We start from the raw sequence: 136,446 nt of genomic DNA on the forward strand, positions 1-136,446 counted from the left end.
CTGCCTGGGGCCTGCGGGACAGCAGGGGCTCCCTCCGGCCCTCCAGCGTCCCCAGCCCCTGCCTCTCTCAGTCTCCGAGCGCACCCTCCCTGGTGGGCTGGACTGTCCCTGCCCCTCCCTCTACAGTGGGCCCGGGGGAGGCCGCTCTGACAGCCTGAGTCACGTTGTCCCTCCCCTCCGAGGGCCGCCCCTCCACCGTCCCATCCCGCCTACCTCTCTGGCTCCCGGCTGTTCCATTTTGTTGCCTGGGTCAGAGCCACTGCCCTCTGGGGGGGGGGGGGGGACCGGCATGCCCCGTCCTCTCCCCCCGCATCCTCCCTGCCCTCCCAGGCCTGCCTCTGTGTCTCAGTCCCCCTTCTGGTGCCTTCCCTCTCTGCTGCCCCCCCACCCTGCTCCCTGCCAGCTGCTCCCCCCTCCTGTCCCGGCCCCCGCCTTGGGCCGCGGTCTCGCCGCCCCTCTGCTGCCCGAGGGGCACCGCCGCTGTCTGCCCGGCCGCGCCAGGGCGGGAGTGGGCACCACCTGCCCCTGCTCCAGATGGACATATGCTGAGACTCGCATGGCCCGGCCTCCACGGCGCCGAGCAGGGCAGCCCCGGACGGGTTATTTCTGGAATGTGGGGCCGGCCGGGCCCAGCACGCGACGTGGGCAGCCGCCAGCTTCTCGCAGGGCCGCTCGTGGCCGTGGGCGAGTGACCCCGTTTTCTGCTCGGCAGCCGTCTTGTCCTCCTGCCTGGAGCTGGGTGGCACGGGGAGGCCGGCTGCCCGCTGTGGTGGAGAGCTGGGCTAAAGGGCCTCCTGCACGCACAGGGCACAACTCCCACCGCTTCCTGCCCCAAAACTTTCCCGGGCCTTGGGCTCCCCGGGCCTGCCAGCTCAGGGCACCCCAGGGACGCTCCTGGGGCTTTGCTGGTGCTTCCCCGGGCCTGGCCATGGGGCAGGGGCCTGCATTTTACCACACCCTGTAGGTAGTTCTGAGAGCCCCTGGTCCTGTCTTCTGGAGCCCAGGGGGGCCTTCCATTCCTGTTGAACCCTTAGGGGCAGAGGCACGATGGTCCCCTCGCTCCGCTCTCCCTCTGTGGTCCCCCTCTACCTGCTCTTCCACTCCCTCCCTCCCCATCACTCTTCCTGCTGTTCCCTAAACACAGCAGACACGCCCTGCCTCAGTGCCTTTGCACGGCTGCTCCTTTCGCGGGGAGCTGCCTCATGAAGATCTTCGTCCCCACGGCTCCTTGGCGAGGCCTGAGGAACACACCTTCGCTACACGGCACTGCCTCCCTGCTCCCGCTGCCCCGGGGGGGTTTCTCCCGTGCCAGCTTTGGGCATCCCCGGGTCATGGTGGGGTGTGTGTGAGGGTGCGTCTCCGTCCCCACCCGCAGAGCAGGGCCGGGCACCCACAGGTGCTCAGCACACCCACGGGCGTAGGCCTGGTTCTCTCGGGACGCTCAGCTTCGGGGCCCGAGCTCGGAAGCCCGCTAGAGCTCTGCCAGCCGCAGCCCCGGCTGAAGTCCCAGCGAGCCAGCACCAGCTGGGACGCCTGACAGTCGGGAAGGTTTGTGACGAGCATGTCTGACCTCACCCCTCACCAGCTCGGGGACCCCGGGAAGCGCCCTGCCCGCCCAGCCCTCGGCCCGGCTCCCTTCTGGAAAGCGGTGGAGCCCACGGCACAGCAGGGCGGACGGTGGGGGGTCGGGACCACATCCAACCCCAAGCCCCGCGTCAGGTCCTGCCACGACTGTCATCTCCACGGGGCAGAAGGTCTAGAAACGAAGCTATGAAATGGTGCTTTCTTCCTGCTCGGAGTTCCGTTTCGTGCCCGTGGAAGGCTCTCTGCTGAAGGGTCCGTGTCACGGGTTTGTGACACTTTGTGCACATGCGTAGAAGGCAAACGCCAGAACTCAGTCGGCTGACATCCCCACATCGAAGCCCGTCCGGCCCCACGCGCGGTGGCCGGACTCGTCCCCACACAGGCCTCCCTGGGCCTCCTCGCCCGGCACCGGGGCTCCCTGACCGAGGGGCCTCCCGCCTCCTCTGGGCTCTTGCCTGCTCTGCCCGTTTCTGGATCTTACCAGCGGGTGCCGGCAGGCGGTGTCTGTGGGGGGCTCACCCCCACAAGTTGGTCACTGTGGCCGTCACTGCGAGACTACCGCGTGGCCAATGGAGGCGTTAAGACAAAGCCTGGTTCCGCGGAAGGGAGTGAAGAAGGGGGCCGGAATCCGTGAACGTGTTCCGAGGAGACCCCTCCTGGGAGTGACCCCTCCCCTGGTTTGTCCACGGGCAGTGCCTGTGCCTGGCCCTTCGGCCCGCCGTCCCTACCGGGCGGCTCGACCCCCGTGGCCCCTACCCCATGGTCCCTGGGGCCCCTCCTGCTTGGAGCCTGTCCTGTCAGAGCATATACTCTCCCGTGGGCACGAACAGCCCAGCTGGGACCCCCGGGGCAGGGAGCCGGGTCACAGGGTGTGTCTGTCCAGGAGACCATGAGCCAGCTGCGGGGAGCGGCAGGAGGCTGGCAGGGTGTGGGCTTGGCCGTGAATCACGAGCCCCCGAGGACAGCCCAGGTCAGGGGCAGCGCTGTCCCACACGTCAATTATCGACCCGTCACTCCCTCCCCGGGAAAACCGGCCGCCCCCCACAGTTGAGTCTGTTCCTGGCCGTGGCATCCTGTCGTGGGGACACCTCTGCAGACACACCCACCCAGGGAGGCCCCGGGTGGGGATTCCTGCCCAGGAATCCTCTAGAATCCGGGAGCTGCCGAGCCCCACTCCCAGCTGGGATTCCGTCAGATATCCCGGGAATGGGGTCGGAAAGCTTGCAGGCCTCCTGCACCCTGTGTGGGGCAAGGGGACAGGGCAGACACCGTGACCTGAGAGTGTGTCACATTCAGACCCGGAGGCCCCAGTGGGTCCAAGGAGAGGCCCACACCGAGGGCCACGGAGCGGGGCCGACACGACAAGAATGGCCAAGGCTGTCCCGCCCCTGCTTCTGCAGGGAGGTGGGAGGAAGAGGACCCAGGGCCGAGGGGAGCCGGCTCTCAGGTTCTCCAGCCCCAGCAGGCCCGCTGGGGCAGCGCTCGTGGCCGAGGCCCAGCTGCCCATCCGGGCTTCGCAACCTGCCAGGTGACCCCGCCTCCCAGGATGCAGCTTCCCTCATGCAGGGGTGAAGCAAAGGGCACTTCTGGCTGTCACCCCACCTCTGCGGTCCATCCTTCTCCACATCTGGGACGCAGGAGGTATGGTGGGGCCTCCGAGGTTGCAGAGGGGCGGGGAGCGGCTCTCCAGAGCACGGGCCCAGCCCGCTGACCCTGGGGGAAGGACGGGGGGACCTTTCCAGAGGCTCCACGGGGCCCAGAGCCCAATGTGGCCGCCTGGTCCCCAGCGCCATCATCCCGGGCTTGAGCTCCCGTGAGCGTCTGGAAACTCGTCCACCCGGTGGTCAGGAGGTGGCGTGGGGTCGTGTCACAGTCCCTGGGAGCCCCCACCACACCCCCTGCCACTTGTCAGGCGCCACCGGCTGGGGGCAGACCCTGGCCCCCAGGGGATGCACCCACCTCGATGGCACTTCCCAGAGGCCCGAGGGTGGTGGCTTGGAGTCGCCATGAGGGGCCCCCTGCGGGCCCCAGGGTGGGACTGGCCCGCCCCGCCGCTCCCTCCACAGACACAGACGGAGGAGTGGGCAGTGCCGCGCCCTCCCGACCGCCTGCCACCCCTCGGGCAGGCCCTTTGATGTCCCCAGATGGGCAGGGGTGGGGCCCAAAGGCTTCCTCCTGTCTCTTTGAAGCCGGGCACTGCCCTGTGGCCCACACGCGGCAGAACCTGGGCCGCATGGAGTTGGCTTGTGGGGAGGCTTGTGGCCCCCGGCCCCCCGCCAGAAGCCTGCTCACTTTAGGGGCCTCCGGGAGCTCTGGGAGAGGCTGAGCGGCAGCCGAGTGTGTGCGCGGCCCCCCCCCCCCCCCCCGTGACACATGCCTGTCCCGGTGGAGGAGGCCCAGAAGGTGGTGCCTGCCCCCTGGGCCTCCCAGCGACCCCAGGTAGGAGGAGCAGCCCAGAGGCCCCGGGCCCACCCGCAGCAGGTGTGGGAGGGGACCGGGACCAGGCCTTATCGGAGCAGCTGACGGAGAGAGGGAAGCCCAGCCATAAACCCGTTTGTTCCCCCGAACAAAAGAGGGAATAAAAACATAAGCTCATAAAACGGAGCCAGAATCAAAGCTGACTTATCTCTTCATTTTGCTATAAAATCACAGATTCAGAAAGGCAGGTGGCCTCTTTATGGCTCAGGATTGCAGAGATTTCCGGGTGAGTGTGGCTCCTTAGGGTCACGGCTGCTCACGCAGGCGACGGGGCGAAGGCGGGAGGTCTCACCTTCCCCAAGGCTGCCGGGTGGCTGAGGGCTCAGGTCCCCGCCTGGGCCTCCTGTGGCCGCCAGGAGGGAGAGGGCAGCTGCCCACCGGCCTCAGACACGTGGCGCGGCTGACCACGGGCCTTGGCGGCTACCCCGAGAGCGTGGAGGGGTTCGCCACCCGCTCTGGGTCGGTATCTGGTGGGGTCTCCCGGCCTGGGGGCCCGTGCCCTCTGCTCTCTGCTAGACGCTCCGGGAGGGAGACCTACTAGGAGGGCAGGGCCTCAGCGGGGGAGGGGCTGGGCTGGGGCCTCTGGGTCTTTCCCCCCTCTCCCCGCCCCTGCCCCCGGAGAGCACCAATCAGTGGGGAACCAGCTGGGACCCCAGAGCCTCGGGCAGCCAGGCGTCTGCGGGCCCGGGGTCTCTGTCGGAGACCCCTGTGTGCACACCGGGGCAGGTGAGGGAGGAGGCACCCCTGTGCACACTCACCCGTCCACAGGCACAGCACACACCTGGGCACAAGGAACGCGGGCTTGTGTCCACGTGCACACAACAGGCCTCCCACGTGGTCACGTGCTTCACCGTGGCAAGAGCTCCCGCACACGCGCGGGCCCTGGGCACACCAGTCCCCGGGCCTGCTGCCTCCACGCTTAGCTTACCTCTCCTCCAGCCAACGCCTGAGCCCCGGGCTCCCCAAGAATCTGGCGGCCCTTCCCTCCCAAACAGGACCAACAGGTTATGACCAGGGATTACAAACCTCCCCCAGGGTGGGGGGAGGGGTAGTGGATTCTGGGGCAGAGTGTCCAGGAGGTCCCGGGTCCCAGCTGGACAACCCCACCCTCCCCACCCCACCCCCCACCGCACGGCCCCTCATCCCCTCACCCTTGCAAAGTGCTGGACACCCTGGATGGGCGTGGGCTTGTGTGCAGAGGCCCTGGTGGAGAAGGCTTTCCCAGTCACACTTGCAGGCAGGGGTGGGTGGGGCAGGCTCAGCACCCTGCTGCCTCCCTGCTCCCCGGGCTATGCTTTCCACCTCTCTGAGTGCTACAAAGGGCTGGGTCTGGAGGGAGGGGTCTGGTGGGGACTGTGTCCAGGACTGTCATGGCTGCAGGCTGGACGAGGGAGGGGTCTGGCCTCTGCTTCCCACCTGTGCGGGAAGCACAGATACACTTCTCCCTGCTCAGGGCAGAGCCGGGTGGGTGCCCAGGACAGAGCCAGGCGCTAGAGAATGACATGGTCCAGAACTGAGGGAGTGACCCAGGGACAGAGGACAGGGGAGCCCCTTGGGTTCAGAGAAGGCTTCCCGGAGGAGGTGACCTTTCAGCTGGGCTTAGGGGAGAGAGGGACGTGGACAGGCAGATGGCTCTTAGGATTCTCCTGTCGGGTCTTGGGATTCCTTTTGGGGGTTTATTGTGCAGATATGTGCATCTATCTGCGGTCCGTGTCTTTACCCGTTCAACCTTGAGTCGGTGGACAGAAACTCAGCTGAGGACTCGCCAGATACCAGGGGCAGCAGCTATGTGGCTCCTGCTGTGCCTGTGAAGTCCCAGGTGACCAGGGCTTTGGGGTTATGTTGACTACCCACCAGGCTTGACATTGAGAAAGCTTTGGGTTTTAGCAACTTGGAGGCCTTTGAGGCCTGTTTGCAAGACAAATGACCCAATATCTCAGAGCACACAGGAAGCTGGGACTGAGCTTCTAAACCAGGAATGTAGATTTAGAGGGCATTCTGAACATGGCAAAGGTCTATCTTCTCAGTTTCCATCCACCATAGTCCATCCATCCATCCATCCATCCATCCACCATCCATCCATCAGTCCATCCATCCATCCATCCACAATCATCCACCCACCATCATCCATCCACCCATCATCCATCCATCCACCCACCATCATCCATCCATGTATCCACCATCCATCCATCAGTCCATCCATCCACCATCCATCCATCCACCCACCATCCATCCATCAGTCCACATGCCCATCCATCCATCCATCCATCATCATCCATCCATCCATCCATCCATCCATCCACAATCATCCATCCATCCACCATCCATCCATCAGTCCACATGCCCATCCATCCATCCATCTACCATCATCCATCCATCCATCAGTCCATCAGTCCATCCATCCATCCACAATCATCTACCCCCCATCATCCATTCATCCATCCATCCACCCACCATCATCCATCCATCCATCCATTCATCCACCGTCCATCCATCAGTCCATCCATCCATCCATCCATCCACAATCATCCATCCACCATCATCCATCCATCTATCCACCATCCATCCATCAGTCTATCCATCCATCCATCCATCCATCCACAATCATCCATCCATCCACCATCCATCCATCAGTCCACATGCCCATCCATCCATCCATCCATCCATCCATCCATCTACCATCATCCATCCATCCATCAGTCCATTAGTCCATCCATCCATCCACAATCATCTACCCACCATCATCCATTCATCCATCCATCCACCCACCATCACCCATCCATCCATCCATTCATCCACCGTCCATCCATCAGTCCATCCATCCATCCATCCATCCACAATCATCCATCCATCCACCATCCATCCATCCACCCACCATCCATCCATCAGTCCACATGCCTATCCATCCATCCATCCACCATCATCCATCCATCCATCCATCCATCCATCCACAGTCATCCATCCATCCACCATCCATCCATCTATCCACCCACCATCCATCCATCAGTCCACATGCCCATCCATCCATCCACCATCATCCATCCATCCATCCACTATCCATCCATCAGTCCATCCATCCATCCATCCATCCACCATCATCCACCCACCATCATCCATCCATCCATCCATCCAATCTCTCTATCCACCTCCCCATTTACTGAGCAAATGGACATGAGTTAAAACACAACTTATTTCTTATTAGATTATGAAATTGTGGGGGCTACAGTCCACATTTCTCTATAAACCCATACAAAGTGTGGTTCAGAGTGGGCTCCCAGGAATCTTTGTTGAATGAATGAAAGCATTCAAAAGCAGTTGGACTGTTGTATTAATCCATTTGCTTTGAAACTCTCTGTTTTCACCTTCCCAGGGAATAAGATAACTTGGGGTTTGGGCCAACTCTGACACCATGCTTGTTTTGCACATGGGTGACCCTTGTCCACTGTGTGGATGCATCTGGTGCCTGAATGAGTGTGTGAGGACAGGCGGGTGCTGGGCATGTGCAGGGCAGGTGGTCAGGTGAGTGTGGAGGAGGGCGTGTGAGTGGGTGGTCAGAGCACAGTCATGGGCTTTGACCCCAGGTCAGGAGCTAGGGTGGGCCATGGGTAGGGACGGGGGCGGGGCCACCTCAGGGGTGTGAGATGTGAGTCTCTCAGAGGAGTCGCTCCCACTAGCTTTGGAGGATCAAGAGAGTGGGTGCCGTGGGGACCCGGTCACCCTGTACCCTGGGGGTGGAATCCAGTCCACCTGGCCGGATGGCCTGGGAGTGATTGAAGGAGTGGATAGTCCACCCCCGCTGGACACTTTCCGGCACTGACCATGCACACCTGACCCATCACTGGCCCCACAGCACTGAGAGCGGATCTGTTATGTAGGAATGGCCTGGAGGTCCTGTCCAATGGCCTCCTTTGGCCATGAAGCAGCGGGAGCTCCTTGGGGGCCTGCTGATACCCAGGGCCTGGGTGGGCCAGTGTCCTCACTGGAGGTTGTGATGGGCCCAGGGACCCCAGCTGGCCAGAGGCTCTATCCGGAGTGTCCCAGTCTCAGGAAGTCCCAGGCTGAGGAGGGAAGGGTGGACCTGATATTGGAAATTCTGAGTACAGGGGCAGGGAGCCCCCACAGACATCCACCCACGCATTCATTGGCCCTGGTGGAGGTGGGCAAGGGGACATGTGGGGTGGGGAGTGGTCAGTGAGGCCCCAGAGGAGACAGGGGGCTGGCCTGCCAAGAAGGACCAGGGTGTTCCAAGCAGGGGGGTGTAAAGGGCCTCTGGGCTCTCCACCTGGCCTGCACCTCCCACCATCTGACCCAGGCTCCCTGCAGGTACGCTCAGGGACGTGGAAGGTCTGTGCTCCTGTGGGCTCCCCCCAATTATCCCAGGCTGGGAGCCCCGAGGTGGGGCTGTGTGTGATTCCTTCAGCCCTGAGTGGCATCTGCCCACAGGTGCCAGCTGTGCTGGGCACCCCCCAGGACCATGCCTCTGCTGTGGTGGCCACTCATGCCAACTCACATCCTCCAGGCCGCCTGTCTGTGGCAGTCAGACTTCCGAGGGCAGACGGGCCAGGCTGAGCCGTCCGGGTCCTACCTGCTGTGTGGCCAGGGTCTCTGGTTGGTTGTGTCTGTGAGGTCCTTTCTGGGCCGACCATGGACACCTGGGAGGAGGACTTTGGGGCCGCTCAGTAGGCAGCTTCTGGGCATCTCTCTGGCCCCAACGTTTCCAGCCAGTGGGCAGGCCCAGCCCTGTGTGTGCGGGGTCGGGGTGCCGGCTGGGCGCAGAGGCCTTCCAGCAGGGACGGCTTGGCCCTCTGTCCCCCCAGGGCCGGATGGTGTGCAGGGGGTCCAAGCACAGCCATGCAACAGGGTCACAACCTCTTCCCCTGGAGGATGTTGTGAAGAGGGGTGCACCTTCTGTCCGGGAGCAGCCTCTGGGGAGAGCTCTCCTCGTCCCCAGATGGGGTCTGTCTGCCCCTCCCTCGAGGCCTCGGCCCTGGGGGCTCTTTCTGGGCTGAGCCTTCTACCCTCTCCTGCACTTGAATGAAGGGCCAGTGCACACGTGTGTGCGTGTGAGTGTGTATAGGCACAGGCATGCGTGTGTATGTGTGCTGGGGACCCCTGTGTCCTCAGGCCCGGCCCCCATCGGCCAGACCACGGCCACAGGGCAGGGCCAGAGCTGTGAGGTGGGACTCGGGAGGAGTTTGGGGACCCCCACCCCACCCGAGGGAGCCACACCTGCTCCTGGGCGCTGGGATGACTCTGTTCTGCCTGGAAGAGGCGGCCCCGAGTCTAGTCCTGCAGACTGAGGGAGGCGGCGTGGCCTGGGCCTGGGGGACAGCGGCTGCGGGGCTCAGGACGCCACAGTCACAGGCCAGCACGCTGCCTTTCGGTGGTCCCCTCCCTTCCTCCTCCGTCCTGGGGCCTGCCTGGGCTCCCTGATAGCGGCCCGATGGAGGCCCAGCCCCCCACCCTGTCCCACCCCCCTTCGCTGGCATCTGTTGACCTCTGACCCCTCTCTTCCCCTCCTATCACCTGGGGAAGCAAACACCACAGTCCCCAGTGGGCTGGTGGACACAGAATCCGAAACTGGGGCAAGGGCCCCACCGTGTGGCCACCTGGTCACCCTGCCAGGCAGCTCCAGGGTCCTGCCTGCGACTTTTATCTTCCTCCCTAATTGTCTGTGTGTCTATGTGTGTGGGGGGTGGAGAGAGACAGAGACAGAGACAGGGACAGGGACAGACAGGGGAACAGGGAGGTTGTTGACGGGGCCACACAGCCCTGCTCCTTCTGCCCTGCCCCCCCCACCCCCATGGAGAGCCCCGTGTCCACAGTGAGTGGTCCTCTGCACCCCCACGGTTGTGCGTGGCAGTGGTGCTGACCCCCAAACCCCCTGGGCTGTACAGTAAGACACGGGTGCCCCCCTCTTCAGGACCAGACTAAGACCCCAGACCAGCACCAGGCCCAGCCCGGCCCCACCCCCACCCCCACGTGGGCCAGATGGTCACATGCCCCCTGCGGGGTTGCCCACCCGGATGTGAGGTCCTGACGCACCCCCAAGAACGGATGCCACCCCTCCGTCGAGGCAGGACCCCTGCTCCTGAGGTGCCAGCCCCCTCCCCGAGGAGGCAGAGGCAGCCTGGGTCCCACCCCCCACTCACTGCCTTTCCGGACCCCCGTTTCTCATCTGTCAGATGGGGGTGATGGGAAAGGGACCCTGTGGGGTTGCATCAGGGCAGCTGCCTGGGTGGCGGGCGGGTGGGCAGGCAGACCCCAGGGGCGCGCGGGGGTCCTGGCGCAGAGAACCCCGGGAGGGCCCCTGCTCCTTCCTAGGTGTCTGGGGCCGGCGTGCACACCTTTGACATTCTGACCTGAGCTGCTGACTGCATCCTGGAAGGCACCACCCACTGACTGCCCATGTTGGGGACCCTGGAAGGACTGCAAACCCGGCCTCTAGGCCCAGGGTCCGGGAAATTGGGCCCTTTAGCCCAAATGCGGCTGGCCCTGAGCCCCGCCAAAGGGCCCAGATGTCCCTCCACGGACTGCCCTGCAGGCTTCCCCTGACCCCCAGCTGCCTGCTGGACCCCTCCCCAGGCAGGCTGCCCCCTCTTTCCTGCCCACAAAGGGGTGGGCCGGGAGGGAGGTGATGCCCCAGGTGGCCGCATGGGGGAGCCAGTCGGCAGGAAACGCCTGGAAAGAGCTGGCTGGTCAGGGCTGTGGCTGGTCCCCAACACCCAGGGACTCTCGGTGGCCTGGCAGAGACGACCCGGCGTGTCACTGCCCCAGGGGAGTTTGCACCCCGCAGGAAGCAAGAGAGGGCTGGGTGTGTGAGCGGCACTGCTGGGGCACGAGCTGGGATGTGGGGGGCACAGCCCGTTCAGGGTCCACGGCTGTGAGGGCGGCCAGCGCCGGGCCCAGAGAGCCGGTGAGTGCAGGCTGGGCAGTGGGGGCCTGCGTGTGAGTGAGGTGCGGGGGTCTGCAGGGCAAGCTCCGGGGGTCTGGGACTCGGGGTGCTGGGAGGGCCTGTGGACCCCACCCTGTCCATGTCCCACCCACCGTGTGTGCACCCTGAAAGAACACACGCTCCCGCTCCCCCCACAGACCCAATGCCGACACGCTCACCCTGCAGAAATACCCATATACCCCCACGACACACTCCACTGTGCACACCCCTACGCACCCCTGCAGAACCACCCCACCCTCCCTCCACCACCGCTGGAGAGAGAACCCAGTGCCTGGAGAGGGCTGGCCACCTGCTCAAGGTCACAGATGGGTCCCTTGACCCCCGCCCCATCCATGGTGATACGGCTGTGGGTGGATCCCCACCCACTGCGTCATGAGGACCAACACCCGGATGCCCTCCATCGGGTGTCCCTTCCCCTCCCAGGACAGGCGTCATCCCCCCTGCAGCCATCGTCACCTCTGGACAGGTGCACACCCGCACGCGTGCATACACACTCACTCACATGCGCATGCACACCCACACTCGCACACACACGGGCACACACTCACATGCGTGAGCACCCACACTCTCACGCACGTGTACCTACACTTGTATATGCACGTGCACACCCACACTTGCACACATGCACGCACACCCACGCACACACCCATACTCGCACACACACACGTTTCCCACACTCACATATGCACGCACACAGTCCACAGATAGCTGTGCCACAAGAACAACGTCGGGTGATGGGCCCCTGGGTGCAGGGTCCAGGCTCCTAACGTGCCGCTTGGGTGTGCTGCTGGGGGGGGGGGGGCACTGGGCTGAGTCCGGAGGGTCCCAGGCGTGTGGCCTGAGGAGGGGCTGGCCTCTCTGTCGCCCGGCCCCGGTGGTGAGGGGGACGGCAAGGAAGGAGGTCCTTGCTGGGTGGCTCTACTCCCCCTCCCCGCCCCCTGCATGGCCCTCAGGGTCCCCGCCCTGTGCCCTGGAGCTCAGTGCCTGCGAGAAGGTGAGCTTGTGCTCCCCTCTGCCCTCCCTCTCCATCCCTGCCCTCCCCACTGTGCCTGCCGGCTCTCTCTGCTCCCCCCACCCAAGACCCTAGACCAACCCCTGTCCTCTGAGTAAGTCCCCACTCCCTGTTGTCCTTCCATCCGTCTCCCCAGCTCTCTCTGCCCCCCTCAACCCCTGGTGGCAGGGCGGCTGTCACCTGTCAGGGTGACACAAACCAGGGCCTCCCTGGTGGAGAGGCTGGAGGCGCAGAGCAGCTCCACGGTGCCCGCCGGCAAAGTCAGGATGTGCCCGAGGGAGAGAGCGCCGTGAGCCCGCAGCAGAAGCACAGCCTGGGCCGGGGATGCCAGGCCCGGTGACCGGCTGGCCACTGTTAGTGATCACTGCCACCCCGTCTCCTCGCCAGCTCCCACCTCCTCGTGAGCTGTTGGGTCAAGACCCCTGACAGGAGGTGGGCACCAGGGCCTCCTCTCCGGCGTGGCATCAGAGTCAACCCTCTCTGTGCCTGGGAGCGGCCCCCGGGGGGCAGAGCCTCCTTCCTGTCAGGTGCCGGGGGGCATCGAACCCGGACCCCAGGCTCCCCCCCCCCCCCCCCCACCCATACAGCAACAGGATTTTTCAGAATGGCCTTCCTGAGCCCTCGGTGGGCGGGGCTGTGGCCGGCCATCACCCCGGGAGCAGGAGGTCCCCTGTCCTTGCCAGAAGGGGGGGGTGGCTGTCTGCCTTGGGCCCCCATGCACCCCCAGTGCAGAACTAACTCGGCCCAGAGGCCACCCCGAGGCTGCTCCCCTGTAGAAAACTGCCCAGGTCTCGGGGGCTTGGTGGGATGCCCCCTGCCCTCCACTCCCCTCTGTCAAGCAGGGGTGAATTTGGGAGGGCCCATCCTTCTTCTTCCATCGAGGAGAGGCCCCATGGAGCGGAGCTGGGGACAGGCCCGTTGTCGGTGGAGGGGACCCAGGCCTCCGGGGCGGGGGGCATCCTGCCGCCCGAGTATGGGGTCAGGTCCCAGGCTGGAGGGGGCAGCCCCCGGCGTGGAGGTCCAATTCTTCCTGAGAAATCGAGCCACATCCCACCACGGGCCCTCTGTGGGGGGCGGCGGGCGGCTCTCTCAGCCACAGAGACTGTCACCACGACACCAGCATCCGCCGGGCACCGTGCACGGCCACATGGGCCCATTTGCATCCTGCCTTAAAGAATGAGAGACGCCTGAAGAGCTGAGCCCCCAAACACGTCCCCCTGTGCCTCCCTGAACACAGCCAGCACCTGGGGGGAGGCCCTCGTGCCGGAAGGGCTCCGACCGCCGTCACACACGGGGGACCCTCCGAACTGAGCACCCCGGCTTGTCCAGGCTCCTGGGGGCAATCAGGTTGTCTCCTAGGGGCCATTCTGTTTGTTTTAGGGTTTCTGGAAGGAAAACTTGGTATTTGTTCCTCCATGCACTTCTGTCCTTTTCAGTTTTTCTAATGAGCCCGGATTAATTTTATAATCAAGACTTCAGTTAAGACTGGGTTTTCAGGAGGCGCCTGGGGGCTCGGTCAGTGAAGCGTCCGACTCCTGGTTTCGGCTCAGGTCGGGCTCTGTGCTGCCAGCTTGGAGCCTGCCTGGGCTTCTCTCTCTCGGCCCTCCCGACCCCCCTCTCTCGAAAATCAATAAAGAAAAGAAACCCCATCTGGTTCTCCAGTAGCACATCTCAAGCCACAAACATCCCGTCCACCTGGCTCCCAAAGGATCCCACGTGCCCGATGAAAATCTCAACAGGGTCGAGGGACAACTGGGGAAAACGAAGCTTCCCCGTGGGGTGGCCCCCAGTCCCCGCGCGCCTCTCCGGGGCCAGCCTGGGGTCCGGGTGCTGGTGAGTCTGGAGACGACCACGCAGAGGCGCCTTGGACTGGGGACAGGCGCGGGCGTCTCTCTCCCACCCCCAGGCCCAGCCCCTGCACACTGGCTCCGGGTGGCCGGGTGGGCGCACGGGACTTGCGGGCCGGCGCCGGACTTCCTCAGCACCCAGGTCAGCGGCTCCAGGGGCGCCTAGATTTCCATGTTCCTGCGGTTCTTCTCCCGTGTGCCTGCGTGTGGTGCTCCCCGCGGCCCCAGGGTCGATGGTGGACAGATAAGGGGAACAATAATGGTCTCCTCTGGCGATTAATACGTATCTGTTTCCGCAGAAACCTGGCCGCGGAGCGTAATGAGACAGGCCAGCGCTTTCCGAGCCATTTACACGGCAGCTCTGGGATGTCACCGCGCCCCCGTGCGACCTCGCCCTGGACCACGTCCCTCCCGCTCCCTTTACAGCGGGAGGGCTTGTGCAGACTCTGGGGACAGCCTTTGGGTGCCGGGCTGCATGAAGGGGCCCAGCGGAGCTGGACAGCCAGGGCAGAAGATGCTCGGAGACGCCCCCGCGCAGGGGGCGCTAAGCGGCAGGCGGCAGGCGCTCCCCGCTGGCTCCTGTTCCCTTTCATTTTGTTCACTGTGCTGCGTAACGGCAGATAACAGGTCATTATTACAAAATCAATAAACGGTCCCGAGGCTTTTAATGCAGACGGAATGAATAGGAGTGGAGCCTGGCCATCTGGAGGGACAGGGCCTTCTGCCCACGGGGCCCCCAGGCTGTGCCCGCCCTGGCTCGGGTTTGGGGGCCGTAATCAGATCAGGAGGCACCGCGGGTTCCGGGAGGCCGGGCGGCCGCCTCTGCCCTCTGTGCCGGGCGGGGAGCACCCCACCACCGGAGGGGGAGGAGGGACCCGCCCTTCCCTCTCTGCCTGCATCCGAGACCAGGGCGGGGAGGATCTCTGTCACTTCGCCCCTGGGCTGCCTGGCTGTGTGCCTGGGACCCCCTGCCCTGGGGGGTCCCCTCCCCTGTCTGGTGGGGGCAAGGCTCCCTGCGGGCTGCCTCCGCGGCTGTGCATCCCCGGGCACCGCGGTGATCAGCCCGCAGGGAGGCAGCAAGGGCCCCTGAGGGATGCGTCTCTGTGGGCCCCAGGGTGGGTTTGTGTGCCCAGCGCCTCTTGGAGACGGGCTGCTGGCTCTGCCCCAGCTCGGCCCTCCCCCGCCCTCCAGCCAGCCCTCAGGGCACGCTGACCAGACAGGACAGCGCTAAACTGGCAAAGGACGGTGAAATGGGAGGCAGCAGGGCCGGCTCTGCGGTCGCTTTTCAGGCAGGCTCCCCTCTCTGTCATGTGGGCGTCCGCGCGCAGGCACACAAAACCCACCACGGGCTCCCGGTGGACACGGCCGTCCCCCCACAGCCTGTGCAAGAGGACGCTCGGGCACGTGAGTGTTCGTGTACACGGGTCTGTGTGTGCACCTGTGTGTGTGCAAGCGTCCGTGTTCATCTTTTCAGGAGCTCGTCACCAAGGGCAGCCTCCCCGAGCCTGGCCCGGCCTTCTCCAGCAGCCACTCCCCAGGAGCCCTCCAGTGCTGCCCCTGCAGGCGTGAGCAGCCCCCCAGGGCATCCCGCCCCCTGCCCCTGCATGCGCAGCGCCCCCAGGGCACCTGGGCGGGTCTGGCTCTTCTGCCTATCGGGCTCCTTTGGCAGTGACTGCACCCCTCAGCCTCCGGTGGGATTGCCGGGTGGTTTATAATTTAGAGAGGGCTGGCCAGCGGGCTGGCCGTCTCCGTGGCCCCCATGGACTCCCCAGGGGCGTTGTCTGGTGCCCCCAAGCTCCCCTGGGGCCTCTGAAGCAGGTCGGGGTCAGTGTCCATTCCCACTGATGTCCAAAAATATCTGGGGATTTTGTTCATGGGGTCAGGGGAGGCCCTCCCCTGGAATCTGAAGGTGGAAGTGTGCAGGCAGAGGGAAGGGGGTGTTCTGGAAAGGCGTGGCGGGGCTGGTGGGCACTCTGGGACTGTGCGCCCGATGGGGTCCTGCTGGCGCTAACAGGCACCGGGAGCCACTGGCGGTGCTTGAGTGAGAGTGTGACCGGGGCAGCGGAGTTTGGGGAGGTCACTAGGACACTAGTGTCAGAGGACATTGGCCAGGGAGAGACAGCGGAGCAGCTTGGAGGAGGCAAGACGCCCCCAGGCGCGTCTCGGGGTCCCAGCCCACCGAGGGCGTCTCACGGGCCCACAGCGTGCTCTGGTTGGTAACCCCAAATGCCTGTGTGGATGTGGAGGAGGAGAAAGACCCCGGGGCCACGGAGCCAATGTGCAGAATGGGGAGAAGGAGGTGGATCGGGTGGGGGACACAAGTCCCAGCCACGGGGATCCCCACCCGGGAGAGGGCGAGGCCAGGAAAGGGGGACCAGGATGCTGGCCTGGAAGGTCACTGTCTGTGCACAGAGGAGGAACAGACCCAGGAGGAGCGGGCCTGCCTGACCCAGTGGGCAGTGGGGCAGGCGTGGGGGGGGGGGGCGTCCTTCCGGAGGAGGCCATTTGAAGTTCCTGTGTCGCCCCCACCGCCCACCAGAACCCCTGAGATCCGGCCCTGCACGCCCCCAGCACCGTCCCTAATCCCCCGCTTCCGACGGAGACTGCAAAGGTGGATTGAGTTTCTGCAGCTTTGTGCCCCAGAGCAAATGTCCTTGGGAAGGTAGGTGGTTGCCCGCCTGCAGCCGGCCCCCCAGACGAGCCCCCAGACCGTCTGAGCCCTGGGAGTCCCCAGCGTGGCCCTAGCCGGTCTGGACAGAGTCAAGCTTCTCACGTTACGCCTCCCCCCGCAGAGAGGGGGGCACCGGTCCCCCCCTCCGTCTTCAGGGGCGCCTGCTGTGTGTCAACGCTTGTCACCCTGACGGAGTTGCTCTGCCTTTTGTAACCCCTGACCTTTTGATAAACATCAAAACCTCAGCATCCGCCCAGGAGGTCGCACGCCCACCCCCCCCCCCCGCCGCGACATCCCCCTCCACGTCCACGGGGACGCAGGGCTGCTCACCCCAATCCAGAAGATCCTGGCAAGCCTCCTGCCTGCAGTTTGTAAAAGGAAAGCCACAGGGCTGAGGTTGTGGAATTCTTATCCACTTAATGGTGAATTCGGGGGCTCCCCCCCAGGGCTGCGGGGGAGGCGGAGGAAGGCTGCCTTTCCCCCTCTAGCGGGCACCACTCGGGGTGGGGCTCCTGGACAAGGCCCAGGCGGCCAGGACCGTGACGGCAGAGGCTGACCGCCCGACCCTTCTGTGGCGAGAGTCTCCGTCACAGGGACAGGCGGGCCGGGCCCCGGGGGAGAGTCCTTGCGGAACGGGGCTGGCGTCCAGAGCCTAGGCAGAGGTCCTCCATCCGGGACAGAAGGCACAGTCCCCGCAGGGAGGGGGAGAGGAGCGGGGGAGAAGGGACTGCTCTCGCAGGAGGAGGATGTGACCGGGAGCCTGAGAGGGTCAGGGAGGTTCCTCCTCACGCCCGTCACTCGGGCAAAACAGGAAGGTGGTTCACGCGGACTGCTGGGGAAGCCTCGGAAACCAGGCGCTCCGGCTACCCGGAGGGAGCAGCCCCAGCAGCCCCAGGAAGGTGCCGGAGCTCCCACTTCTGCCCGATGGGCTCGGCCTGCAGGGCCGGGCCCCGGGGACCTGGGGGTTTCCGCGTGTGAGCGTGTGCGCGGGTGTGTGTGTGGGGGGGGGGGGGTGGGTGTGTGCGCGGGTGCAAACCAAACATTGGAACTGGAACGAGCGTGTGACCCCCAGTTCCTCTTCCAGGTATTTACCCAAAGAACTGAGAGCAGGGACTCGAGTGGGTATTTGCACACCCACGTTCACAACAGCTGAAACACGGAAGCGAGCCCGTGTCCACCGACGGACGAGCGGATGGACGTAGTCCATCCGCTCCCTGGACTGTCACTCAGTCCTGACAAGGAGGGACGTTCTGACACCTGCCACCACGTGGATGGACCCGGGGGACGTGATGCTCACGTGTGATCCCCTCACACGAGGCCCCTGGAGTCTCCAGATTCCCGGAGACAGAGAGTGGACGGTGGGCGCCGGGGCTGGGGCAGGGGCCGGGGGTCCGTGTTTCACGGGGACAGAGTGGACGGTGGGCGCCGGGGCTGGGGGAGAGGCCGGGGGTCCGTGATTCACGGGGACAGAGAGTGGACAGTGGGCGCTGGGGCTGGGGGACGGGCCGGGGTCTGTGTTTCACGGGGACAGAGCTTCCGTTTGGGAAGATGGAAAGTTCTGGAGACGGGGGCGGGGGGGGGGGACAGCCGCACAACTGTATGAACGTGTTTAGTGCCGCTGAGCTGTGTGCTTAAAAATGGGTATATGGTGGGGCCGCCTGGGTGGCTCAGTCGGTTAAGCACCAACTTCAGCTCGGGTCATGATCTCGTGGTTCGTGGGTCTGAGCCCCTTGTCGGGCTCAGTGCTGACAGCTCAGAGCCCGGAGCGGCTTCAGATTCTGTGTCTCCCTCTCTCCGCCCCTAACCCGCTCGCAGCCTGTCTCCGTCTCTCTCTTAAAAATAAACATTCAAAAAAATGGACATATGATAATTTTTGTTATGTCTACTTTACCATGATTTCAAAAAATCAGGAATTATTTTTTCAAAACCAATAACACGAGCAGCAGTTGGGATGGAGAACAGTTGCAGGCGGTGGGGGGGTGGGGTGGGAGGGCAGCGAGGGCGTCCCGAGGGGCCTGTGGGGCACCCCTGCCCGGGGGGTGGGGTGGGCGTCGGGGTGGAGAAGGCAGAATGGCCAGAGCAGGTGTGAGGCCTGCGGGCAGCCGCTGGGAGCCAGGGCTGGCACGGTGCACCCCAACACTGTGGGCACCCCAGCACCCTGGCGTGCCACCACCACCCCCCCTGCCGAACGTCTCTCTTTGTTTCTTTAACAGGCACACAGGGCCCACTGCGCAGGGACTGGGGAAGCAGGGGACGGATGTGCCCACAAAGACAAAGAGACAGAAGCCTGGAAGGTTCTGCCAATTACTAGGCTCTCGAGGCAGGGACCCGTCGTTTTCAAAGGGCACCCCAGGAAATGCGTGTTGGGTGTGCGAGCGGGTGAATGTGGGAACAGGCTGGTGGATGGCGCGGTCGGCCTTTCCTGACCCCCACTGCGGGGGGGCAGGGGGGGGGCAGGGACCCCAGCTTTGGTGGCTTCGTGGGACCTGCCCCTGGTGTGGGAACCGAGGCCCCGTCCAACAGCCACAGGAGAACCTCCGCAAGCTCTCTGTCCAGCCCCCGGGGCTGGGGGGGGGGGGGGGGGCGGGGACATGGGGACTGTGGCCCATGGCAGAGGGAGCTGGGCCAGCTGGGACGAGTTTATTAAAAACAAGCTTGAGATCCAGGAGGGCCAGCTCACGTCAGCTGAGCTCCATCCCGGGCCCCGGAGTCATCAAAAATAAGTAATCGCGGATAAGCCCTGTCTAAATATCACGGCGAGCGGGGTCAGCAGCGCGCAGCCTGGAAATGTCAGCGGGGGGCGGGGGCTCCTCTGAGCCCCGGGATTAGCCGAAGGCACCTGAAGTCATTGTGCCCCCGGCCCCTGCTGCCCGAGACCCGGGCCGGGAGGATTACAGCTGCCAGGGCCCCGCGGGGCCGGAGACTCGGTTTTCAGCCCCGCTGGCCCCTGGGGCAAGGATGCCTGCTGCAGGCGGAGGGGAGGCCGAGCAGGGGCAGGCCGACCTCGGCCCAAGAGGGGGACGCACGTTCGGGTCGGGCCCGGAGCTGGCTGCCCATGGAACGCCCCCGGCCGGGGCAGGCGACCAGGGTCCTCCTCCCGTGTGCTTGAGGCCGCCTGTTCTGTCTGAGCCTCAGTTTCCTCAGGTGTGCATGCTCGGTTCGGGGCCGGTGGAGCCCCCCCGCAGTGGACAGGGAGCCCCGGCCACCCCTCTCCGGGCCTCCCGTGTAACCGGTGCTCTGGTCCCCAGCTCTGGGCCTCTGGTGCCAGGGGGAGCAAAATGTCTCTCCGGAGGACAGATGAGGGAAAACACCGCGTCTCCTGCAGCTCGAGGGCCGGGACCGGTCGTTCCCCCAGGGGTGGGAACGGCCACCGAGGCCTCATCCCCAAAATGTCTGTGTGGGGACCGAGGGGGACCTCGGAGCAGCCCCCCACACCTCCCTGAAACAAGACAGACAGCAGGCATGAGCCCAGCGGCCCCACGGGGAAGGCCGGTGGTGAGAGCGGGTGGATGGGTCAGGACTCGGAGGCGGCCCCGGCCGCCAGCCCACTGCCCGGAGGAGGGTGCGGGGAGCACTGTCGAGGCACCTGTGGCCCCGGGATGTAGGTGGACAGGCCCCGCTGGGGGGCGCCGTGGAGGCTCTGGGCGCCAGGCAGAGCCCAGGGAGGCCTCGAGGAAGCCACACTGGCTGGTCTGACGTCCAGCTGGCCGGTCCAGCATCAGAGCAGAGCACGCCGTCCCCTCCCGGCCACCGCGCCTCTGCTAATGCAGCCGGGGCCTTGCAGGTGACAGCGAAGGGGAGGGGCGCCCAGAGCCGGGCCCCCCCCCACCCCTGTCGGAGCGGCAGGGACGAGGGACCAGGCAGCCCTCACTGCCAGGCCCGGAGCTGCGGGGCCGTGGGTGGGGCGGGTGGCGGGGACGCGGGGGCTGGGGGCCACCGGCCCTGCAATTGTATCTGATGGCTGTCAAAGTGCAGCTGCCAGTGCCCTGAGTGACTAATGACAAGGGAGCTGTCCTCTTCCTGCACTTCAAAGGCTAATTTGTCAGCGATCGAGAGCCAGCAGGAGGGGCGGGGGAGGGGCCGGGCAGGCTGAGTCACCGCAGGGGTGGGGGCGGGGTCGGGGGTGCCTGGGGACGATGGGCACGGACCCCAGGGGACCAAGAGCACCTGGCGGGAACCCGGGGCCTCGGCCGTGGCAGAGTGAGGGTCCGGAGGGCCGTGGAGCCGGGAACCCCCCTGTGGATCACCCACCACGGCTGGTCAGGCCTTCCAAGGCCCGGCTGCCCGCCAAGCGCACACTTGAGCACACGGGCACCCAAAGGACACCTACACGCACGTGTGCACACTCACACACAGACGAGTAAAGGCACAGCTGAGCCCTGACCACAGGCTGCACGCACAGCCAGGGGCCAGCGTCTCCAGGCCCCTGCATCTTCATGTCCCGTTTGGGCCTCCAGGTGACCGGGCTGGAGCCCGATGTGAGGCCAGCATCCTGTCCTCGAAGGCGCGTGAGCGTAAGGGGGTGCCACGACGGTCGGGGTGCTCTGCGGGTCGGGAGACACTGCCCCTCCTCCCAGGGGGACGGCCCATCATCAGGGGCTGCGGAGACCCCTTGCCGCCCGAGGCTGTCTGACTCTGAGGCCTCTGTGACCCTCCCCTCCCCCACCCCCTCCCTGCCTCTGCCCCCACGGGGCCCTCGGTCGCCCGGAAGGAACACCGCTGCCCAGTCCCCTCGGCCTTCGCGAATCCTGCAGGCACTGCCTCCCTCCTTCATGCGGGGGTCTGGGTCTGGGCCACATGTGGGTCGTGCCCTCTCTTCCGTGCCAGCAGAAGCCCAGCCCGGGCTGCCCCAGCCCCAGGCCCCCGCGGGAGGGACCTTGGACGGGGACCTTCGGGAAGGCGTGGAGAGCTTTTCCAGAGGCCCGAGGGCACCGATCCCTGGTGTCAGTGGAACCTGGTGCCCCTCGTCCCCGTGTGGATGGGACCAGGGGCCAAGCCAGGATCCCCTTTCCCACCCCCACAAAGGTGGGTTGCCAGCAAGGAGGTCTTCCTGGAGGAGGAGGCACAGACTTTGGGCCTGAGGGCCTGGCAGGACTTGGCAAGGGGAAGGGAGCCAGGCGGCCCCAGGAGGGGGCGGGGCGGGGGAGACGTCCTGTTCCACTCACGTCTCCTCCTCCAGGTCTGACTTCCAAGTGCCCAATTATCCTGAGTGCGTCGGATCGACCCGTGGGGCGCCGGCTCTGGGTCCGGCCTGCCATACGCTCCCCGCACCCGCCCGCCCAGCTGCTCAGCTCCATCCGATGGCCTCGTTAGGGCTAATTGCTCTGACATTTCAGCTCTGACGGGCCGTGTGACAGGGCATCTTGGGTCTCTTCTTGCAGCTTGGGGGAAGGTGGGCGACTCCTTCCCTGCCCGTCTCCAGACGCAGGGGCCTGGGCGAGGCCAGAGGCAGGCGGCCGGGGCTGGGCCTCTGTCCTCCACGGGCTGGGTCGCACCTCAGGGCCTATGCAGCCACCCCGGGCAGGAGGGGGGGGGGGGACAAAGGCCTCACTGGCCCCAGCAGCCCCCGAGGACCCCAGGGCCCAGGCGTGGACTGAGTGTCCCCCAAATCCTCAGCGGGACGTGTGTGTGCCCGTGAAGGCCCGTGAGCAGAACACTGGTCCCAGCCTCAGGGGTCTGGACAAGGCTTCTCTGGAGACACGGACGCCCTGGGCCCCGGGGCTGTGTGTGTGTGTGTGTGTGTGTGAGAGAGAGAGAGAGAGAGAGAGAGAGAGAGAGAGAGAGAGACAGCTGTGCACCTTTCCTGGACGCAGGTGACACCCCTGACAAAGCCCTTCTTGCTGCTCTCGCCGTGGAAGCAGCCCTCGACCTCCAGATTTCTGGAGAGCACGAGCCTCAGGCTGTGTGCACGTGGTTTTCCACGGTGGGGCGACGGGGCAAGGACCCCCAGAAGAGGTGCCACCTCGGTTTCCCTCCACAGCTCATGTCCGGCCTGTGGTCCGGGGAGGAGAGGAAGGGCGGGGGTCCCCCAGGGGGCCCCGCGGTGTGCCCAGGGGCGTGGCCGTGGAGCCGAGATTGAATGTCCCTGCCCCACGCCAGGCCCCCGGTCGATGCCAGGGGGCGGCACCCTGTCATTATGGGCTATGAAGTCCTCCGGAGGCCCAGGCACAAAGAGGTGGCTTCCAGAGGGAACATAGGCTCAGGGCTGTCTGGTCAGCAGGGCCCCATGCCCTCTCCTGTGCCCACTGCCTCTGCAGTGTTCGAAGCCCTGCCCTCTGTCCCTGGGGCGGGGACGGGTGGTCTCTGTCCGCCCTTTTGATTCCTGCCCTGTGGCCTGGGGACCGACACCATGGAATCCCTGAAAGGACGGTGTCTTGGGAGCTGGGAATCCCAGGCTCGAGACTCTGCAGGACCAGAGAATCACGCGCCTGGGGCCTCAGTGTCCCTTCTGCAGAATGGGTCTACAGACTCCTCAACGGTCTGCCAGCAGGCGCTCCAGATCACCCTCTGAAGGCTTGAGCCTGGGAGGCCCCGGAGGCAGGGGGACCCATGGTCAGGCCGGAGAACACGAGGTGCTGAGTCAGGAAAGAAGCATTGGCCGGTGTGGACCTGGGGGCATGGAGGAGGGGCCCAGACCGGGCCCAGCATAGCCAGCCAGCCCCGGAGGGCGGCTGTGTGGGACAGGCTTCCCAGGACGGGCCGACATGCACACAGACAGACAGACACCTAGTCAGGTGTAGCTGGAGGCCAGAGCGGGAGGGTGTCCACGGGCTTCTGCCCTCTGCCCACGGCCATCTGGCCCCAGGGAAGGATGCGGAAAGCTCAGCCCCCACAGAGAACTGGCATGCGGGCCCCCGCTGGCTCAGGTAGGCGAAGGAATTAAAAAACAATATTTGTGTCAGCAGAAGACATTTGCCGAAAGGTTAAATCCACACTCAGCAAAGGTCCGCACGCCTCTTGCGCGGTATTTAGCCCCTGCCCGCGCCCCCTGGGCAAACGGACGGGCCTGGACCACATCACTAAAGGGTCCCTAGCAGCCCACCCCAGAGGGGGCAGATGAGAGCCCTGGGGGGCCTCCCGGCGGCAGGGAGCCTGCCCAGGGTTTCAGGAGGCCTGGATGCCGGTTGGGACCCTGGGGGCTCAGGCGCAGCCACGGAAGCCTGCACCCTGGGGTGGAGCCTGACTCCCGCCCTCACTGCTGGGGTCTCGGGGCAAATTCTTCCACTGCCATCCAGGGCCTATGTCCACCCCCTGTGGAAAGGCCTCCTCTGGGCCGGGCGTTAGAAGCAGAGGCCACTGAGATGTGTCCTTGAGCCCAGAGGCTAGGAGACGAGACAGGTGGGGGCCTACGCCAGGTTCCAGGAGACGCAGTGGGGCCAAGCTGGTGGGCTTCCTGCCCTCAGGGTGTTTGTAGAGCAGGAGGCATGAGCCAGGAGGAGAGCAGAGCAGGGAGGTTAATACCAGAGGCAAGAAAGCACGGCCGTCGCAGGATGAATGGTGGCTGAGCCGGGCTTTGTGGGATGTGTAGGAGCTCGCCGGAAGAAGAAGGGGGTGAGTGTTTCAAGCTGGGCATCGTGGAGCCCCATGCCCTCCTGGAGCAGGAAGTGGGACTGGCCCAGGCTGAGAAGACCAGCGGGGGCGGTGGGAGCAGGCATTTCTCTTCGCACTGACTGAGGCTTCAGGCTGCCTTCAGGGGGTGGTGGGGAGCCACAGACGGTTGTGAAGCCAGAGAATGACAAGGTCAGACCAGTGCGGGGAACGGGCCTGGAGGAGAGGGGGCGGCCGGCCACTGTGATGAAGAGTGGGTGGGTCCTGGGCCGAGGCGGAGGTGACCAGCCGGGGGGTGGACTGTAGAGGTCAGGAGGGGAGTCTGGGAAGTACGTCTGCCTGGACCACCCACCTTCCAGTCCAGTCTCTGGAAGGGAGTGGCCGGGCAGTGGCCTCCCGGGGTGGGGTGGGGGGCTCCTCTCCCTCCACCCTGCCCTTCTAGATGGGCTCTGGTCTAGACCCTCCCTGCTGAGCCCACAACGCCCAGGGCACAAGGGAGGCCTACGTCCCCGGCACGTTGATGTTGTGGGACTCACGCCGGACCGCAGCTGCAGAGAGGTGCCCTCCTGTCCCCTGGTCTCCAGGACGGTGGCACTTGTGATGGGGAGGGCGCAGTGGGCCGTGAGAGGGTGGGCTGCAGGCCGGGGGGGACAGGCCACAGAAACCACGGGGCAATCGATACAGACTTCCCTCACCCGGCTTCCCAGTGTCCTGACACTGGAGGGATGGGCCTTTCCGGAACACTCCAGGTATCACTGGCGGTGCCTGGGGATCCGGCCACAGGGACCTGGGACAAGGGACAGATGAAACTCCTGCTGGGACCCTGTTGGGAAATTTGGTGAAGAATCATCGGGAAAAGCAGATTGCCTCCCGACATCCTTCCGAGGTTTAGGTCCAGATTTCTCGTCTTGGGGGTTTCTGGGCCACCTGCCACCGAGGTGCGGGGTTTCGTGTCACGGGCGCTCTTGGGGGGCCCGGAATGGCACCTCCCTGTGTACCAGCCAGTCCCCCCACTGGGCGTGTGGAGCTAAGGGGGCCCCAGCTGTCCCCAGCCCTGCAGAGCCCTCCCGCTGGAGCCGAGATGATTCAGAGCACGGGCCGCTGCCCTGCCGGGTGCCTGCGGCAGGGACGCAATTAGATTTAATGGGACAGAGCCCTTTCTCCTGCGCGACTCGGCTCCCGCCCACCGCCTCCCTCAGGCGGCAGGAGGGGAGGCGAGGAGGTGGGAGGTGGGGGGCCCACAGGGGCCTTGACGTCAGCTCGGCCTATAAGAGGCCGCCTGGCGGAGGGCCGTGGAGGTGAGCCCCGGACGGACGCCCGCACCATGCCCACTCCCAACGCCGCCTCGCCGCAGGCCAAGGGCTTCCGCAGGGCCGTCTCCGAGCTGGACGCCAAGCAGGCCGAAGCCATCATGGTAAGAGGCCGGAACGGGCCGGAAGCACAGGGGTGTCCCCCGAAGGCCGGCAGGGGCCGCAGACTCAGGGTGCCCGCAACGCCGTGGCCCCGGGCGTGGTGCGCGTGTGACCGCGTCCCGGGCCCTGGCGGTGGCTCGTGGTGGGAGGTGCTGGGCCAACAGGCACGGACCCCGGTTCCGAGCCCCAGGGCGGTCGGGGCTCCAGGGCGATTTCCATCTGCCATGTCACCTGTCCCCCAGCCACGCGTCTGTGCCCGCGTGTGACCTCCTGTCTTGAATCCCACCTCCCCTGCCAGCAACCCCGGGTCCCCCTGACCACCAGGACGGTCCCCAAGGCGTCAGCTACCACCCGGGGGCCCCCTGAGTTCGAGAGGTCTGTACTGGGGATTCTCACCGGGCCAGAACCTCCAGGACCCTCTCGGCCCAGAAGAGGGGCCTTCAGGGATGTCTCGGAACAGTCAGCTCCCCCAACGTTTCAAATAGGCTTTCGTGTTTCGACCTTTAAGGAAAATGGGCTTTGGGTTCTGGAAATGTGATTTGCAGGCGACCACTGCACCCGCTCCCCCCGCCCCCTGCCCGGGTTCTCAGTGAGATGGCCTCCCCACCCAGGGAGGCCCAGGGACACCCCCAGCCCCCCCAGTTCTGTCCATCCCCCCGGGGTCAAGTGGGGACTCTCAAGGGGCTTCTCCTGCACCCTTACCACCACCATCCAAGACCGGATGGTACCAGAACCTTCCTGGAAGTTCAGCTCCAAAGGATGAGCCCCAGACATGCAGCCCCTCCCCCACGCAGGCCTGGGGGCTCTGGTCTTGGGGACAGGCTGCCGCCCCGGGCACCTGGGTCCAGACGAAGTGCTAACTTTGGCCACGTGTCCCTGTGCTGTGGGGAAGGGCCAGGAGGGGACCCTAAGGAGAGATCATTCCGAGGGGCTGGCCTGGGGGGGCCTCCCAGGAGCCAGACGTCACTTCCTTGCCCTCCCCAGCGCTCTGGCCGCTGTCTACCTCAGGGTCCTGAGTCACACCTCCTGTCGCCTCATCCCGTTAGGGCCTGGGGACAGAGGCAAGGCCGCCTGGGGGTGCCATGGGCCCATCCTCCCGCCACTCTGTGGCCGCTCATCTTCCTGGCTGCCCCCCACTCCCCCCCCCTCCGCCATCCGGTGGGGACATAGGCGAGGCCCGGCCTGCCGGTCCCTCCCAAGTGCACAGCCTGTGCTGTGGCACCAATGGGTCAGAGCCTGGGACTGGGGGTGGCCCGAGGGCAGGGGTGTGGCCCGAGGTCAGGGGGAGCTGGCGCGCTCTCTGCCCGTAGTCCCCGCGCTTCATCGGGCGACGGCAGAGCCTCATCGAGGACGCTCGCAAGGAGCGAGAGAAGGCAGAGGCCGCGGGGGCCGCCTCCTCGGAGCCCGGGGACCCCCTGGAGACCGCAGTGTTCAAGGAGAAGGACGGAAAGGCCACGCTCAACTTGATCTTCACCCTGCGGGGCGCCAAAGCCTCACTGTCCCGGGCCGTGAAGGCGTTCGAGGTGAGGGCAGCAGGTGACTGGTGTGACCAGTGTGGCTGGTGTGGACCTGGCTGTTTCAGGGGTCAAACCCGGCTGCCCAGGCCACTGAGGGCAGGGGGGAGAGGGGGCTTTGCTCCCCCAGAGCTCCGGGGACCCCGTGGCCCTCACGGTACCCCCCGTGATCTCAGGAACTCCCTGAGCCTGAGCCCTTGGGCTGAGGCCACCAAGCCCTGCTGCCCTTCCCAGCCCCGCCCCCACCCCCTCACACACGGGGTGAGCGGGTGTGGCTCCTGGCAGGGCGGCCTGGACAGTAGGGTCCCCTCATAGCCTGCCCCTGATGGGCTCTGGCTAACGTGACGGCCGACCGCATCAGGTGCTGTGACCACAGCAGGCCGGGCGGGACGCTGGCCCTTGGCAGAAATGCCCAAATGATATTACAGCTGGCCTGCTCCAGCTCCTGGACGCCGTGTGACCTGAGGGCCCGTCGAGACCCGTGTGCCCTCGTTGCTGGGCAACGGGAGGTGGGGGTGGTGAGCAAGCCTTCCTGCCAGACCCCCGGGCTCTCAGCGGGCTTAGTCCGAGAGGGGGGCTGAGCCTCCTGGTCCGGTCACAGTGGGATCTAGGACCCCCCCCCAGCCCCTGGGTGCGGCCGGTGGCCAGTGGGCCCAGATGAGACCACCAGGGATGGCGGGACCTTCTGACCAGCGGCTGGGGACTCAGGCTGCTTGGGTGTGGCCGAGGGACACATCACGTCACCCACAACACTGGGTTAAGAGGCCGCGGTGACGACTCCCATTACACACACTGGTCAAAATGCAATTCCCCAGCCACAAGCTCGGCCCAGGCCGCGGGTCCGACCTCAGTGTGGAGCACAGCATGGGCATCACCGGCGGCAAAGGTCTAGGCGGGGCCTCCGGGCAGAGCCCGGGGCGGTTCCTCCTTCCGCTCTCCGCCTTCCTCTACCTTCCTGCGTCTGTCTCTCCCCGTCTCTCTCTCTCTGTCTCTCTCCATATCTCTGTCTCTCCCCGTCTCTGTCTCTCCCTCCATCTCTCTCTCCCTTGTTCCCTAAGACGTTTGAGGCCCAAATCCGGCACCTGGAGACCCGGCCGGCCCAGAGGCCGCGCGCAGGGGGCCCCCACCTGGAATACTTCGTGTGCTGTGAGGTGCCCAGCGCGGACCTGCCCGCCCTGCTCAGCTCCGTGCGCCGGGTGGCTGAGGACGTGCGGGGCGCCAGGGAGAACAAGGGTAAGGCTGCTTCCACTGCCCTTGAGGGCTACCCGTGACCTCGAGATGGGGGCAGGGAAGCTCCCGCAGGGGACCCCTGAGGTGACCGCACGTGCGGCCTGGGGGACCCCCTCCCTGCTGGCTCGGGCCTCCTGCCCCTCTGGGACCCCCGAGAAAGCCCCGGGGGAGACCCGACGCTCACACAGGCCTGTGTCCCTTCCGTCCTCCTCGAAGTCTTCTGGTTCCCAAGGAAAGTTTCCGAGCTGGACAAGTGCCACCACCTGGTCACCAAGTTTGACCCTGACCTGGACTTGGGTCACCCGGTGAGCTGCCGCCTCCCGGGGCCTCCTGTGTCCCCATACTCGTGGCCAGGGTGGTGGGTGTGGGCCCCAGGCCGACCCTGGATGGGGAGCCTGTCTGCTGCCCAGCTCCTGGCCAAACCACCGAGGCCTGGCTAAGAGCAGCCGCCAGGCACCTGCTGGTGCCTCGGGCATAGCGGGGCTGGTGGGCAGGGAGGGGTGGTGAGCAGGGAAGGGGGCCAGTGAGCTGGGGGGGGGGTTGGTGGGCAGGAAGAGGGGTGACTGGTGGAGAGGGACCCGGCTGGGCCGGAGGGTGCAGTGAGTGGGGAGAGGGGGGGCAGCAAGTGGGAGGGGGCGGTGGCAGGGAGGGAGGGGTCAGGTGGGGCGGGGCGGGGCGGCGGGCGGCCTCCTGAGCGCGTCCACTGTGCGGGCAGGGTTTCTCGGACCAGGCGTACCGGCAGCGCAGGAAGCTGATCGCCGAGATAGCCTTCCAGTACAAGCAGTAAGGACCCCTGGGGCCTCAGCCCCAGGGACCCAGACCCTGTCCTGTAGCCTCACACTGGCACACTGGGGGAGGGGTGTCTTTGTGTCTTTGACCAACACTGTCACTGTGGTCACTGGCCTGGGCCCCCAAGTCACGTCGAGGAAACCAGGCAGCTTGCTGAGGCCACACGGCCAGCTGGGCGTCCAGCCCCAAGCCCCTCCTGTCTGCTCTCCACACGCCCTTTGCAACGGAGCCCCGTTGACCTCCCCACACGCCCCCGAGGGGGCCCCACTGACTGCACACCCCCCTCTGCAGTGGTGACCCCATTCCCCGTGTGGAGTACACGGCCGAGGAGATCGCCACCTGGTAAGACCCCGGTGCCCATCCCAGGGTGGAGGGGGCAAGGAGGGCCAGGGGAAGACCCCCCAAGTCCCCACGTGTGATGGCCAGGTGGGGAAAGGACTTCCCAAGGCCCTGATTGTCGGTCTAGAGGGACAGGCTGGTGGTGGGTCAGGCCGTCCCCACGGCCTCCGTCCCTTGGAACCCCCCACAGCCGTGGGCAAAGGCCCCTCCCAGTGGCCAGGGTCTCCAGGGTCCAGCGAGAGGCCTGCAGTGGGGACCCCCCCCCCGCCCCCACCGTGGAGCCTGCCGAAGGCAGAGCACAGTGAGGAGGGGAGGGGCCGGCATCCAGGTCGGGGGCAGGCCTGGCTGCCTGGGGACGCGGGGCACCACAGCCAGGCCTGAGACCCCCGCCTGAGACCCCCGCCTGCAGGAAGGAGGTCTACACCACCCTCAAGGGCCTCTACGTCACTCACGCCTGCCGGGAACACCTGGAGGCTTTCCAGCTGCTGGAGCGTTTCAGCGGGTACCGGGAGGACAGCATCCCTCAGCTGGAAGACGTGTCCCGCTTCCTGAAGGGTGCGCGGGCCGCGGGGAGAGGCGCGGAGGAGGGAGGCGCCCACCCTGCCCGGCGCCCTGACCGGCCGGGGTCCTTGCAGAGCGGACAGGGTTCCAGCTGCGGCCCGTGGCCGGCCTGCTGTCCGCCCGGGACTTCCTGGCCAGCCTGGCCTTTCGAGTGTTCCAGTGCACCCAGTACATCCGACACGCCTCCTCGCCCATGCACTCCCCGGAGCCGTGAGTGTGCACCTGCACCGGGCCCTGCCCCTGCCGCCCAGCCTCGCCACGCGGGGCCGGCAGAGAGGGAGGGGGCCGGGGGCGGGCAGCCGGACCCCTGGACCACCCCCCCAGCACCGCCCCTCTCCCCACCCCCACAGGGACTGCTGCCACGAGCTGCTGGGGCACGTGCCCATGCTGGCCGACCGCACCTTCGCTCAGTTCTCCCAGGTTTGTGCCCCAGGCCCCAGGCCGGGGACCCGCCGGGCTGAGGGCTGGGGGGCGTGCTGCCTGAGCCTCAGCGCCCTGCCCGAGTCCCTCTGTGGCTGGACGGTGCCCACTTGGGCCCATGAGGCTTCAGGGAGAGGCATCGTCCTGGAAGAGAGGGGTGGGTGAGCCTCGCTGGCTGCACTTAGACCTGTTCTGGGCAAAACGCTTATAAAAATGAGGAGGCGTTCGTTGGCTGGCCTGGTGCAGCGGGCGGGCGGGCGGATTCCCACGGCCTGTGCTGCCACCTGCTGGCTGCTTCCAGAAGAGACGTCTTGGGCCCTCGGTTGATCCTGGGAGGGTCCCTGCATCCCAGGAGGGCCCCCCACACCTGCATACCTATGGGGTCCCCTCCATCTTGGGAGGGGCCCTGTATACCTGGAGGACCTTTGCATCTTGGGAAGATGCCCCATTCCAGGAGGCTCCCCGGATCCTGGGAGGGTCCCCGAATCCCCAGAGGGTCCTTGCGTCCTAGCTGGTGTCCAGGAGGCCCCTGGGGTGTCCTCGCCCCACGCAGGCGCCCGTGCAGTGTTGGGCCGAGCCTCTCCCCTCTCAGCCTCCCCTTTCCTCCACAGGACATCGGGCTCGCGTCCTTGGGGGCTTCCGACGAGGAGATTGAGAAGCTGTCCACGGTGGGCGCCTTCCCCTGCAGGGCCTTGGGGGGCTGGCCCCACGGTGCCTGGCTTCAGGGCAGGCCCCCCCACCTGGGCCTGGGCCCCCACTTCTGTCCGGGGAGTGTCACCTTTATGCTGTGACCTTGCCAGAGTCTGGCCGGGCTCTGCCCTGGGTGGGGGGTGCCCCAGGCCCGAGGGTAGGTGGGCCGCGGTGTGGGCAGCGGCTACCTCTGCCAACGCTGTGCCCGTCCCGCCAGCTGTACTGGTTCACGGTGGAGTTCGGGCTGTGCAAGCAGAATGGGGAGGTGAAGGCCTACGGTGCTGGACTGCTGTCCTCCTACGGGGAGCTCCTGGTGAGGCCACCCCCCCACCGGGGGACCCTGCCCCACCCACATGGCCTCCAGGCCTCGGGAGGCCCCCCGGGGAGGGGGACGCCGCGGGCCAGGGTGGGGGGCCCGTGACCCTGCGGCCTCCCCCCAGCACTCTCTGTCCGAGGAGCCCGAGATCCGGGCCTTCGACCCGGATGCTGCAGCCGTGCAGCCTTACCAGGACCAGACTTACCAGCCCGTCTACTTCGTGTCCGAGAGTTTCAGCGACGCCAAGGACAAACTCAGGTGCCCGGGCCCCCCGGGCGCCCCCAGACCGGGCGAGCCTGCAGCCGGCCCGGGGCCCGTGAACCCACTGCGCACACCCTTCCCACAGTAGGACCCCCAACCAAAAAGTCCAGGGAGGGGGAGAACTGCTGGTGGCCGGGTCAAGGCCACGTGTTGGGAGGCAGAGTGTGACCTTTGTAAGAAGGATGTGTGGGGTCCTTCCCAGCCTCTAAGCAGCTGGTGCCATGGGGTGGGACAGAGGAGAGGGGCAGGGGCGGCCGAGGGCCGGTGTGGAAAGCCTGGGGGGCCCGGAGGGAGCAGGCACTCCTGGGGAGGGGGGCTGAGGGCGCGTGACCACCGGCGTCTGGGCAAGAGGGCAAAGCCTGAGATGCGTCCCACCTGCTCATCCTTGGAGAGGGTCTTATTTTCGAGTCAGGGGAAACTGAGGCCCAGGGGCGGTGTGTTCAGAGTGGAGGTGGGGGGAGGGCTGGATCCCACAAGCAAGCATAGGACCAGCAACAGAACTGGGGCTCTGCACAGCACACGGCCCGGGGAAGGCCGCCTGGAGGAGGTGTGGGGAGGGATGGGGGTCCGGCAGAGACCTGCCTGGAACAGGCCTGTCCCTCCCCTGTCCCTCCCCCTGCAGTAGGCTCGGTCTCCCATCTTGTCCGAGCAGTTGGTCACACGGAGATTTTTGGGGGGTGCAGGCAGCTCTCGCCCTGCGGGGATGAAGGAGGCCGTCTCCTGGAGGCCGCAGACTCTGCCCCTGCTCCTCCCCATCTCCCCAGGGTCCCCTGAGTCCCCGCCAGGTGACCCAGGGTCCATACCCACTGCCCTCCCTAGGAACTATGCTTCCCGCATCCAGCGCCCCTTCTCCGTGAAGTTTGACCCGTACACGCTGGCCATCGACGTGCTGGACAGTCCCCATGCCATCCGGCGCTCCCTGCAGGGCGTCCAGGACGAGCTACACACCCTCACCCATGCGCTGAGCGTCATCGGCTAGTACAGCGGGAGAGACCCTTCCCCCGCCTCCCCCGGCCCCTGCCCAAGCGAGGGGCTGGGTCCCCGGGCAGCCCCAGAGCCCGCTGGAGACTGTCCCTGCTGGAGGGCACCCCGCTGACCCCCGCCCCACTGCTTCCCCGCTCGGCCTGCGAGCGTCCTTGTCCCGCCCGTGACGCTGCGCGCTGACCGCTCACGAGCTCAATAAAGGAGAGAATCCCTCTGACCACCTCCCCGGCCTCCACGTCTGAGTGTTGGGCTCCGGGGCCGTGACAGTGTGCTGGGGACCTCACACCCGGCTCCTGGCCTTGCTCTAGGGTTTCACCTCTGTACTCCGCCTCCTCCGAGACCTCGCCAGGCAGCCCAGGCCAGGCAGGAGACCCCTCTGTGCCTGGATGCCCGGCTCACCCCAGAGGACCAGCCTGTGCTGAGCATCCCCCCCACCCCGCCCCGGCAGCTCCGGAGGGCCCAGGGGGTCCTGGCTGAGCCTCTTCATCTCAGCACTGTGGCAGCATGGGGGCGGGGCCGGGGGGGGGCGGTCCCTGGGGTGGGGGCAGGGCTCACAGCCGTGTGGTCGCTGGGGGGGGGGGGGGGGAGTGGTGCGTTGTCCGAGGCAGGCCTGCAGGCCTGGCCTTCGCCACAAGCTTCGTGTCCCCCCTAGGAGGAGGACAGGGGCCCCACCCCCACAGAGCAGGGCCTGGGAATTGTCCCCAGAATGCATGTTGACGGAGTGCTCAGCTGAGCTGCTTCCCAGATGACCTCTCTGGGCCTGCGTCCCCGGCCACGCGCCTGGGGCTGGATTCCGAGCGCTGCAAGTTGCCCCTCCGCTCAGTCGAGGGGTCTGGACATGACCTTCCGGCTCGGGCCCCCAGCATTCCCCACGGCTGGCCCAGCCCAGGGTGCCCCCCCCCCCACCCCTACCCCTGGTCCTTGGAGAGAGCGGCCTGGGGGCTTCCCGGGAGACACCAGCCAGTCTCCCCAGGCCCTACTCACTCCTGGCGGCCACTCACCACCACACACCTCCAGGGCCCTCCCTGGCTTTGAGCTCTTAGGACGGCAGGCCTGGCAAACCCCGACTCATCTGTCAAAGGCCTCGAGGCAAAGCCCTCTGCCCCAAGCCCTCCGTGGGGGTCTGTCCATCCCTCATCTGTGGCTTAAGCACCTTGTCTGTGCCCAGGTCTCCCTCACCCCAGTGGGGCCATTTCTGACGGCCGTGAGCCCTGGGGAAGGGCTGAGGGCTAGCCCCGGCCCCCTCCAGCCCTACCGGCCCCTGGGCTGTGCCCTCTCACCTGGCTCTAGCTCCACCCAGCCCCCTGTCCTGCATGGTCCTCTCAAGAGACCCCCCCCCCCAGACCTTCCCTGCTGTGTGGCGGCCTTGGGGGTCATAGCGGGCACCGCCTCAGCATGGCCTGGGCGGAAGCGGCAGTGGGGAAGGTGCCCGTGAGAGCCGGCATCCAGCCTGCACAGAGTCCCGCATGGGGGGCAGGGCGGAGCTGGGAGCAGGTGGCCAGCCCCTTCGTGGTCCCGTGGCTGCTCCAGGGGTGCACAGCAGGACGTCCTGGGCAGGGGGTCTCGGTATTTCCCAGGCTGGAGAGTGGGGTCCATGCTGGGGGTGCGGGTGGGTGCAGAACATCCCCACCCCTCCTGTCCCTTTGGTCTGAGGCGAGAGGAGGAGGCAGGCTGAGCTCCTTTCTCAGCTGGAAAGGGCCCACAGACTCTGGGGTGCCCAAAGAGGGTTGCAGGTGGCAGGGGGAGGGGAGGGGGTCCTGGCCTCCCTCCTAGTCCTGTCCGGGGGGCCGGGGAGCACCAAGGGACCCAAACCGTGTGGCAGCCAACGGGGCTGACGGTCTGAAAAGGGTCAGCATGGGGGAGACGGGCAGGGGCTCCAGAAACGGGGGTGGGCATCCAGAGGATACGTGGGTGGGTCATGTGGGGCCCCACACAGAGGCCTAGCCCCAGAGTCCACACGGTGGCTGGTCCCCAAGCTCAGCTCTCCCTGCGGCACCCCGGGGTGCTGGGGGGGGGGGTCGTTTCAGCGAGGCTTCTATGCTGAGGTAGGGGTAGGGCCGTGAGCAGGGAGGGGATATTTCCCCATGCACCACCCAAGGGGCCCAGGAGGAAGACTGGAAACTGTGGCACGGGCCCAGGGTCCAGGCAGGATCACCCTCCCCGGGGCCCCCCGCTCCCCTGGACTAATGTGGAAAATGTGGCTCAGGCGAGGTCTGGGTGGGGCTCTGCTCCTGGGGAGACGTTGGCCCCCAGCTGTGAGCAGCCATCGGGCCCCTCGTTAAGACTCTAATGACCCCGTGGCCTGAGAGGTGCTGACGACCGAGGAGCTGTTCCCGCGGACCCAGCACCGGGGAAATGGTCCAGAAATTGCAGCCTCAGCCCCAGGCCATCTGCCACTGTCACCAGGGGGCCCTGATGGGCCAGGCGGTGGGGTCAGGAGCTATAAAGCCAGCGGGGCCCAGCAGCCAGCAGCCCTCCCCGGGACCACCTGCACCCTGACACGGACGGCAAGCAGGTCTGTCCCCACGGGCTCCCCGTCAGCCGAGTCCAGGGTGTCGGGGCCCCGGGCCCGGGCTCTCGAGCCGGCGGGAGGACGAGGGCTCCCGGCACAGAGCGTCTGGGGGGCGAGCACAGGGCGGGGGTCCTGGGCGTGGCGCGTGCCCCTCGCCGGCCTCAACCCTGCCCGTCCCCCAGGTCACTGTCCCCCGCCATGGCCCTGTGGACGCGCCTCCTGCCCCTGCTGGCGTTGCTGTCCCTCTGGACCCCTGCCCCGACCCGGGCCTTCGTCAACCAGCACCTGTGCGGCTCCCACCTGGTGGAGGCGCTGTACCTGGTGTGCGGGGAGCGTGGCTTCTTCTACACGCCCAAGGCCCGCCGGGAGGCGGAGGACCTTCAGGGTGAGCCCCCGCTGCCCCCGCTCAGCCCACCCCGGCTGCCCACCTGGCGCCCCGGGGGAATCGGGCCGGAGTTTTAAAAAAGAAAAACCACATATTCCCCTGGTCACATCCCGAAAGGCCGTCGTCGGGCACCCAGGGCCCCCCTGTGGGCTCCTGCCCTGGCCCTGCCCTGTGGCCCCGGAGCCTGCGGCGGGGTGGGCGCCCCGCGGCCGGCACGCGGGCGGGCGGGCGGGCGGGCGGGCGGCGCGGTCTGTCCCTGAGCGGCCGTCCGCCTTGCTGTCCCGCAGGGAAGGACGTGGAGCTGGGGGAGGCGCCTGGCGCGGGCGGCCTGCAGCCCTCGGCCCTGGAGGCGCCCCTGCAGAAGCGGGGCATCGTGGAGCAATGCTGTGCCAGCGTCTGCTCGCTGTACCAGCTGGAGCATTACTGCAACTAGAGGGCGCCCGGAGCCCGCCGCCCCTGCGCCCCAACCCATGCAATAAACCCTTGAACGAGCCCCGCTCGCGTGGTCTGTGTGGCACGGGGGCTGAGGCGTTGGCCGGGGGCCGGGGCGGGGGGGGGGGTCCCGCAGAGACCCCCTTCCTCCTCTGTCTACGCGGGTCCCTCCGCGCTTTCCCCACGCCCACCGGGCACGGGCAGGCTCCTGTCCGCCCACCCCCCGCTGCCCTGGGCACCCTCCCCCCCCCGCCCCCATCCCTGGCTGCTTCAAGACAAGACAGAGAAGGGTTTGGGGGGCCCTGGGGGCCGGCTGGGAGCTGAGTCCCTTAATTCAAAAGCCTTGAGCTCTCAGGGCCCCCAGAGAGCTTTCCAAGGAAAGAGAATGAGAACATTCCAGCCGCTTCTCCCCACCTAGCCGTGCGGGCTCTACGTTTAGTGCTTTTTCTGATGGAAGCCCTTGGAATGGTGGGTGGGGGAGGGGGTCCTGCAGGGGCAGGGGACAGAGAAGGGCACAAGAGGCTGTCCGGGGCTGGCCTTTCTCAGGGCCCCTCCACCACCCGGCTCTGGGCCGGACCGGGGCAGCCTCGGCCCCAGCGCAGACCGAGCCAGAGGAAGCCCTGGAGGATCAGGAGAAGCCACACGGCACCCCTTGAGCTGACGGACGGACTCAGACCCCGCGGGCACTGGCAGGGCCCTCAGACTTAGCGCGCAGCGGCATCCCGGCTGTGGCCCCCCAAGACAGCAGCCCGCAGGGCCAGGGTCAGGGTCAGGGCCGGTCTCCCTGCCACCCTGTGGCCCTCTCCTCCTGCTCAGCAGCCCCAGACCCGGCGCTCAGTCCCAAAAGTGCCATCGGGCCTAAGGATGAGGTCACTTGGGGGTCAGGTCTTCAGGGGTTCACACCCCTCCTCCTCCGGTGTGGGTCCGTCGGGCATACCGCCCAAGCCGCCACCTGGAATGCCAGGGAGCCTGGGGGCTGTCTGCGCTGGCTGTGGCCGGGGAGGTCAGCGGGTGACCCTGGCTGCACAAAAGCCTGGCCAGCCTGCCGGCCGCCCAAGCCAAACCAATCTGCACCTTTCCTAAGGCTCCGCCCGGGCCGGAGCTTGGGATGGCTGGGCCCGGGGCTGGGCGCCTGGGCCCCCCGAGGCTGCAGACCGCTCAGAGGTGGCCTCGGAGCCCAAAGTAGATCCTCCTGCTGGGACCTGGCTGTCCGGCCAGCCTGCCTGCAGCCCCGGGGCTCCCTGCAGGGCCGCCCTCTCCCCATGACAACATCAACACCCCCAGAGCTGTGGCAGTCCCCAGCTAGCCCCGCCCCTGGAGCGGACGGCTGGACACTGGACCCGGAAGAGGAGGGGGGGGACTGTGCATGGGAACAGCAGGTGGCCCCATCCACAGGGACAGAGGCAGGGGCGTCCAGCAGAAGTTGAGGTACGTAAGTGCCCGTGGCCTGGGCTGGGAGCGGCTGGGACGGGAAGTAGGGTGTCCTGGAGGCAGCAGTTAGCTAAGCCTGTGTCTCCGCAAGACCCTGGAAAATGGCCCAGGTGTCCCCCCCACCCCCCCACCCCCCCACCCGCTTCTGTGGAAGTGAGCGCAGGAGCCCTTTGGGGCCCAGGGATACGTGGGGCCATCCCAGCTGGGGGGTGGGGGGGGACTCCCAGCATAGCTGGTCTTGGGTGTGGCGGGGGCCACAGGGGAGGTCCATGTTCACGGGGTGGGAAAGACGGCCCGCCTGTGAGACCCGGTCGTGGTCGGAGGCCACCCTCGGCCCTGCTACCGGGGCAGGGCCCTCCTGGTGAGCCTTTCCCCCCAGCCTCCAGCCGGCCATGGCTGTGATCTTGGGAAGGTGCGTGGGACCCTCTCCAGAGCCCCTCCACAAACAGCTCATGGAGGCAGGGAGAAGGGAGGCAGGGAGATGCCCAAGGTCACCAGGGTCTCAGGTGGCAGAGGAGAGGTCAGACCCTGTCTCCTGCTTGGCACCACCCTGGGCACTGGACCTCAGATGCCCCTGCTCCTTGGGGACCCCAGGCCACCCCATGGCAGCCAAGCCCCAGGCCATGCCTCTGCCACCCCATCCGGGCCATGCCCCGCCCCTTCTGGGAAACGGGAGGACAATCGTCCCGTGTCCTCAGACCCTGCCTGCCCTTGGAACCTGGGCTTCCCTCGCCCATGGGGCTGGCAGTGGTGTTGGCCACACCCAGCCCTACGTGTCACCTGGCATGGGGGGCAGGAGTCCAAATGCCCCTAAGCCCGGGGCAGCGGGGTGTAGAGGAGCAGTCCCCTGACCCTGCCGGGTCCCCCAGCCCCCTCACTGGGGGCCAGGGCCTCCCGGGTACGTTGTAGCCGCACACTTGCCGTCACGTCTGTTCTGTTTCGCCATCACACTGCCATGTGGGGTGGGAGCTGTTGCACCTGTGTTCTTGACGGGGAGACTGAGGCTGGAGCCAGGATGCCTGTCCCTCTGGTGCCCGCACGCTGAGGACATTCTGCCAGTGCAGCTGCCTCCGGCACCGATGAACGGGCACTTCCGCCTGGCCCTTGGGGCAGTATTTGCCTTCTCCTGTCGGCAGTAAATATTTACCGTCCTCACTGTTCTCCGGGCCTGAGCAGACCCTGAGGGGCAAGGGGGTGGGTGCAGGGATGCCAGGGTGGGTCCACTTGCTCTTGAAGGCCCGGTGCCTTGTGCGGGGGGGGGGGGGGGGCGGGGGTGGTGCGGTCCAGGAGAGGGAGCGAGACCAGGAGCCAGTGACCTGAGCTCCTGGCAAGGCCCCCTGGCAGAGACCCGGCTGAGCCCCGGAGTCTCTGCATCCAGCGAGGCCGTGAGGGGAGATGCCTGTGTTCCCCTTGAGGGAGCCTGCCCTCGGGCCCGGGCACGGTGAGGCCCCCAGTGCAAGTGGCGTCCCTGGGCGCCTAGGTACCTGTCCGAGCCAGGCAAGAGGGCCAGGGCGGCCATTCACAGATATGACCAGCAGAGGGCACCAAAGCCCCACTTTTGATGCATGCGACTCCCGCGGTCCAGGCCCCGCGTCCTCTCTGAAAGGATCTGTGTCTCCCAATTCCTGCCATTGGGCACTCTCCGGGGCCTCCGGGAATGCCCGATGGGCTGGCCACCCAGGCTCTAGAGGCCTTGAGGTTTAGGAAGGAGAGGGGCTGTGTAGTGTTTCAGGCCCCCAGTCTTTCTGGTCCAGGCTTCTCCCTGGGAGCAGCTGGACAAGGTACCAGGTCCCCAACATTCTGAGAAAAGTCTCCAGGGTGATCCTGAGCCCCGATCCCCAGAAATGCAGAGCCCTGGGGTGGAAGGGAGGTCCTTGGGGGTGACTTCCTTCAGCCACCCCCTCACACACACACACACGGTGTGGCTGAGCAAGCCGAGGTCAGCGGAGGGCCAGGCGCCCACCCAGCTGGAGCTTTTGCTGAGGGTCTGCAGGGCTCTGAGGGACTTGAGGCTGGGGGCTGGGGGGTGGCCGTCACTGCCAGGCCAGGGTTCCCTCCTTCCCGTGCTACCCCCTGTCCCCGCCGGCTGCTGGCAGGAGAGGGGTCAGTGCCAGAAAGAACATTTTGGAGACGGAGGCAGACAGGGGTCTGGGAACCGCAGAGATAAACAGGGAGGTGGGGGCCTCCTGCCTCCCTCCCTCCACCCGGCAGTATTGTTTCTGGGTTCTTCACAGGGACAGGGAGGCAGATTCCTTCGAACGTGGAGGCCGACCGAAGCGTCTCCCCATGTCCCCTGCAGCCTAGTCAGCCTGTGGTGGTGCAAGCAGCCCCACCCTGCCTCAGCTCAGACTTCCCACCTCCTGCCTGTGTGCAGTTGTGGGGGGACCGGTCCCAACGGTCTCCCTGGGGCTCCCCAGGAAGCTGGGCCTCAGGCCATATGACAAGGTCACCCCACAGTCTCCACCCTTCAAGGCACTGGGCTGACCACATGGGGTCCTGGGGGCACCGCTGGGTCTGTGGCTATGCTGCACTTGGGATCCATCAGGCCAGGAGTGGACATAAGTCCTGTTCCCCCAGCTCCCTGTACCCAGAGGGGCTCAGAATTTCTAGACCCAGGAGGCCCACCCCCAGACCAGCCACACTCAGGGCTCCCCATCCGTGACCCCACGAGGGGTCCTTCCCCACCGTGCCTGTCTCTGGGCCTTGACAGGGAGGACAGTAGGGCCCCCAGCCTGAGCGGGGCGCAGGGGGGAGGGGGGCAGGGGGGGAGGGCTGGCCCCGCCCCCTCCAGCCCCATGTGGAAGAGGCTGCTGAGCCATCAGAACCTGGGGGGGAGGGGGCCACATTCGCCGGCCTCACTCTGACCCCCTTCCCAGCCCATCTGTGTTTTTGGAAAACAGAGCCCGCGCCCCAGCAGCCCTGCCAGCTTGTGGCTGTTCACGCTGGGACTCAGAGCCCCCCCTTTGTTCTTCAAAGGCCATCCTCACTTCATAACTTGGCCCTGTTCCGGCCCAGCCTCCCGCGGGGCCACCTTGCCTGCCCCCCAACGCCCAAGGGGGGACCTTGGAAATTCTCTTCCTTCTTTAGACCTCAGGTTCTGAGCTGTGGCTCAGTCCCACGTGGATGCTCAGTGGGCAGCAAGAATGGGGCTGGGAGGAGTTGAATTTGGGAGGTCCTGGAATAAAGCTGAGACTCTGAACCTGGAGCTATGGCTTGCCCTGTCCTCCCTGACACTCTCTGACCCTCTATGGCCCTCCCTAATCCTCCCTGGCCCTCTGTGACCCGCCATGAGCCTCCCTGACCCTTCCTGGCCCCCCATGGCCCTCCATGGCTCTCTGTTATCCCCACTCTGGCCCTCTCCAATCCTCCCTGGCCCTCCCTGACCATCCCTGGCCCTCCCTGGCCCTCCCTGACTCTCCATGGTCCTTCCTGGCCCTCCGTGGCCCTCTGTAACCCCCCTGGCCCTCTCCAACCCTCCATGGCCTTCTCTGGCCCTCCCTGGCTCTCCATGGCCCTCTGTAGCTCTCTGTGGCCCTCCCTGGCCCTCCCTGACTCTCCATGGTCCTTCCTGGCCCTCCGTGGCCCTCTGTAACCCCCCTGGCCCTCTCCAACCCTCCATGGCCTTCTCTGGCCCTATCTGCCTCTCCATGGCCCTCTGTAGCTCTCTGTGGCCCTCCATGGCCCTCTGTAGCTCTCTGTGGCCCTCCATGGCCCTCCCTGGCTCTCCATGGCCCTCTGTAGCTCTCTCTGGCCCTCCATGGCCCTCCCTGGCTCTCCATGGCCCTCTGTAGCTCTCTCTGGCCCTCCATGGCCCTCCCTGGCTCTCCATGGCCCTCTGTAGCTCTCTGTGGCCCTCCATGGCCCTCCCTGGCTCTCCATGGCCCTCTGTAGCTCTCTGTGGCCCTCCATGGCCCTCCCTGGCTCTCCATGGTATACTCCTGAGGTCTGCTCATCCTGTCTAAGGAGATCTTCAAGAGGCAGGGGTAGGGAAAGGGTGGAAAGGCCCTCTCCAGGGCCCAGAGGGTGGGTTGATCCTTGGTTGCTCACTGGGGGTGCTTCCTGGACCCCAGCCCAGCTGTGGGAAAGGAAGTGGCAGAGAGGTCAGGCTCTGGTGGAAGTTAGCTCTAGTCACACAATCAGCTCATAACAGAAGGCAAGCTGGGAGGCTTCCTGGAGGAGGTGTCTTGTGCCCCTAGAAAGGCATCTCAACCTTGAGGACAAGTCCATGTCAGGCTGTCGCTATGGGTGGAGCAAACCTAGGCCAGGGATGGCTGCGAGTCAGGTATAGCCCATGCCACTCTCTCTGGAGTCACAGTGACAGCTGTGTTCACACAGAACTGATGTTCCCCAGGCCCTTCTCCATGGCTGGGCGTGCACTGGTCCCGGTCAAAAAGAAGGGACAGGCGAAGGTCTGGAGGACGTGTGGGCACCTCCCCTGCCCTCAAGCCTCAGCGTGTCGGGGACAGCTGGAGTGTCGACCTGGGCTGGCGCAAGGCTGAAGGGAGAGAGCTGGGAGGCCAGGCAGGGGTCGTAAGTCCTTGCTGTGCTGCTTGTGGCTGTGTGGCCTTGGGAAAGTTACCTTGAACATCTCTGGGCCTCAGTTTCCTCATTTATCTGAGGGAAACCAGAGGAGACCGTCCCTGCCTTGGCTGCTGAAGGGTCCAGTGTGGTGGCAAGGCATGTGGTGGGGGTGCGGGTGGGGGGTGGCGGGGAACCGGTCCCGGGGCCTGCCGCAGCAGTGATCAGCAGGCCTGTCCCGGACACCATCAGTTCCTTCCCCAGCAGACAGACTTCTTCCAGACCGTGTTGCCACATGATGCCCTGTCCCCCATGGGCCAGGTGTGGGGGTGAGGGGTCATGGAAGGCCAAGGCAGGGCTTCAGGCTTAGCGATCTGTCCCGACTCTGCTGCTTGCTCCCAGTGTCCAGCAAACTGCTTGCCTCTCTGGGACTCTGTGGCACAGACACAGTACCATGGATCTGGTTCTCCTCCCAGGATCGTGGGCAAGAGGAAGCTGATGCAGTCCCCACGTTGTGGTCCATGGGCATGTGGGGGCCCTTGCCAGGAGGGCAAGCTTCCCAAGGGAGGAGACTCAGGGCTGGGGTCCTGGGGGGCCTACACGGAAAGGAGAATGAGGCCAGCTGAGAGAAATGGAGAAGGGAGAGCAAAGCCACCGTACAACCTGGGGACCTGTTGGCTCAAGACCCTCATGGGGGAGATATCTTTGCAGCTCCTGGGACTCCCCAGACTACCAGCCCTGCCCTGGCTGAGCTCCCTCTCCCCAAACTCCAGAGCCCTCTTGGGTAGTGACTTTTACCTGCATGGGATAGACAGGCCTCTGGAGGCAGGTGTCCCAGCACTAGCCAGGCCCTGTGGCTTAGCTACCAATGGTCTAGGATGCATCTCCATACAGTCTCAAGAAAGAATGTTCTAGTGCCAAGGGTTAGGGGAGTCAGGGACAAATACACATTCACATCGGGAGAGCAGAATAACGGGTGTTTATTAGCATTTACCCTGCACCAGATGCTGGTGTCTGGGCCTCTGTGCACCCCCACATGGGACCCATGAGGGTCAGAGGGTGAACCGACCTGCCCACATCCATTGGCAGAGCCAGGGCTTGAACTGGGTCAGCCTCCAAGCCTCCCCTACCCATCCCTCTCCCCCATGTGAACACATAGCTGTGTGAGCAGTGCAACGTGGCCCCCGGGCTCTGTCAGGCTGGCTCCCCCAGGGCCCTTGTGATGTGACCTTGGGACTTCAAGGCTGTGTGCAGCCCCCAGCAGCCTCCCCTGGCCTGTCAGACTACCTGCTGCATGGACACGGCAGAGCCATATGGTATCCGACGGTGCCAGGCTCCTGGGACAAAATCTAGTGTGTTCAGAATGGGGTTGCGGGTTGTCTCAGTTCTGAGGTTTGGTAAAGTGACGTAGTTGCCCAAAAGGCTATTACTGATTTAAGGAAAGGTGGGTTTTCTGAGGCTGCAGCTGCACTTCTACAAGTAGCCACAAGGTGTCAGGCTCGGGCCAGGTTTGGAAAGCCCTGCTGGGAAGAGAGCTCAGACAGCAAAATTCAGCCCATCCCTGCTCATCCCAGGGTCTCTGCCTCTGGACGGGGTCCCAACATTCTTCCTGGAGCTTCTCAGTAATCGATCTGATTTTATTCTGATACGAATGTAATACAGGGCCCTCTAGTTTTCAGAACACAACAATGCTTCTGGAAAGTGGTGCACCTGTGGCTTTGGGCATCCACCTTGCCACATCCCTTGGTGTTGGGGAGCCCCCCAAATGGGGGGAATTCCCTTATGCCTCCCTCCACCACCTGTTCTGTAATGCCAGGATGGAGGTGGATAAGAGCCTCAGATCTGAGCACAAAAGGGTAGAGATCACCTGTACCCTGATGATGTAGGGGCCCCCTCCATAGAGAGAAATGTACCTTTGCCCCCCAGGCCTCTCCTCAGAGAGTCTCAAGTTGTAGTGTCTAAAACTGGTGGGCTCTTTCCGCTTTAATTCTAGAAGCGGCCGCCAGGTGTCAGCATGAGGCCGCTCAAGCAGCTGAGTGGAGGAAACCTGGCACTTGGGCTTCCTGGGGGTGCTCCAGGACTCTCTTGAATAAGTGAGGACCTGGCCAGAGACCCAGGATGGGATGATCTTCTCCCAGGCCTAAAGGCAGGAGGGGCAATGAGGTTATTATTATGAGGTGTCCCTTCCTCCCTGCACTCCAAATTTGTCCCTTGTGTGTTCCCTCCCACTACCTGTATACCCTATAGGCCATGTGCTCTCCTTCCACCAAGGAAAACAAGTGGAATGTAGGGTTGTGGGTCACAAGCCCCACACCCACTTCCCTGACCCCCAAAGCCTCTAGTCTTGTCTCAGTGGTGCCATGGCTTAGCTATGGCAGGGGTCCTCCCCACCCAAAACCCTTTCCTCTGCTCCTTTCCTCTTGCTTGAGCATTCTGGGCTCCAAGATTTTGATAGACTAAAATAACCCTGCATGACTCCTTTTTGGGCCAGGCCTGAGATGGGAATCCAGATCAAGGCAAAATTCAGATTCAAGATACCGTTTGGGAGCTGGGATTTTCCACGTTTTCAGGAGTTTGATCTGTGGGTTTGAAAGGCCACTTCCTTTTCAGCCTGTTAGCTGCCCACCTTCTCAGTCTGGTGAGCCTCCCATGAAATCCTCACGTCTGGCTTGGGGTCAGCCTTTCACTCTCCCTAGCCCCACATGTGGCTTGGCAAGTCCTGGCTAAGTTTTCCCATAAGAACCTGGCAATAGCCCCTTGAAACATCTGGGCATCTTGCAGCAGATATCAGGGGACAGCACAGGATGCAAAGCCTTCAAGCCACAGAGCCCATACAAGCAGGTGACTGCTGCACCACAGGAACTGTGGACTGCTTCACACTGACTCCCTTCTATGTGCCCAGACCTGACTTAAGGCCCTTTAGCATCCCTTCGTCCCTCCCCATCCAAGAGCCCAGCAAAGAGTCCCTCCTGCCCTCTTCCCATGAGGTGGTGTGGCTCTGGGGCATCCGCATCCTTTGGGGCACAGCTGCCAGACCTGAGTACCCCCCTCAAGTCTCTCTTCCCCACCAAAAGTCTTATTCTCTCCATTGGATGTCCCTTCCCTTTGGCTAAGGAAGGGAGTTCAGGTGATGGCTTGAGAGAGAAAGGGAGAGAGAGAGTTAAACCCCAGCATGTGCCAGTAAGCTGGGTAAACTGGGGTGCAAGGGTGCTGGGAGGATGGGAGTGGTGGCCTTCTGGGAAGTACAGACGTCTTTGCCTCTCAGCGAGTCTTTGCTCTGTGGTCTGCTCTCCCTGCAACCTCGGGAGAGAGGTTTAAATTCCCAGTGAGATTTAGTCCAGTCAAGGCAGCACATCTGCTGGGCCCTCCCCCAGCTGCTGATGGCTTTGAGGCTGTGCTTCGATTGGAGTTTCAGCCAGACTCAAAGGCTGTGAACCCAGCATCCCACCCAGGGTGTCCGTGATCAAGCAGGACTGGTGCTCAGAGCTGCCATCTGCCATCATGCATGCGGTGCACGGGGGCCAATCAGGAGTAACTGGTGAAGGGAGGAAACTCCCAGACGAGGCCCCTGCCCTTGAAAGAAGGAGGGACATGACGACGTTGCACTGCAGCTGCCTTGGGAGCACCTGGAGAGAGGTTTTTCTGATCACTCTCGAACCCTGCTTCATTCTGCATATGGCCCATCGCCATTTTACCCGTGCCACGCCCACTGGCATTCCAGGGTGTCAAGTGACTGCCAGGTGTCAATCTCGGGAGCCCCCGCCCACTCTCCACCCCTCCAGATAGTCCCACCTCCTATCTAAAGGGAGTACTTCCGGTTTGTGTCCACGCCCACACACGCCTCTCCGTGGGGTTAGGGGGCTGGCCAAATCTCCACCCCCTAATGCATGTGCCCTGGCCTGAGAAGGTGCCACAGCCAGCTGCCCAGTGGCCTCAGCACCACTGAGTGGGCACAAAGCTACCCAATTTGGAGGGGCTCGAGGAAAGGCGTGGAGGGGACGAGGAGGTGAGGGGCAAAACTGTAATTTCAGTTGGCATTTGAGCAGGTGCCGTGCTCAGTGGTGGAGACCCTCTCCCGCTTCTAGGGGCTGTTAATATGCACACTCTAAAAGTGCCCTTCATCGTCTCTCCAGCCTCAGCCTCGTCCCCCACCTCCTCCTCCCCATCAACCCGGCTGGAGGGTCTGGGCACCACAGCCAGAGCACCCCCTGCTTTGGCGGCGACTGCTAATATTGGCCCGACCAGCGGATCATCAGCCGGGCAGTTTCAGCAGAGAGCTTTGGGCACCAGTGACTCCCCTGTCCTCTTCATCCACCGCCCGGGAGCTTCGGGGACTACGCAGCGACTAGAGTACAGGTGACCGGGCTTCCCTCCCTATTGCTGCAGCCTCTCAGTGTGAGAGAAAAGCTGTATTCTAAGTGTTGAGGCACGGGTGGGCTGGGGGCTTGAGGCAGCTAAAAGTATCCCCGTTTCGCAGGAGGGACACACCTCTGCTGCAGGAGGAAGGGTGAGGGCAAGCTTCCTAAGAACAGCCTCAACTTTGGAGGGTACAAGAAAGACAAGTGGGGAGGGGGCTTTTCTATAGGTCCCACAGAGTCACAGAGGCTTTTGCAAGGAAAATAGGTTTTCCTTCACTAATCTGCCAGGCCAAGTGGGAGGGGCAGGAGTGGAGGGTAGGGCTGCCCTTCCCAGCAGGAGTGAACAGCTGTTTTTGCAAATGTAAAGGGCATGGCTTTTCTGTGTGAGAAATTTGTTCTTGCTGCACCACCACCGCCCCCACCCCCCTAACCCCCCCCCACCCCCCGCCTCCCAGTCCCAACCAGAGACAAACAGGACACTGTGCAGAGGGCCGGGGGCCCAAGATTTTGGAGCAGTTTTTTTATACCATTTTAAAAGCAAAGCACCCCCCTTCTCCCCACTCCCTACACCTCCTGACCATAACCAAAGAACCCCACTAAGTATTTGGAAAGGGGAGTGAGAAGGAGGAGGATGAAGGGCAATGCAGCTTGTACCCACGGCAGGATTAAAAGAGTAAAGCTTCTCTCTCCCTGTTGGCGGGCCCAGTTCTCCTGTTGCCTCTCTTGCCCACAGAACCGAGTGATGGGGCAAGGGCAGTTTCCCGGGGGAGTGCACGATTCTGTCCCCTCCATGTGGGGTCCCAGACTCCTCCATACACCCAGTGTGGTGTTTGTGGGGACAGATCTCATTTCCCCAGGGAAGCTCAGTGTCCCACTGTATCTCTCCAACCATCCAGGGGCTTTCTGAATATAGAGCTGTGCCCTTTGTTTTGTTCCTGACCCCCTCCTTGCTTCCACCCAAGGTGGGAATGTTGGAGGTGGGGGGGGTCATATTGTGTATTGTGATCCCCCAAGGCATGCCTTTCGTGTGCAACCCCACCCCATGCCCAGGCACAAGTCCACACCAGCCAGGAAGGGGCAGGCCACCCAACAGAAGGGTCTCCTGCCTCTGTGGGCAAGCAACCTTTTCAGGCTTGGCTGCTGGGAAGTCCAGCTTTAGGTGAACTGTGGGCCTCTTCCTCCTTCCCTTGTACTTTGAAAGAGGGGGAGCTAGGCAGCCATAAGGACAGGAAAGGAAGCTACTACCCAAAACCCTGGCAAGGTGACTTTCAGGCCTCCTCACTGCCAGGGGAGGAGGAGGGGACGGGGCTCCGGCTGGCAGAGGACTTGTCTTAAAAGTGTTCATCTCAGGAACACCTTTGTGTTTCCCCTAGGGGCCGAAGAGTCACTGCTGAGCTCCTTGAGGAGGAGGTGGATCCCAAGACCCAGGGCCCGGCATCTCACCCAGCTGAGCCCCCAGCCCAGGCTGCCCCCCAGCTGGAGCCACAGCCCGAGTCACAGCCAGCCAGAGCTGCTGGAGAACCCAGCCCAGAGGTGAGCTGCTGTGGCCTGTGGCCCAGGTGGTCCCCTCGCGCTCAGAACTGAGGCCTGTGGCCAGCCCCAGCCCCACAGAGGTGAGTGTCTTCAGACCCCCAGGGCTGTGCAGAAGAGTCCACGGGTTCAGCCCTCCAAGTGTCAGGGTCTGTGCCAGGGCCTTGTTTCCTTCAGTTCATGGAGCGCCTCTCCCTTCAGGCCCAGGGAAGCTGGGGTGTATTCAGAGTCACACCACAGGCATCTGTGAGTCAGGGGGTCTGCTCCTGGTGCCTGCCTGTCCCTTGGTGGCTCAGGTGTGGGTGCAGCAAGCCCCTTGCCATCTGGGCTCCACAGCCGTCCTTGGAAGGGAGCTCCTGGAAGAAGAAGGGCAAGGGAGGTGGACAGGGCAGTCCATGGGAGCGGGGTGGGGGGGGGCAGACAAGGTGGGGACAGAATTGGAGGAAGGGGAAAGAAAACAGGGAGGGGAAGAGGGAAAACTCATCAGTTGTGAATCAGGAGACCCCAGGAAGCCTGGGCTCAGCTGGGACACATGAGACCCAGGTCCTCCCTGCCCCGGGCTGCGGGACCTCACACGAGTGGCTTGACCTCTCTGGGTCCCTATTTGTCAAAGTGGGTGGCGGTCGCAGACCTCCTGACTGCTCAGTTGTGAGAAGAAAGGGAGGTAGTGGCCCAAGGACAGCAGGGGCACTGCAGTGAGGCGGAGGGCCTTAGAGCACCGGTGTCAGGATTCCATTGTGTTCAGCCGGAGGGGCTTCCTGTGTGTGTGTTCGAGTGGGGGTTGGTGGGGGGGGACTAGAAAGCCCTGGGGCCAGAGTGCCTGGGACACTTCTGGAGCAAGCTCCGTGGTGGTGGCCACAGCGGTTCACGGTTCACTGACAAGGTACTGGGGTGGGGGCACACGCTGAGCTGCCCTGGAGGGGTGCTCTGCGCCAGGGTCTTGGGGAGCTTTGGAAGTGGGGGTGGGGCAGGTGATTGTTCTTGCGCTGGACCCACAAGTCACAGAGGTCACCCTTCAGAGCTGGCAGGGAGGGACCCAGCAGGTGACCCCCTTCTAGGCCGGTTTACCCATCAGAGAGAGGCCAAGAACATTCTTTTAAAGGGGTCTTTATTCCAGACGCTACATAAAACAGTACAACAGCGGCCTTGCCTGGGTCCTTCCCCAGTGTGCCAGTGCTCAGCCCCCTCCCCTGCGCCCCCCACCCGACCCCTACCTACTTTTAGGCTTTTGGTTTATTGATCTGTGGCCTGTGGTGTCTTGTGCCCTGGGTAGCTCGTGCTGTCGGGTCCTGGTGGTTCCGGGTGGACCCGCTGGGTCCCTGGTCCCTCACTTCCAGCTGGGGCTGTGCCGGCTGCGTCCCTCCCGGAGCTCAGAGCAGGGCCTGGGCCTCGGCGGCCGGCGGCGGGTGCCCTGCGGTGGGGAGGGAGGGAGGGGTGCTCAGGGGACCCTCAGAGAATGGAGCAGGGTTTGTAGATTGCTGGGCTCGACCCAGGGAGCAGGAGCGGCCAGCCTGGAGCCAGAGCTGTGGGAGGGAGCCGGGGAAGGAGAAAGGCTGCCTGCTGGGAGCAGGGGAGCAGGGGAGCAGGGGAGCCGGGGAGCCGGGAGGCGGGAGGGAGCGAGCGCAGCCCAGCCGCAGGCCTGGCGTGTAGAGGCCAGGATCAGTGGGTGAGTCCCAATCCTGGGGGATGATGATTCTCCGTGGAGCATGGGTTTGCGATCTGCAGGGGAGGCTTGTGCTGCCCTGGTGCTGGAGCAGGGCAGTGGGGGGTGGGGGTGGGTGGGGTAGGGCTGAAGTTCCGCCAGCCAAGCTCTGGGCAAAAGAGACCCCAGCCCCACAGCGGCCTGAGCTGCAGCTCCCTTCCTACCGTGGAGGGCCGGAAGTCGGGGAGAGCCTGACGCTGGTCCTGGCCAGGGGCGGCCAGTGCCTTTTTTGAGCCCTAGGGTGACCCGGATCTGCCCCCTTCAAGCCTGCCCCTCTAGCCACACTTTTGACTAAATAAGGCGAGGGTTCAGCAGGCAGCCCCGCGGGGGGAGGGAGAACATGTGCGCTCCCCCCTTGCCCTGATGGCTCAGTCTGGCACCCCAAAGTGGCCTCAGCCGTCCTACCTCCAAGGTCCAGGCAGCAGCTGAAGGGCACGTCTCCGAACTTCTCCAAGCTTCTCCTGGCTTCTCCAGGGCCGGCGCCTGTGTGGGCAGAAAGCAGGGGAGGGACCCACTGATCAGCCACTGGCGTGATTGCCCCCCAGGCACCCCAACCAGGGGGAAAGCCCACACTTTGAAAAGGGGCTGTCACCTCAGCACACGACGCCCCCCACTCCCAGCCCCTGGGGAAGCAGGCCTGGAGGAAAGGTGGAGAACCCAGAGCAGAGCCAACGGGGGGGGGGGGGGGGGGCTAAATTCGTCCATAAGCAGAGGCCCTCCAAAGGATCCAAAATCTGTGCTGGGCTCCCAGGGACCCCATTCCTCAACCCCCCCCAATTTCACAGGTCTTTACGCAGTGGGGAGTGACTTCAAGGCACCTGAAGCTCCCTTCTCACCCTCCCTCCGTCCCCAGGCACACCCGCCCAGGCCAGAAAGCCAGGGACACGGGAGGCTGCGAACGAAGGCTGGCGGAGAGGGGAGGGGGCGGTGATGGGTGGGGGGAGACAGGCCAGATGTTCTTGGAATGGGACACGGGGTGATTGATGTGGACTGGAATTTGAAGGGGGAACATTCCCCACGTGCCTGGGGCTCTGGGTGGAAAATGGACTGTTTTTCATGGGGGGGGGGGTGTCCCTGTCCTGCCAAACTAATGTGGAGGACTGCCTCAGCCTTGACTGGGTCCCCACACCTGTCCAGTGGCCTTAACCCCTGCCCTCCCACAATGTCAGGCTTTGAGCTGCTCCCCTCTAACTGGGGTCCTTCTGTGGGGTGACTTTGGGTACAAGCGATGCTGTCCCAGCCCCAGGATCCCCACCATTCCTCTGTCCCCAGCAATGCCTTTTTCCTCGCAGCTCCTTACCCCTCAGGTGCCCCCCACGGTCGCTGCCCCCCACCCTCAAGATCGCCCAGTTCCCAGGGGGTGGCCGTGTTCCTGCCGCCAGCGCCCTGCGCCTGCGTCGTCGGGTTCAGTACTGGCTTTTAAGCAATTGACTTTCCCGGCAGGGAGAGAGAGACTTCGCGTGAAAATGCTCTTTGAGAAAACGAAAGGACACCCCTGGCACCCTGGCCACCGTGCGGTCCTGCCCCGTCCCTCCTCCCCATGCCGGCTCTTCTCTTGTTCCTCATTCCCTCCCCTCTTTCCAGTTACCCAAGCGAATGGGCTTCGCCGTCGTCTGGGGACCGGGAAAGGCGGGAGCGGTGCTCGCGGAGCGCCCCGGCGCGCGGGGGGCGGCCGTCTGGGGTGCTCCAGGGCCCCCAAGCCGAGCCGGGGACGAGCCTGCCCGCGGCGGCGGCCCGGCCGCGGCTTCGCCTAGGCTCGCAGCGCGGGAGCGCGTGGGGCGCGGCGGCGACGGGGAGCGCGGGGCCGTCCTCGGAGGCGGCCGGGCAGGGAGCCCGGGGCCCCGGGAGCGCCGGGGAGCCGCGCCCGGGTTCCTCCCTTCCTCCCGACGCCCGCTCCGCCGGGCCGCTGCCGCAGGCGCGCTCACCGCGCCAGAAGGCAGAAGAGGGAGAAGCAACGCTCCTTCCGGGGCGCGCGCCCCGGGGGGCCCGGCGCTACCTGCCCGCGCCCGCGCCCCCCGGGGAGGGCGCCCCTGCTCCGCGCGCGAGCCCCCAGACGCGGGGGAGCGCCGGCGGCGCGCCGCCTGCCCGGCACCCGGGGCTCCGCCGCTGCGAGGCAGCCCTCCACCTCCGGGGTCCCCAGTCACCGAGCGACTTCCCTGCTCCCACCAAACGCGGGCATTATTATTTTTTTTTCCCCTGGGATCCTCCAGATTTCAGGCTTGCTCCCAGGCCCTCCGAATGCATCCAGCATTTCCCCAGGTCACAAGAATTTTCTTGGACACCAATTTCCGGGGACCTGGAAACAGGAGCCCCGGCTGCGTTCCCCCAGATTCACCTAGTGGCCTGGATCCCCAAACTCACTGGGCATTTTCTCCCAGGCTCTTAACAGTTTTGTACACCCTGCTCCCATCCTACCGATCCGCACACCGCCAATGCGGATCCCCCCAAATTTAAACGTTACCCCCAGGTCCTGTGGTCATGCTGACCCATTTGCCTGGCTCCCCAGAAGGTGGACAGTGTTTTTCTGGCACTTAGGCATCGTCTCCAAAACAAGTGAAGCCCTTCCCCTGTGTCTCCATAATTTTGCACGTGAAATTCGGGGTCTCCCAAGCATTCTGTCCCTGCTCTGCTCCCCGACACTGAAGCCCTGTTCTCCCGGTTCACCACAGTTTGGGATCTTATCCGCCGCGTTCCACAAATTTATTGGCACCAGCCTGGGTTCCCTAAATTTTACACAAAGACTCCCAGGTTCCCCCAACACCACGAGCAATCTTCCCAGAACCCTCAGAGTTTGAACGTGGCTTCCCTATTCTTTCACTAACATGTAGGCATTACACCCAAAGGACACCAAGCCCTATTCTGAACCACAGACAGTCTGCTCTTTTCTCGTGCCTTCCACAAAGTTCAGAGGTTGATTTCTGATCCCCAGAACTCATTGACCAATTTTGTGTGTGTGTTGGGGGGTGCCATGAAAGATGTGGGAGCGTTTGTTTACAGGGCTCTCCAAGCTCCCTGGCCACTAATCAGGTCCCTTACAGTTTAGACACTGTCACCCAGACCCCGAAAGCACACTGAGCAATTACCCGAGATGTGCTTCTTGGTGACTGTGGTTTACGCAGGTTCCCCTGGGTCCCACCGCGCACAAAACAGACGCTCGCACAAAGCCCCTGTCTCCTTATACCGGGCTCTGTTGGGTGTTCCCAGGAACCAAATATTCTGAATATTTTCTCCGCATCATAAGATTTTGAGTATTAAAAAAAAAATTCCCTGTATCCCACTGGCTCACTGACAAAAGTCCAGATTTTCTAAAATTCAGACAGTGGTCTCAAATCCCAGGATGACACGGGACCCTTTTCCTGTTCCCTTATATTTGGACATGCTGGGCTCTCCTCTCAAATATTACTTATTGCCTTCCAGGCCCGTCAACACAGGCCCTAAAATTCCTTGGGCCCCAAAGCATCTTGGGCACCCACAAAGTCACCCAAAATGTAAGCAATGTTTCCTGGGTCTCTCACACACTGAAAACTCCTCATAGGTCACCAGTTTTGGACATTGATTTTCTAGGCCTCATGACCTACGAACTCTTAATCTTTTCCCTTAAAGCTTAGATATTGATCCCCAATTTTCCTGAGGACTCTGAGTAACTTCCCTGGATCCCCAGATTCAAAAATTAGTTTTCTGGGGCCTCCAAATTGAGACATGTCTCCCAGCCCTCCAAAATAAATTGGGACTTTCCCCACACTTCCACAAAACAACTGAGCCTTCTTTGGACACTGATTTTTGAGTCCCCTGAATTTACGACCCTTGCCCCAGGTCCCCGTAAATTTAGGCAGCTTCCCATGGGCTCCCCAAAATGAAAATGTCCAGGGATCAAAAAATATCCTAGAAATCCCAGGTCTTATGGGCCTGTGTCCTACAAGCTTCCTGGCTACTAACCAGGGTCCCTGAAATTTAGATCTCTGCCTCCATTGGACAATTCCCATGGATCCCCAAAACTTGGGCCATTGTAGACAGTGCCCAAGAAAACAGCATATTTTTTCCCTGTTCATCAGAAATAAACTAATTGAAATCAAATAGAAAATTAAAATATAAAGGGACATGGAATTTCTGGATTTCCCAGGTGTACTGATCACACCCCAGTTTCCCCCATTTAGACAGTATTTCTCGAGTCCCTACAGGATAGTGAGAATTCTCCTCAAAGCCACAATTATGGAGTTCCCCTCCTTGGCCTCGCAGGCATCCAGGCCACTAACCTGCATTCGTCAACTGTGGAAGCAATTCTGTATTTCCCGTCACCACACTGAGACTTTGCGTAGCCCCCCCAAAGTGTGTTCAGTGTTTCACTTCCCCCAATTTTAGATAACGTGCCTCTTAGGTCCCCCCTGCGTTTCGCGTTGAGAATTTTCCCAGAGTCACCCCAAAACCTACCTCCCACAAATTAGCCTAGGGTTCCCCCTAAGCTTGCTGACTAAGATGCTAGGGCCCCCACATGTTTGACTCTGATTTCTTGGCCCCCGCGAGCCCCGAGCAACTTCCCCTGATCCACTAGACTTGGACCCTGTATCTGGAGTCTCAAATTTAGTCATTGATTACAGCTCCCCACATCAAGGGAGCCTCCCTCGGGTCTCCTACGTCGGGGTACTGGGGCCTTCGGCCGCAAACCACACGGAGCTCTGACTTGCCTTCCGATATCTGGGCATTGTTCCCGGCCCGCCCGCAGCCCCTCGGCAGCTTTCTCAGCCCCGCTCGCGGCGGGGCACGAGTTTCAGGCCTCTCTTCGTCTCCTACGAAAGCCCCCAAGCTGCTCGGATTTGGGAGATTTCTCTCTGCGTTCCCCCAACACACTTGGCCCTGCAGCGTATCCGCCAGGACGTGGGCAGTGCTTCTCCCGCGTCCAGGAAAACGACTGGGCATTGCCCCCAGTTTCCCCCAAATTTGGGCATTGTCCCCGGGTCTTCCAAAGGACTGGGCGTTGCCCCCGGACATTGGGGACTGCCCCCGGGGTCTCGCTCACCTTCAGCAGCGTCCACCGCCGCCTCAGAGCGCTCGTTTTGCTGCCTCAGCTCCTTCTGCGCCCGCGGACGCAGCCTCCAGCCTCCAGCCTTGCGGTGAGCTCCCCGCCGCCTCCGCGGCCCCGGCCCGGCTCCCCTCCCGCCCCGCCACTGTCCCGCCGGGGCCGCCGCTCGCCGGGCGGGCGCAGGAGTCCGCTGAGGGCTTGCGGCTCGGCGGCCGCGCTTGCTGCCGCGCGCCCCGAAACCCGCGCCGCTTTCGTTTGCTTTTTGCAAAGCTCACGATCGTGGGGGGAAGGGGCCGTGGCGGCCCCCAGTTGGGGAGGGCCTGGCGCTGGGTCGCAGGGACGCCGTGGAGAGGCGCACCCCGCTCTGGCGGCGCGGCGCCTCCAAGTCCGCCAGGCAGGGGACTCGGGGAGGCGCGCGCGGAGCGCGGGCGAAGTGATTGATGGCGGAGCGAGGGGGCGAGCCGGCGCGGGCTTCCGCCGGCGGCGGCCCCTTCCCCTCGGAGAGGCGCGGGTGGCCGGGGGCGCCGAGGGGCGGGCGGGACGCCGGGGCTTGTGCGTGGTTTTGACTTGGTAAAAATCACGACTTCTTACGTCGTCCAAACTCTCCAGGAGATGGTTTCCCCAGACCCCCAAATTATCGTGGTGGCCCCCGGGGCCGAACCCGAGTCTACGCAAGTCCAACGCAGTGAGGACGGGGGAACCATTCTCCGGATATTTTGGGTGGGCCCCAAAGGCGAGCTGCTTAGACGAACCCCGGTGAGCTCGGTCATGCAGGTAGGATTGGAGCGCCGCTTCCCGCCCTGCTCCTCCGTCCCCGGCCAGGCGCGGCCTCGGTCGGCCCCATCGGCCGGCGCTCCCCGGGAACCGCACCTGGCGGCCGCCGCAGCTGCACCCCGGCTCCCGCGCGGCACCGGGGGGCGCTCAGGTTCTGGCTGCTGCGACTCCAGGAGCCGCGCCTGCTCGGGCAGGTGGCGGCCGCGCGCCATGCCCAAGCCCCGGGCTTCCTCCCTCCCCTGCAGCTCCCCGCGGGACTCGGGGACCCCCCGACCGGGCGCCGCCAAACCACCTGCGTCCTCCTCACTCTGGACCGCGCGCGCCCGCCGCGTAGCCCCCGGCCGCCGCTAGGGCCCGGGACACCGCCCACCCTTCTCGCTTCGCGCCCCCCGCGTGCGCGAACCTAGAGACCCCTAGGAATCTAGAGATCCCGGGAACCCGAGCGTCCCCCCTCCCCCCCGCCCTTCCCCCCCCTCCCCCCCACCGACACACACTTCAGAACGCGAGACTCGGGACTCGGGATTTCTTTCGCATTCTGCCGCTCCCCGCCCCCAGCCCAATCTGGCCCCGAGCACCCCACAGCACCCCCCCCCCTACCGTCGCCCCCGGGCCGGGGGCCCCCAGCCCGCGGCCCACCCACCACCCCCCCCCACCCCACCCCCAGCTCGACTTGCGGGGGCGGTCCGGGGGGCGGGGCCAGCGCCCCTCGGGCGCCCATTGGCGCGGGCGCGGGGCCAGCGGGGCCCGAGCGGGCGCCGCGCCGCGGGGTGGCGCGGCTATAAGAGCCGGGCGTTGGCGCCCGCAGTTCGCCTGCTCTCCGGCGGAGCTGCGTGAGGCCAGGCCGGCCCCCGGCCCCCCCCTTCCGGCCGCCCCCGCCTCCTGGCCCACGCCCGCCCGCGCTCGGCCCGCCAGCGCCTCCACCCGGCCGGCGGCCCCGCGTCTTCGCCGCCCGCCGACACGCTGCTGACTCCCGCCTCGGGCGCCGTCGGCGGGGCCGCGCTCCGCCGGGCCTGCGGATCCCCGCCGCCTCCTCTTCCATCTACCTCAACGCCCGCCCCCGCTTCGCCCGAGGAGGCGGTCCCCCCCGCAGGCAGTCCGGCTCGCAGGCCGCCGGCGTTGTCACCCCCCCGCGCTGTCCCCCAGCCCTCCCCGGCGCGCGGCCGGCCGCTCCCCCCTCCTCGCCGCGTCCCGAGCGGCTCGGCGCAGCCACCGCCACCGCCACCCCACCCCCGGGCCCGGGCTCGCGACGGCCGAGGGCTCCGTCGGCCCAATCCGAGCTGGGCGCCCGCGGCCCGGGCGCCCTTCCGCTCCGCCCCCCTCCGCACCTTCCCCGGCCCTCGACGTCGCGCCCTGCCCCGGCTTCTCTGTGCTCCCCGGCCCCCTCTCCGGCCTCTGGCCCCGGCGCCCGCTCTCCGCTCTCCCGCAGCCTGCCCTTCGCTCCCTCCCGTCCCCCCCGGCTCCTTGCCTCCGACTCCCTCCCCCTCCACGCCCGCCCTCTCGCCTCGCCGTCCCGAAGCGGATTAATTATACGCTTTCTGTTTCTCTCCGCGCTGTTCTCCCCCGCTGCGAGCCTGCCCGCCTCTCGCTGTCCTCTCTCCCTCTCTCGCCCTCTCTTCGGCCCCCCCCCTTTCACGTTCTCTCTGTGTCTCTCACTATCTCTGCCCCCCTCTATCCTTGATACAACAGCTGACCTCATTTCCCGATACCCTTTCCCCCCCTAAAAGTACAACATCTGGCCCGCCCCAGCCCGCGGACAGCCCGCCCTCCCCAGACGATCGGACGAGTCCCCCCCCCCCCAAAAAAAAGCCATCCCCCCGTTCTGCCCCGTCGCACATTCGGCCCCCGCGACTCGGCCAGAGCGGCGCTGGCACAGGAGTGTCCGGCAGGAGGGCCAGCGCCCGCTGCTCGGTTTGCGATACGCAGCAGGGAGGTGGGCCGCAGCTGTGCCGGCTTCCAGGTAAGCGGCGTGCGGGCCGGCCGGGAGGGGACGGGGGGCCCCGGCGGGCCCCGGGCGGGGGTGGGGGGGGAGGGGAGGAGGCCGCGGGGCCGGCTCCCGGTGGCGAAGCCCGCGCTCTCCCCAGCGCCGCGGAGGAGGGGCGGGGGTGGGGGTGGGGGGGCTGGCTGGGGGCTTCGGGAAGTGCCCAGGGAGGTGCGAGCTGTCTGCAGAGGCGACTTCCTGGTCGGCTTGTGGGTGCAGCGGGGTGTTGCTGAAAGCCTGCGATTTGTGCCGTGCGGGGGCGGGCCGTGTCCCCCAGGGTGCCGGGTAACGAGGAGGGGCGCGAGCCTCAGAAACCCACCCTGGTATGTTGACGCCGTGCCAGCAAGACTGAAGGAGGAAAACGGGGTGGGCGGGGCCAGGATGGAACAGGGGGCGAGTTGGCAAAAGGCTCACACCCGGCGCCACATGTGCAGTTGACCCCCCCTCCCCACGCGCGGGTGCACCCCCCCCCCCACACACACACAGCCCCCTCCCTGTCCCTGTCCCCAACGTTTCCACCGGGGAATCTGGGGAGAGGGGCCGGTGGGAGGCTCCGAAGGGCAGGAGTGTACAGCCTGGAGAGGGTAACTGCCCCTGCCCAGTGGGGTAGATGGAACTTTCCATGCAAGGGGGTGTAGAGCAGCCCCCCTGCCTCCCCTTCCCCCCACTGCCTGGCGCCTAGAGGGGCTGGGGGTGCAGGAGGAGCCCCCCACCCCCACCCCCACCCCGGGGTACTTTGCTGAGGGGTGGTCCGGAGCAAGTTGTTGGGGGTGCAGGAGAGAAGGGACTGGCTGGGGAGAGGGAGGGGGCGGGAGCAAAGGGGGCGGGGGGGAGTGGTCAGCAGGGAGAGGGGTGGGGGGTAGGGTGGAGCCGGGGCTGGGAGGAGCCGGCTCAGACATAAAAGCCAAAGCACTGACCAGCCTGCAAACTGGACATTAGCTTCTCCTGTGAGGCAGTCCTTCCAGCCTCCTCCTCCTCCTCCTCCAGCCCCAGCGAGCCTCCTGTCCAGCTGCAGGTAACCGGGGCTGTTGAGCGAGGACCCCCGCTGCCCTCTCGCTCCGGCCTGCCCTGCCCTGCCCGCCCCGCTGACGGGGGGGGGGGCCTCGGGCCTCAGCCCCTCAGCCCCTCCTCTCCGCCTCTGCCCTCCTCGCCCCTGGCCTCCCTCCTCCCCGCCACCGCTGGCTCACCTGGCCCAGAGGGCACGCCTCTCACCCAGCCTCTGCTCTCCGCTGGTGCCGGCCGGGACCCCTCACTGGAGTGGCTGGCTTGCAGAGGGTGCAGCTGTGGCTCGCTCTCGGAAGGCGCCCGGTCACTAGCTGGCCAGATTGTTCTTAGAATTTGGAAGGGGGCAGCGGCGGGGGGCAGCTTGGGAGACTGGCTGGGGCCCGGTCCAAGGCGGGAGGAGGTGAGGGGGGGCGCACTTCACACCCTCCTGTGGAGCTGGCCTCTGCTCTTTAGCCGAGTTGAAGCGGGACTGTGCTCCCTTCTTGGTTGCCTCCTCTCCTGCACGATTTATGGCACCAGAAATTCCCTGGGCCTAGCGTGCAGCGGCCTCGCTCCAGGCTGGGAAGGGGCATGCTGCGTGGTGGCCCCCCCCCCCCGCCCCGTCCCCCGCCCCCCGCCCCGGGCCCACCGGGTGTGGAGCCTGGGAGGGGCACATCCGGGCAGGCTGCCCAGCCCCCGGCTTGGGTAGCCTCAGGGTGCCCGTGGGCTCGGAGGCACTGGGCCGTGACTGTCGCCCCAGAAGGGGCTTATACCTGGGCCTGTGGAGGGCTTCCAGGGGCTACCTGCCTGTGGTTGGGAGGGGGGGGGGTGCTTCCACTTTCTGGAGGGGGCAGGGGCAGCTTGCTGGGTCTAAAAGAGAACCTGAGGCCCCCTCCCAAGCCCTCCCAAGCCTTAAGGGGCCCGGCTAACCCTGGCCCCGGGGCCTTGCAGCCACACAGCCCGTGCAGGGGGTGTGTCCCGAGACGTGCTTCTCGGTCCTGACTGGGCCCCAAGGACCTGGTGTCCAGCCTCCAGCTGCCCTGACTTGTTCTCTCCAGCTCCCTGGGTGGGGTTTGGTACCTCAGTGGGGAGAGGGTCTGATGAACCCACAGGGACCTTGAGGTGCCTGGCCCTGGAGGGTGGGTGTGATGCCAGGCCCGGAGAGGAGGCCTTTGGCCTTTTTGTGTGTTTTGGGGTGCCCAGGGCAGGCTGGGGTGGGGGACTGGGCGATTCAGGAGAATGAGGCCCCTGGAAGTGTGGCTGGCACTGCACAGTAACCACTGGATCCTCGACCTGAGCTTTGCTCAGTCCCCGGGGTGGGGGGGGGTGGGGGGGTGGGGGGTGGCTGGGAGGGTGGAAGAGGCTGTGGGGGAGGGGGAAGGGGTGGGATTGGCACGGCAGGACCCCTGCTGCTTGGGGGGGGCAGGTCCTCTGGGATGCACACAGCTCTGCGGTGGGGCGGGGCCGTCTGCCATCTTGGCTGATGCGGGGAGGCCCGCGGAGTGGCCACTGCCCTGCGCTGGTCCCGCCCCCCCATGACTTCATAGGACAGAGGCCAGGTTCAGTGTCCAGCCCTGTCCCCTGCGGCTCTGGGGTGTGGCTGAGCCCCTGCGGTGGTGACGGCGGGGGCGATCATCCCCTCGTGAAACTTGGTGCCCATCAAAGACGTGCTTCACACACATCCGCTCAAACCTGGGGCGACTGCGCACCCCGCCTGGGCAGGAGAGCACGCGTTCTTTCTGGCCATTAGAGCGGCCACGTTTAGGACATGGCGATCTAAAGCCGGAACCGAACTTGGAGTCAGGAGGCGGCCGGGCTGGTGTCTCCCAGAGGCCCCGGCCTGGCGGGGCGGCGGGAGTGGCCTCCAGCCCTGGACTTGGCTCATGGCCTCCTGTCTCCGCCCCTAGATGCCGATGGGGGTCCCAATGGGGAAGTCGATGCTGGTGTTGCTCACCTTCTTGGCCTTGGCCTCGTGCTGCTTTGCTGCTTACCGCCCCAGTGAGACCCTGTGCGGCGGGGAGCTGGTGGACACCCTCCAGTTTGTCTGTGGGGACCGCGGCTTTTACTTCAGTAAGTAGCCCAGTGCGCGTTGGGGCGGGGGTGGGGGGGGGCGCACCCAGCAGGTGCTCTCTAAATGCTGGAGTCCTCCCTCCCGTCTCCCAGACGCCCATGGACACCTCCTGGGATACCTGGTGTGGGTGGCCAGGCAGAGGGAAGCTACTGAGACTCCATGAGCACAGTTGGGACCCTGGAGTCCGCATTTATTGGGCACCTGCAGTGAGCATGGGTGGTGCCCACACCCCTGACCTTCCTGTGACACCATGAAAAGTAGAACGCTCTCCTCCCAGGCAGGGTGGGATCTAGGTGGGGGCCAGGCCGTAGCAGGTGCGGGTGGGGTGCAGGGTGGGCTGGAGGCAGGCCCCAGTCCTGGCAGGGAGGCGGACTTTCCCTCACTGCTTCTTCCTGACCTGCTCTTGGGCGGGCTGTGGGCACAAAAGGTTCCTACACATCTGGGGGGGGAGGGGTGCGTCTGACATGTAGATGGTGGGCAGGTATTTGTGGATTACCTGATTTAGCGTTTGGTAGAAGGGATCGGAGACCCCTAGAAACCAAAGCGTGTGTTGCATGCCCCATGGGCTGGGGGGGGTGCCGAGCTCCCCCCACCCCAGGCTTGCAGGAGAGGAGATGAGGCCCTGCCTACAAGACATTGGGGGGCGGGGTGGGGCATCCGCCTGAGGGGTGGGCCTCAGCATGGGCTTTGGCTGTTCCTTGGGCTTCTCTCTTTCCATGTCCATCCTGGGGCTGGGTTTTCCCCTAGAGCGCTGCTTTTCCTTGCCCCGGGCCCTGGGTGGGGCCCCCAGTTGGAGGTGACCTCTTCCTCAGGGGTGTGGGCCATTGCCCTCCCCTCCCAGAAAGCTGGGCCTCAGGGGAGCATTTATCTGGATAGTGGGAGGGACTGCAGAGCAGACCCAGGCTGACCCTGAAGGTGGGGAGCGCGAGCTCCCTGCTGCTGGCTCAGCCACCTCTGTTCCCAACAGGAGCCCAGACGTGGGTGGGGGCGGGGGAGGTGAGATGGTGAGGACCCTGGTGGTCGCACCTGGCCCTGCTGCTCCCCGAGCGGCATCCCCCTCTGCAGCCTCTACTTACCCAGCGGTGAAACGGGCCGCACAGACGCCAGCCTTGGTCTCTCCAAGCTTCTCTTTGAAAAGCACCCCTGCTTCCCCACGCTTTGGAAGCCCAGTCCACCCTGGCCTTGCCTGTGCCCCCCCACCCCACCCTCGCACCTGCCTCCTTTTGGGGGCAGGAAGTGGCGCTGCGTAGGGTCTGGTGCCCAGGGAGTGAGGCCCCTGCAAGGAGGGCTGGGCCGAGCCCCCACCCAGTGGGACCTCCTCCCCCCTGGCGCCCGTCCTCCCCCCCCTCCCCCTCCCCCTCCAAGGCGAGGGCCGGACTTTTCCTTGCAGCTGACCTTGGAGCCCAAGCAGCGGAGGGGCGGGGACGACGGGAGGAAAGGGGGGCGTGGTTTCATGCAGGTCCTCACTCCTCCCCTCCCGTCTTCCCCTTCTTCTCCCATGCCTGCCTCGGAGTCTCGAGGGCTACGGGCCACCCAGGGTCCTGCTCTGTTCAGGGAGGACACTTGCGTCCCAGCGTGGCCTTCAGGACGGGACCCTGCGCCCCGAATCGTGGGGGGGCGGCTGGGCCCCTGACGGGCTCACGCCTGCGCACTTTCCCCACCTCCCTGGGCAGTGGACCCTGGAGGCCGTGCCCACCGTCCGTGCGAGGAGGGAGGCACCGCGAGGCCAGGGGGCTGGCGCCCTGCCTCCCCGGGGCCGGCGCCCCCTTGCCCGGCTGCGGTGCACTTGGTGCTCAAGGGCGGCTCTCGTTCCCCCTGTGGGACTTCCAGGCAGGCCGGCGAGCCGCGTGAACCGCCGCAGCAGCCGTGGCATCGTGGAAGAGTGTTGCTTCCGCAGCTGTGACCTGGCCCTTCTGGAGACCTACTGCGCCGCCCCCGCCAAGTCCGAGAGGGACGTGTCGACCCCTCCGACCGTGCTTCCGGTAGGCACGGGGCCGCTGCTGGGGGGTGGGGGGGTGGTGGTGGGGACCCTGCTCTCCTGCCCTCCCTCTGGGGGGACCGGGGCTCAGCCAGCTCCTGGGCTCGCGGGTCCCCCACGCCAAGGACCCCGGTCCAGAGCCGGCCGTCCAGCCGTTCCCCGTGGGCAGGCGAGCCCCCTCCCCGTGTGGGGCCGCTGAGGGGTCCACGGGGGAGGGCAGGGTGGCTGGGGGCAGGAGCCAGGGAGCAGGGGCCCCCTTGACTGGTCCTCCCCGCCCCCCCCAGGACAACTTCCCCAGATACCCCGTGGGCAAGTTCTTCCAATATGACAGCTGGAAGCAATCGGCCCAGCGCCTGCGCAGGGGCCTGCCTGCCCTCCTGCGCGCCCGCCGGGGTCGCATGCTCGCCAAGGAGCTCGAGGCGTTCAGAGAGGCCAAGCGTCACCGTCCCCTGATCGCCCTGCCCACCCACGACCCCGCCGCCCACGGGGACGCCTCTCCGGAGGCGTCCGCCAATCAGAAGTGAGCCAAACTGTCGTAATTCTGCAGAATGGCACCGTCCACCTGGTGCCCTCCTCCTGACCGGGGGCCGTGTTCCATCGGGTCCCGCCTCCGACATCTCCCGGTACCATTTTCCCTCCGCGGGCTCCCCCACCCCCAGCCCCCGTGCCCCAACCTCCCCATGTCAGGCTCTTCTCTCCTTGGCCTTCTCCATCCGGCCAAGGGGAATGGTAGTAACACCTCTGAAACTATACAAACTCAATTGGCGTTAAGCATCCCCCCAAATCACCCCCAAATCACACGACAAAATACTAAATTATGAACCCCTGAATGACACACACGCATGCACATCAGTCCCCTTAAAACTAATTGGCTTTTTAGAAACACCAGAACAGTAATTTGGCTTAAAAAAAAAACCCAAAACAACTAAAAATATCAATTGGCTAAAAAAATACTAAAACCAAATTGACTTAAAAACGATTGGCATAATGAAAGAATCAGGCACCCCCCTTCCCTCTCTTCCCCAGGGACCTCGAGTCAGATTGGCCACGGCTCGGGCCCCTGACCGACCAGGAGAGAGGAAGGGACCCCAGATCTGCAGGCAGGCACGTCCTTGCTCTACAGCCAGCTCTGGCCCTCCACAGGGAGAATTGGCCATCCTCCGACAGCACAGCCCCTTCGCTCTGTTTTCCATCCTCGAAAATCACCATGGAGCTGGTTGGGGGTTCCCAGTAAGACCGAAGGAGGGGAGAACAGAACATGAAAACCAAAATTTGTGAAAATAAGCTTTAATTGGCCCAAACCCCCATGCACCCTAAAGTCAATCCTCCCCAAACCCACACACCCCAAATTCTCACATCTCAGTCCCCGCTCTAAAAACCAGGCATCCCTGCAGACACCCCCCTACATGCACCCACACTCACACATGCACAGCCCTCACACACTCTCATGTACATGCACACATACACACACACTCTCGTGCACACACAGCCCCTCACGCACACACACCCTCACATGCACACACGCACACAGATGAGTGAACCCAGCACGGTGCAGGTCAGACCACGTTCTGCCTTGGCCCCTTCTCTAAGCCGTTTGGTGATGAGGTTTTCATGGGCTGCTCTCCCCTCTGGACCCCTGGGATGCACTCCTGGGGTGGGAGAGGGTGTGTCCCAGGCCCAGGTGGGCGACCCCTCTGTGAGCCCCGAAGCCCCCGGGCCCCACCGGCATCCGTGCCCCCTACCACCGTGTGGCGCAAGGCACGGGTTTGGTGGGACTGGAGGTGGCTGTAGCTGAACGAGACGTGCCTTACAAAGTAGCCTGACCCCCTCGGTGTGCTCCGGTGAGAAAGATCTGGGGACCCCCCAGCACACCTAGGGACCATCTTTGCGGGTCCTCTGGGGGCCTCTCAGAAATGGGGGCTCCCAGGAGGCCGGCGAGGATGGTGGGGAGTGTGGGAAGTCTGGCGGTTGGAGGGGCGGGTGGGGGGCAGTGGGGGCTGGGTGGGGGGACGCTCTGGAGCAGGAGGTGGTCCTGCGGGGTTCGGAGTAGCGGAGTCAGGAGTGACGAGGAGATTTGCAGAATTACCGATTGAATTAGGAGCCCAAATTGACGCCAACTGGTCTGTTACCCCCCTTTAATTGGTTTCTCCTGGGGCTTTTTCCTTTTTTTTTTTTTTTTTTTTTTTTGATCCCTCCTTAGCTTTTTACGCGCTCACACACCAAATTAATCTTACTCCCCGTCCCACGTAACAGGGGGGCAGTGACCAAGCAACGACGCACGAAGCCACCACCACCACCTCTGCGGCTGAGCCGCACGTCCTGCTCCCCGCCATTTAGCGCCCCGATTCGGTTTTTGTTTTAATCTGTCCCTGTCGCTTGGGTTGAGTGGAGAGAGTGGGCCTCCGTGGGGCGCTGGCCACTGCGCCCCATGGAGAAGCCGGAGGGGAAGGGAGCGGGCCGCTTCCCGGCCTGGCCTCTGGGGACGGTGGCTGGTCCCCTGAGGTCCTGAGGGGTGGAGGAGGGGCGGGGAGGTGTCTCCTCGGTGTCAGGAAGGTGCTCGGAGGCCACCAGGAAGAGGGGGCCCCTGGCTGGCTCAGGCCGGCTGGGGGGGAAGGGGTTGCAGGTGTGTGAGTCGAGGGGCTCCATCAGGCTGGAGCAGGTGGCCGCCTTCCTTGCACTTGGGGAGCCCTCCCCCCACCCCTCGGTGACACCTTGCCCACCTCCTCAGCGCCCTGTCTTGTCCCCAGGAGGCTCCGAGCTCTGCAGGGCATCCTAGGGGCCAGGCAGGGTGAGGTCGGGGAGCTGGGGAGGTCAGGAGGGTGCAGGCCCCGCAGAGCAGGAGAGCAGGCGGAAAGGTCCATCAGCCGGGGTCGCTTGGGCCCCGAGGCCCGCGGGTCTGGTGATACCGAAGCAGCCACCACCTCGGTGCCTAGGGCTGTGGCAGGGACCCGGGCGGCTGGGAGGCTTACCTCACCCCCGCTTCTGCCCCCAGTGCAGCCCCCCTGCACGACAGCCCGACTAGCATTCTAGAGGCCCGAGGCTTCTGGGCCCTGGCGACGGGGCTGGCACGACCCTGGGGGCGGTCCGTGCCAGTCCGCTCGAGGCACAGAGGGCCCTTTGGCAGGCGTCCGGGGACTGGGCCATTCGGACCATTGGATAGAAACCCAAAGAGCCAAATTGTCGTAACTGGGACCCAGATTGGCCTGAGATCCAAAAAGACGCGGAGGCACCCTAAATTGTCTGCCCGTCCTGCCGGACGCCCAGCCCACCCAGTGTTACATTCTGCCTCCTTTGGGATGGGTGCTCCGGGACGTCTGCCAACGCTCCTCTGTGTCCCCCTGTGAGCAGCTCTCCGAGGGTCCTCAGCCATCCTGACCCGGGCCCCCCTCTGACCTCCTGAGCCCCTGCTTGTGGCTGTCCATCTTTTCTCCCCCCCTCAACTGTCTTCAGCAGGACCCCCTCTTGGGTCCCCCCCTGTGCCATCACCTGAAGACCCCCACGTGCCCAGCACCGAATGTCATCTCGCCCACTGCCCTGGTCCATCTGGCAGTGGCTGGTGCGGGCCTCCACTTGCCCCCTTTAACATGCTGATATTTCTGGCAAAACTCATTGCTTGGGTTTTGTCTTTAACGTTTACTGCTTGCAATCCCAATAAAGCATTCAAATTTATCTTGTTCTGAGTTCTCTGTTCTTTCACCGGCGCACGGGGTCCGGGGGTGGGGAGGGGCAGGGAGGGAGGCCCCTGGGGGTGCGGGCGCCCCTCTGCTCCCTCACGGCACAAACGGCAGGTCGGGGTGGCCTGGAAGCCTGTGCGCTTTCGGTGGGGACCAGGGCCATCTGCGTGTCCCATGGCCTGGGACAATCTCAGGAGCCCAGTCCTCGAAGACGGGGTGCCCCTGCTGCAAAAAGGGGCTCTGAGGGGAGGGTTTCCAGGAGCCACTGAGGAGAAGGGAAGTGTCTTCAGTGCCAACCCCAGGGGCCTCTTCCAGCCTGGGGGTGGGTGCTGGGGGCCCACTGGGTTCCAAAAAGTTCTGGAAACTAGCTGTTGCCGGAGATGGGGTTTCATGTCACCTGCCCGGCCAGCTGCACGCACACGGGCAGGCTCACACTCTCCCTGAGACAGAGGCCACAGCAGGAGCTCCTCCTCAGACCTGCACCATGTCCCTGATTGCCCTGGCCACTGACCTTTAGGGTCCCTGGGCTGGAGAGAAGGTGGCAGAGCTGACATCTGTGATGCTCGAGGCCTCAGCTGGTCGCCTCCCTGCCCGCCCCCCAAGCCCTGGGTCCAGAGGTGCGCCATTGTGGGCAGTGGGGCCAGGAAGCATTCCGCCGGCAGACCCGGGGCTCTCGGGCCTGTCTGGGTCGGGGGAAGGCCTCCCGCCCTGAACCCCACCCTTCTTCCCGTCTCTGGTGTTTCCTGGCCTGGTGCTGGGCCGTGACAGGCTCAAAGCCAGTCCTCCAAGGTCTCGAGTGGCATCCACACAGGCGGCTGTGGTGCCCACGCTCACTGAGAGCTCCAAGCAGGGGGACCCGGGGGCCGCCTGGAGGAGGCAGGACCGGCCTCCAAGGATGAGGAAAAGAGCAAGTTGGATGGGGACACCGGGCCCACCTTGGGGGCTGACGGAGGTGAGGCTGGGGGACCAGGTGAGCAGAGGGCCCAGGGCCCAGCAGTACAGGCACACCCTGCAGTGAACGGCCCTGCCCAGTTCTGCCCACTCCCGAGACCAGGTCAGAGCCCGGCTCCCACCCGCCCCCGAAGATTCACTTCGACCCTGCCCGGTTCCCCTTCTGGGGCCCTCGGGGCGCTGGGCTCAGGGTCTCTCCTCCTCCCAGCTCTGGCAGCCCGCGCCCTCTCCAGCTGCCCCCCATTGCCGCCACACCCCAGGCCCTGCCTTGCTGCCTCCTGTCCCTCACTGCAGCCCAGCCCACCCGCACCCCTCCCTGCACTGGCTTTCCCCGAGACTCCCGTGACCTCCCCTGAGCTCCCGGCAGCTCTCCTGGGTTAGCCCGGACCCCGCTCCACCGCCAGGGCTGATGCTGCCCCCACCCCAATCTGCTTGGCCCGCCGAGCCCCAGGCGTTCTGGGCTGCCCAGTTCTGCTTCTCTCCCCTCCCTCTGCTCTGTCAACTCTCCGCTCATCCCCGGGGCCTCATTCATTCATTCATTCGTTCACACACGAGGATGAGCACTCCCGTTTGCAGGGCTCCCCGAGGCTCAGGGTCATGGAGAGAGACGTTGGGGTCTCACGGAGAAAGTTATTTTGGGGTGCAGGCCTGGAGGAGGTGGGGAGCATGGGGTTCTTCTGGAAGAAGGGGTGGAGAGGGGCCTGGGGAGTCCGGGGTTAGGGACGGAGGCCAGGCTGCAGCAGGAAGAGGGGTCAGTGTGAGAGATGAGGTCAGGGCCAGAGCCAGGGCACCACAGGCCATTGTCACCCATTCAGCAAACGTTTATGGATTCCTACAGTGGTGCGCTGAATGCTGCTCTCCCCAAAAGACCACGTGTCTACATCCTGAGCCCTGGAGCCCGTGAATGCGACCTTATTTGGAGAGAGGGTCTTTGCAGGTGTCAGTGGAGGATGAGCTCCTCCGGGACTCAGGGTGAGCCTCAGTCCAACCACAGGTGTCCGTGGGAGAAGAGAGGGGCGGACAGGCGGCGAGGGCGGCCCCGGGAGCCTGGGAGCTGGGGGGTCTCGGCCCTGGGACACTGACCGGAGAAGCTGACTTGGGACTCTGGCCTCCAGAATCGGGAGAGAGCAGATTCCGTCCTTCGAGCTGCCCGGTTTGTGGTCACTTAGGAAAATCACATGAGAAGTCACCTGCCCGACCGGGTCCCTGTCCCAAGTGCTGAGGACGCTGCGGTGAGCGGAGTGGCGGCCGGGCCCATCCCAGAGGCGCCCCCAGCCCGCGGCCCCGGCGCCCCAGGCCGTGCCCGAGCACCTCCCTGCAGACGGCTGGCGCTCAGCTCCGCTCCCCACCTCCGTGGAGCCCAGGTGGCCTTTTACAACACGAGACCGGGCCCACGGAGGCCAACAGATCCCCGTGACGGCCCCTGCATCCGGGCGAACTCACCGGCGTGTTCCCGCCTCGGGGCCCTGGCACACGCTCCCTGCGGACACCTGCCCGGTCACTCTTCTCACGCTAAGCTCTGTGGCATCGCGCCCACCCGGGGAAGCCCGTCCTCAGCGCTCTCTCACGAGGGCCATCCTTGCTTACGTGTCCCCCAACTGCACCCCGGATGCAGAGGGTGACGCCGGGCCCCGGCCCTCGGGGTCGGAAGGAGGGGTGCCGTTTGCTAAGCTGGACACACGGACTTCCTTTCTGGGCTGCCGACACCCACTCGGGTCTCCGTCTGGCGTTCTCCCCGAGCTGCAAAATGGCTCTTGCCGGGGCCTGTTCAGCTCCCTCCATGTCCTGCGGCCCCCTGACCCCGTGCGCTCGTGGCCACCGCTCACCCAGTCCGGGGTCCCCTGCCCTCCTCCTGACCCCGTATCCAGTCGGTGGACAAGGCCCACAGCTCCACCAGCCTCTGGACACCACTGCCGTCCAGCTCTAGTGTCCTGTGTGGCCACTCTCCCCTTAGGACCCCGCGTGGCTCCCGTGGGCCACTGGGTAGAGTGCAAACCCCAGGCCAAGCTTCAGTTCCTCAGCCCCAGAGTGAACCTCCCACCCCCTCCCGGGCTTCTCCTGTACACGTGCTAGCTGCTCTCTCCTGGGCCCTCTGGTATCTGCTCTTACCCTGGTAACCACACCCCTACAGCACACCCTCCGTTGCTCGGTGCAGCCCCCCCACCTCCACCGCCCCAGATGAGCAGGGAGGCAGGTGCACTGTCGTGCCCGCCCGCGGGGGGGTCCTCCCGAGCTCGCCCGCCCGCCAGGCGGCCTCAGCGCCGAGCTGGCCAGCAAGGCCCCGGATCGTGCCACGAAAGGCTCCATCACAGCCGCCTTTGGGGGCCCCTTGCCCGGCTGCTCTCCCTCTCCTTCCTGGAGGCCTCCTCGCCTTGGACCGCCCGCCTGGCTCTGGCCCCTGGGCCTCATCCCCAACAACCTGTGTCCGCCCGCGCGGCTGGTCTCGGCTCCCAGGGTCCCCGCTCCTCCCTGCCTGGGCCCGGCACACAACTGGTGCTCCCTCACAGGTGTGCCCGGGTCAGGGGGCCACAGAGCCAGCCACGCGGGCCCTGGTGGGCGGCGGCCTCAGGCTTCCTAGCGCAGCCCCCAGCCTCTCTCCCTGCTCCCAGCCCCAGCCAGCCCAGGCCTCAGCCGGCCAGGAACCAAAGAGAAAATGCCTGTTTATGCCAGTTACGCCGAAAGCAAAACAGTTTGTGGTTTGTGACCCAAATTTTTTGCCTTTTTTTTCATAACATAACAAAGCTCAAGACAACTCCCTCCCCCCCCACCCCCCCACCCCCCCCCAGGCAGACAGAAACGATCTGTTTACACTGGCCGCAAAACATTCCTGGCCCGCCAGCCCGGCCCTCTCCCCCAGGCCGTGCCCTCAGCACTGAGCGGTTGAAGGGGTGCAGGGGCCTGCTGAGGGGGAGGCAGGAGGGGGCCACGGGCTGTGGCGGGTCAGGGTGCTTGTCCGTGTAGCTGGACCGGGGAGGAGGCCTAGATGTATCCCCACACCGTCCCCTCCAAGGCTCCCCTACCCGCGTCTGCCCTGAGCCCCCTGGTCCCTGGGTCGCCACCCGCTTGCCTGCCTGCCTTCCAGCCCATTCCTTCCTGTCCCAGTGCCCAAGGCCCACATCCCCTGGCCCGGCTCGGCCACGAAGCCCACGAGGGGTGGGCACATACCCTGCCCAGGGAGCTGGCATCCCACCCTGGTGTAGGTGGGGCAGGTGTAGACCCTGGGATCCCAGCCCAGAGTCAGGGAGAGCAAGGTGGGGCGCCTTCCCCCGCCCCCCAGGACTCGGTGGGGCCAGGCTCACGCTGGATCCCAGGAGTGGTAGCCAGGCGGGACTTCGAGGTACCCTGGCCAGGAGGAGGGACCGGGCCCCTTTCCCATTCAGACCGTCCCCAGGCCTGTCATGGTTCTCTGGGGACCCGCACCCTCCCCGCAGCCTCACTGCCCTTCCTCTTGCCCACTCGTCTTCCCATCACCGCTCCTTTCTGTCTTGGCTCCTTGCTGCACCCCTGCGCTGGCTCCTGCCTCATGTGGGGTGCTGTGGAGCCAGAGCCTAAGAAGAGGGAATCCCTGGGCCAAGGGCACCAGTGTTCTAGGGGGGCACACACACAGACTCACTAGTGGGGGCGAGGCGAAGGTGCCCCAGGGACCCCCACACCCGAGGAGGACCACCAGACTGCCTCCGAGTGGTACGTAGGAGCTGGAAGGGCATTGTGGGTGGAGGGAACAGCATGGACAGTTTGGGAACTAGCTGCCCTTCTGAGAGAACAAGGCACAGGTGTAGGTGCATGGAGAGGGACACGAAGGTGCGTGGTGCGGCCACGCTCCGAGGGCCCTGAATGCCGAGCCAAGAAGATGAACTTGACCTTGAGAGAGCTGTGGGCAGCAGGGCAGGCTTTTCAAGGGCAGAGTGAGCCACTCAGATGCGCATTCTAGAAAGATGGACCAAGCGTGGGGTGAACTGAAGCCCCAGGGTTAGCAGGGGCAGAGGGGGCAGAGCAGGGTGGGGAGCCACGTCAGCCGGGAAGGCCCTGCACGTGCGCCCTGGCGGTGGTAGGTCGGGGGCGGGCAGCTCACCCATCCCACCCCTCCCCCAACCCCAATGGGCAGGTCCCAGCTCCCCAGTGTGGGGGCGGGGGTGGAGGCAGGGGACGCATCCTGCCGCTTGCCCTGGGCGCAATCCCGTTCGTTCGGCTCCTATGGGGCTGGCGGCCCCCACCCCCTCGCCTGGCCAGAGCATCATTTTGGAAGGTCTGTACCTCTGTCTCCCTCTCCCCTCGATCAGGAACAGATGTGTCTCTGGAGCAGGAATTCTAGCTATTTGGTTAACCAGTCACTCAAAGGAGTTTCTGATAAGGAGATTTGGTTCTCAGCAGAGCCAGTGAGGGGGAGGAGCCAGGACAAGGACTCCCCCACCTTCCATGCCCCAGGGGCCTGGGATGCCCCCAGCCAGGGTGTCCCCGCCAGCTGGGCAGCTCTGGGGAACACTGGCTGCTCCTGTGGGGCTGAAGTGTCCCGGCAGGTGGGGTGGGCTGAGGCTGCCGCGACATCTCCCGCCCCACCCCCAACCTGGGTGCAGCCAAGCTCCACCCTCCACGGCACCAGCACGAGAGTCCCGCTGCCTCCTTGCCCTCCATCTTTCCTTCAGCGTTTCCCCAGCAAACAAGGCCCCAGAGCCATGGAGATGAGGCAGGGTCCCTGCCTGCCCTCAGGACAATCAGACCCTCACAGTGAAGGAGGAGCACTGAGGACAAAGGTGGTGCCTTTTCAAAGTCCTTAAAGACACAGGCCGGGGAACCACCACTGGGGGATCCTCGCCTGGGGCCCTGGTCCTCCTCCCCTCTAGGCTGCCCCCCAAAACAGCAGCTGACTCCCTGCTTAGGCAGGCCCTAAAGTGGACCATCCCTGCTTGGACCTTGGGGGTGGCACCCCCCAGAATTATTCACTCAGATCTGCCACTTTGGGTCCCTGGTTCCCCAGAACCCAGCACAGCATCGGATCCTGTTCTATTCCATTCACAGCAGCAGACTGCTGGGGCCACTCTGATCCCTTATTTGGTCTTCTAGCACCTAAGCAATGGGATCTTATCTCCCAGCCATGGACCCCAATATCTAGCCCAGTACCTGGTACAGAATAGAGACTCAGAATAGGGTTCCATGAGTGCAGAGTTGGATGAAAGGGTAGATGTATGGATGGGTGTATGTATGTGTGTGTGTATGGACGGATGGGCTGATGGAGGGGTAAGTAGCGGTATAGAAGGCTATACATATGGATGGATATGTAGATGGGGACAAGTGCAGGGAAACAAATATCTACCTGTGTTGTCGCTTGAGATTGTCCTAGCGGGGAATAAGGGAGGAGAACAGAGAGACTGAAATTTATTGAATGTGTATCCTCATAGAAACTCTATGTGCTGATTCAGATCGTAACATATCCTGCTTTTGGAGTCTGGAACGTAATGTGGGTTGAAAGATATGTGTTGATTGAATGGAATTTAAAGGTCTTGTTTAAGCAAACACATATCTGGAAATTGTCTCTAGAGGATCTAAAAAATCTGAACACGTAGATAAACAGATCGCCGACTGAAAGTCACAAAATCTTACCCTAGGAAAAGGCACAGGGCCCAGAGAGTTTTACAGGCAAGTTTATTTTTTATGCTCAAGATCATTCTTATACAAGATGTTTCTAGAAGGGTAGATGGACACAATTCCAATTCTTCCTCTGTGTCCGTATAATCCTGATGCCAAGGTCTGATCATGATAGCACAAAAAGAGGGAAAACCACAGACCAAGCTCACATGTGAAGATGGACGCAAAACTGTAAATAAAAGAATCAGCAAATTAAATCCAGCAGTGTATTGAATTAAAGTAATAATACACCATGACCAACCAGAGTTTACTTCCAAGAACGCAAGGCTGACTCAACATTAAGAAATCCACTAATATCATCCTGCTAATAGGCCAAAAGAAGAAAAACCATATGATAAGATTGATAGGCGCCAGAAACATATTTCATAAAATCTAACATGCATTCCCAGTTATAAAATGTGTTTAATAGGCTAGGAATCAAAAGAAACTTCCTTAAGATGAAAGAATATTTATTGCCACCCTGCCACCCTCTGTGTCGCCCTGCGTCCCGTCATCCTCTGAGATGACTGTCTTCGTCAACCTCGAACATTCCTGCAGCAGAATTCAATAGACGCTTCCTTCTTCATTGGATGTGGGCCCTCAAGAGCATCTGCTGCTGCGGACCCCTCCCCCACCCCCATCCTGAAACTCCTCTTGGTTCCAAGTATGGAGTATGTTTCCCATATGGACTGTTTCTAACAAATCAGCCCTCCTGCAGATAACAACCTTAAACTCTGGACAACAAACAAACAAACAAACAAACAAACAACAAAACTACCCAATGGCTCTAGAGAGTTACCAAAAGTAGTCGTTTGGGGAAGGGTGGTCATAATATGGTGTAGACATCTCAAGTCCCAGTAGAAATCCTGCCATCTTTCTGGATGGAGGGGCCAGGAGAAGGAGCCTGGGGCCATTGAGGTCACTGGAGACTGAGATGGAATCCCCAAAAGAATTAGACAAGGGAACATCTCAAATTCTGCCCAGGTTGCTGGCATGGGGCAGACTGAAAGCAGTCTGGATTGAGATTTGAGCCACCTCTTACCGCGAGTGAGACAGAGTTTGCAGACGGAGCCTCTTCAAGCCAGTAACTGATACGCATACATCGGCACTCTTCGGAGAAATGCCACACACCCACGGTCTGCACAGCAAGACGTTCACAGATCCCAGGGCACAGTCCAGAATTACACGGCATATGTGAGGGTCAGCAGCATGTACTTCCCTCCCGGAGGAAAAGGCAATTAACCAAGGCCAAGTCTGAGGACCGGAGGTCAGAATTATCAGACAGAGACTTGCAAGGAGGTGTCAGAACTGTACCCAGAAAGACAAAGCGAAACACAGTCACAATAAACGAAAAGACAGGAGATTTTGGGAGACAAAGAGCAGATACTAAAAATATCCCAATGGATGATGAGGGCTGAAAAATACAATCTCCGATATAAAGAAAAACTACCAGATGAGATTAGTATCGGAACAGAGATGACCACAGAAAAAGCCTGTGAACTTGAAGAAAGGTCAGTAGAAGTCACTTAACATGAAGAAGAGAGAAGAAACATGAGAACACAGAACAGAGACTCGAGGTCATATGGATGGTGTCCAACATCTAACACAAGGTCACTGGGGTCTCAGAAGGGCAGGGGTGGGAGAATGGGAAGAAAAAATATTGAAGAAATAAAGACTAAAAATTTCCAACATCGATTAAAAACTCAACACATTTGGGACACCTGGGTAGCTCAGTCGGTTGGAACACATTTGGGGCACCTGGGTGGCTCAGTGCATGACCTTGCAGTTCATGGGTTCAAGCCCCGCATCTGGCTCTGTGCTGACAGCTCAACGCTTGGAGCCTGCTTCAGGGTCTGTGTCTCCCTCTCTCTCTGTCCCTGCTCTGCCTACACTCTGTCTCTCTCTCTCACTCTCTCTCTCTCTCTCTCTCTCTCGCAAAAATAAATAAACATTAAAAAAAAAAAAAAAACACATCCAAAAAGTTCCGTGAAACCGGGGGTGCCTGGGTGGCTCAGTTGGTTGAGTGTCTGACTCTTGATTTTGGCTCAGGTCATGATCTCATGGATTTGTGAGTTTGAGCCCTGAGTCAGGCTCGGAGCTGGCCGTGCAGAGCCTGCTTGGGATTCTCTCCCTCTCTGCCCCTCCCCTGCTCACATGCTTTCTCTCTCTTTCAAAATAAATAAATAGACTTAAAAAAGCAAATTGAAAAAAAAAAGAGGTTCAGTGAAAACCAACTTGGATAAATTGGAAGAAAATCAGGTTTAGGCATGTCTATGTCAAGTTGATGGAGATGTAAATTAAATTGTTTTTTTTTTTTTTAATTTGAGAGAGAAAGAGAGAGAGCAGGGGCTCGAACCCATGAACCGTGAGATCATGACCTGAGCCCAAACCAAGAGTCAGAGGCTTAACTGACTGAGCCCCCCAGGCACCCCGATGGAAATGGAAATTAAGAAGGGAAATCTTGAAAGGAGAAAACAAGTCTTTGTCCCATAGGAACCAATGAACCGAATATCAACTACTTCTCACCGGAAACCACGGGGCCCCACAGACCACGGAAGACATTCTTTACTCCACATGCTTTCCCCTCGGCTCCTGTGGCCACGGGTCCAGTTTCCTTGTCTTTTTGGTGTTTTGGTGTTTGTTCTGTTTTGTTTTGCTTTGTTGTCTCCCTTTCGTCCAGTGTTGCTATGTTTTTTCCCGACCTGGGTATCTTCTCCCCTCCCTTCCTTGGGCTCCTGCACTGGGCCGAGGGCCTCCGGACCACACCTCCAGTGATCACACCCATCCCAAAAACCCCCGAACGTGGACCCCTGACTCCACTGGCCCGTGGTTGGGAGTATGGATCCCACGTCTGCCCAGTTCCAGGTGTGGGCTTCCCCCCAGGCTCCCCATCTCAAGGAATGACTGTCCCCGCCGTGTGGCTGCTCCAGCCAGAGCTCTGGGCGTTGGAAACCCCCACCTCTCTGACCTCACGCCTCCCGACGTCCGTCGTGTGGTCAGTCTTACTCAGTACGTGGCAGCCTTCACCCAGAAGTTTCTACCGGTTGGGGGCCACTCCGTGCCCCCTGAGGACATCTGTGCTAGCAGTCACTCCCCAGACGAGGAGACCCTGTCCCCATCTTACAGATGGTCACCCGAGAAGGGCAGACACCCATCGACGGCCGTCAGTGGCTCCCCAGTGCCCTGCATCAGGCATGCGCTGGGCATCGCCGTGCACGCTGGCAAGCTGCCTGTCCCCGGGAGCTCACCGTCTGCAGGGAGAGACTGACAGCTAACAAGGCGTTTAATGAGCCGATTACATAATTACGGGCTGCAGAGAATAACAGGGCTCACGGGCCGGCCGCGACTACCCTCCCCACGCCCCTGAGGCTGAGGGGCGGGCTCGGTCCTCCTGACACCCTGGGCCGAGGCGAGACATGTTTGTGGGCCCGTCTCTTCGGGCCAGCCCCGGACTCGGCTCGGACCAGGGACAGGTGCAGGAGGCAGCTTCACTCCCTTCCTGCCCCCGGCCAGGCAGCCTCAGAGATGGGTCCCCAGTTGCAAGTCCAGGGTCAGCAAGTCTCCCCTGGTGTTGTCCTGAGGCCAGGGGACAGCTGTCCCCAAGCCAGGGCCCCCAGGCACCAGCCCTGCACCCCTCCGTGGGCCAACCTGCAATTCCAGGGCAGGCCTGCGGGCCTCTGTGATTGGGGGATGAGTTCAGCTCTCCAGCCCCCGCCGGGCGAGCCTCACTTCCAATCTTGGGTGACATCCTGCCATGGGCACAGAGGTGAACAGAACCCGGTTCTCCTGGGTCCTCCCGGACCCCTCTCGTGCCGAGTGAGAATTACCATCACATTTCCCCAGCTCATGGCGTAGAGGGGGCCGGGGGCTGCTCCCGCAGCCCTCTGGGCACACCCTCCTGGATAATCTCAACCTCCTGGGACGCAGGCTCTGCGAGGTCCAGAGGAGACCAAGTCAGGAGCAGGAGAGCCGGGAAACTCCGGGTCACTCAAGGCGCCCGGCTGGGAGATGCTCTGGCCCCTCCACCCCCGGGGAAATGGCGCCAGCAGCTCGGAGGCAGTGGGAGGGAGGCGCGTGTCCCCGCGCCCAGGCTCCCCTCTCCTCTGTGTCACGGGGCAGGCAGGTCTCCGCCGGAGTCGTGGAGGTGACGCCTGGGCCAGGCCGGCCCTCCCGTGCCGGCTGCGGGCTGAGGCAGGGCCACATCTGTTCCCGGGGCTGGACCAGGGCCCTCCCACCGGGGCTGGGCCCCATCTGCTTGCATCACACAGGTCGGGGCCTGCGTGTCTGGGAGATGCCCTGCAGCTCGGTGACGAGGGGCAAGCCCTCTGCGTGTTCCCGTCCCGCGGGTGGCGGACGTCGGCCGGCACTGCCTGGCGAGAACCGCTTCCAGGCCCGGCTGGACGCCAGCTTCCCGGACCAGAAAGGGGCTGCCGTGGGGTGGAGACTTCGACCCCTCTCCAGGCCTGGGGGCTCCCCGCTGGAGAGCACCACCCTGGGGCCTCCCAGTAAGACCCCTGGGGGGCTCAGGACCCTTAATCCTGGTAATTCCTGCCCACTGTGAGCTCCATGGAAACTCCTCCTGCCAGCCTGGGATTTGAGGTCTAATTCCCAGTGACATTTTAGGAAGCCAGTGACGGCACGCTGGGCATGGGCAGCAGCCTGGGGCGGGTCCATCGCCACACGGAGCCACCCCCCCACCCCCCCACCCCGTCTGTAATTAGCAGAGAGACGAAGGCTTTGCTCTCAGCGGTTCACCAGGGGGTCAGGAGAATTCCCGGAACCCACGGGGTCCCACTGCTGCCAGGGCTGAGGTATGGGGCTTATGGGACATCAACAGGCCCGCGAGGGGGGCCTCAGGAGGCACTGCCAGCCCCGATAACGAGGCGATAGGCGGCTGGCAAAGCTGAGGGAGTCCTGGGGCGGGGGGGGGGGCTCCCGGGGGACATTCACACCCTCGTTGGGGGCAGCCGGGACTGTTCGGGCTGTGAAGGAGCTCTAGGTTCCTCTAGGCCAGGCCGGTCGGGGAGGACTCCCTGGAAGAGGAGAGACCCAGAAGGAGACTTGAATTGGGAGGAGGGTGCGGTGGGGACAGAGGAGGCAGCTTTCCCACCCGGACGGCTTACACAGGGAGGTCAGCTGGGCTGGGTTCAGGGCCGGGGCTGGAGCGGGGTCCCCCAGGCCGTGGGGTGTGCTCGGAGCAGGAGCCCCGGGGCTAGGGCCTCGGCCGCACCCAGTTGCACTTGGGACCGTCCTTGAGGAAGCTCAGGCCTTACGGTTCCACGAGCTCTCCCTGGGCCAGCGGGACGTCTTCCGTGTCCTGCGCGGGATGCACGCACTGGCCACACGGGACAGATACTAGCCCGCCGCAGCCTCGGCGAAGAGCGGCGATCCCACGGCCTGGAGGAAAGCGGCTGGCGGACTTTGTCGTCAGGGATCACACTGCAGCTGCGAGGCGAAGAGCAGGACTTCGGGGAGCCGGTGCCTGGGAACCAGAAGACGGACCAGCGCGTTTCCCGGCATTAAGCCCTTCCCGTGGAACGCTTCCAGACTGGCAGACAGGTCACAAAGGTGGCGGGGCGGGGGGTGGGGGTGGGTGCTCCCGAACCCCGGTGCCCCCTGCCGACACCTCCAGCCATCACGGGGCTGGCGCGGGTCCGCGATCCAGCTTCCGCCCCGCTGGGATGTCACCGAGTATCCGTTCTCGGGCTCCTTCTGTTCCAGTCCCGGGCACCACGCTGCGCTCGCCTGTCCTCACGGCGCCCGGGGGCGGGGGGCCCCGTCGTGGGGCCACACGTCCCAGGTTGCATGTCTCCCTAAAGGAACCGCCACACGTGGAGGTTTGGTGTCGCATCAGAGACAAAATCCGCGCGCATCTGAGAAGGCCGTGGCGATGCATACGCCTCCTCCCGGCAGCCGCAGGCTCCGACTCGCGGTGCGCGGGGACCGCAGGCCGCGGCGCCGATGCTCGGCCGGGGTCGGTCCCCGGTTTGCCACAGAGATAGGCGAAGTGTGGAGCAATGCCTCTCTTCCTACCAAATTGCTTTTGTTTCGGAAACTGTAGTTGTTTTGTGTAAAAAAATAATTGACGCAGTTTATGATTATTGTTGTGACTTTTAACGTATTTGAAATGTTTTTGTAACTTCTGAAATGTAACTATGAAAAGTCAAGCCCGTGTCTTAGTTTTAACTTCTTCGTGGTGAATCCGAGCAGCGACAACCCTACAACCCACAAGCTCTTTGGGGTCCCCAGTAATGCTGAGGAACGTAAAGGGGTCCCAAGGCAAGGACGACGGAGAACAGACGTCACAGAGCCTGGGCTTGGGTGCAGCCAGGTCTGAGTTCAATCCCTGGCATGTCGCTTAGCTTTTCTGTGCCTCGGTCTCCCTGGGTGCTAGGCGGACACAGTAGGAGCGGGGTTCACACGGGGCGGGGATTGTAAACAGTGGGCGCTCCGTAAAAGGAGCTGTGATGCATGTGCATCACAGAACGGTCACAAAGAGCCTCGGACGAGGATGAGACCAGCTTAGGTTTCTAGGAAAATCGTAGGGCATTTACGGAGAATTTCCTTAAACCCCTCCCCCGCCACGCGGGCACGGTCCCCTGTTATTAACATCCTGCACTAGCTGCGAGTGAGGAAGAAGTGATACACATTCACCAAAGTCCACCGCTGATGTCCAGGGTCCCTCTCCGTACTGTCTCCTCCGACTGGCTTCTCTCACTTAGTAACACACGTTTACATCTCCTCCGCGACTTTTCATGGCTCGGGAGCCCACTTCTTACCGGCGTGGAGCCCTGTCCCGTCCCCCCGATGTCCCACACTTTATCCGTCGACCTTCAGAAGGGCATCTCCGTTGTTTGCAAGTTCTGGCAGTTGTGAGTAAAGCTGCCGGAAACATCCGTGTGCAGGGTTCCGTGTGGACATACGTTTTCCCTCTAACCTCCTTTCTAATTACCGACGGGCTACCCCGGAATGGTTTTGGAGATGTTCCCTCTTTGTCCCTTTGTCGAAAGGGCTTCTTGGGTCATAAGCTGTTGTTCTAGATTCGTCATGTTCTTTTCTCTGAAGTTTTAGGTTATTTGCACAAACCGGTGGGTCGATTTTACCAGATTTCGTTTCCCGCCCCCTCCCGAGCTAGACCTCAGCCCTCTGTCAGTGCCGTGGGGCTTTCGTAGGGTGTCCCTAGGACGTGCTCTCACATCTGACTGGCTACACCCCTTTCTGTCCTTCTGTTTGAGAACATTCCTGTTATTTGACCCTGGTTTTAAAGACCCTCACTGGGGTGCCTGGATGGTTCAGTCGGTTAAGCGTCCGACTTCAGCTCAGGTCATGATCTCATGGTTTGTGGGTTTGAGCCTCGAGTCAGGCTCTGTGCTGACAGCTTAGAGCCTGGAGCCTGCTTCAGATTCTGGGTCTCCCCGCCGTCCCTCTGCCCCTCCCCAGCTCACTCTCCCTCTCTCTCTCTCTCTCTCTCAAAAATAAATAAACATTAAAAAATAAAAATAAATAAAATAATAAAGACCCCTGTCTCCAGAATCTGACTGAGAGAGATTCCTCTTCCCCCAGTATCACCAGGGTGGAATCAGGGTCCCCAGCCCAGGGAGATTTAGGGTGCCCCACCAGGCTCTGACCCAGAGATTTGAGAAGGGGGTCGGGCATCTAACTAATGGGCGGCCAGGTGCTCTGGGGACAGCCTGGTGAGGGCACAGGGGCCATCGTACCCCTCAGCCCATTAGCAGATCCAGAAGCCCTGCTCCCCGGCTCAGGGCCTTCTGGAAGCCGCAGGAACCCCTGTCTCCACAGGTGAGCCTGGAGGTCCCAGTGGCTCACCAGCCTTGCCTGGGCCTGGAGGGGACCCTGGCTCTCAGGCCCCCACAGGACTTGCCCTGAGCCGTGGGGTCTATGAGCCTCAAGGCCGAATCTCTTGTCGGAATGGCCTCGTTTGTGTTTGAACCTTTGAGTTGAGGGGTAACAGACATCTGGAGATGCGCCCGGCCTCACACTCGTGTGGCACCAGCCCCTGACCCAGATTCAGAACCTCCCCCAGGGGCTGCGATGGCACATCTATTCGGTTGTCCCCACTCAGGGCCGCTTCAGAACCACCTGGTCCTCCATGTCCATGTCGGAGCTCCTGCCACATGCTGAGCCTTGAGCGAGGTGCGTCTGACAGGCCCCAGCACCTCCGCCTGGCATGCTGTCCCTGCCACGGGGACCCCAGCCCATGTTTCCACGGGGCTTTGAGAGGGGCTGTGGGGACAGTCAGCCTTTCGGGGACCTATGCTGGCTCTGCAGACCGCGAATCCCGCCACACTTGCCCGCACGAGGAGCCCCTGCATAAACTCACAAGCTCTGGGGTGGGAGGCGGCTGAGCCCCCGCAGCAGCCCGTGGGCCGTGTGCCAAGAGCCCACCTTCGTCGGACACAGTGGGGTGCCCCCCTGCCAGGCCCGAGGCCGGGGCCCCACTGCCGGCTTCCTTCAAAACCTGGGCAGCCCACCCAGCCGCACGGGGACCCCAGCCCAGCCCCTGCTCGTGGGTAGAACCAGCCTCTTCCTGTTTGTGTCCGCGATTCGGCTGTTTTCCTGCACGGCGGTCGTCGGTCGAAGCGCCCAGTGAGCGGGGCGCCCCCCGTCCTTGTGGGGCCCGCTGTTCTGACCAGAAACTAATCGCTTTGTTTTCTCAGTTTGGGTTTTGCAGTTTAGTAAAAAGAGAAAGAAGGAAAGAAGAAAAGAAAGAAAGAAAGAAAGAAAGAAAGAAAGAAAGGAAGGAAGAAAGAAGGAAAGAAAGAAAGAAAGAAAGAAAGAAAGAAAGAAAGAAGAAATAAAGAAAGGAAGGAAGAAAGAAAGAAAATGATCCCGCTCAGCTCCGGCCCCCCATCCCTGAAGGCGTCGCTTTCGAATGCTCTGCAGTGCCAGCCAGGGGCTCCTGGGGGAGGGCACTGGGGCCACGGAGGCCGGCTGTGCCTGGGGCCGGGCTGGCATCGCCCCTCGGGGAAGCTCGCTCAGGGCAAGGCCAGGAGGAGCCGCCCCTCGGTCCTGCTGCGTGGCCAGCAGGGCCCCAAGCCACAGGTCAGCACTGGGGAGGGGTAGACCCCCACGGCCCTCAGCAGGGGCGGGAGCCGCAGAACTGAGCGACCTCGGGATGCCCCTCCCCCCCACCTCTCCCTTCCTCCCCGGGCGCTCCTTCCCTCCCTCTCCCAGGGGCTTGAGCCCAGGAAGGCTGGGGGATGGATCCCTGGTGCCCCCGCTCTTCCCCAGCATGCATCTCTCAGAGGCCTTGGTCTCTGGGCCTGGGGTCTTGTGGTCCTCGCTGAGGGGCTTCTCCTGGCTGGGAAGCAGGGGAGGGGCTGCACAGATGCCTTCCTCCACCTTCCACTGATGTCGCGGCCTCCCACCCGAGGACCCCGGTCTCACCTGTCCTTGTGATTGGTGCATCTGTATCCTAGTGGGGCTGGGGGAAGAGTGGGCAGGTGGCAGCGAGTGTAGACTTCTCATCCAAGACAGGGAGCACCTAGCGCCCCCGAAGCCGGCCTAACTGTGCTCCCAGCACTCGGTGCACGGGCTCGCCCGGAGGTGGGGGGAAGTGAGCCCCTCTCTGGCACAGGTGGAGTGGGAGGGGTGCTAGTGGAGGGGGGTCAGGAGGAATCAGAAGACGGGGGTTGGGATGCGGGGGGCTTAGACAAGAGAGCGAGGAAAGAGGGGCCCAAGGAGTCCTGGAGCCCTGGCCGCAGGCCAGACAAGCTCCCTGGGTGCCAGGAGCAGGGGCAGCTGGCCTAGATGCATGGCATACCGCTACCCTCACCAACACGCCTACACCCCTGGGTACCCCATGTGACCTCGTTCTCTCTCATCGCCAGACACCCAGGTGGGGACCCTATGCACATGCAGTGTAACTGGGCGGGGGCGGGGAGGGCAATGCCAAGAGGCCAGAAGGCATGGGACCGGGACCCAGCCCTGTGCTGGCCATTTACCTGAGCCAATGAGGAGGTGCAGTGCAGCCCGGGGATACTTGGGCTGAGCCCTGTCGGGAAAGAGCAGGTGGTGAGCCCTCAGGTGGGACTCAGAGGATAAGGGGGTCCTGTGAGCTCAGGGGTGGAGGCCCTGTCTCCATGAAAGTCTGGCTGTTTATCTTAGAAGCAGACTGTGGAATGCCGGTGGTGCAGGATCTGGAGTTTGGGGAATGACACACAGGACGGGTCTCCATCATTTGAAGGGTTGGGTCTATCCATGTGGGTGAGAGTGGAACGTTCAGAGAGAGAGTGTTCTGAGTGGCCCACCATGGGCAGCTTCTGGAGGCTCAGAACCCAGGGGTGGGTGTGCAGCTGGAGACAAGGGAGCTGAGATGATGGCAGTGGGAGGTCAGGGCCAAGAGGCTAGAGTAAGATGCACCCATGCACCCCTCCCTCCATCCACCCATCACCATCTATCCATCACTCTATCCATCATCCATCCATCCAACCATCCATCCATCATCCATCCATCATCCATCCAACCATCCGTCCATCATCCATCCATCATCCATCCATCCATCCATCCATCATCCATCCATCATCCATCCATCCATCCATGCATCCATCCATCATCCATCCAACCATCCATCCATCATCCATCCATCATCCATCCAACCATCCGTCCATCATCCATCCATCATCCATCCATCCATCCATGCATCCATCCATCATCCATCCAACCATCCATCCATCATCCATCCATCCATCCATGCATCCATCCATGCATCCATCCATCCATCCAACCATCATCCATCCATCCAACCATCCATCCATCATCCATCCATCCAACCATCCATCCATCCATCATCCATCCATCCATCCATGCATCCATCCATCCATCCATCCATCCAACCATCATCCATCCATCCAACCATCCATCCATCATCCATCCATCCAACCATCCGTCCATCATCCATCCATCCATCCATCCATGCATCCATCCATCATCCATCCAACCATCCATCCATCATCCATCCATCCATCCATGCATCCATCCATGCATCCATCCATCCAACCATCCATCCATCATCCATCCATCCAACCATCCATCCATCATCCATCCATCCAACCATCCATCCATCATCCATCCATCATCCATCCAACCATCCGTCCATCATCCATCCATCCATCCATCCATCCATCCATGCATCATCCATCCATCCATCCATCCATGCATCCATCCATCATCCATCCAACCATCCATCCATCATCCATCCATCCATCCATGCATCCATCCATCATCCACCAACCTACCCATCATCCCTCCCCATATCCTTCCCCCTCCATCCATCCACCATCCAGCCATCTATCGTCCCTCCATCCATGCACCACTCCTTCCATCCTTCATACATCCATCCTCCATCCTTCTATCCCACCCACCCTTTCTTCATCCATCCGTCTACCATCATGCGTCAATCAACCTCCCAACCGTGCATCCATCCATCATCCACCAACCTACTCCTCATCCCTCCCTCCCTCCCTCCCTCCCTCCCTACATCCATCCACCCACCATCCATCCACCCTTCCACGACTTCATCCATCTGTCTCTCTGTCTATCCATCATCCACCCCATCCACCCCATTCACCCATCCCTCCAACTCTAACCAGGTACCCCCACAGACTTCTGGGGTGAGAGTGTGCACGGCAGCAGTATGGCGTCTCCGGCCAGTGGTGAGGAGCCAGTGTGGTGAGGAGGCAGCATGGGCGAGGAAGGGTGGCCTGGAGTACCGTCAGGGACGGCAGGGGGACTGGACCAGTGAGGTTCCAGGAAGGTCTGGAAGGATGTGGCTTTTTCTTTGAGGCAAGGGCTTAGTGGAGGGTCTGGCTTAGGAGCTGCAGGACCCTCTGGTTGCTGTGTGAACAGACTGAAGGGGTCCAGGGTGTAAGCTGGGAGAAGTGGGGTGCCGAGGAGGGAGGCTGGATCCTGAAGCAGGGCTGATGGTGGAGCCGAGAGCACTTGCCGAGGACCACAGGAGCCCAGGGCGGCTCCCAGGTCGGCGCCGAGCACCTGCCAGGATGGAGGGGGAGTGGCAGCGGGCACAGCCCGCCCAGCAGGGCGCAGGTGGGGCTCAGGGCAGGACTCGGCGTGGCTGTGACGGACTGGGACACCTGTGAAGGGGCTGTAGGCACACCTGCTGCTGAGAGGGCCCCCAGATAGGTGCTGGGTCCCGCCTGGGGAAGGGCCGGGGCCCTGCCTGCTGCCCCCACCCCCACCGTGGGCACCCCTTCCTCAGGCCAGCCTGTTGGTGTAGGAGGGAACTCCCAGGTCCTCCCCCGCCCCGATGGCCCTGTGTCCTGGCTGCCTCAGCAGCGTGGCCCAGGGAGGAGGCAGGCGGGGAGAGGGGGCGGGACGAGGGGCTTCGAGGAGGCAGCCCTTGGCTGGGCCTGGGGCGGGTGAAGTTCCGAGGTGCGCTCTGGGCCGCGGCATAAAGCAGCTCACGGGTCGCCTGCATCACGGAGTGTGTGGGGAGAGAGGAAACGGCACCGCGCCTTTCACCTCAAGCGCAGAATAACTCAGCTGTCCGCTTTCATGGCAGTGTCTGGAGAGCAGCTGGTTCTGGAAACCCGAGGCTTCCCTGGGCACCACGCTCTGAGGAAGAGGGCACCCCACAGAGCTGGGGGTGGGGGCTCGGGCCTGGGGCTGGCCTCGTCCCTGCACCCCAGGCCCTTTGGGACAGGGGCTGAGGCTTGAGCTTGCAGGAAAGACCCCACCCAGGAGCCCGCCCTGCCCGCTGAGTGCAGCCAGGTTTCTATGGCACCCGGGAACCCGACACGCGGGGTTCTGGAAACTTGGTGGGCTAATCCGGGCCCTAATCCTAGCAACGGGCTGTGCCTGCAGCCGCATGATGGTCTGGGGGACGCCGGGCAGATGCCGAGGCTCTCCCGTGCGGGGCCTCCCGCGACACTGCCCGGGCTCTCCGGGTCTGGCATGGGGTGCGGTGGCCCGGGGAGTGAGGGCTGTCTCGGGCCCCTTTCTGGGCACCTTCTGGGCTGCCTGAGGTCCCCATGTCTATCCTTGCCTTGGGGTTGTCAGGATCAGAGGAGATTAGCAGGTACAGGAGGCCGTGTCCCTGTGGGCAGCGTGGCTCCCTGCTGGGGGCGGGCAGGAACCCCTTGGCCACTGGGGCGGGCTCAGGGACCCTGGCCTTCCCCGGTCACGGCAGCCCTGAGGAAGGACAGCTCTGGAGGCCCCACTGCACACGTGCGTGTGTGCGGGTGTGCACAACACAGGAGGGAAGGTATGGAGGGCGTGTCCCCCACGTGCCCACCAGGACAGGTCTGCCCTCTCACTCGCACACTCCACCACGGTCAGGAAGCATCGCCGTCTGTGCCTGAGTAGGGCCTGTGTCTCTGCTGTGTTCCCGGCAGGGTGCGTCCAAAGGATATCTCTGCTGTGTCCCTCAGTCCCCTGGGTCCCCTCTGGGCCAGGTTGGCGGCAAAGGGGCTGCCACCCTTGGGCTCCTCACTGCCACTCTCCGGGACCCCGCCAGGCCCGCTGACCGCCCACACCCGGCCCCCCACCCTGCGGGAGGCTTTGCCTCGCCCAGCTTGGGATGGGGTCCTATGTCCCACACTCACTGGGGCAGGGTCCCCTCTCCCGAGCAGCAGAGCCCCGGCCCAGGCCCAGGAGATAGCCAGCAGGGTGATTCGACCTGAGGAGCCATGCACGGGACACTGACTCGGTTTCCCCTCCCCACCCTCCATGCTTCCCTGGCATCTGGGTAGGGCTGGTGGGAACTCTACCCGACCGGCCGGCCTCCTGCCAATTGGTGGTCTGTGGGAGGAAACCAGTGCAGTCTGGCCGTGGTGGGGGCCGGGAGGGGGTGGCCACAGGAAAATTCCCAGAAGGCCTCCCCTGCCTCTCCTGTCCCCCCTGCAGGAAGGCCAGTCTCTGCAGGGAGCCTGGGAGGTGGCCAGGGCCAGGCTGGAGCCCCGGGCCAGAAGGATGGCATCTTTCCCTGGCCAGCGCTCTGCAAGCCACCCAGGGCCCCAGCCCCTCCTGCCCGCCCGCTGCCTCCACCCCAGCTCCCGGGCCCTGAGCTCCGAGGGCCCCCGCACCCTGTCAGAGGTGGAGGCGGCTTGGGTGGAGCAGGCAGGGGAGGACAAGGATCAGGCCAGGCCCATTGTTCAGAAAAGAAGGAACTGACTTCAGCCCCGGGGGCAGGGCCCCCCACCCCACCCGGCTTCCTGCTCCCTGGGCCGCCAGAGGGGACTTTGTCCACCTTATTTGGGGATTGAGAAGCCACCCTGCGTGTGTGGCTCTGGACTCACAGCGCAGAGCCACAGGCTCACAGGGAGAAGGGCGCCTTTGCAGCCACCCTCCATGACTCAGAGCCGCAGCCCTCAGGCGGAGAAAGGGCCATTCGGGGACCCATCCCTCCTCCTGCGTCCCCACACTCTCCTCCTTTACCCTCCTCCCCCTCCTGCGTCCACACCTGCCCTCACGTCTGCACCCATCCACTCTCCCTGCAGCCGGGCCCTCGCCCACCCACCCCTCCCTCTATCGATACCCCCATCCGTCTGTCTGTCCGCTCACCCATCCGCCCATCTATTCATCCGTCCATCTGCCATCCACACATCACGATCTTGTAACATCTTGGTTTGATAATTGGAAGTTCGCTACCAAAAGGAACTGCTTGAATAAATTCCTCACCCAAGAAAACAAAAATGCTCCTTCATTTCAGGGGCTTGTAGATTTTGAATCATCACGGCTGACACCAGGGCCAGGACATGGGACTGTCCCGTCGAGGCTTTCCATCTTCCACGATGCAGATGCCAGAAACACTCGTGGGACACCCAGGAGGCTGGGGTCCCGGTGGGGAGGGTCTCTCCTGGCTCCACGTGACCTTGGGAAAGCATGTCACTCCCTGGTCTCAACCTGCCCTCTGTACAATGGGTCGTGGAGGTCGTTGTGAAGGTCAGTGGGGAGCGGGCATCTGTCGGATTCAGCATTTCCTGCTCCTTGTCGCCAGCTTCCGTGGCTGGTACCCCCAGCCTCTACTTGGTGGCCCAGGCATCAGAAGGACATCTGCCCTGCAGCCCAAGGCCTATTGCCGCCCCCCCCCCCCCCCCCCCCCCCCCCGCAAACCTAGACTCTGGAGCTCAGCAGAGCCCGCAGGGCGGCAGCTGTCCCAGGGCCATGACTTGGCCCGTGGGTGGGGGGCAGGTGGAGGGGAGCCAGGCAGGTGGGACCTGCTGTGCCACGGGACTCACTGTCCTGAGGGGGCTGGGAGATGAGCCTGGGGCCCCTCCCTCCGGGCGCTGGGCGGGCTTCCTGTCTGGCCGCCCCCAGCAGACGGTGACATCAGCAGGCCACCTTGGCTCGGGGAGGGCTGTTCTCCAATCAGGAAGACACGTTTGCAGGCGCTGGGTGGGGTGGGCTGCTTGGGTCCCTTGGCTCTGGGTCAGGACAGAGCTGCCACGAGTGCACGGGACCTGGAGCCCGGCACACAGCAGGTGCCCGATAAGTGTGTGGATGAGTCATTGCAGCCTGACCAAATTCAGCGGGTCCTGATTTACGGAGAAGCAGGACGCTTTAGAGGCTGGGATGGGCAAGAAGGGAATCTGGGGTCTGGGCCTCTCTGCCGAGGGCAGGCTGGTGACACCCCAGGGCACTGGGGCCCGGGGAATGAGCACCCCGACGGGGAGGCAGGCTGCCTCTCACCCCCGTCAGGCCAGCATCGGGCAGGTGTTCCAGGTGTGGCCAGTGCCGCAGACTGTCCTGTGGCCCAGACCCTCCTGCCCCGGGGGCCCCCCCTCCCCCTTCAAGTTGCCCACCACCCGCTCCGGCACTGGCTGGGAGCAGGGGCAGAGGCGAGCGGGGCAGGCACCTGCCGGTGCTGGAGACAAGCAGGCCGTCTGGCACCAGCCTCGGGTAATGTCTCGTGTGGTTCCGGGCCCAGCGCTGCGTCCAGGTGCTGTGGTGAGGGGCGTGGCCGGCTGGTGGGCGGGCACAGGAGCGGGCCGGGGGTGCGCCCAGACGTCAGCCTGGTGCCAGAGGACAGGCCACGCCCCACGAGGGAGCCCTGTGCCAGCGGGCAGGGCAGCGAGGGATGGTGTCATTACATTTGGCAACGAAAGCAGCCGGTATGGGAGCCATCCCTGGAGGGCCAACTCCAGGCAGAGGCAGGGCCCCCCCGGCGGTGCCCCCAGGTGAGCGGGTGCAGAGCGGGGGCCGGGCAGGCGGGCAGAGGTTTGGCTCTGAGAAGGGTGGGCCAGGCCTAGCCGAACTGCTTCCCAGGTTCTGGGGAGCTCATAAAGAGTGGGGCTCGTCTGATACATTAGACAGCAAACCGGGCACGGACAGCAAGGCTGGGGATACAGCAGATTGAGGCCCAGGGCTGTGGGCGGGGTGGGACAGGGGACAACGGGGAGCTGGGAGGGTGTCTGGGTTCACGGGGGTGGGGCGCTCTGGGTTCAGGTAAAGCTCGCGGGATGGGAGGGGAGGGGAGGGGAGGGGTCCCTGCCACCAGCGGGGTCTGGATGTCTGGCTGCTGTGTCCACACGCCCTGCGGTCCGTCCGCCTCCGTCGTCCCCCGGGCGGGAGGCTCAGATGCCCCGTCATTGACACCAGTGGTCCTGAACTGAGTTTACTTGGCCCTGCCCAAGAGATGCTCAGTCCAGAAAGGAGAAGAGACAGAGACAGGCAAGGGCCCAGGCAAACACAGCAGTGCGAGGAGAGGGCAGCTGGGGGCACAGGGGAGGCGCCCCTGTCTGGGAGATGGAGAGCTTCTTGGGGGACCCCGCTGGCACGTGGGGTCCTGCCCGAAGTGAATGCTCACATGTCACAGGGGGGTGTGGGAGGGACAGGAGGCCTAAAGGAGGTGACCGTGAGGGTGAGCAGGACCCTCCCCAGCTTGGCTGTTTGGTAAGGCACCCACTGGGGCGGGGTGGGGGGTGGGGCGTCCCAGGCCCCGAGCCTTCTGCCCCAGGCTTTGGCACTGAGCTGTTCTAAGCACTCTCGTCTGATGGTTGATTAATTCCCAACGCGAGCGTCCGGCCGTGCAGGGGCCTCCCCACTTCCCAGACGGGGAGCAGCCTTCCCAGGGACCCCCATCCCCCACCGTGGTCTGGCTGGGCCTGCTTCCTGACCCTCCACCCTGAGGCTGTGTAGGAGGCAGGCTTACCTGGGAGAAGGTGGCCTTTAGGCTGAGCCGGGGAGGGGGCTGATGGTGGTGCCCCGGAAGGACCAGGACGGGGGCTTCTGAGTGGGGAGGGTGGCGGTGGAGAACCCGGGGGCAGAGCAGCCGAGCCCCGAGTGAGATTCGGCTCTGGATGAGCCGGGGGCCAGCTGAAGGTGTGTGGCAGGTGAGGGGGGAGTTCACGTCTGCGGGTCTTGGCGGCTTCCGGGAGGAGACCTGATTGGAAGGGCGGGGCATGTCCACATGAGGGTCAGATCCGCTCCAGGAGGACGAAGGGCCGGCTAAGCTCTGGGGACCCGGGCGGGGGTGGAACTGGGCATGGGGCAGGGGGTGGGGGGGCAGGCAGCAGGCGGGGCAGGGGCAGGGCCCGTGCAGGGGGCGGTCACTCAACAGGAAGACATAAGAGGGGCCCTGTGCTCTCACTGAGGACAAGCCCCTTTGACCAACCACGGAGACCCGTGTGAATCCACGTGTGGCCTTGCCACGTGTGTGTGACGTGGGCCGGGCTTGCGGGGCAGGCGTATCCCACCGGCATTGCCCCCTTCCTTCGCTGGCGAATGACTCTCTAGGGATCCAGATGTTTCATGGGGCTGCCCAGGCTGGCCTGCCCCACATCTGGGGCCCTGGGCCCGTGGAGGCAGTGGACAGGGCCGTGGCCACTGTCCGGGGCTTTGGAACGTGTCTGGATCTTGTGGTTGCTTCCTGAGCTGCCTGAGCAGAGTGGGGGAGGCTCGGGCTGTCTGGAGGGCTTGGCTGAGCTGGCTGCGGGGCCAGAAGAGCAGGAAGCCACAGGGCCAAGGGGAGGGAAGGGGTGTCTGGCCGGGGCATGCGCGTAAGATCCGGCGGGGGCCTCTGGGCTGTGGCCTGGAGCCAGCCTCGGGCAGCAGCTTCACACAACAGCTCGGACCCCCGGCCACTTGCTCACATGGCTGAGCCCCGTGGGGTCACAGCTGGGTGCAGCCACACACAGGCACAGGCGAGGGCAGAGCCGTCTGCCCCGTGGGTGCCTCCCGCTAGGCCCAGCGCTCTGCTCTCTGATAGCCGAGTCTACCCTGAGGGCTAATTCCTCCTCAGCATCGAGCGCAAGCCACCTCCACTCTCCAGAAGCCAGGACAGGGCGGCATAGGAGCCCAGCAGGGCAGGGCTCGGCGGGCCAGTCACTGGTGCAGGCACGGGGCTGGGCTGTCCTCCATGCTGAGGTGAACTGGAGCCCGAGAGGGGACCGACAGCCCACCGCTCGCCAGCTGAGGGGGGCCACTCCGGCCAGCACTCGAACGTAGCAGGATCCCGTACCTGGCTGGCAGGATGGAGAACTTGGGGACGGGGGGTCTCTCTTGGGAAAGCTAATGCCCCTGTGTATTCCAGGGAGGCGTGAGTACCCCCCAAGTGTCCCTGAGCCTTCGGGGCCCGGACCAGACACCTGCCCCTCTCCACCCAGCCTTGAGCCTTTGGCGTGTGGTTTCTTTCCGCCACGGCTGGCTGGGCGTGACCGCGGTGGGCAGGACCGATGCCAGCTGGCTGGCCTGCCCTGTGCACCCACGGCCAGCACGATCTTCTCTCTGTCGCTGTCCTGCTGTGAACACAGCAGGGACCCCTCCCATCAGCTCAGCGCTGGTCCTTCCCCGCCGGCCCTGAGCACCTCTTGAGGCTATGACGGGCAAGGCCAGGGCCGTGCCGAACCCAGGCCTAGAGCCGTGCGCGTTCCCCAATGACGGTACCTGCGTCCACACTAAGACCCCAAGGACTCGATGCCCGCAGCGTGGGGAGGGCACCTCTCTGGCGTCCACAGCAGGTCTGTGCTGGCCGAGCGGATGGTGTGAGTGGTCTCTGCCCTGGGGCTCACAGTTTAGGGGAGAAGAGGGACCTGAGAGGGGCAGCGCCTGGCGGGGGGGACATGGGGAAGCCCCCGAGGCCAGCTGTCAGCAGGGAGGGGTCACGATGGGCACAGTTCTTCAGAGAGCTGGTGCTGCTGGACGTGGGGAGGGGTCTCGGGGAGCATGGGAGGTAGGCTCCTGAATGAGGGTGTGGGGCAGGGGGGGAGAGCAGGGGCGTGGCCAGACGGGGGTGGGGTGGGGGTGGGGGCTGGGGGGGAAGCAGGGGCGTGGCCCAAACCGGCAGGCGGCTGGGCGTCTCCAGCTGCAGACCTTCGGGAGTGAATTGTCCTCTCCGCGCCTTGGCGTCCCCACCTGCATGGCGGCATCCCCCCGTCTGTCCTTCTCAGGCTGCCGCAAGCATGTGGAACACGGACCCCAAGGCCCTGGGAACGTTGTGCCCGAGGAGGCAGCCAGGGGCTGGGTGGGAAGGGCGTGCGTGAAGGCGGGAACCGCGTGCGTGCAGGCACGGGGGACAGGCAGGGGGCGCGGAGGGGTCCGGTGCCAGGACGGCGGGAGAGAAGACGAGGGCCGAGGTCTTGCTCTGAGCGGTCCTGGCAGCCCCAGCAGGTGGTGGGAGGTTATCCCATTTTACAGATGAGCAGCTGACTGGGGCCCTGCCAGAGGCGGAGGCGGGCGCTCTGATGGCGGCCGCTGGGGGCAGAAGGGAGGCCGCGCTGCCCTTCTCTCGGTGCGTCTCCCCTTTATCCGCACTGCCCTTTGGCTCAGGGCCCCCTTCGGGGCCCTGCCTCGAACCTCTGCCCCATCAGCACCCACGCCCCGGCTCCTGGGCCGGTTCAGGGCCCGCCTGGGCCGGGCCGGGGCGAGAGCGGGTACCCCGGACGCCGGGTACCGCTGGCTCGCCCTGGCCGGCCGTGCGCCTCCAGCGGGGCTGGCCTGTCCCTGCAGCGGCCGCCCCATCCCCCAGGCTCCGTACGGGCACATTCCTGAGCCTGCGGGTCAGTGGCCCCCCTTGGTGGGGCATTAATGAAGAAATAGTCTGGGGTTGTGTAACGGTGACAGCTCTGAGCAGGCGGGTGGCTCCGGTGGGGGCCGGGCCCTGGAGGGCGGGGTGGGCCGAGGCCCTGCCCTCGGCCCCCGCCCGACCCCCAGCTCGTGGTCTGTGACCGTGGCGGGCCCGAGCCCTCCCACCCGCCCTGGCTAGGCAGAGGCTGAGCCTGGGCTCAATTTGTCCCGAGTGAGTGTGTGTGTGTGTGTGTGTGTGTGTGTGTGTGTTTATTCTTCGTCACCAAAGCCCGTGCGTAGTGAATTAATTTCCTGATGTAGTAAACATTTCGGAAGGCCAAGATCCTCTCCTTCCTGTCTCAGTGCCAGCAAAACCCCAGGACCGGCCTGTCTTGGGCCGAGCCACGCTGCTCATCCTTCCCGAGGTGCGGCCTCAGGCCTGAGACCCTCTGTCGGCCCCCAAAGTCTCCCCCGTACCGCAACCCTCCACCTGGTGCTGCTTCCTTTGGGCTGAGTGGTACCATAGTCCAGGGGGCAGGAGGACTCCCAGGATGCCCCTCGGAGCACGGACTTGTGGGGGCGGGTTGTCCGGCCTGCAGGGCAGTGACTGGGGACGTTGTGGGGCAGGAAGGCCCGGGTTAGAGTACCAGCTTAAACCTGTGCGTCCTCCCCCAAAGGAACTGGATGTCTCTGGGGAGGCCCCTGGCTATTGAGGCCGGTGGGACCAGCTAACTGTGGCAGGATGGGGAAGCTCCTGGGGGCAGCTGGGGCCTTCTCAGTGATGCACGCTCTGACGCTGTAGCCTGAAAGGGGGTGCAGCCTGTGGGGGGTACAGACTCAGGGGGTGCAGCCTGTGGGGGGTATAGACTCAGGGGGTGCAGTCTGGGGTGCAGTCTGGGGTGCAGCTTGGGGGGTGCAGGCTCAAGGGGTACAGCCTGGGGGGTACAGGCTCAGGGGGTGCAGCCTGGGGGTGCAGCCCATACGACTCTAAAGGCAGGCTGTGTGGCCAGTCCTTGGAGTCGTCCCCCACCGCCATCCCCTCCCAACACCGTGAGTCCCAGCGGCTGGGTGGGACTCCATCAGGGTGGGACTGCTGTGGCCGAGGGGTGCCCACCTTACCCTGGAGCGGCCCCGGAGCCTCGGCTGTCAGCAACCCTGGGGGACAAATATCACGTGGCTGTACCTGCTGAGTTGCAGAGCCTGCCATGCCTGGCCCCCTGGATTCTGCAAAGGACCTTGGAAGGTGTGGGGGGAGGTGAAGCGGAAACTGAGGCACAGGGGACGAAGGACTGCTGGCAGGGACGGTGGGGGTGGACTGGACCCAGCAGACTGACCCTCACCCCAAGCTACTTGTACTTGGCAGCCAAGACTGCCTGGGGTACGGGTGACCCTGCAGCGGTGGGTGTGTTCGCATGTGTGTGCTGTGCGTGCCTGGGCGTGCGTGTGTGTGCATGTGCTCACTTGTGTGCTGTGCGGGCGTGTGTGCACGTTGTGTCTGTGTGCACGTTTGCTTATCTGTGGGTGTGAGTGGGTGTGCACGCAGGCCTGCTTATGTGTGTGCACGTGTGGGGGCACGGGTGCGAGTGCACACGTGCGCGTGTGTGCAGGCGTGCCTGTCTGTGTGCACATGTGCTTGCGGGTGCACGTGCTGGTTTGTGTGCACGTGTGTGTGTGCGTGGGCACCCCCAGCGCTGCCTGCAGTCCTATCTGTGTTCTTGCACATGTTTGGCATTTTTTGCTGCTGAGTTGGGGGGCAGTGGTTTGGGGGGAGGCTGGGCAGTGGGGGAGGGGTTGTTTATGCCAGTCGTCCACCCAGGCTACACATTCTTGTGGTTGTGTCTTTAGCTTGGTAAAAATTTGGGAAATTTCTAAATAAAACAAGACAAAGGGAAAACATGTCCGAAAGGCTTGCAAAATTGGGGCTGCCACTGCCCCCGGTAACTGGGCCCGTGGGGCTTGGGAGACGCCCCTGAGGGGCAGGCAGCGGCCCCCCCTGAGGAGCACTTTCTAACAATTGATAAGAGTCATGCTGTGAAGGAATGAGCTTCCCATCAGGAGGAGAACACCAGCTGTCCTGAGACCCCAGCCTTCTTTGGCAGGAGTGCGAAATGCAGGACTTGGGGGTGGGGCTGGAAGTCTCCGAGGATGGTCGCCAGGCGGGGGGGGGGGGGGGGGTCCCGGACCCCGGTCCCTCCGAGGCCAGGCCGGTGGGGGCAGCTGGGCGTGGGGCCCCGCGGGGAGATCAGCTGTGGGTCAGGGCAGCTGAGAGGGGAGACTAGGGGACGAGAGAGGGGGGCCGTCGGTGGAGCGAGGTCCCCAGGGGCGGACGTGTGCTCAGCAAGGACGGTAGCCGAAGGGGGGTCTTTGCTGACTGGGGAGGTACAGGGAGGTGTTGGGTGTGGCCCAGGGACATGGGGCCCCTGGCTTCCCTCTGGTGGGTCCAAGGTCAGGAGAAGTGGCTGGGGCCGGGGGCTGAGGCTGTCTCCAGGGGGACGGCAGGGACAGCCACTCAGAACCAAGAAAAGCAGCAGCTTCGGGGCTCCATCGAGCAGCCGGGCCGGCTCAGCGCACAGTAAGGCCCCCACAGACGGCAGCCAGCTGGAAGCTTGGTGGATGTGTGGCGGCCGGGGGGCTGGGGAGCCGAAGGCAGAGTTTGGGGGCTGCAGAGGGGACTGGGGGCAGCGGGAAGGCAGGTCGGTGAGGCCAGTCGCGGTCTGCAGTGTAACAGTCGTGGGGTTCAGACGAGGGACTCCTGTAGGACCCGAAATCTTGGGCTGGGGGAAAGGAGGTGGTCAAGGAAGTTGGGGGGCCTCCCGGGGGTGACGGCACCCATGCTGGAGAACACTGCTCAGTGACGTGCTCTGCGGACATCCCCACGGTCCCAGGACGGGCTGGCTGGGCAGGGCTGGGGACCATGTCCCTTTAGGGACGTCCGTCCACACCAGGGACCACAGGAAGCAGGTGGACCTCCTGGCCGTGTGGACCACCTGTTTGCAGAGACAGCATCTACAACCGGGCTGGAATCTGTACCTGATCTCTACCTCCTGCACCCGGGCCCTGCCCTTGGCCGACCCTCGCCCTGGGCCAGTCCTGCTGTTCCCTGAAGCGGTCGGGGGTCCCCCCAGAGTTTTGGCTTCCCATTTCACAATCAATCACACCCCCTACTTTGTTTACCGGGGGAGTTTTTAGCTCATGGCCGGCTCCCGGCCTCCCTCCGGGAGCAACGAGCAGGTGCTTGGTGAGGACCTGGCAACCCTGAGACCCCCTGGGCAGGGCCGCCCCCACCCCGCACCCCGCTCTGGTCCAGCTGGCAGCTCAGAGGCTGGGATCCGAGGCCGCCCCGGGCCGCCTGTCTGGGAGCCGTGTGGGCCGGGAGCCACGAGAACCCCGCGGGCCTGCGGCCAGCCGCGTCGGGCCGTCCCCACTGTTCTGGACATCCAGGGCCCAGCCAAGTTTGACGGCTCCGCCCCATCCTGAGCACACACCCTGCCCGTTCCTGTCTCTGCCCTTCGCAGGGGCAGTGCCCCCTCCCCGCCGCGCACCCACCCTCCGGCCGGCTCCCCCCTCTTCTCCAGCTGCGGGCCAGCCCACGGGCTCTGTCACTCCAGGAAGGCGATTCCCATGCTGTGGTCCCCAGGAGCTCCTGAGATGAGGCGCCTTGTCCCGCCCCACGGGGGGGACCCCAGTGGGTGCTTGCCGATTGCTGGTTCGAGGCCAGGCAGGTTCTGCCCTCTCTGTGGCTCCCCAGCACCGTGGGCTGTAGTCCAAGCCCCTGGCCTCCTGCTCTGGGCACTCACAGCTGCTCCCCTCTGCCGTCCACACACCCCAGACTCCCGTCACCTGGGCCCCTGCCTGGCCCGGACCTTCTGTGGAACGCCCAGCTCCTTTCCTTCCTGGTGCTCCCACGTGCTTTCCATCCCTAGTTCAAGTGTCCGCCCCCCGCCCGCCCTCCGGGACCGGGGACTGGGTTTTCCTTCCTCCGTGGCAACAGCCTGTCCGCAGCACCCCCCACCACGGGCCTGGTTCAGCAGCCACCAAGGGGTACTTCTCCCACTGTGGGAGGGACTGTCGTCCGCAGAGGTTAAGGGACCCAGGAAGGGGCCTGGAACGGGGCTCACCGTGGAGGGGCCAGGAGGGACCATAAGCAAACACCCCTCCCTCTCGTCTTGGGAGGGCGCCAGCCTGGAAGCGGAGGAAGTATCTGGAGCGGGCACTTGGCCGGACGGGGCTGCTGCAGGCACCTCCTGTCCAGCCTCCCGGGGCGGCCTCCTCCCGGGGCCCAGGCACCTGCCCACCTGCCCCGGGGAGGCCCCAGTGCACCCTTCCCAACCGGCCCTGGGAGGAGCTGCTCGGGACCCACGTCGAGCAGCCACCCCTCCCTCCAGACCCACCAGAAGGTTCCCTGGCTCACGCATCGGTAGATGTGGACCCTGTGCTTGCCTGGTGCTACGCGTCTACACAGAGGATGTCCACAGGCAGGACAGACTCAGCCCAGACCCCTAGGAGCTCCGTGCGGTGGGGGAGGGCCCGTGGGAACTGAGGGGGGGTGCACGGCTCAGGCGAGGAGCACGTGAGGGGCCGGGGGAACTGAAGGAGAGGCCCCCGGGGCTGGGCCACATTGTCTCCTTCCAGCGGCCTGGCCACTGCCCTCCCACCTCGTCTCCAGGAGCTCCCCAGGCAGGAGCAGAGCCCCAAGGGACTGAGCATCTTTGGGACAGGGCCGCTGGACTGGCCGGGACCTTGAGGCCCCTCAGCAAGCTAGGAGGGGGCAGCTGGGTGGGCACTGGGCGTGGCTGCTTCCTGTTTGTCACTTCACAGCCCCCATACTTTTCTCCCTAAGTCAATTGTTTCGGGCTGGTGGCCTCAGGGCCTTCACACTGACTTTATGAGCCAAGTAAGGCTCCGTTTCCAGGTCACCCCTAGCAGCGCCATCTGGGGGAACTGGGGCAGAAGTGTGGCACGGCCGGGACAGCAGGCCAGCTGGTCGGCCGGCGGAGGGGCTTGGGACAGGCAGCTGCCGGCTTCCAGGGCCCTATCGCCCCTGTCCTGGCAGGCAGGAGGCCCGAGGCCCAGCGCACATGCACTGACTCAGTCACCCAGGCGGCAGCACCCTTGGGACCCTGCAGTCACTCCTGCTTGGATCCGAGTCCCAGATGTAGGGGACCTGAGCTGTCAGCTGGGAAAATGCGGGTCATAATAGTGCCTGGCTCCAGAAATGCCAGAGACTTCGGTAAAGGCAGGCAGGACGCAGCCCGGCAGCTGGCCAGAGCGAGAGCCGGGAGCGTTCCTTCCACCACTCTGGCCACCGTCGCGCCCTTCCTCGTGATGGTCACGGCTGTCCTGGCCCCCACGCTCAGCCTGGGCTCCCGGTCCCTGCCATCAGCTTAGACGCCGGTCTCTCCACCGCGCTGGCCGGCTGAAGCTGCCCTCTGTCCCCTCGACTGACTGTCCTATAGCCGTCCATGCCTTGGGCTCCCGGCCCGGGCTGTGGTCTGGTCTGTGGTCTGGGCTGTGGCCGGCCGATGTCCGGGTGGGCGTGTGGGCTGACTGTCCTGGGGGTGCCGGTGGCTTGGCGCCCAGTCTGGGAGGCGGCTGTCCCGCAAGGGCAGGAGGCAGGGGAGCCCAGCGCATGCTCCCGCAGTCCGCTGGCCCCAGCGCGTGCAGCCCTCCCGGTCCTGAGGCTGAGAATCCTGACTCGTACCAGTGGTGCTGGCCAGGCAGGCGAGGCTGCTCCGGGGGCTGTGGCCCCAACGCCCTAAACCTCTTTCCAGGCTTTTGCCAGCTGCGGGGGGCTCTGGGGAGAGGGGCTCCCGGGAAGGTAGCCAAGTGGAGCCTTGGATGATGCAAGCTCGGGGGTGGCGGGGGCAGTGAACTGGGGGGACGTGGTGGCCGGACGGTCGTTGGGACCGGGGCACGTTGACACCACTTTGTGCTGTGATGCATCCGGCAACTCAGGTGCATCGTCCGGGTCCCTCACCCAGGGGGCCTCTGCTGCCCCCGCTCAGTGCTGGCGGCGGGGGGTGGGGGGTGGGGGGTGCGCACGATGGCTGGAGTCTGCAACCGTGCCCCCGTCCCCTGCAGGCCCATCCGGGAGCGTAGGGGATTTCCTCCTCTTGCTACCCCCCGGACAGCGCTTGGGCACAGAGCAGATGCAGAAAAACACCGTGGGAGGGACGACCGTGCCCGTCGTCTCTGTCACTAGCTTTGGCCACTCTGAAAACGGCGCTTAGGAAAGCCATCTGGCTGAACCCTATCCCACTGCAGCCCACGCTGCCGGGGGCCTGCCTCGGCTGCCCAGCGTCCAGAAAGGACAGCACAGGACCAGTAGTGGGTGGGAGTCTGAGAGCCGGGAGCTGGCGGGCAAGGGGCTCAGGCTGCAGCTGCTACAACGTGCACGGATGGCCTTCGCCCACCTCTGCCTGCACGCACCCTGGCTGCCCAAGAGAGGCGCCCAGGACGGGATCACAGGACACAGAAGGGGGTGAGCTCCAGATGCCGTGTGCTGTTAGCAGAAGGAGATCCCCACACATAGGTGCCGATATCAGGTACGGAGGGGCAGGTGGGGCTCTCACGCTGGACGTGGGTGGGCGTGCCCAGGACTTCTCCGGGTTTCAAAGTAAAGTTTCCAGTATTCTTTAAAAAAAAAAAAAAAAAAAGTCCTTTTAATTTGCTTCAAAATAGCGCAGGGCGGGGGTGGGGAGGCCTGTGAGGACACGCGTGCGATCGAGCGTCCAGTGTCCTGGGGGCTCACTGTTCTTGTCTCTGTTGGTTCACGTTTAACATTTTCCACCAAAAATTTTGGGGAAAAGCCCAATATTCAAATATCTCTCTACAGACTGAAAAATGTACGTTTGCTTATCAACAAGCCTGGGAGAGTGGGGGGTGCACAGGGCACCTGCCGGGCGACAGGGACAAGGGGACACGGTCCCTGGGCACGGGGGCCGCCTCGAACCCTGCTCTGTGCGCTGCGGAGGCCCCGCCGTGGAGGACGCTGGGGCGGGCGGGCCCTGACCACCGCACGCGAGCGAACCGTCTGGTTCCCGACGGCCCCAGCCAGACAGCATTTCCCCAGCGGGCCGGGAAGCTGATTAGATCTTGCCTGGCCTAAAATTAGTCCTAATTCAATTTCTCCCCCAAATAACCGAGCCGTTTGTCCCCGGAGAGCGGGACTCCGGTGCCACATCCGGACGGCCGCTCGGCCCTCGGGGCACGTAGGCTCTCAGAACAGACCCACACACGCTTTTCTGAATTAAATGCCCTCTGTGTTGTCAGCAACAGACCAGCCACGGCCGTGAGGACAGGAGCGGTCCAGCCTGCGGCCACGCCAGAGGACCCCCCCCTTCCCGAGGGGCAGGGACCGAGCCGGGAGCCGGTGGACTTCCTCCCCCTGCCCTACCGGCTCTCCCTCACTTCCCAGCCACCCTGCCGCTCGGGGCCTTGAGTCCCAAGGCAGTCCCCGTTGTTGGGGTCAGGGTTGGGGGCACGTGGGGGCTGCCTGATGCACGGGCCGATGGCCCAAACCTCGTTCCCAAGCAAGATGGGGGCCTGGGGCACTGCCTCCCCGCTGCTGAGGCCGCCAGCGTGGGAAGGATCTCTTCCTCGCTCGGCTGGGGCGACACCCGAGGTGCCATCAGAGGGAGGGTCCCCAGCCACGGGCCTTCCGGCTGCAGCAGAAAAGGGGCTCCTTGTTCGGGCAGTGGGGGAGCCTGGACTGGGCCTCAGGAGGGAGACTGACTGCTCCTGGCGGTGGGAGGGTCCCTGCAGGGGGAGCTGTGTGACGGGGGTCCCCACTCCTCCTCGCCATCCTCCAGGGGAGGGGGCCCTGTGGCCCACGTGATGCCACCACCTTGACTGACCTATGTCAGAGGCTCCAGGACAGACAGTCCCTACAGACAGCGGGTTCCTGCTCCCTGGGATTCCGGTACCTTCCACCGGGCCCTGAAGCCGAGGAGACCCCAAGTTCTCCCTTGCAGACCGTGGAGCCTCCTGGGCAAGGGAGTGTACATAGCACAGGACACCCCCAGCAGATGCCACAAAGCCGGTGATAGGCTGGGGTGTCCTCACCCCCCCCCCCCAGCCCGCACCGTGTTCTGATGTTCCTTGTGGGCACTGCCCTTGGCCGCGGGAGGGACCAGGCAGACAGCACCCCGGGGGCCACTCGCCCAAGGCCACCTCCCAGAGCCTGTGCAGCCTTGCCCCACTCGTCCCAAACCTCCCCTGCCCTGAAACGCTGACTGGGCCCACAGACAGGGGTCTGGTCTGGAGGCAGAGGGGCCGCAGCGGGGTTGGGGCACTCCAGGGAAGGCCCCTGCCCACCTCCCTCCTGTCCCATGGATCAGGCCCTTCTCTCACCTCTGCCCTCCTGCCTCTAGCTCCTGGACCCTGGGGATGGAGGTCAAAGCCCAGGTGTGGTGGCCTGATGGCAGGGGGCCCCGGAGGCCATACGGCGCCCCAGGCCTAGAACCCAGGGGCGCCCGCAGCCTGGGGGACCGGGGCCACGGAGAGGGGGGTGGTGGGGAAGGGTACAAGGGGGATGCAGACAGCCGTGGGGGAAGAGAAGGGAGATGACCTTTTGGGTCCAAGGTCGTCACGGGCTGTCCCAGGAGCCCAGGACCCTGGTCCCAGCCCCCACCTGCCCCGCCCACCCGCCCTTGGTGGAAGGAGGTGCCCGCAAGGCTCCGAGCTCTCGGGTCCCGTGCCTCATGGCTGCAGAGGACCATGGAGCCCGGCGATACCGGGCTCCGGTATCGGATCAGCAACTCCATCTGGGAACCGTCGGCACTCAAGGAAGCTCTTCCGGGGTCAGGATGTGGCCGGATTTTAGGGTCAGCTGCTGTCTGACAGCAGCCATGCAGCTCCCAGGCAACCAGGACCGAGGATATCCCTTCCCCAGCACCCCGGATGGTGTTTGTCTCGCTTCCCAGCGCGGCCGAGGGTGTCCCCATGGCACTCTTGGCTGGCCTTTGCTTGATTGCTCCCAGCCACGGGCAGCTTACTACTCCTGCTCTCAGTGCATGTTCCTGCATGGAGTAGCCATCTCTCTTGGCCCATCTTTCCCCCCGCGGAGCTGAAATCTTCGCTCACCCAGCCTGCCCGGGCCCCTGCCATCATGGGTCTTTCATCCGGACAGCTCCACCGCCTCACCTTTCTCTGGGCCCCCCCTAGTGGCTGGGTGGGCCCGGCCCCTCAGGCCCTGTCCCTGCCCCAGGCTCCAGGTGTAGACCAGGCCAGCGGAGTGCTGGACCTCCCTGTGCTTCGGAGAGTGGCCAGAGTCCCCGAGGGAGGGTCCCGGTGGTGACCCCTCGCAGAGCCTTTGTCTCCCTCCTCACCTCTGTCCTGGGGGCTGCTTTTCCCCCTGGCCTGGAAGTGGTGGTTGGGGACTGGGAGGCCTGATGGCAGGGCCTGGCCCCTTTCTCCGCCCCCCACCATCACCCCTTCCCAGGGTCTGGCCTGGGGCAGCAAGGACAGGTGGCTGTCCTGCACATTGGCCAAGGACATGGAGGGCCCCAAGCCACAGAGAGAGGCCCCACGGCGGACCGGTGGCCTGGCCGTGGCCACCTGGGACTCAGCACCCGCCGCACCCCGCAGATGGCACTGGGCTGACAGCAAGAGCCGGGCCCGGGGCTCCGGGACCACGTTCTCCATCTGGACCCGAGCACCAGCCGACCCCTGCGGACAGAAACCCGGGCCGGATGTGAATGCGGGTGTGCGGGTACGAGAGGCCTCCGGCCACCTTGTGTCCCTCCGTGGGGGCTGGCCGCTGGCCACAGTCAATGTGGTGCCTCCCAAAGGAACCACGCCAACCCACGAAGTCACGGGCAGCACAGAGATGCATGCCCACGTGTCTCAGATCGAGGTCAGCACAATATTTGCTCTGCGTCCAAACCCTTGAGACCCCGCTGGCCGCGTCCTCCTGCTGGCGCACACAGAGCAGGATGGGGTGGTCCCCAGAGCACCCCTCCTTCCCCTTTGTGCACACAAGCTCGCACGAAGAGCCCGCCCCTGGACCCTCTGTGTGCACCCGGCACAGACAGGACCCTGGACCCAGAAGCCCTTGAACGTGAAAAGGAAGCCGGCCCCTCTGGGGCCCAGGGGGACCCCCGAGACCCGTGGCCATCTGGGCACAAAGAGGAAGCAATGGCTCCACGCTGGAAGGTCCCAGCCCCTGCCTCAGTGCCTGCTGTCCCCAGGAGAGCCACCCCAAGAGGAGGCGGGTCTGGCTGCAAGCAGCCCCCTGACTCGCGGGGATCTGGGCAGAGGGAGTTTCGGCACAATGGGCTGTGTTGCTTTCCTCCTGCTCCGAGCCACACGGGTCCAGCCCCTGCTGGGTCTGACCTCAGAGGGCCTCACCGGGCCCGAAGCAAAGGAAGGTTCTGGATCTTTGTGGGGGTCAGAGAGCCCTGGGGGAGGCTGGCTCACTCCAGCTGCTCAGACATGGGAGACCCCTGCAGCTGCCCCGGGACCACCCTCTCACTGCACTCCGCGAGCCTCTGCTCCCCGGCAGGGCCAGAAGAGACAGAGAAGCCCCCCGATCTGCTGAGCCCAACTGCCGCTTGTGGGAAGGAGTGTCTGGTGGGTCGGCACGTGTCTCAACGCCGAGTCCTCAAGTGCTCCAGGCAGGGCCCCGTGCCCCGTCAGGAAGAGAGAGCCCAGGGGCCCAGAGGAACGTGCTGTGCTCGCCAGACCCTGTCCCTTCTCCGGGGCCCGTCCTCACAGAGAGACGTGCTCTCCCGGCGGCGGCCTTGACAGCCCTGGGCTCTGCCTGACGAGCAAGCAGTCCGGGGCTGTCCCCGGCATGTGTCAGAAGGGGCTGCTGAGCCCAGGTGGGTGTGTTCGGACCCAGCTCTGTCACCTGGGGCCGCTGGGCAAGGGCGAGGCCCAACCCAGAGCGTGTCTGTGAGGCCGATGGGCCGGGAGGGCTCGGCCTGAGCAAGGGTGCTGAGTCAAGCACTCAGGTGGGGAAACTGGCAACAGCCAGTTGGGGTGGTCGGGCCCGCGGTGACACGCCAGAGTCCTGGCACCGCAGCAAGGAGTTGGTGCTCAGGACAGACTTGGGCAGTGGTGTGGGAGACCACACCCCACACCCTCCACTCTGGTCACTGGCAGAAACAGGGAGGGCTGGCCAACCAGGCAGCACACAGACTCGCTCGTCTCCTCGCTCATCCCTCTCTCCCTCCCTCCCTCCCTCCCTCCCTCCCTCTCTCCCTCCCTCCCTCCCTCCATCCCTCCATCCATCCCTCCCTTGCTCCCTCCATCCCTCCCTCCATCCCTCCCTCCCTCCCTCCATCCTTCCATCCACCATCCCTCCCTCCCTCCCTCCCTTGCTCCCTCCATCCCTCCATCCATCCCTCCCTTGCTCCCTCCCTCCCTCTCTCCCTCCATCCCTCCCTCCCTCCCTCCATCCCTCCATCCCTCCATCCATCCCTCCATCCCTCCCTCCCTCCCTCCCTCCATCCCTCCATCCATCCCTCCCTCTCTCCCTCCCTCCCTCCATCCCTCCCTTGCTCCCTCTATCCATCCACCATTCATTCATTCAGTCAGTCATCCATTCATTCATTCATCCATTCACTCACTCATCCACTCATTCTCATCCATTCACTCATTCACTTACTCATTCATGCCTTCACCCACCGTTTACCTAGTCTATGCAGGTGCCAGGCACTGTTCTAGATACTGAGATACAGCTGTGATCAAAACAAATCCCTCCTGCAAGGAGCTAGTGTTCCAGGAACAGGACGCTGGGACGCCCACCCACCCACCCGCAGGGCACTTGGGTTGCGCTTTGGGGCTGGGCTTCCCCCCACCCAGTGAGGGCAGCTCTCTCCCTGGCTTCACCCAGGGAGCAGAGAGCGATGGTCCTCACAGGGGAGACTCCAGAGTGATGGGAAGACACTGGCATTTTGTGCTGCTCAGGGCCTCACTGGCCTGCCCTGGGCCCCTGGCCTCTAGGGCCTCTGTTGAAGATGAAGCACTGAGCTGCCTCCAGTGACCCTCTGCTTCCCCGCCTCGGCCCCGACCCTGTGGCCCAGCCCCACCTGGAGAAGGGGTGGCAAAGCCAGGCCTCCAGCCCCTGCCCAGCAGCTCTGCTCTGCTCTGTCTGGGGCCAGGGGAGGACAGGGTGACCTCTGGGGGCCCCAGCCTCAGGCTCCAGCACCAACCCCCCCCACCCCAGGGCAGGCATGCACAGGAAGAAGGAGACAGACTCAGGATGAATGGAGCGGATCAAAGGGACAGATAAGGCCACACCGGGCAGGATCTGGAAGCGTTTAGTACCTGGAGGAGGAGAGCTCCATCATCTGGGCCGGCCCTCTGCTGACCGCCTCAGCCCCCGGGGACCACGACACATGAGGCCGTGCCGGGGTCTGTGCAGCTGTCCTCAGGGTGTGGGGTTCGGGGCCAGACATCTAGCTCGGGGCCAAATCCAACTCTCCAAGACCCGAGGAAACCCCTTCCCCCTCAGCCTCAGTTTCCGAAACTGTGCCACCCCTTGGTCCGCTGCTGGGGCTCTAGCAGGAACCGTGAAAGAGCCAGTAAGAGGGGCGTGCGAATGTGTCTGTGTGTGTGGGGGTGGGGCTGTGCATGTGTTGGGAGCGTGGGGCACAGGGTTACCAACATCCCTGGCTCAGTCCCCTGGGCACCTGCGGGCGCTGCTGTGGTCCCCATCCCCCGTGCCCACTTCTCCTGTAGGTGTCCATTCAGGCCGAGCCCCGCCCCCGCATTACAGACTCAGCTGTGCTCTCGCTCAGCGTGCAAGCCACTGCCACTGCCAGGTTCCCTCCCCAGGGCCCCTCCAGGGGTCTCCCCGCATGAGGGAAAGTGGGCCTGCTCCTCATGCCTCTCTCTCCCCAGAGCCCCGTGTCAAATCCCCCTCCCTCTCTACACCTGTCGCCCTGTCCAGCTGCCTCCCCCTTCTCCTTTCTTTCTGGAACATACTCCTAAACACCCTCTCGTGGTCTCCATGGGCCTGGTGGCCCAAGCCCGTGGCATGCCCCAGTCTGTCTCTCACGGTCTATCTCCCCCAGCCCTCAAACGTTGTGTCTTCTTCTGCATCTGGACCTGGGTCCTCCTCCCATCCTCTCTGGGTGGGCATTATGAACCCTCAGACCGCTGGGCCTCTCTGATGGTCTCGCCCGGCCAATCCCCGGCCTTGAACACAGCCCAGGGCACCACCGAAGCACGTCCCTTGGGACAGCCCACAAGCACCTCAAATTCCAGCCGTCAGAGTAAGACGGGAGGATGGTGCCTGGGAGGGTGGCAGAGCGGCGAGGGGGAAGCTGAGTCTCTGAGTCACCACGTGAAGGGCCCCTGTGCACACCCACCCTGAGCTGTTCGGTGAGCTGGGCATGAAGCGTGGTGCTGTGCAGTGTGGCAGCCGGCTACCCCAGCCGGTTGCTGCCCCCCAGAACCGGCGCCTGGCAGCCCAGCGGGGTGTTGGCACGGATGCCGAGGGCCCCAGTGGGCCCGGGCGTGCTGAGCCACAGATAGTCCGTCTGGTGCTGGCAGTTTGGCAGCCCCTTGGGTCTGGGAGGCCTCACATTGTCACCAGTACATAGTGTTGATACTTGTTCTTTCTTACGTGACTTTTCCCTGTGTTTTTTAAGTAGAGATTTTTTTTCCCCAGATTATACAAAGAACACACTACCTTCAGGGAATGAAGACTGGATGGAGGAGAAGGAAGTCACAGGAAGAGCGAATGTCCCTTCGCATCATGTAACCTTGACAGGCCCTACACCTCCTTCCAGTCTCTTCTTTGTTGGTGGGGATGCCCTGTACAGAGCCACGATCCCAACGTCTGAAACGTCGAGAGGCAGAACCTGGCACGATGGCATGAATGTTACAGAATTCCTCGGTCTTAACTAAGTCACTCTGTGAGAAGATATGGAAGGACATGAATGCCATTAATAAACTATTGAGCCCTGAGTGTGAGAACCCGTCTCTCGCAGCTCATAAATAAGCCTCTATCCCAGACAGTGATTGAGCAGACCAAGAGGAAGAAAAGCCCCACTATGAGAGTCAGAGTGTCTGAAATTTGGCTGTTAGGCCAGAGTTGTGGCCCTGGTTGAGGGGATGGCTGGATGTCAACTTCCAGACAACTCTGATCTTTCAAAGCCTGCAGACATGCCCCGCCCCCCTCCACCCCCCTCCACGAGGAGCCATGGCTTCCAGGCCAAAAACAAACATGAGTCAGCATAACCGAACCAGGAACATGGAGAGCCTTACAAAGGAGGAGGGAGACAGAGAGACAGAGAGACACAAGCTCAGGTATCAGAAATGGGAGAGGTGACATCACTACAGAGTCTACAGATATTGAAAAGATAGTAAAGGAATATTATAAACGATTGCAAGCCAGTAGCTCCCACAACATAGATGAAATGGATAAATATTTAGGACAAACAAGCAGAAACTGAAACAGGAAATAACATTTACAATAGCATCAAGAATATGAAAAAATTAGGGATAAACCCAACAAGAGATACAAAAGACCTATTCACTGAAAATTCCAATATATTTCCAAGAGGAATGAGGGACTTAAATAAGGGGAGAGACCCACTTTTCTCACGGGTCAGAAGACCCAGCAATGTTGAGATGCCAGTTCTCCTCAAGTTGGCCCACGGGCTCAAGGTGGCCCCAACCCTGCCGCCCTGGGCTCCACCACAGAAACAGACAAGTTGATTCCAAGGTCCGTGAGGAAATGCAACGTTGTAAAAAAAGATTCTAACAACTCTGAAAAAGAAGAAACAAACTGAAGGACCCATACCCACCCCCCCATAGTGAGGGTCTTTACAGTGTGCTGTCAGCATGAGGGTGGACAAAGAGGTCAATGGAACAGAATGGTGGATCCAGGAACAAATCCGCACATACACGTACCTTTTGTTTACTCTTTATTTTTTTATTTTTCGAAGATGCAGACCTCTTAATTTTTTTTAAGTGAGGCATAATTGACATAAAATTTTATTATGCACCATTTAGGTTTTTTTTAATTTTTAAATCTTTTTATTTATTTTTGAGAGATAGAGACAGGGAGGGGGGGACAAAGATAGAGGGAGACACAGAATCCAAAGCAGGCTCCAGGCTCCGAGCTGTCAGCACAGAGCCCGATGCGGGGCTTGAACCCACAAACCGTGAGATCGTGACCTGAGCCGAAGTCAGATGCTTAACCGACAGAACCACCCAGGCGCCCCTCATTTAGTTCTGACCTAAGTACAAAGGCAATGCAATGAAAAAAGGGTAGACTTTTCAACAACAAATGTTCCTGGAACAACTGCATACTGTATACAAAAAAATAAATATCAAACCCTACCTCACACCGTACACAAAACCTAACTTAAAAAAAAACACAAAAAACAAAACAAGCAAACAAACAAACCCAAAGGAAAACCTAACTCGAAATGGATCAAAGATCTAAATGTAAAACCTAAAAGTTAAAGTTTCCAGAAGGAAATATAAGAGAACGTCTTGTGACCTTGTGTTAGGCAGATTCTTGGATATGATAACAAAATTTATGATCCATAAAGACATTAATGGCTACATTGGCTTTTATCAAAATTAAAAACTTTTGCTTTACACAAGATACTGTTCAGAGACTGAACAGACAGCCACATGCAAAAGAATGAAACTGAACCTCTGTCTCACATCGCACACAAAAATCAACTCAAAATGGGTTAAAGATGCGAATGTGGAATCTGAAACCATGAACCTTCTAGAACAAAACATAGGGGGTAAGTTCCCTGACATTGGTCTTGGTGATGATTTTTTGGATGGAGAAAAACAGATACTATATGATCTCACTTATATGGAGAATCTTTTAAAAAGTCCGCAAGCCGGGGCGCCTGGGTGGCTCGGTCGGTTAAGCGTCCGACTTCGGCTCAGGTCATGATCTCACGGTCCGTGGGTTCGAGCCCCGCGTCGGGCTCTGTGCTGACAGCTCAGAGCCTGGAGCCTGTTTCAGATTCTGTGTCTCCCTCTCTCTCTGCTCCTCCCCTGTTCATGCTCTGTCTCTGTCTCAAAAATAAATAAACGTTAAAAAAAAAAAAAAAGTCCGCAAGCCAAACTCACGGATGCAGAGAACAGAGGGGGTCCTAGAGGTGTGGGGGAGGGGTCGGCAAAATGTGCCAAGGGTGTCAATTTGTATAAACTTTCAGTTATAAATAACTCCTGGGGCTCTACTGTGTGGCGCGGTGAGTATGGTTAACGATACTGTATAGTGTATTTGAAAGTTGCTAAGAGAGTGGGTCTTAAAAGTTCACCTAAGAAGAAAGAATTGTGACTGTGTAAGCTGATGGATGTCAGCTGGCCATAGCGCGGTGATCCGTCCACAATACACGCAAATAACGAGTCGTTGGGTTGTGCGCCTGGAGCTCACGTAGCATTATAGGTCCATTAGACCTCAACTTTTAAAAAGAGAGAAACTGAGCAGTCAGGACACAGACTGAAAGAAAATCCTTGCCAGCCGTGCCCGGTAAAGGATTTGTATCCAGAAGATATAAGGAACTCCCCAAGGCTCAACAAGAAAACGAATAATTGCATACAAAAATGAGTAAAGGATTTGAACACTTCACCGAAGAAGGCATACGAATGGGAAATAATGGGAGTCAAGAAGGCTGTCCATACCCCGTGCAGGGAGGAGAGGTGGTGTGGCCGCTCTGGAAAACAGCGGATCGCGTTCTCAAGGAGTCCCGCATACACCTAGCGTGTGACCCAGCAGTCCACACCCAGGCGCCTACCCAAGAGGAAAAGAACATGCACGGAACAACTTGCAGGTGGAGGTTCAGAGTACCTTTTATTGGTGACAACCCCAAACTGAAAACGACCTAAATGTCCACCAACAAACGAGCAGATACAAATAAACGGGAAGCGGGGCATCTGGGTGGCTCAGTCAGTTAAGCGTCGGACTTCAGCTCGGGTCATGATTTCACGGTTCATGAGTTTGAGCCCCATGTTGGTCTCTGTGCTGACAGCTCAGAGCCTGGAACCTTCTTTGGATTCAGTGTCTCCCTGCATCCCTGCCCCTCCCCCGCTTGCGCTCTGTCTCTCTCTCTCTCTCTCTCAAATATAAATAAACATTTAAAAAATTAAAAAAATAAATAAAGAGGAGGTCTTATGGGGCCAAGAAATAAACGGGGTCCTGGCCAAACCCCAGCTTACAGTGGGCCTGCCAGGTTCATGGACACACCCAGTGGTCATCTTTGTGGGTCCCTGAATGTATCGTTGGCATTGGGATACTTGGCAGTTATGGTAATCCCAACAATTGAGTCCCGTGGGGTAAAAACTATCATAGGTCGGGCGGGAAGATTGAAGCGGGAGTCCCCCAAGCTTCCCTCGGTCAAGATAGTAAATCCAAGGCATATGGCGCCCTGGCAGGAAGGCAGAGCTCAGCACCACCAACAACACCAAGACCCATGGCAATGCCCACCACACCTCCGCTCTGTTCACTGGTCCAGCCCCTTTGGGAAACTGGGTGGGTCCCGGATAACGCCTCGACTCGGTCCCGCGTCTCTGGGCCCAGTTGACGCGCCAGGCGTGGCATGATCGTGTGTGGCTCCGACGTGTGGGGCGAGCGTGGATTTGGTGAAGGCCTTCGTGTCAGGACGGATCCGAGCGGGACGCGGCCATACCTCATGTTTCCATGGGGTGGACAGGATACCCTCTGTTTTGTGTCAGCGTTTCTGGGGTATCTTCTGCCACCTGCTGAAAGGCAGTCAGGAGGAAAGAGAACGCGCTGGGAGAGAATATTTTCCAACCACCCGTCTGGTAAGGTGCGACTATCCAAAGCATGTAAAGATCTCCTACGGTTCAACAACAACCCTCCCCCACCTGGGCCTTCCCCCCTACCTGAGCCTCTCCCCAACCTGAGCCTCTCCCTTACCTGGGCCTCTCCCCCACCTGGGCCTCTCCCCCACATGGGCCCTCCCCCCTACCTGAGCCTCTCCCTTACCTAGGCCTCTCCCCAACCTGGGCCTCTCCCCCCCACCTAAGCCTCTCCCTTACCTGGGCCTCTCCCACCCTGGGCCTCTCCCCCACATGGACCTTCCCCCCACCTGAGGCTCTCCCTTACCTAGGCCTTCCCCGACCTGGGCCTCTCCCCCACCTGGGCCTCTCCCCCACATGGGCCTTCCCCCCTACCTGAGCCTCTCCCTTAACTGGGCCTCTCCCCAACCTGGGCCTCTCCCCCCCACCTGGGCCCTCCCCCCTACCTGAGCCTCTCCCTTACCTAGGCCTCTCCCCCACCTGGGCCTCTCCCCCCCACCTAAGCCTCTCCCTTACCTGGGCCTCTCCCCCACCTGGGCCTCTCCCCCACATGGACCTTCCCCCCACCTGAGGCTCTCCCTTACCTAGGCCTTCCCCGACCTGGGGTTCTCCCCCACCTGGGCCTCTCCCCCACCTGAGCCTCTCCCCCACCTGGGCCTTCCCCCCTACCTGAGCCTCTCCCTTACCTGGGCCTCTCCCCCACCTGAGCCTCTTCCCCACCTGGTCCTCTCCCCTACCTGGGCATCTCCCTATCTGGGTCTCTGTCCCCTACCTGGGCCTCTCCCCAACCTGGGCCTCTCCCCCTACCTGGGCCTCTCCCCAACCTGGGCCTTCCCCCCCACCTGGGCCTCTCCCCCACCTGGGCGTTCCCCCCTACCTGAGTCTCTCCCTTACCTGGGCCTCTCCCCAACCTAGGCCTCTCCCCTACCTGGGCCTCTCCCCCTACCTGGGCCTCTCCCCTACCTGGGCCTCTCCCCCCCCCCACCCTGGGCCTCTCCCCCACCTGGGTCTCCCCATATCTGGCTTCCGGAGCCTCTGGGCCACTTCCACAAGCCAAATCCTGTCTAGAAGGATGAAGATCTGCTGATTTAGGAAGAGTCAGGAGCTCCTGTGTTAGCAAACAAATGGAGGGCCCTCACCAGCCCCTCCTAAAACCGCCCGAAACACGCTCAGACTTGTGCCTCCACCTGCCTGTGCCCTCGGGGTGTGCCTCCCCCCCCCCTCAACAAACCATAGAGATCCATCAGAAGGCCCAGCCACCAGCCCGGGCTGGGGAGGCAAGCTGACTGACAAGCAAGTGGCCCCTGGCCTCTCTCCCCCGGACCCCCAGGGGCTCGGAGCGCCCCTCAAGCTGCCAGGGCCGGCCTGGTGCCAGGGGGCTCCAGGAGCGGTCACTCCACGCAGAGGTGAAGGCCGCGGAGAGGGGCGCGTTGCATAAGCAAGGAAGCAAAGGTTAGAGAAAAAACAAATGTGATAAGGCAGCTTTTGATCCCTTTTCCACGAAAAGGCCCTCCTGGTCCCCACCGCGTGGCCAGCAGGGAAGCCTGCCAAGGCGGCTCTCCCTCACCCAGTGGCAGCCCTGTCCTGCAGGGAAGGGGACGGGACCCCACCGGGACTTCCTCTCTTTGCTGTTGAGCGGCCGGGCTGGCTTTGCTCTCAGAGCTGGGTGGCACTGTGGGGTGCGGTGCCCCGAGGGCCCCCGTGTCAGGGGCAGGCTCTTGTCCCCATCCCAGGGCCCTCTGCCCAGGGCCACCCTCCCGGGGGCTTCTCAGTTCCCTGAGTCCCTTTGGCCACAGGGAGCTGAAAGCAAATGGGGAAAGCAGCCTGGGTGAGGAAGGGTGGGGAGCGGTGGGAAGAGGGCCGTGGTCTGCAGATCTAAGTGGGGGCCCCTCCAGGCCTCAGCTTCCCTCTCGGGTGGTGGAGAGCTGGTGGTGGGCAGCGTGATTCCCCTCTGCCCAGGTCTGTAGAGTTTGGCTGGGACCACTGGGTACATCTGCTCCGGGACTGACCTTGGAGGGGTGGGGGTGGGAGGGTGAGCCCTCCAACGGACCCTGAAGTTCCTCCAGCCAGCCTCCTGGTCTCTGGTCTGGCCCTGCCCACACCGTATAGCCCTCTATGGCTGCCCAGTACCTAGAGGAGAACGGTCTGCTTGTGTCCCTGCTCTCGCACCTGTCAGCCACAGACCCAAGAGAGTGTGTGTCTCCCGCATTCCCGGCTGCTCTGGCCTCCCTGGCGTCCCTATTTTCAGCTGTTCCTGGACACCCCCCTTTTGCCTCCTCTGAAGGGCCCTGCACTGGACGGCCCTGCTGACACCCCCCTCCGCTGCCCCAGGACTCCTGCCCTTCCCTCCCCATTCCACCTCCTAAACATCCTCGGGATCCCTTCCCCCACCTGGCTCCAGGGCGGCCACCTTCCCTGTCCCTGCCCCATTTGCCCCTGGATTCTGCCACCACCGGCCTTCCGTCCCATTCCCCACCCTGGGCCTCCGCCCAGCTCTGGGGCCCAGCTCGCCCAGCCTCACCCCTGCAGCCTCTCCCAGGCCCCTGGCAGCAGCCACACCCCCTCCCTCCCAGGCCTATCCCAGAGCTGCCCGGTCTCCTCCTTCTGGCCTCCCAAACTCCACCCCAGGAGCCCCCTCCCTAAAAGGTCTCAGTCCCCAGCTGGGCCCAGGGTGGGGCTCCCAGCTTCCTTCTCCCCAGGGGCCGGCCGGGGGAGGGAGGGGTTGGCGGGGGGGGGGGGGGGGTGGAGAGCCCAGAGGCAAGCTCCTGCAGGGTCAGGTGGGGAGATACTTACCAGGAAGACACAGTTTTGGGGAGCAGGTGGGGGGTGGGCACGGTTCCCATCTTGGGGACAGAGCTGGGGGACCATCATAAGCCAGCTCAGCCCTGGAGGTTCTAGACACAAATGGCCTTCCCTGGGATCCGCTGAAATTTTGTTGTCTCCTGCGCCCCCGTGAGGTCAGTGGCCATCATGACATCCTCTGTGGCCACTGAGGTGGGGCTTTTGGGGGGTACTGGCCGCAAGCACCCCCAGCCCCCTCCCCCCACGAAGCTGGGCCCTTCCTCTGGTCCCTCCACTGGGCTGTGTCTGGGCCAGGAGAGACCCTGCCTCCTTTGTCTACCCTGAGACCAGGACCCTCATCAGACAGAGGCCCCTCAGTTCCTGGGCCCAGCGGACCTGCCGTCAGGCCCAAAGGGAGCCCCAGACCTGGCCTCGGCAGAACCGAACTCCAGCCCGGGCTGAACCCCAGCAGCCCCCAGCCCTGCCTGTGGTTCTCACATTTGCTAAAGGTTTCAGGGGACACAGCGCTACTCCAGGCAGCGCTGGAGGCAGGGCCCTTGGGGCAGGCCCATGGGGGGGGCGTCTCCTTAAGAGGCGGGTCCCTCCAAGGACCCCCACGCAGTAGCAGCAGCCCCCACAGGGCTGGCTGGCAGAACTGAGTCTAGAGTCAACACCGATAAGAGGAGGCGTAGCCAGGAGACACAGGCCTGTCCGCCACCCACCTCCCTGCGGCCTCGCCAGCACCCCTGGCATCCAGGCCCCGACTCCCCAGGGAGGGGCTCCTAGGGTGCGGGCGGGCGGGGCTGTTCCCCAACCCCCATCTCTTTGCTCCACAGGCCCTGGAACGTGAGGTGCAGCTCAGAGGTCTGCAGGCCAGGCCCTGGTTCTTGGGGCTCACTGGGGAGGGCCATGGGGGGCATGTGTCCCAGACTCTGACAAGCTGCTGGAAGCAGCCTGTGAGCTCAGGGGACAGACACGCTGCAGGCCACAGGGCCAGGGGGCTTCTGAGAAGCCAGAAGCCAGAGGTGGCCTCACAGGATAGCTGACGGCTCTCTGTGAGGCGGGAAGGGGGGCTGGCTAGGGTGCTGGTCATGGACGTCCCGCTCACCCCCAGGCAGGACGTCAGCGAATACGCAGTCTACCCATGGCTGAGGGGTAGGAGGTCCTGGGAGCCCGGAGGAGCCCTGCATGCCCCTTCCCCGCTTGGGCTCTGGCCTCGCTCACCAGAAGACCAAGGGGTAGATGTCCCTCCCGTCGAGCCCCCTTCTAGCTCACACTGTGCTGTTGGAGGTGACGATGGTTGATGGATTCTGGGAAGGAGTGTGAGTCCCCCAGAGGACAGGAGGTGGGGGGCCCCCACCTCCCCAGCCGGCCCTCCCACCACAGTGGCTTTCCTCCCCCTCCCCAGGCCTGGTTGCAGGACAGACTGCTCAGATCTGGGACTAGGGCAGGGACAGAGGAGGGGCCGCGGAGAGATCCGGCTGGGACAGCAGATCGGCCTGGGGTCTCTCCTTTCCCTCGTCTGCCCACTTCAGGGGTTGGCACTGGCTGGCTGGGGAGGCCTCGGTGCGCCTGTGTCTGTAGCCAGAGGACGCCCAAAGACTCGAGGGCTCAGGCTGGGGCTTGTGAGGGCAGGGCGGGGTCAGGAGGGGGCACCGATGAAGGAGAGGAGGCTGGCAGTGACTCTGAGCCGTGGGGTCCCCATGGAGGCGGAGGGCTACGGGCTGTGCAGGTGTTCGAAGGTACGGGTGCTGGCTTCCAGATGCTTCTGGCAGGAAGGGGGCCTAGGAGACCCGGGCCCTCTGCCCTCAGTGTCAAGTGGGAACAGCAGACCAGCCACACAGGCCAAGACCCCACCTGCCGCCCAGCGGGCAGAGGGACACTCGGGCCTGGGGACGCTCGGGCGGAGGGACACTCGGGCCTGGGGACGCTCGGGCGGAGGGACACTCGGGCCGTTGCCCCAGGACGTGCAGGGAGACCATCATTGCCAAGTGCAGCCATGAAGGGACCAGAGTCTGCTCACCGCCCCCTCCTTGGCTCCGTGAGACCCTGGGGCCGTGCACAGCAAAGCCCAAAGCCCATCCGGCTGGTGCCACTGCCCCTCCAGGAACCGCAGGGGAACCGCGCGTCCTCATCTGCGAGCGAGCTGGGCTCCCCACATGGCGCGCTGTCCCCCGTGGGCCCGGCCCTGAATGCTTTGGGCCTCGGCCGCCCCGTGGGCCAGGGAGTGGGAATGCGTGCCCGCTGACCATAGGGGTTTGGAAAGGCTTTGGACAAATGGCTGGTCTCCCGCCCTCTGGTGCGTGCAGGAGGGCAGGGAGCGGGGGTCGCCTTTACCAGCAGGGTCCAGGCGGCTCACCCGGCCCCGGGGCCAAGTCCTGGTGTTCATTTCTGGGGCCGCAGCGTCTTGCTCCCTGACCCTCCTGCTTCCCCCTCGCTGGACGTCTGGGGGGAGGGGGGGCTGGGAGGTGGGACCGTGGCCCCGCAGGTGTGAGGGCGGCCCCGCTCAGGACAGATGGGGCGGAGGGTGGGGGGTCTGGAAATGTAGTCTTCACCGGGGAGAGGGTCCCAGCACCTCTCCCCGTCTCCCCGTTGTAGCCCACCCTCGGCTGCCCGCCTCCCGCTCCTGGCCCAGCTCGGCCCGGTCACCCAGCCGTGGCCCCTGGGCAAGGCCAGGGCAGGCTGTGGACTCCGTGTGCCTTCCTCTTGGCCTCTCCCCACCCTCCAGGATGGTGGGCGTGGCCTGCTCTGCGTGGGCGGCCTCCCGTGTCCTCCTAAACCTCCCTCCCCATCTCGGCCAGGGTCCCTGGGAAGGCCCCCTGATGCAGGGCCAGCGAAGCTCTCTGCCTGCCGGTCCCTGGCAGGACAGGGAGGAAGGCCAGAGCCGGTCTCTCTAGCACCGGCCCGCCCGCGATGGCCAGATCTTGGCGGTGGCACCCTGGGTGGTCAGTTACGGCCCCCTTCACCGGCAGGGAGGCATCCAAGACCCTTGCTGTGGAATCCTGAGTGGCCTGCCGGAGGACTCCGACTTTCCTGGGCAGCCGAGGCCAGACGTGGCAGGCGAGGCTGCCTCCCGGTCGGCACAACCGGGCTCCCAACAGGCAGAGGCCGTGGACCCTCCGGTGGCCCCGGGGGCCCGGGGTCCGGCCTCTGTCCCTTACCTCCAGGGCCTTGCCGTGGCCCGTCCCCCAGACACTCAAGATCCACTCCCAGGTCTGGGTGCCTGTGTCCGGCCAAGCCTGGGGGCAGGGCTGTCCCCCTTCGATGCCCAGACTCTCTCTCTCTCTCTCCCTCTCTCTCTCGGCAGAGTCCCCGGGGAGGAGCAGTGGCCTCAGGAGGACACGCCCCTCCAGCCCAGGTTCCAGGCATCCCCCAGCGGGTGAGCTCCAAATCGCCCGATGGTGAAAGGGCCCAGCTCGGGCACTCAGCACCCCAGCCCCTCCGGTCACCTTCAGGGCGGCCTGCCTTACACTTGTCTGTGGCTCTTGGAGCCGCCCAAGTGCCCTTCCCCACCAGCGCTGGGCCTCCTCTGGGCACACAGGGTCTGTGCCCTGCTCTGGACATCAGGACCAGGAAGGAGCAGGGTGCCCGCCCACCTGGGTCACATCTCCAGGGTCACATCTGGGGACTTGCTCAGCTCGCTCAGGCCCAAAGCTGGCCTGGGCTCACAGGGCTGCGGCCACAGCCTCAGGCCTTATCTGGACCTCCAGGCCTCCCTCCGGAACCCTAGCGCCCCGGGGCTGCTTCCCTGCCAGACCTGCGTTTCCACGCCAAGGCCAAAGCTAATTTGGGCTTCAACTGCACAATAAGCTGTTATCTGACTGAGGGCCCCAGCGGCCCGGCCCTCTGGCTCTGCGTGAGGAACCCCCAGGGGCTGCGGGCTGGCAGTGTCCACCCACAGCCCCGAGCTTGAACCCTGGTGAGGAAGGGCCCCACCTGGTGTCTGCCCAGCCCCTCTCGGTCAGCATTTCAGGTCCCTCACACCCCTTGACCTACCCCTTTGGTGACCCTAGAATCCTTGGAGCAGGGACCCCCAGGGCTCTGAGGGGAGAGCGGGGGCCTCTGGGCAGCGTTTGGAGGGAGGCCCTGAGGGGGACCCTGGACTGGACCCCTGATTAGGGTGCGTGAGAGCCCCCAAGGTCCCTGCTTCATGCGCATCCGGTAGGGGTTCTGCAGCCCCAAGGCCGTGGGGTCGGAGCAGGCCCCTGGGGCCTCAGGAGTAATTCAGAGCAGAGTCCCTGATGTGCAGGCTCGGGCGCCCGGCCTGGGACCCCCAGCAACACTGCACCCACCGAGGCCAGAGCCCCGGCACTCGGCTGACCACCCACCTGCTCGGCGCGCTGTCAGGGCCCGCGGGCTCTGGCGAGGGCCTGGCCCCCTCCCTGCCTTGCCCTGCAGGGCCTCTGCCCCTCCCCTGCCAACCCCAGCCTGGCAGGGGTCTCCTCGGCGGGGGTCTGCCCGCTGTCCTGCCCTGTCCACGTCCCCTTGTTGCAGGCTCTGGGCCTGTCGGTGGCTTCGGGTCCCTCCTGTCCCACCAGCCCCTCCCCGAGATCCCCGATGGCCCCCGAGGAAGTGGGCCCGCTCCACTGTGGCCCCCGACCCTGCGGGACCCTCCCTCCCTCGGCTTGAGGCAGCTTCCTTCTCAGCGCAGCGGGATAAACACAGGAAACAGGATTAGTGAGGAAGGGGAAGCTGGGCCCCCTGAGAAGGTCGGAAATACCTGTCCCTGAGAAAGCTTGTGGCCGGACCCGTGACACCCTGGCCTGGGACGGCACCGACGGGAGGGAGCGGGGCGCAGGGAGGTGGGGCCTGGCGGGGCAGAGTAGAGCCCCCTCGGAAGCCGGACCCAACCTAAGCCTGGGGAGTACACACCCCAGCCGGGGCCAAGGCCGCACAGGAGTCAGAGAAGGGCAAGGTCCCACAGCAGGACAGATGGCCACCCCTGGGGTGCAGAGAGCACAGGGGGAGACCTGCGGCTGGGGTTTGGGAAGGAGGGAGCCCCCCTCCCCAGGGGCCGTCTCCAAAGGTGACCAAGTCCTCTTGTGGCCCTTCTGCCCCCACCCAGCTCCCACCAGGGACAGCACCCGGGGCTGTGAGCGTCCACCCCCATGGCCCAGTCCCCAAGGATTGGGGCCCTTCGTGTGGCTGGGCACACTAGGCCACCCTCCTTCCGTGGGGCGGATGGGGGCCCTCTGCCTCCGGTGGCAGCCACGCTTTTTTGCCTGGGGCCATAGGCCTGGGAGCCCCTTGCCTGGCTCTCCCATCTGGGGCATGGTGCTGGTCGCCCCGCTGGCCTGCTGAGAGGGTATTTGCTGAAGCCCTCGCGCTCTCCGAGTGGACAGCTGGTCCCCAGTGCAGAGACCTTGGTGGCCCTTAGCAGGAGGCGGCGGGGGCCGTTTAGGGGGACCCCGATTGGGTTAGGGAAGGTGGAGGCCAAGAGTACTGACTGGCAATAGGGCTTGGAGAAAGCAGCCGGGCCAGGGCCGGTGGTCCGGGTGGGGGCCAATAGGGCGGGAGGGTTCTCCAGTTAGCCAGCAGGAGGCCGAGCCCAGGCGTGGGGGCCCAGGCCGGGGGCACCGATGCAGCCCCAGGATTGGGGAGTGGGTGGGGTACCGCTCAGATCTCTGGGGCTCTCAGAGCGTCCACCCCAGCCCTTCCTGCCCTGGTTTCCCTGGGGTCTGGTCCTGGCGCTCCGGGCTGCACGGGCCGAGCCCAAGTGGGGTGGGGTGGGGGTGCTTCTGCTCAGACCCGCTCACCGTTTCCACCCGTCCTACGGGCCGGCCCGAGGCTGAGGGGCAGACACTTACGTGTAGGCCTCTGTGGACACGCACGGGGGGGCAGGCTTGGCCTTAGGGCTGCCCAGCCGGGGAAGGGGCAGCAGGGTGGGGGTGGGGAGGACGGCGTAGTGTAGGGGTGCCACGGTGAGGGGCAGACCGGGGCCTGGAGCCTGAGTGTGGCGTCCGGGAAAGTCATTTCTGGGTCTGGCTCGGAGCTGAACAATCCTACCGCCCTCCGAACCACCTGCTTCTACCAAAGGCCCACTCCTCCCTGGCCTTTTCTCCCCGAAAAGATTTTGAGGGATTTCTTAGAAAGCAATTAGAGGGAGCCGCAGGCCCATGAGGGCCAGGAGACTCCGAAGCCAGCCCAGCCCGCTTCCTCCCCGCCAGGAACGCGGGGTCCCAGGGAGCCAAGGACGCAGGAGGCCAGCCTACCCAAACTCCAGCCGTCGCCCAGGAGAAAGGAGCCTTTCCTCTCCAGCTTCACAGGCCCCGCGCGGGGGGACCCACGGACCCCTCCGATGGTCCAGACCGCGAGGCCCTGGTATACTAGCGAGCCCAGACTGAAGGGGGCTTCACGGCGGCCCACACCCCATGGCCCCAGGTCCTCAGGTCCCCATGCGGCTTCGGGCCCAGACAGCCGGCCGGCCCGGGGGTGGGTCCTCCTTGGGACAGGCCACCGTGAGCTGCTGACTTCGGCAGTGGCAACCAAGGCCACCTATCTCGGGGCTTCTGCTGGGTGGCAGAGGGACCAGGGGGGCTTCCTGGAGGAGGGACAACAGGTACACAGAGAAGCCCCCTGAGAGCTCGTGTGGGTGCAAATTCTCTGAGCGCGGCAGGGTGGGCCGTGAAGGGAGGACTGGGGGTGAGGCCAGTGAGCTTGTGGGGACCGGGGCCACTCCCCGAAAGCTTCCCAGGTATAGGTTCTCTTGGGGTGGTGGGGGGTGGGCAGGAAGCACCCGGGGGCCACCACACTGCTGCTCTGTATGCTGCGGGGTCTGCAGCCTGACGAGGTCGGGCCGCCCGCTTGTACCCAAGTCCGTGGGCACCAAGAGCCCCTGCCCGCTGCCGAGTTCACGGGGCAGTGAACACTGAGCCGGCACAGACACAGCCCCTCTGAGCGCAGGACCCCCGGGGCACAGGACCCCCAGGGCCTCCTACCCGAGGCCGGCAGAGCCCCCGGGACATCCCGGGTCCCCCTCAATGCCAGCCCCGCTCGTCCAGTCCCCACCTGAAGCACCACCTCGTAAATCGCGGCCGTGTCCACAAAGCTGCCCTGCGCAACAAGACTGAATTCAGAGGCCCGGGGAAATGCTGCCAGACCCCCCTGGCTCCCGGGGAAGCCACTTACAACTCCGGGGCTGCAGTGCTGCTGTCGGTGGCCCCGCGGCCACGGCCACGGCCCCTGTCATCATCCGCCCTCCGTGCTTTCTGCACCCCCCTCCCCCGCCTAGCTGCGCACTGAGCCCCAAGAGGTGAGGTGGCCACTTTAAGAAAACCTGGCGGGTGGCGCCCGTGCCCGCAGCACGCAGGGCACTCGGATGGGTTCCCTCACAGACGGGACCCCGGGCCTCGGCACGGCCCCCCTGCCTCTGGGGCGTTTCCAGTGTGGACACCAGGCAGGGTGCCCTGTGTTTGGGTACAGCTGCTGACACAGAGGGCCGTTTGAGCCACCAGACACCCCGGCCCAGGCACCTTTGGCCAGGCGGCCACTTCCCGGGGGGTGTCCGGGCACCACGCAATCCGGGACTTCTGGGGCCGGAGGGCGTTCCAGCAGCCAGGTGGCCCTGCTGAGACATCGGCCTCCAGGCAGGGTGCTGGGGAGAGACCCCCATCCTAACACCCCCACCCACCTCTCTGGGCCTTCTGTGCCCACCGTGGGTGGCCAAGGGTTCACCTTCTGCCCCTACAGACTGAGGAGTGGAGACCCAGAAGAGCTGGCCCAGCCTGACATCTCCCGGGGACCCTCTCTGGGGCAGAGACCCAGGAGTAGGGCTCCTAGGGAGGGATCCGTCTTTGCCCAGCTCTGCCCCAAAGCCATCTCCTGGGGCCCAGCCACCCCCCAAGCCCCGCCCACCGCCTGCCCCATATGCAGCCTGGGTCTCACCTTCTGTGTCCTGTGCCCCTTCCCCGCTTAAGCCTCATGGGGTGCTTCACCCCTCCTTGCACCCCACCGGCCCCTCGATGGGCCCAGCATCTGCCCCCGCTGGGCCTGGAATATGGGGAAGGGCAGAGGGCGCCTCGGGGGCTGAAGGGGCCCCTGGGAGGTTTGGAAAAGCGAGGGGTAAACCCAAGCCTCCAGCTTGTCCTGGAGAAGAGGGTGGAGGCCAGGAAGCTCTGTAACCCCAGCCTTAGAGAATTTGCCCTTGTGCTGGGGCCAGGCCCGGGATCTGCAGGCTCAGAGACCCCCGGCCTGCTGTCCCGGCTTCATCTGAGGGAAGTGTGGTCACCCGAAGGCCCCAGCCTGGAGGCAGCGCTGGCCCCCAGACCCAGGCAAGAAGGCCACACTTCCTGTCTGCCGGCACCGGGCTGCTTGCCCGGTTCTCCGTGTCCCAGCGGCCTGGTGTCGCCCAGAGAGGCCGCAAGCTCCCTGCGAGCAGAGCTACCCCTGGTCCTGAATGGGAGACTCCCCTAAGCCTGCTGGGGCTCCTGCCCGGCTTCGGCTGTCAGCTCCAAGGGCCCTCGAAGCCTCTCGAAACCAACCTCCCAAGCCCACTGCCCGGGCTAAAGGTCCCCCAAGAGCTGCTGGTGGGTGGGGAAGCTTCTTGCCCCCAGCTCCAAGGCATGTAGTCAGATAGAAAGTGCCAGACCCTGTGGGCTGAGCCGAAACTTAGCTCTGCTGTGCTGGGCACCCCCACAGCCCCCACCCCTCCCCCCCACGCAGCTCTTGGAGGGCCACTGGTCCCCGGTCCCCATCACCTAAGGTGGGGAAGCGGCAGGTAGGCATGGCCGGGAGGGGCCGTGGGCTGGGGCAGCTCCTCCCGGACGTGGCCTGGTGACCCCAGATCTGTTTTCGGGGGGCTCGAGCTAGGGCCTGGGTAGCCTCCTCTGGAGCATTCGCGCTCCCTGCTGCCTGATGCCCCGGGGCAGGAGTGGGTTGGCTCCCTCTGCAAGCCTTATGCCCACACTTCCCTGGAAGGAGAGCGGGCCGCCTGCAAGCATGTTCTCGGGCATTTCCAGCCCCAGGAAGTACTGTGCGGGGAGTGTCCCCGGAGGACAGGGACGGTCAGGGGAAGGTGGCCAAGTGGCTATTATCATTCTGCTCTCCCCTGGCCTTCCACACATCACTTCCCCCACAGCCGCCACCCCTGCCCTCTGGGGTGATGTGCTCACTGCTGCCCTCCTCGGCCAGGGGCACCTGCTCCCTGACGGGAGCCAGGGGCATGCCGGCCGCCCAGCCACGTGAGGATGGCCAAGCTCCCCGGGGACTGGCCTAGGGCTGGCTGGAGGCCCTTGTGGCCGGCCTGCTCGGGCTGGCTCCGGTTCCCCGGGCGCAGAGGGCAAGTAAAGAGGGCAGAGGGCGGCGCGTCTATCGTCTGTCAGCCCCTTGGGAAGGCTGCCCTGCTCTCAGGACAGAGGTAGCCTGGTGAGCCCAGCCCCTCCCTAGGACGCTGCATATCCTAGGACTGGCGGCTGCCGCAGTAGTGGGGTCCTGAGACGCGGTGACCCAGCCCTAAAGCTGGACCATGACAGGGCACCTGGAGCCCGGTGGGCTGCCGGGTCTGGGGAGCACGAGGGCGGTGTCAGAGGGCCCAGGTCTACTGGGCACCCCCAGCCCTGTGGCAGGGAGAAGGTGCAACCTCCTTGAGAGAGACCGACCCCCAAACCCTCCCAGAATGTGAGTTTAGGGAGGCGGTGACGCTGGGACCTTGAAACCGCCGGGGCTGAAGCCTGTGAGCTCGAGTGGAAAGGATGGCCGGGTGGCCCGAGCTGGCCTCTCCGCCCTGGCCCCACTGCCCTTTTCGGGTCTCAGAGCACACGGCTGGTGCCAGCAGGCAGGGCGTCCACATTCCCTTCCCTTTTGGGGAGAGGTGGGGGAGGCCAACGGCAGGCCTGAAATAGTGGCTAGCCCGTGGCCCTCTTGTCCGCGAGGACGGCCACGAGGACAGGCCTCCCTTCGGTGGCTCCAGCGCCCGAGGGCCCTGCACGAGCAGGAGAAGCGGTGCCTGGCGGCGGGTGGGGGCCAGGCCGGCCGCGGCAGCTGGGGCTGCCACTCACAGTCGGTGGGGATGGGAGGGGACAGCTGGCAAGAAGGGTCTGTCAGGACGTCCCCGGGTGCGGGCGGGACTCGGGGTGGGGAGGGGACTGCCAGGTCCAGACTGGAACCCCAGGGCGCGCCGGGACCCACACGCCCTCTGTGAACAGCGCACCCCTCCTCTGAGCCCCGGCCCAGGGGCCCCCGCGGAAACCCGAGCAGGCCGCTGCCCCTAATTTCCACTTGTCACCTCAGCAGCGCATGCCCTTTTTGGGGCCTCGGGGCGCCTGACGGTCTCAACTGTCCCCAGTGCCCACATTCCCTGCCTCTTTGGGAAGAGGAGAAGTGAGCGTGAGGCCGGAAATAGCCGTGCCCTGAGGTGGCCCTCGAGGACACCTGTGCCATCGGGAGATGGCTGTCCCCACCACAGGCTCAGCTGGGCACTCCGATATCCCATCCACCACCCCCCCCACCCCGACCTGGGGGTCTGCAGCCTAGGCCAGTGTGGACCTTGGGACCAGGGAGCCGGTGCCCGGTTCCGTGGGCGACGTGTTTCTCCCTGAGGCCGTGGCCTCGCAAGACCTCGACGCTCACTTTTAACTGCTTTCTGCTCCCGTGTCTGCTGTCCTCTCCCGGGGGCAGTGCTCTGCAGCTTGGCTTCTCAGAGAAGCACTTCCTGGGACGCTTGGCGTTGTCCCGCCTGGCCTCTCCCGCCCCCACGCTCGCCCCCACCGGGCAGCAGCCGGGGGGGCCCTCGGGGACCGACCGACCACCGTACCAGCCCTTTGCCCAGAGACCTGTGTCAAGAGAAACAAAAGCAGACAACCCCCCCTTCCCTGTGGGGGAAGCAGAGACAGGTGGCTTCGCTGGGGGGATTTTTCTGGGTGCTGTTCACTAGCTCTGTGGCCCCAGCAGACCCAGCGCCTCTCTGGCCTCAGTTTCCCCATCTGTCATTTGGGCCTCTAGAGTGCAGGTGCAGGGACCGGCCACCCCTCCTCTTCCCTCCAGCCCCTGCACATGGGGACCCGACTCCACACCATCAGCTCGTCCCCACCCCCGTAGCTGGTGGCCCTCCCGACCTGTGCGTGCACACCGGCACCCACCTCTGCCCCATTCTCTCTCACTGGCACCCTCAAGGCACCCCCTGGGGCAGGTACACAGCAGATATTCCGCAGGGACCTGGGCCACAATCGGCCGACCTCCCCCTGCCCACAGGCGCTGAGCAGACAGGCATCTAGCCCTCGGCTGGAGACCTGGGCCAGGGCGTGGCTTTCCCATTGGAGCCCCAGCTCGTGCTCCCCAGGGCAGCTGTCCCCAGGAGAGGGCAGGGGCCCTGTCAGCCAGCAGCATGTGGGGATAGGAAGTGGTCCCGAAGAAGCCAGGGATCAGGGCATCGGAGTGGGAGGGGAGAGGGAGCTTTAGAGGCCTCTCACGGGGCCCCCATGGGGCATTTGTGCCCATCGGGTGGGACAGGAGGTGGAGGCTGGGTGGTGCCCACTCTGGAACATCGGCCCATCCCAGGGCTTCCCACAGTGGGAGAGCTGGCGCCCTCCCACCGACTCTGGGTAGCAAGTAGGTGGAGACCGGGTAGGGGTAGAACTTGGTGGGATCTCAGGACAGCAGCACAGATGGGCAGACGTGGTGGGTGGGGAGGGTGGGCCCCAGGCTACCCCCACCCCCGTCTGGACGGCTTGTCCATGGGGACACCCAGGCTTCGTGGCTTCTGCTGCTGTCCTCTTGAGCCTCTGTCCCGGAGGCTCCTGGGCTCCCCCCTCAGGGTCTGCAGGGCCCCCAGAAACATGCCCGTTGGCTGAAGAGGGGAGTCTGGGGAGATGGGGCCCCCTGGGGTTCAGGGGGCCACCAACAGCCTGCACAGGTACCGACCCCACGCGCGGCCGGTGCCCAGGAAGAGCCGGCGCCGGATGATGGGGCCGCCACGCGAGCCCCCTGTGCACTTGGTCACGCTGGCCTTGTCGGCCGGGAGGGGCCTTCTAGGTCTGCGCAGGCACAGCTCACGGGGCCTTCACCACCCTTTGTGCCGCTTGCCGGGAGGCTCCAGCTCCCGAGGCGGCCGGAGGTGGGGACAGCCTGGGGAGCGGGGGGCCAGGAAGGCAGAGGGGGTGTCCAGGGGCTCCTTGTCCACGTGCCCCAGGCGCAGGCTCCTGCACGTGGCCTCCCCGGACGTCGGGAGCGGGTTTTGGGGAGCAGCTTCAAGGCACGGCCTCATAGGGAACGCGGGACAGAGCGGGGTGGGTGGAGGGCAGGAGGCCTGGTCTGCCTGCCAGTTGCTGGGGGCCACAGCCCTGGGAGGGTCCCTGTCTGGGAGGCACATAAGGAAAAATGGAGCCTGGAATTTTCTCTTTGAAAAAAAATGAAAAAGAAAACTTGTTTTAAAAGGAGAAAGATTGATGTCCTCCCTGCTTTCCTCCACTTGGTCTGGGGCCAACGAGGTGGTTTCAGAAGAAACTTCCCTCTCCTTCTATTCAGTGTAACCAAACACGATCCGATCCACGTTGGCAAATCACACCGGGACCTTCAGACGGCAGAGTCGGGAGCCCCCCACTGCCCGCCCCCGCCCCCCCCCCCTCCGCCGCCAGGCCAGAACAGACGGGCCTCTCACCCTCTGGCCAGGGGTTGGGGGCCGTGCCGGGGGCGGGGCGGCGGGCCCTCCGGGGCCCAAGTGTTAGGAGGATCTGACTAACACTAACGAGGGCCCCGCAGGACCTCAAGGGGAGGATGGCAACCGGGCAGCCCGGTGGGGTCAGCCGGCCATGACATCGTGGGCCACGGCGGCCTGTCTCGGGGCCCCTCAGCACCCTGAGTTCTCGAGCTGCCCACCAGCTCGGGACAGCTGAGAAGCCAGAATGGGAGGCATGGTTCTGGGGCCCTTGTGGAGTCCCCCCCTGTCCCCAGGCCAGGTGGGAAAGCCCCGGCTGTCTCTTGGCCTCTGCCTGGCCCCGGGCTAGCGCCCCGCCCCCTGCGAGCACCATCTTCCAACGTCCCAGCACCCTAGCACCCCTGCTTCCTGGGAGGTGACGGGAGAGGCCATCGCGTCCCGCTGGGGAGCCAAGGCCCGTCCCTCGTGCTCTTCCCATGGCTCAGAGCGGTGGCACCTGGGGACAAGGATCCTGCTTGCTGGAGGGGTGGCTCCGTCCTGCCCTGTCCACTGAGCCCCCGGGTGCTGCCTGCTGGTCGCACATGAATGCACACACACGTGCACACAGACACACAGTGTGTGCACAAGCACATTTGCACACGAATGCGCACACAGGCACACTTGTGCGCGCGCACACATTTGCACACGGATGCACACATGCATGCACACAGGCACTCTTATGTGCACACGCGCATTTGCATACACGAATGCATAGGGCACACTTGTACGCACTCGCATGCACAAGGCACACTTGTGTGCACACACAGTTGCACGCGGATGCACACACGAATGCATACAGGCACACTTGTGTGTACACACGCACCCACGTTTGCACACGGATGCCCACCGGCACACGTGTGTGCACACATGCACGTTTGCACACAGATGCACACAGGCGCCCTTGTGTGCACGCACGCACATTTGCACACGGACGCACACATATACAGAGGCTGGCTCTTCTTTCCAGATGTGTGGCCCTCGCAAACAGTCAGGAAGGATACATCTTCCAGGCTTGTCACCCCCCTGAACCTCTTCTCCCCACTGCTCTGCACACCCCTGAGGGCTCTTGGATAAATGGAGGGGAGAGGGTGGGGGGAGCCTCGGACAGAGTGCAGAGAGGGGACAGCGTCCTCCCAGGACACACAACAGACCCATCAGGGGAGAGAGGACGGAACCTGGATCTGCCAAGAAGGGGCTTGCCAGAGCTGGGCCGCGGGGCTGCGGCCGCACGGCCGCACGGCCGGCTGCTCCAGCCCCTCGGGAGGGCTTGCAGGGTTGGGCTGCTCTGCATATGCCAGCCCACCCCAGGAGGGACATTCTTGGAGGCCGGGGGCCGGGACCCCTGAGCAGGCCTGCCCTGTGGCCTCCTGACATGGACGCCTCAGGTGCCTGCTCCTGCCTTGAGACGGCCGCCCGGACACCGGCCAGTCACACGGGGCCCGACGGGGAGGGCGGAAACCAAGGTGGAGATGGGGTGCCCGGGGGGACACGGGCCGAGCAGGCAGCAGGGTTCCCCCGTTACTTGTGGGGAGATGCAGGGTGCGAGCGGGAGGCCCGGGTCCCAGACCCTGCCACGCGTTCAGCGTGGTCTGCGGGTGGCTTGAAAACCTGGCGTGGGGGCACTATTCACAGGGCAGCCTGCAAATCCGGGCCTCGCTCCCTCTGGGGAGCCCGCGCCCGCACTCAGAGCCACATTCCCGTGGCCCTGCCCGGTTCCGCCGAGTGGCTCAGGACCACGTCCGTGACAGGTGATGTTCCTGAAAACCAGAAACTGGCAGATCTCCCCGAGAACTTTACGAAGGGGAGAATATTCACTTCTAGTTAAACCAGGACAGGAGACCGGACCCTCGAGAGGCCATCTGTCCCCTCGGCTGACACAGGAGGAGCCGGAACACTCCAGAAAAGTGGCTCAGGGTTCCCAACCCCAGGGCGTCCCTGGGACCTGCCACTCTCCGGCAGGCGCCTGCGGGCCCGCTGGATGGGATTAGGCAACAGCGCATTCCATCAGCCATTCTCTCCACAGAGGAATCTTAATAGGAAATTCACCTTAAAAGGTGATCCGCGTCCTCCCGGGGCCACCTTCAGCGAGACGGAGCAGGTCGGAGCAGGGAAAACAAGGTTTAATCCCCAGAGCTTTCCTGTGGGGCTTTGTGGAGGAGACTGCACGGCTCGTGACCCAGCCCCAGCCCCGGCCTCCTGCCTCCCACGCCTTCCCCCTCCCCTGCCCCAGCACGTCTGCCCTGGGGGCGCTCGGGGCCACGGCCCCCCCACCCCCCACGCTGGGGGCCAGGTGGAGGCCAAGGGCACAGGCTGGAGCGCAGGGGTCCCCTTTGGCACCCACAGGCCTGACATCCTTGCCCACGATCACACAGGGAAACTGAGGCTTGAAGTTAGGGCACGTGCCGTGCAGAGGGGAGAGGCGAGAGATCGCCCGTCCCACCGCCCCTCTGCTCAGGAAGGTGGCCACAGGAGCCGCGGGGAAGCCAGAGGGAGGCCCTGTTCTCTCCTCTCCCCCTGCCCCACCTGGGTCCCTGGCCCGGGGTGCATGGGGTGCAGTCCCCGCCGGTCCCTGAGAGTCGTGCTGGCGGGGGGGGGGGGGGTGCTGTGCCTGACCGTCTGTCCCTGGGTGTCTGGGCAGCCCCCTCCCCTGGCCGCTCCCGCCACGGTGGGGACGACACCGCTGCAAATGTCATTACCAGGAGCCATTTATAGGGTGCACTTTGTACACATACAGGGTTTACAACCCCTTTTATTAGCCATAAAAAGGCAAGGGGAGAAGGCTGCAGCTCTGTGGGAAGAGTCGCGGCCGCCTCCTCCCCCTCCACACGACCCCCTGGCCCCAGGGTCCCGCGCGCTCACCCGGGGCGCTGCTCCTGGGGGCCGGGGGGGGGGGGGAAGGGGGAGCTTGTACCTGCGTGGAGGGGGGCAAGGGGCTGAGGAGAGCCCCACATGCTTCAGTGTTCCGGGAGAGACTGAGACCCAGAGGCTGGGTTTTGCCCCGAGGAGTCCCCCCTTTCTGATCCTCCTTCCCAGCACCCGGGGCTCCGTGCTGCCCAGGCCCCCATGTCACCGTCTCCCCTCCCTGCGCCTGCCCCTGACGGCACCCCTGTCCCCAGGGAGAACCCCAAAAGAGAGGCAGAACCAGCGCTGTCTGCAGCCAGTTCTCGGCCTGGCCCCCCCGCTCCTGGTCTGCTGTGCCCTGAGTCTGCACCCCAGATGGAAGCAGAGGAAGGAACGTGCCTCCCCAGCCCCTCCCCCGATGCTGTGTGTAGCCCCCAACCTCTGCAGAGGCTGACTTGGAAACCAGAGCTGGAGTCAGATCCCTGGGGTTTCTTGTGTTCTGTCCTTGTCGTAGAAGGAACGCGGCCTTCCCCCTCCTGAGTCCTGGCCCAGCCTGGAGGGGCCCTAGGAGGGCAGGTCTGGGCTGGTGGAGGCGGCATGCCGCAGGCACCCGCAGGGGGACTCGGGTAGAGGGCAACGGCCTCTGTGGCCAGAGGCCGTCCAGGCCCCAGGCCCCTGGCTTATTTGGGCTCAAGAGGCCATGGGGAGGCTGGGGGGCACAGGGGTCCCAAGGGGGTTGGAGGCTGGGGGACACCCAGGTGACCTCTCCTGGGCGTGGAAGGGACAGGAGCCTCATCTTGGTAGCTGGCTGAGGCCTTGATGTCCCACAGGTGGCTGGTGGCCCCTGGTGGGGACTCCTCGGGGGTCCGTGATCCAGGGGGGACCCGCGGTTAGCACTACCTTGAACAGTTGCCTGGCTTTTCACTGGAGGAGAAGAGGGGTGGCTGGTAGGGCTCTGGGGAGCTTCGGGCAGGCACAGGCCTCCTGCCCACACAAAGTGGAGATCACAGGTCACAAAGCCGGTGTGAAAATGACTGGTGCAGGGAAGGCTGGAGGGGTTTCTGGTCTAGCCCAAGCCCCTCACCCACAGGGGCACAGAGCAGACGCCTCCGGGGCTCCAGGACTGCCCCTGGGGGTCTTCACAGGCCCCCCATGTAGAGGATAGAAGAGCCCTCCCAGGCCCAGCCCCGCCGGCCTCCTGCACGGCTCTAGCCACAGGTCACAGACGCATGGCCGCCTTTCCTGCACATGCCTGTTGCGTCTCAAGGCTCAGCGGCCTGCTCTGGCCTCAGCTCAGGTCTCCCAGGCCTCCTCTCGCAGACTGGGACCTTTTCTCAGCAGGGGGATGCCTCCCCCATCAGACTAGGCCCTCCCTGGGAAAGAGACTGCTTCTTCCCTCAGATTGGGGCATCTCCTAGGGTGGAGGCCGCCTCCTTGGGGTGAGCGTTTCCTCTCTCCTCAGACTGGGGCCTCTCTGGGGCAGGGGCAAGGAGGGAGGAGCCAAGACTCCAGCGTCTGCCCAGAGGCGCCCGGCGGGCGGCCCCCCCGCCCCAGACCAGAGATTCCAGGGGCCCAGGCGCTGCCGTCCCCGGCACCGTGGAAAGTTGGCCTAATCAATACGGCCGCACGCTAAATAAATCACTCGAGGGGCTTAGTGCAGTGTTTTTGCAGCGGCTGTAATAATAATGTTAATAACAATGCCCCTCAGAAAACTGGCAGAGGCTGGACTTACGGGGGCGTGGAGGGGGGGCCGCGATGGCGCCCCTGCCCCCAGCCTCTGCCCACCCACCAGGCCCCGAGGCCACCCAGAGCCTCCTGCGGGGCTTCTACCCAGCCCAAGGAGATACCCTGGCCAGAGGGGGCCGGAGGGGCCAGGAGGCAGCAGGAGGGGGGAGGGGAGGGGAGGGGAGGGCGTGGGGAAGAGTGGGGATGGGAGCCAGAGAAAATCAGTGTTTGTCCAGGTACAGCCCCTCACTCCTGGGACCTGGGACCCACGTCCCCCACTCCAGTCCCGGCCCCCCAGCTGACTCAGCGGAGGAACCTGTCACACCCAGGGCCAGGGAGAGGGCCTTCCTTCCTCGGCCTTTGGAGCGCCAGGAGGGCTGAGCGTGACCCTCTTTCCGGGTAGTGGGGGGTGGGGAGGGGCGGAGAGGCCAGCTAGCCCTGGGGGCGCACGGACGGCTCCAGGCCCGTGGCAGGGCTGAGGTGCGGAGGTGGGCTCTATCCCCTTTGCGGGGGCTCGAGGATAGGACACTCGGTCTCACCTGGCCCCTCTCTCCCTGAGGCCCCTTCCTCTCGGCAGCTGCCCCTTCCCAGCGGGGGTCTCTGCCCTCTTTCTCCCCGTCTCCTCACCTGGCCTCTGTCCACCATCACTCTCTTTTTAAGGACATGACTCCTCTGCAGACCGATTCCCAGGCCACTCACCCGCCGCTGGGGTCCCCCCCACAACGAGGGGGTCCCGCCCATACTCAGATCTTGAGGCCCCAGAGTCAGGCCATGTTTGGGGTCCCCGGGGAGGGAGCGGGGTTCTCCAACCACGACACTCTCCCAGACCCCACGAGCCGGCTGGGTCCAACCCTCGTTGCCAGACAGGCAGAGCGAGGCCTGCTGGGTGGGGTGCAGGGGAAAACGTGCCCTGGACGGCCCGGTGGTGGGGGCGGGGGCGGGGGGTGGGGACGGGCTCCCGAGGGCTGGGGGGGTGGTCCTTGTTGCCACGCTGTCTGGAGCGTCCTCAGAAAGGATGTGCCATCTTCCTAGGCCTTCGAGGAGGGAGGAGGGACCTCTGTGTTGGGCATTGGAGCAAAGGACAGAGGAGACAGGGGTCCTGGTGTCTCTCACGACCGGCCCAGGATGGCCCAGAGGGTGTCTCACGGGGGCCTCCAGGGGCAGGTAGGAGCCAGGTCCTCAGCTTGAGCCCTGCCTGGTGGCCAGCTCTGCTCCCTGGAGCTGCTGACGATGAGGCCGGGGGCCGGTCCACGCCTGAAGGCGCAGACTGGCCCTGGCGGCGTCTTGGCCTTTGGGGTCTCCCGGGGGAGCCCCTTGGCCCACTCAGCACCTGAGAGAGCCCTATGGCTTCTGGCCACGGGGGGCAGCACGGGGCACCTGCCACGTTGACCATCGGGCTAAAGGGCAGAGGAAGACTGGATGGTGGGCTGAGGTCACTGGGGGGCCAGGTGTGGGCAGGAGGGACAATGTGCAGGGGGCCTGGGGGGCAGGGAGGAGGACTGGCCGACTGAGCCAGATGGTCCCTCGCTTGGCTTTATTCATGAGGCCGATTTCTGGGGGCCTGAGGGGTCCCCAAAGGGCGACTGCTGAGGACCCGCTCCCGGGGGGAGGGGTGTCTGCCCAGAGCGCTGTTTTGGGAGAGGGTGACGGGTAGCTGGGGTTGCCGGTTAAGACTTCAAAGCGTCTCCTGAGTTCAAAGATGTCACAGAGTAAAGTTCGTGGGCCCCGTTGCCCTCTGCTTCACCTCAGCCCCCAAAAGGGAAAAGGGGGGTGAAGGAGGGAAATAAGGCCCCACACCCTCCGTCTTCCGAGTGGGGGGAGGGAGAGGTCCCCGCGGGGCCTCTCTACGTGGGGTCTTTGCACCAACTCTGCCCCCTCCCTCTTGTGCGACAGCGACAGAAGACACACAACACCCCCAGATAAACAGCAGACGTGGGTCCACGTGAAAACGAAATTCCTCGCTTTATGATGAGAGGGAGGGAGGTGGGGGGTGGGCAGAGAAGGGGTGGATGGAGGGGGCGGGGAGGGGGTCTGGGAGAGGGGAGAGAAGAGCGTATGTTATCATTCTCCCTTCCCTGCCTGGGCAAAGCCGCCCCCCCCCACCGGCCCCAGTCTGCATGCCCACCCTGGGCCTGGGGCCCAGCCAGGCAGGAAGGAGGGGGTGGGGGGGGAGGGGCAAGGGGTGAGTATAAACTGGCTGCGGGCCCAACCAGCAGTCAAAGGTTAGAGTGGAGGAAATCCATAAGGAGAACCAGGGCTGGGGGGCGGGCGGCCGGGGTCCGAGCTGTCCTGTGGGGAAGGGGCCACCCCGTTCCGGGGGGCATATGGAGCCAGAGAGCAGGGGGAGGTATGGGGGTCTCCTGGCTGGAGCAGAGCAGACAGTACCACGCCCTAAAGCGGACCCCCAAAGGGAGCCGGGGGTGGGGGGTGACCAGCTGTGGCCAGCTTGGGCAAGGGGCTCCAGGCCCGAAGACCTTCCTTTCTCGGTACAAGGGCCACAGACGGGCCCGGTGGGTGGGCAGGAAGGCCGTCTGAGGCGGAGCTGCTCCCCACAGACCCTCACCCCGTGCGTGTCTCCGGCCCTGAGGAGCCAGGCAGGACCCGAGTGCCCCCCCACAGATGCCCCACAAGGGGGTCCATGCCAGAGCCTTCACCCAGCACCCTGGAGCCCTAGGCCACGTGGGCCCCCAGAGCTGCGCCCGCACGGACCCGGCTGCTGCCCGCTGGCCTTCGGTCCAAGCCTGAGCAGGGGCCTGGCCGGCCCTCCCAGGCCAGAGCCCGCAGTCCGCCTGCGGTGCCCAGGGGCTCCCTGCATCTGGGGAGACTTCCCAGACAGCGCTGGGCCTCACGTTGCAGCCAAACTCTGGCCAAGCTGCTTGCACCCAGGGCCGGGCTCCCCAGGGCACAAGCAGGTCGTGCCGCTCAAGGCCCCAGGCCCTTCCTTCTGGCCCGGCCGCTCCTAGCCGAGAAGATGCGTCGCAGTGTGTGCTCAGAGCGGGGTGGGCGGTGCTGCCCGAGTGCGCACAGAGGCGGCCTGGCTCCAGACCCGGGAAGGAGCCGTGCGCCCTCCAGCACAGCCCCGCCTCGCCTGGGACAGAGGTGCGCCCGTTGAGAAGGCCCTCGAGGGCCGCTGCCCTGTGGGCATGGCTGGAACAGCCCAGACCGGGAGGGTGTCCTGAGGAGAGGTGGGCTCCACGCTGGGAGGGCTGACTTTCATCCCCACCTCTTCAGAGGGTGCGGGGCCCCACGGGGGGTTTCTGGTGCCTTGAAGACATAAGGAGGGCGCCCCCAGGGCCTGGCCTGGTTCCCGTGAGCCCTGAGAAGGGTGCAGCCTCTGCCACACCCTGAAGCAGGCGTGGAGTGAGTCGGGCACAAGGGTGGGTGGTGGAGGGGAGCCGGCACCCCTGGGCGCCCCGTACATTCATCGGCTTGTCAGCACAGGGTGGGGACCCCGGCCCTCCGGCCCCCCGGCGGCCGGCCCCTCTGCTGGAAGGAGAGAGAAGGCGGCAGACAGGGCAGGTAACAGGCGTGGGCAGAGGGGCCTCCCGGGGCCAGAGCCCAGCTCCCTCCTCTGCCAGGAGCCCCCAGGCCCGTTTGGCCAGCGGATGCCCTCCAGGACCTCCCGGGGATTCAGTCGGCCCTGCGGGGTGCACGATCTTGCAAGCTGAGAGCCAAGAGGTTCTCCCGGAGAGCAAGCTTCTCTCAGAAAACAGCTCCGCGCTCTGGGCCTGGCCACCATGGTGCCCTTGAGGGTGGGAGGCTGGGGCTCCGGGGTGGCAGGAGGTGTCGGTGGGAGGCACGGGGAGGAACTCCCTGGGGCCCAGCTGAGTGAAGCAGGCCCAGGGCACTGGGAGGGCAAACCTGGTTCAAAAACACACCACACGGTGGTGGGTGGGTGCCCATGACCCGGACCCGGGACAACAGTCTCCTGAGCCCCGTCACAGTCTCAGGCACTGGACCCCTCAGTGCCCCTGCAAAGCAGCCCCAGGCTTGGCCCTGCTCGGGCCTCCCCGAAGAGACGGCCCAGGTTCTGGAAGAACCGTGGGCCCAGGTCTCCCTTTTGGAGCCTGGCCACAGGCCAGAGGGGGGTGAGGGGGCAAGAGGCCTCACTCTTCCCACTGACCCCTTCCGCCAGCAAGGTTTACTGGGTGGCTGCCACTGCAGGGCCCACGGAGGTGCCCCGGGGGGGGGGGCATTGGGGTGAGGGCAGCCTGGCTTCCCTCTGACAGAGCCACGGGAAAGGACTGGAGGGCCGGTCTGGGGCCCCGGAGGACAGGGTGGGAGAGGCTGTGGGGAGGGGGGCCCACGGTGCCTCACGGGGCTCAAGGAAGCAGAGCCAAAGCTGGGGAGCCCTCAACCTGCCAGTCGTGCAGGGGCTGTGGCGCCTTGACTGAAGCCCGGTGTGGATCCGGGGCTCGCTGTGTGCACGGGCACGGGGACCAGGGCCCCAGACCCCATCCGCTCCGCCCCTCTGCCCGGGCACCTGTGCTCCGGGCTGTGTCTGGGGAGAAGCCCCACATGGAACCCGTGTGGCCAACTCCTTGGGTGCTCATGGGAAACTGAGGCCGGAGGGGAGGGGGCCAGGGGGCAGTGACCAGACCCCAGGAATGGCGGGCAGGGCTTGGGGAGACACATCCCGAGGAGGACGCGCTGTCCCCGCTGCGAGGCAGCAAAGCTGACGCCTGGGCTCGGTGCTGATTGCGGCCTGGCCCCAGCAGTCAGGTCCAGGGGACGGCCGAGGGCAGGACACGTGCTCGCTCGGTGGCCCCAAAGGCCACGTCCATCCAGGTCCAGCAGGCCACACGACAGGGTGCCCGATGACGTGGCCCCGAGGCGCCTGGCTTCCCAGAGCAGGGGGAGCGTGGCCGGCAGGCCTGCAGGTGTCGCCTGGGCGGTCTGCAGAGGTGAGTCCTGCAAAGGGGGCCTTTTCAACTTGCTGGGAAGGAGGCCAAGAGATGGTAGGGAAATTGAGGCAGGGAAGGCATGTTGCCCTGTCGGTCAGCTCAGGCCTCCATAACAGATGACACAGACCAGGCAATGTCAACCAGAAATTTATCCTCCCCCAGTCCCGGAGGCCGCAGCCCGAGGTCCAGGCGTGGGGGGGGTCGTCCCTCCGTGCCTGTCCGTGTCCTGATCCCCTTTTCTTACAAGGACCCGTCTCACGGGATCAAGGCCCAGCCCGGTGGCCCTATGTTACCTTAATCACCTCTGTAAAGGCCCCTTCTCCAGATACGGTCACGTTCTGGGGTGCTGGGGGTCAGGACTCCGGCATAGGAATCTGGGGGACACAATCCAGGCCCTGACAGTCACCGTTCCAAGGAGAGTCACCATAAAAGTCAGGCGAGGCTGCTGCTGGGAAGGGGAAGGGAGGCAGACACATTTGCTTTGGGAAGTGGGGGGCTCGGAAGTACCGTGAAGAGAGAGGGGGTGAGCCATCTGCCTCGGGGCCGGGGGAAGGCGGCTTCCCGGAGCCAGGTCACTGGCCACACTGGCCCAGGTGTTCAGGCCATGGGGGGCGGGGGGGACGGGCAGCGGGTGAGGGCTCCATCCTGCCCAGGGGCTCACGTGGAGGCAATCAAGCCAGAGAGAGGCTCCCGGATGGGGGTGGAGGGCCCTGGGGCCTGGGGGGGGGGGTGACAAGGAGCATTTCCTCAGACAGGGTGACGGATGAGAGGGGGAGCGCGCGGTTGGAAGCACTGTGTGGGAAGCGGCTTAGCCAGAGCCGGATGTGTGAGAGTCGGGGAGGACGCTGCACGTGCAGGGATGGGGCCCCATCCCCCGCCCCCGCCCCCACCCCCGCCGACCCCGGACTCACAATCACGCAGGCGGGGCCCACCCAGGGTCGGGGCAGGACGGAGCTCGTGCCCAAGCCCAGCGTCCCCCCGGCGGTCCCCATGCTGGCCGTCTCTCTGCCTCCCCTAATGGTCCCCGTGCGAGCTCGGACAAGGGAAGTGAGTGAAGGCAGAAGTTCTCTCCAAAATAGCTCATCAACAAAGCCCAGATGGAAAATTCTGCCTCCATGGAGCGCCTTGGAATTGGAAATTATTTCTTTCTGGAAATATGCAGTGTGAGGGGTGAGATAAAGGACAGACCCTGCATGTTCCTTAAGACAGAAACTACTGAGCCCACATGCCACCACCAGCCCCCTCCTCCTCGTGACCCCCACCTACATACCTGCCTCCCCCGCCCCTCCGCCTGGCGGCCCTAACTCG

The 136,446-nt window shown here is 64.2% G+C and overlaps 4 protein-coding genes and 1 long non-coding RNA gene across 9 annotated transcripts; 4 read left to right on the forward strand and 1 right to left on the reverse strand.

The window, feature by feature from the left end:
* The first annotated feature begins 25,419 nt into the window (after nucleotides 1-25,419).
* TH (tyrosine hydroxylase) lies at nucleotides 25,420-32,606 on the forward strand. Its single transcript, XM_042959222.1, has 13 exons — nucleotides 25,420-25,509; nucleotides 26,818-27,030; nucleotides 28,080-28,254; nucleotides 28,468-28,556; nucleotides 28,967-29,034; nucleotides 29,332-29,382; nucleotides 29,789-29,934; nucleotides 30,015-30,150; nucleotides 30,291-30,360; nucleotides 30,972-31,028; nucleotides 31,268-31,363; nucleotides 31,491-31,624; nucleotides 32,447-32,606. The coding sequence occupies exons 1-13, from the start codon at nucleotides 25,420-25,422 to the stop codon at nucleotides 32,604-32,606; spliced, it is 1,485 nt and encodes a 494-aa protein (XP_042815156.1).
* Nucleotides 32,607-35,321: 2,715 nt separating this feature from the next.
* Nucleotides 35,322-35,941, forward strand: INS (insulin). Its single transcript, XM_042959736.1, has 2 exons — nucleotides 35,322-35,508; nucleotides 35,796-35,941. Exons 1-2 carry the CDS (start codon nucleotides 35,322-35,324, stop codon nucleotides 35,939-35,941), a joined length of 333 nt encoding a protein of 110 aa, XP_042815670.1.
* Nucleotides 35,942-38,106: 2,165 nt separating this feature from the next.
* LOC102954686 (insulin) lies at nucleotides 38,107-47,831 on the forward strand. Its single transcript, XM_007092603.3, has 4 exons — nucleotides 38,107-38,269; nucleotides 45,797-45,895; nucleotides 46,023-46,245; nucleotides 47,621-47,831. Exons 1-4 carry the CDS (start codon nucleotides 38,107-38,109, stop codon nucleotides 47,829-47,831), a joined length of 696 nt encoding a protein of 231 aa, XP_007092665.2.
* A 7-nt stretch (nucleotides 47,832-47,838) lies between these two features.
* Nucleotides 47,839-64,253, forward strand: IGF2 (insulin like growth factor 2). Of its 5 annotated transcripts, none has more exons than XM_042958948.1 (4): nucleotides 47,839-47,860; nucleotides 60,140-60,302; nucleotides 62,125-62,285; nucleotides 62,566-64,253. In XM_042958948.1, the coding sequence occupies exons 2-4, from the start codon at nucleotides 60,140-60,142 to the stop codon at nucleotides 62,803-62,805; spliced, it is 564 nt and encodes a 187-aa protein (XP_042814882.1). In that variant the 5' UTR covers nucleotides 47,839-47,860; the 3' UTR covers nucleotides 62,806-64,253. The 5 variants fall into 5 exon arrangements, with proteins under 5 accessions (XP_042814882.1, XP_042814881.1, XP_042814884.1 ...); XM_042958947.1 differs by lacking the exon at nucleotides 47,839-47,860 and adding an exon at nucleotides 48,601-48,660; XM_042958950.1 differs by lacking the exon at nucleotides 47,839-47,860 and adding an exon at nucleotides 55,106-55,270 and having other exon boundaries at nucleotides 62,134-62,285.
* LOC122231290 lies at nucleotides 47,910-49,964 on the reverse strand. Its single transcript, XR_006208477.1, has 3 exons — nucleotides 49,885-49,964; nucleotides 48,996-49,188; nucleotides 47,910-48,133 (listed from the first exon to the last, which is right to left on the reverse strand). It is a non-coding gene; the product is annotated as an uncharacterized LOC122231290 (long non-coding RNA).
* Nucleotides 64,254-136,446: the final 72,193 nt, after the last annotated feature.

The sequence above is a fragment of the Panthera tigris genome, chromosome D1 (genome assembly GCF_018350195.1).
Source record: "Panthera tigris isolate Pti1 chromosome D1, P.tigris_Pti1_mat1.1, whole genome shotgun sequence".
NCBI lineage: Eukaryota > Metazoa > Chordata > Mammalia > Carnivora > Felidae > Panthera > Panthera tigris.

Excerpts from the sequence above, each read along its gene's own strand:
- TH (XM_042959222.1), top strand. The coding sequence starts at position 25,420 with ATGCCCACTCCCAACGCCGCCTCGCCGCAGGCCAAGGGCTTCCGCAGG. Across the intron at positions 28,255-28,467 it reads GGGCGCCAGGGAGAACAAGG|TCTTCTGGTTCCCAAGGAAA; the intron begins GTAAGGCTGCTT and ends TCCTCCTCGAAG. Across the intron at positions 30,151-30,290 it reads CCCATGCACTCCCCGGAGCC|GGACTGCTGCCACGAGCTGC; the intron begins GTGAGTGTGCAC and ends CCACCCCCACAG.
- INS (XM_042959736.1), top strand. The coding sequence starts at position 35,322 with ATGGCCCTGTGGACGCGCCTCCTGCCCCTGCTGGCGTTGCTGTCCCTC. Across the intron at positions 35,509-35,795 it reads GGAGGCGGAGGACCTTCAGG|GGAAGGACGTGGAGCTGGGG; the intron begins GTGAGCCCCCGC and ends GCTGTCCCGCAG.
- LOC102954686 (XM_007092603.3), top strand. The coding sequence starts at position 38,107 with ATGGGGCTGGCAGTGGTGTTGGCCACACCCAGCCCTACGTGTCACCTG. Across the intron at positions 38,270-45,796 it reads TGGGGGCCAGGGCCTCCCGG|GTGCCACAGCCAGCTGCCCA; the intron begins GTACGTTGTAGC and ends TGGCCTGAGAAG. Across the intron at positions 45,896-46,022 it reads GGCGTGGAGGGGACGAGGAG|CCTCAGCCTCGTCCCCCACC; the intron begins GTGAGGGGCAAA and ends TCGTCTCTCCAG.
- IGF2 (XM_042958950.1), top strand. The coding sequence starts at position 55,109 with ATGGTTTCCCCAGACCCCCAAATTATCGTGGTGGCCCCCGGGGCCGAA. Across the intron at positions 60,303-62,133 it reads GGACCGCGGCTTTTACTTCA|GCAGGCCGGCGAGCCGCGTG; the intron begins GTAAGTAGCCCA and ends TGGGACTTCCAG. Across the intron at positions 62,286-62,565 it reads CCCCTCCGACCGTGCTTCCG|GACAACTTCCCCAGATACCC; the intron begins GTAGGCACGGGG and ends CGCCCCCCCCAG.